The sequence below is a fragment of the Podarcis erhardii genome (genome assembly GCF_964252035.2).
Source record: "Podarcis erhardii genome assembly, chromosome: 3".
Classification (NCBI taxonomy): Eukaryota; Metazoa; Chordata; class Lepidosauria; order Squamata; family Lacertidae; genus Podarcis; species Podarcis erhardii.
In genome coordinates this window covers 57404323-57548501 of record NC_138507.1, presented here as the reverse complement: position 1 = coordinate 57548501, position 144179 = coordinate 57404323, and the positions used below count along the sequence as shown (strand labels likewise).

General features: G+C 41.5%; 4 protein-coding genes and 1 long non-coding RNA gene across 16 annotated transcripts; 2 read left to right on the top strand and 3 right to left on the bottom strand.

Annotated features, from left to right (window-relative positions):
• Nucleotides 1-38318: 38318 nt before the first annotated feature.
• Nucleotides 38319-77441, top strand: HDDC2 (HD domain containing 2). 5 transcript variants are annotated; one of them, XM_081856270.1, is made up of 6 exons: nt 38319-38471; nt 39826-39947; nt 41521-41623; nt 44036-44104; nt 45076-45214; nt 77422-77441. In XM_081856270.1, the coding sequence occupies exons 1-6, from the start codon at nt 38427-38429 to the stop codon at nt 77424-77426; spliced, it is 483 nt and encodes a 160-aa protein (XP_081712396.1). In that variant the 5' UTR covers nt 38319-38426; the 3' UTR covers nt 77427-77441. The 5 variants fall into 5 exon arrangements, with proteins under 5 accessions (XP_081712396.1, XP_081712393.1, XP_081712392.1 ...); XM_081856267.1 differs by lacking the exon at nt 77422-77441 and adding an exon at nt 49848-50122; XM_081856266.1 differs by lacking the exon at nt 77422-77441 and adding an exon at nt 47350-47500.
• TPD52L1 (TPD52 like 1) lies at nt 48859-79587 on the bottom strand. 3 transcript variants are annotated; one of them, XM_081856262.1, is made up of 8 exons: nt 79426-79587; nt 64025-64140; nt 61570-61718; nt 58590-58691; nt 54426-54440; nt 53833-53871; nt 52789-52849; nt 48859-49675 (listed from the first exon to the last, which is right to left on the bottom strand). In XM_081856262.1, the coding sequence occupies exons 1-8, from the start codon at nt 79445-79447 to the stop codon at nt 49544-49546; spliced, it is 636 nt and encodes a 211-aa protein (XP_081712388.1). In that variant the 5' UTR covers nt 79448-79587; the 3' UTR covers nt 48859-49543. The 3 variants fall into 3 exon arrangements, with proteins under 3 accessions (XP_081712388.1, XP_081712390.1, XP_081712389.1); XM_081856264.1 differs by lacking the exon at nt 79426-79587 and adding an exon at nt 79322-79343; XM_081856263.1 differs by lacking the exon at nt 54426-54440 and having other exon boundaries at nt 79426-79585.
• A 76-nt stretch (nt 79588-79663) lies between these two features.
• On the top strand, nt 79664-94158 carry LOC309338809. Its single transcript, XR_014155054.1, has 3 exons — nt 79664-79789; nt 89100-89210; nt 92102-94158. It is a non-coding gene; the product is annotated as an uncharacterized lncRNA (long non-coding RNA).
• Nucleotides 83680-99756, bottom strand: LOC309338781 (uncharacterized protein). Of its 6 annotated transcripts, none has more exons than XM_081856211.1 (12): nt 99670-99756; nt 99357-99442; nt 98005-98138; nt 95798-95888; nt 95025-95103; nt 94786-94900; nt 90071-90255; nt 89027-89181; nt 88281-88443; nt 87165-87323; nt 85860-86027; nt 83680-84416 (listed from the first exon to the last, which is right to left on the bottom strand). In XM_081856211.1, exons 4-12 carry the CDS (start codon nt 95884-95886, stop codon nt 84216-84218), a joined length of 1314 nt encoding a protein of 437 aa, XP_081712337.1. In that variant the 5' UTR covers nt 95887-95888; nt 98005-98138; nt 99357-99442; nt 99670-99756; the 3' UTR covers nt 83680-84215. The 6 variants fall into 6 exon arrangements, with proteins under 6 accessions (XP_081712337.1, XP_081712341.1, XP_081712338.1 ...); XM_081856215.1 differs by having other exon boundaries at nt 99388-99442; nt 99670-99688; XM_081856212.1 differs by lacking the exon at nt 99670-99756 and adding an exon at nt 99540-99665.
• Nucleotides 99757-103641: 3885 nt separating this feature from the next.
• RNF217 (ring finger protein 217) lies at nt 103642-134080 on the bottom strand (the record flags this gene model as incomplete). The annotated part of the gene is made up of 6 exons (XM_081855976.1): nt 103642-109171; nt 111508-111579; nt 117560-117761; nt 124414-124578; nt 131972-132205; nt 134057-134080. 6 exons carry the CDS (start codon nt 134078-134080, stop codon nt 109092-109094), a joined length of 777 nt encoding a protein of 258 aa, XP_081712102.1. The 3' UTR covers nt 103642-109091.
• Nucleotides 134081-144179: the final 10099 nt, after the last annotated feature.

The following is a 144179-nucleotide window of genomic DNA, read 5'->3' as shown; positions in this document are numbered from 1 at the left end:
AGACGTGAGGGAGTCCAAAGAAGTGATGAAACCACGTTATGATATAAGTAAGGTTGTTTATTATTTGTGCATTTGTATTCAAAAATTTTAATAAATATTTATATATATAAAAAAACAAAGATATACAGACCCATTGAACAGAAGCACAGATATATAGTGTCTGCTGGATTTTTTTATTATTATTAAGAAAACAGCCTCTGCTGCTTCCCACAGTCATAAACGTATGTTGCCCACAGCCTGACCTTTCCTGATTATTTTTCATATGCTACGCTTTTCAGCACAGCCATTCGTTTGGTTGGATGGAGATACATTCGCTGCAACGGAAGGCTTTTCGTGGGAACTGGAAAAGGGAGAGCAATGCTTCTTCTGTCAGATAGAGATCTATCGCTCACTCACCCACGCAGACACACACACACACACATTTAAAAAGTTAATATGAAGATTAACCAAAATGTGATGCAAACAGTTTTCCTTAAAGGGAGAGAGGGAGGGAGGGAGAAGAGGGTGAATTACAGGAAGAAGGCGACGTGTGACAAAATATCAGTTTTTCATCTTGCCTGTCTGCGAGGGTCTTGTGCATTTCCTGTCCTGGATTCTCACTATTATAGCCTGCAAAGAGACAGCTGCTTTGACACAGGCGTTCAATGTGGTGAGCAGACGACTCTGGGGGAGGTAGGAGTTGCAGGGGAGGGTGGGGGGTTAGGTGGGTCGGACGAAAGCCTGGAAGGCAGCACAGAAGACGAATTTGCAGCTGAAGCTGCCTGTGGGTTAGCTGTGGCAGCTAAAGGTCCTGTGAAAAAAGCCTGGGCGTCCTTCAGTTGGTTGGCCAGCCTCCAAACAAGAACCGTTCACAGGCCTTTTCTCATACTTGCCTGCTCCAAAGGGTCTAAACGGGGACAGGGGGGGAAATGAATTGCTTTTTTATTTACCTCAAAGAGGTCCTTTTATGGGCAAGGCCTACGCCTGTCATTTTTTGTTTGATCCCACTTGAGAAGCTGACCTCTGCTGCCTGCGGGGTCTGCCCTTCTCCAGGCAGCAGGTGACATTCCCAGCCAGTGTGAGGCTTTCAGGGCTGTTCCTGCCCCTTCGTGCTTCCAGCTAACCGTAGGCCATCTCAAGACAAATGGGCATTCAGTTACTGCACAGGCTAGAATGGGCACCAGAAGATTCAGGAGCATGATAAACTAGGCCCAGAGATACGTAGATGTGTGTTAAATTATTGCTTGCTTCCTAAGGAAAGTACTACATCAGCAAAAGCAAGTGGTGTTTTTCTGCTTGCACAGAGGACTGTTCAAAGCTTATGTAATACTGTTACGTGGGGCTGTGGAGGTGTGAAACATGAGCACACCAGTGACCTTGCTCTTGGAGTTCATATATCTGACAAGACATCAAAAGGGGCGTTCAGATAAGCCCCAGACACACACATTCCCTTAATGTGCAAGGCAGAAGTCAGATCACACTGGTTGACCTCAGTCCTAAATGCCAGTGTACCTAGTTCCCCATCCCCCACACAGCCAAAATGCATTAATGTGCAGGGGTACTCTATCTATACGCATGTGCATGAGCCCATATTTGCAAAATTAAAAAAACATAAAAAGGAAAAGTCACTGCATGGTGACTTGTCACTTCAAACAACATTCTGTGAATCGGCACTTGCTATAGCCACTTTGAACATTAATTTGTTTAGTTTTATATAGTAAGGGATCAGTCTAGCAACAACAAATCTTTTAAGATCAAATGGTGCAAAATATTATTATGATGTGGTATAGATGTCTGCTGTACAAAAAGACTACCAAACGTAAGCCTTGTGATTTGAATAAATTGTGATAGATTCAGTCACATAAATGCATGCTCTGGTCTGGTTGAATCATTTGGTAGGGGTCTCCATGGGAAGCTGAGAGGCCCTGGAATATGCACTGAGTGAAGGAACAAACCCCTATAACCTGGCAGCCTGAAACTCAGGCCAGACTTCTTTCTGATTTCTAAGCTTTGGTATGACTTTCCAGATTTCCATGAGTTTGTTTTCACCCATGAGGGCTAGGAATATGTTGAATGAAATACTCTGATGATATTACCTAGGCCTACAAGCTCCTGCATTAGAAGCTAACCTGTGGCTCTAATTGCAAAAGCCCTCTGCAAGCCATCAATTAAAGCTTCTGGCAAGAGTAATCTGTCCTTCTCTTGGCAGCCTGTTGAGTGGGAAGAGACAGGCAGGCAGGCAGGCAGGCAGGAAGAAGAAGAGTTTGGATTTGATATCCCGCTTTATCACTACCCGAAGGAGTCTCAAAGCGGCTAACATTCTCCTTTCCCTTCCTCCTCCACAACAAACACTCTGTGAGGTGAGTGGGGCTGAGAGACTTCAGAGAAGTGTGACTGGCCCAAGGTCACCCAGCAGCTGCATGTGGAGGAGTGGAGACGCGAACCCGGTTCACCAGATTACGAGACTACCGCTCTTAACCACTAAACCACACTGGCCATGCTGCTTTTTACTTTGAGTCCATCCACCACTGGCTTCGGCTTCCCTGCCCCCTGCCACTCAGATTATGTAGCCCATATTATCGCTGGGCCCTTCACAGAAAAAGGCTTGATCACCCCCTGCTTTCAGGCAGGCCACAAAAAGATACACAATATTCCACTGCATCCCTGAAATCATGTTACCTCTCATTACTTCACCATTACTAATAAGCATCACTGAGTCATTTCAAAGATTTTCTCTGGCATTGTTTCTCTGAGAAAATTGCCCCTACATTCCAGAACAATGCAGCTTTTCATCACAAGCATTCAACTACAATTATTATTATTATTTAAATACATCTGGAAAAGTAAGAAAAAGAATAATGCTGACTAGGATTTCCCCACATTCGTTAGAGTAACAATGCAAGAAGATTTTAACCTTTCCTTTTTTACATTTTGGACAATTCATTTTTACACACACACACACACAATTATTGTAACTTGCTTTATAATATGAGCTCACCAAAAAACTAAACAACACAACGATGTCGAAAATAGCAATATATCAAACAACAAATAGAAAATAATTCAATAGCCATTCCAGATTCATGTGCAAACAATAGTTCAAGGATGCAGCACCGTGCCAGTGGGGGCAGCAGAACTCAGTGCAGTGGCTCTTTTTATAGTGAAGATCACTCACCTCCCCTTAATGTCTTGGATGTTAGGATCACTTCCAGACATCCCAGGGGGGAAACGGCGGCCACCAGTGGGAGCTGCCACGCTTTGCAGCACCTTGGGAAACTGCAACATGCAGAGTATCCTACAAAAAAATAAAGCAGTGACCAGTGGAAATGGCTACTGAAATCAGCTTTGCAGTGGTCAAATTAAAAAAAAAGAAAGTAGGGAAAATGAGAAATAACAGTGAAGCAAATGAAACTAAACAAATGTGATGAATGAATGAATGAATGAATGAATGAATGAAAAGCAATTTTTCTGAATGAATCATGCAGCGAACTAGGTTTTTAATAAGGTGAGCAAATTGAGGAATGAAATGTAAAGCACTTAGCGCACACCCCTCGGGCAGACTGCTGCCACTGACTTAGAACATATGCACACAGATGCCCAATGCGCTTTTATGGTTCTGAGCTCCTAAGTCCAGAACCAATTATGTCCAAGCTTGATGAGTGACCTGGACAATGACTTTCCTCCCCGCCAATCTGCCCAGCCACTTTCTTTCCTGGACAATTACATTGACATTTCCTGTTTTCTCATCCCTCTTGCCTTCAGCCGCAGCCTAGTGTGCCACATGAGGAGTTCAGGAAAGGGAGAGATCTCATGCTGAGGGTGCGCATTGTATCTGCACTGGTGACTGGGCTCTTTCGTTATACTGGCGGGTTGTGGGGGGAGAGCTGTTGAGTCAGAAGGTCTGCGGTATCAATGGAGCTGGGGAATTGTCTATGAGGAAACTGCCAAGAGACGGCCCCAGTGGCTGCATCTGGCCTCTAATGAGCTTTCTGGTGGCAGCCCCATTCTCATCAGCCCCATTTGTTTTTACAGGCTGCCCTTTGTTGACTTTAAGCCTGGGTGGCTCTTTTTAATTTTTTTTCCTTGCCACACAGTACAAACATTCTCAGGCGTTAAGCTTTCCTTGCCCTGGCTGCCTCCTGTTCATCTGGGACTGCGTGGGAGCTAAATTTAAACTTGATTGATAGCTTTCAACCTAGGGAAGGTCAGGATGATATTTTCCTGTAAAAATGTTCAGCTGTCTGTGCATGCTCCCCCCCCCCCTTTACATTTTATTTATTTGTTTACTGGAGTTTCCTTAAAGCACTACAGATTGTCTTAAAAAACGTTCTCCCCAGCTTTTCTACTGAATGATATGTTGTTTTTAAATGTTGCAAAACGTCATGGGTGATGCCTCTTCTGTCTGAATACATACAGACTAGGAAACAGTCAGGCTCTTTAAACAGGATGATTTATTAGAACATTTCTAGACCTTTTTTTTCCATACTGCACAACAAACTCCACAATCCTGAAAGAACCAGAAAGATCCTTTTGCTATGCTTTTCTGTGCGCCACTAGCCGTTGTAAAATGTCTCCCTCTTATGACCAGTGGGAGTCCTATTCCGATTGCCTGCCTCAACAACATTTAAATTACACAGTGAGAGGAGAAGGAGCAAGACAACACCAACTTGAAGAGAACTTATCTTAGTCAACAATAGCACTGAATTTGCTAGGACTTTTTCAAGCTCTTTCCTTTACACAAGTTTTCACACTGGAAAAAATGTCAATCAGATCCCCACACCTAACCTGGTTTTTCAGGGAGGACTTTGGAAGAACTAAGTTGAACACATGCATTGCTAAATTGCAATGCAATACTTGCATTGTACCAGAGAATTGGACAGAAGCCAATTTTTAAAAGGTATCCACATGGAGACAAAAATGTTACAGACTCATTAGCCTAACTTCTGCCCCAGGTTAATCAAGCTAGAATGATTAACATGAAGAATAAGCGTTTCTGTGGAAGAATCAGCATGGCTTCTGCAAAGCAAGTCACAATATCACCAATCCTTTATGAACACTTTAAGCAAGTCAACAAACACATGTAGGTAAGAGTGATCTGGTAGACATTATTTAATTCGTCTTCAAGAAAGGATACTGGAACAATGGTAAATAATGATGTAGCCCTGCATTATGTCATTGCTAGATATATTATTATGGGAAAAAGGTATCTGCTGCCAGTGAAAGAAAGGAAAGAAAGGAAACCCATCTGCCTCTTTATAAGGTGGGAAAAAAATTGAACACCATGAAATTATTGATTTTCCTCCTCCCACTGTCATGGGGGACATACAGTCGCATGACAGTGGGATAATGAATATTTGTAACAAGTCTAGCTAAAGAACAGGAAGGCAAGGGTTTGAAAAAATTGAAAATTTTCATAATGGAGAGAAATACCATGGGTTGTATTAGACAAAGTCATATTCAGAGTTGATCCATTGAAATCAATGGACTTCAGTTAGTAATGATTTAATGAAGTCCATTGATTTCAATAGTTCTCCTTTGAGTATGACTTAATCAGATACAATCCAGTGTGTAAAAAAAATGTCTGTATTGGGGCTAACGCTACCATAGCTCTGTGCCCAAAGTGGGTCCTCCCTGTGTGAGTGCAGATCGAATGGGAAAATAAGAGGGAAAACCAAACTCAGGGGCTTTGCACACCAAGAGGACTTCTGAGATGTGCAGGAAAAAATTGTTGTTGCAGCTGCTGTTTTAAATGGCACCAGAAAGCAGCACGCAGTTGCAACCTTTCAGTCAGTCAGGGCTGGCAAACTGAAGCATGTGTCCCGCTCAGCACTTCCCTCTGGAACTTCTGAGTTCCTTTCTAAAATCCAACTTGTAACTGGTTTCAGGGTCCCACTTACTGCACAGGCACATTTTAAAATCTCTTGCATGGTAGCTTTAGTGCTTATGATCCAGAAAGCACTACAAAATAATATTTACAAGTAAATTGGAGGTAGCTTTAAATGCACATGCATTCTAACTAATCTTCACCAACTCTTTTATTACTTGCATAGATATCTGTAAAATGGAAATACGGTAATAAGGACTCATCCCATAGGGTTATTTATCTTTTAGGTTTTACGTACCCAATGAGCTCATTGTGATGTACATAGCTCCTTCACCTTCTTCATAACAATTCTGTGAGGCAGACTAAGCTGAGACATTGAAACCAATCCAAAGTCAGACTTCATGCCTGAGTTTTAAGCTACTAATGTGTACATAGCCCAGCGCTGCACCTGAAGAAAACAAACTAGCTTAAAGGGCTCAGTGTGTGACACACAAATCTCTGGTCTTCATCACCTCCATGCTGCTTCCCCTCTCTCCACCCCACCAGCATCTGCTGTCTTTGGCAACTACCTCACTTTGCCTAATGGTAGGACTGGCCCTTGATCAAGATAATATTCTCTCTGGGGGAAGGGCAGATCTTTCACTGGGGAGTTAAAGGTTCATTACAAGTGTTAGGAGGAACCAAAACCCACAACTAGACCTGGCTAGGATTCCCAGCAAGATCATCATATTCCTTTTTGATAAAGCATATTTTTTCTGTAGCCTGGAGAATGCAATCTCACCCCTGATTTAAATTAGAATAAAATACAAATCTTCTGCCAGGCATTCCCCCCCCCCCCTTGAGCTCTAAGTAAAGTACCTTGGTCTTGTCATCTCTTCACTTGTCACCCTTGATTCTACACACAATACCCACTTACAAATTACTTGCTTTCATTTTGAAGTTCTTCAAGGGCTGCTCCCTGCTCATATCATCTCTCACATACCATTGTGTTGTCAACTCCCACCTCCGCCCCACCAACTATGCCAAATGTTGTTGTCTGTTTTCAATTTTCACTCAAGCACCTTCGTCTTTCCTTCAAGGTTGCTTCCAAAGTATTTGCGGGGAGGGGGAGGGAGATACCTTCCCTGCCCTGCCTCCAACATTTCTTCTGCTTTGAAAAGGGAGCACTGCTTATTGATGGCCTTTGCTGTGTTCTTGTATGTACATTTGGGCTAAAGTCTGGCTCACCATAAGAACATAAGAAGAAGCCTCAAATCAGGGCTTGAAAGAAACCATCTATTCCACCTGCATTCAGTGGCCTACGCTGTCTGCAAACATGCATTTGTCATTACTAATAAGTGGCCATGTATCCTACTATACAGAGGACAGCCTTCTGTTTGAAGGCATCCTCTATTTGAAGGGCTGTCCAATCCCAAGTCTGGTAGATGAAGAACCATAAGAAGGGAGAGCAGGGGCCTTGCAGATGACCATCAACACTTGGCTCCTGGTCAGCAGACTAAGCAGGCCCATCATTAACCTGATCAAAGTCTTCCTCTCCATGATTGAATGTACTATATTTCTGTTTAAACTGAAGGTATCTCTACATACAGATTAGCACATGCTGATAATATACAAACCTTGCTGTGCTTTGGTGTATGATGATATTCTCAATTTGCTTTTTCCAATCCCAGAGGTAAAATCTAGCATGTGCCTATCAAAAACTTCAGTAGGAGGAGGGGAAGGAGAAGAATCATCATCCCAGAACACTAGGGAGAGATGTTTCATTCTAATGTATGGATGTATGTATTGTATTGGATTTTGAAGGATAGATGTTATCTGTCCCTGCTTAACTACTGTGCCATTATTGATTAAGTATGGAAATCATTTTGCCCAGGTGGCATTAATTAGAGCAGAGATTTATCTAGACTAAATTTGGTTTAATATGTCCTTCACTCTCTAAACTCTTCCAATAAATGACTGTGATTTACCGCATAACAAGATGCTCATGTGAGAGGGGGATCTGTGATTTGCTCAAATGTGTACATATCATAGCAATAGATCTAATTGCAGCCATATGGCTTTTGTTTCTATGTGTGCATGTGTAAATGCTGCTTTATTCTTGAACACTCTCGATTTTTGTCAGTTGTATAATAAAAAGTGAACAGTTCATCCCAAGGGAAGGAGATGAAAGTGAAAAGACAATGTATTCAAGGGATTAATTTTTATCATCCTCCCATTAATGACTTGCAGAGCTGGCCAGCTTCTGATTTTATTGAAAGCTGTTCTATTGTCCATGCAGAATTCTTGAGCTAGATGTGCATTTTGTTGTGCAACCTGGCTTTGATGTTCTGAGTCACTGTTTCCAGCACACATTTTGCACCTTCATTTACACATGAGATCTTTCAATATTAAGGCCCTGAAATCTAGCTCAATGTTACCCATCTATGCTGGTGGCTGGTGTTTGATGGGATATAGCCACATGGTGAGTTGTGGTCCCCTCCCCTCAAACACTACTTTCCCACCCACCATAAGTTCTGGAATCTTGTGGTCTGCTGTATGCATGCATGCGGGTATTTATTAAATGTTTTAAAAGTGTTTAAATATGCTAGCTTTTCATTAGATCAGATTTGCATGAAAGAGCAGTCAAAAATAATAATAAAATATGTGTCTCTACATCATTCCAAACCAAGTAACCTGAAATCTGTTGCAGGCATGCAGAGGTATTTGTTTACCTACGTGCATGTACCTTTAATTATTATTTTTAAATGGAAACACAAATCTCATATATATATATATATGTGTGTGTGTGTGTGTGTGTGTGTGTGTGTGTGTGTGTGTGTGTGTGATTTGAAAATAAGAGCGGTAAAATCATCATCTGTGTATGTTGCTTTGAGCCATGAAAGCTAAAATCCATTGTGGGTATGAACCCAAGTATTTCTTTACCTATGCTATTTTATTAATATTAGTTTTTTCATGTACCAGATTTGCAAAGAAGAGCAGTCAATTTTAGAGAGAGACAGAGAGGCCAAGCCAGGCAAGGATTTGGAGTTGCTGGCATAAAAGGCTGCTGCTGCTTCCCTTTTCCTTTACCACTTCCTGTATCTGAAAGGGCAAAAATTATTTTTATTTTGAAACACAGCTGTTTTGTTAAAGAGAGAAATACTTCAGCAACAACCAGTGGGAAAAGTCGGGCTGCATCCTTTCCTTTGGCCTGATTGAAACACAGTGAAAGTAGAGGGTGTGGCAATAGACAGCACCCAGCAAAAACATCACCACACATATACTGTAATATTTCTGCATTGACAGTTATGCATAGTACATTTGCTTGATTTATTCTAAAATTTGCACAACACTTTCCACTCCTCTACAGAAGGCCCAGAGGCCCAAAATGTTCAGGAGTCCAGTCAGCCTGTACATCGCACTAAATCATTGTGGCTGAAGAGAAACCACACCAATCAAACCACTTCTTCCTAGACAGACTCCAGGCTCAGTTGCCAGAAGTTTCGCCTTTCTCTTATTTCAGAAGAGAGTACAAACAAATGCGCAGGCAGGGGGTGGACTGTTTTCTCCTTTTACTCAGCTTCCCCTGACTCTGTCTTGCTTTTCTCCTCGATGACTGCTTAAACCGTGCGTGCCGCAAAAATCAAAAACAAAAAGCAAATGAACACTGGAAAGTGTGTTCTCCCTCATGGAGAGCACAGGTTGCGGGCGGGGCTGACAAGACACCTCACTGTTACTAGGCAAATGGTTTGGCCATCCTTTAAATAGGGGCGGGCTGTTACTGGGGAAATCTAGATGTTGCCATTTGTTGATTGACAGCCCTATTTGTTAAATGCAATGCTCGCAGCGAGGAACTTCCTCTTTTCACTGCTTACTTTGGATCACCCGCCCTCCCTTCCCTAATTTTAGGCTGTTTGCTTGACCTTGCTATGCCCATCATGGGGTCGTCTGCTTTGGGGCAGGGGCCTGGTAGGAATTTTGTCCATTTGGCTGATTAGTGTGTGCCACTTGGTTTTTGCCTACTGCGTAGCAAATCGTCACAACTTGTAAGGCATTGGTCTTGGAATTGGTTGGTGGAGGGGTATGGATTCGGCTGTGCCTGCCCCTCCAAAATGCTGCTGCTGCTGCTTCAAGGGTTTTCCGTTAAAGGAACGCAGGGGCTCTCCATGCTTTTGTCCGAAACCCCCTGGCAAGGGGCTAGGGCCACGCAAGCCCCTGGGAGCATTCTGGGGAGAGGTGAGGCATGGTTCCCAGTCCCGTCTCTCTCCCCAGGTGACTTACCCTTGCTGACTTCGCGGGGGGTGCGAATGTCAGAGCTGTCCCCGTGCGGGGGCAGTTAGTGCTACCAATGCCTAAGCAACCACTCATATTGCTGTAATTTGAATAAAGTTGTGGCCAAAATTATTCCAAAAACCTTAAACAAAAAGTGTCAATTGTGTTTTTCTTTGGGGGGGTGTCTCGGGGACCTCGACATGCAAATAGACAGCACTTGTTTCAGGCAGTTGAAGGTGGAATGACAAAGGCATCATTGTCCATAGTACGCACACTCATCTCACTATCCTCCGTTAACAGGTTTTTGTTGTGCTTCAAACACTTGAAGACCCTGTTCAACTGAAGATTACAGTGGGACCACAAAAAAAGTGTGTACAGAACAGGAAATTATGCTGCCGTCATCACAACTCCAGCTTCCAATAACACCTATCATTTTCTTCAGTCATCAGACAATACTCTTTACTTTTATAAATCCTTGATGTGTGAACCTAGGAAATTGTTGTACTTGTCTTTTTAAAAAAGTGGCTGGGTTTGAAGATCTTGGCTAATCATTACCCAAAAAGACTTTTGTCCATCATGTTCACAAGATATTTGTATAAGTAGAAACTTGGATGCAGGATATCCTGAGACAAGAACAAACTGCTTCCAGAAAAACATCATTTTGCAACCCTGTTAGCCTGGAAAGTTGTGTGAGTTTTGTGCTGCAGTTTTCTTGCCATTTTCATGGATCACGCCATGTGATGAAATTAGGGGCAGTATTCTGACATATAGCTATGCTGTTGTGTCCTACCCTGCCCACTGGTGCGAATGTAATTTAGCACAACATGACAGTATATTGATCAAAAGAACACAGTTCTATAACAATACAGGGAATGCAGTATAAAATGAACATTGGGAAGTGGGACAAAAGCACTAACATTAGAACCAAACAAACTAATACAATAATGTCTGCATCTGAATGAACCTCTTATTCACCCTGGAAACCAATAGAGAGGGCAGATGGATGGTTAAGGAATATACAGAAGTTGTGCGCTCTTTGCAGTGAAGGGCTAGGTCTCAGATTAACAAAACAGAATTACAGCTGACAGCAATTCAACATATAACCTTACTACTAGAATGCAAAACACAATAAAAAAATGGTAATTTAATTTTGATGATATAAGAATAAGGGAATTTCAATCCCTTAAAAAGAAAATCATTTGGTTTTGTTAACAAGTTCCAACTCTTCATGTAATTACATTTTGCCTGGGTCTGTAGGTGGGACATCAGAATGTATAAATTTGTACTGATTTATTCCATTCGTATTTTGTTCATGCTTCCCCTATTTTATCTTCACAACCACCTTGTAAAGTACATTGGAGTTACTGTCCAAAGATCTTCCATTTGCTTCGTTGATTGAAGTGGTATTTGAAGCCAGGGATTTCAACCTGGACACCCAAGTGAACTATGATGAACTACGAATGACTTCTAAAACCCCACCAAAACACAATCTACTTCCTTTCATCTATTTTGGTAAAAGAAAATGACCACTATAAATGCTTGCTCTTTCCTGAACGGATGATGTTGTCACTCTTCCTGTTCAGCCTTGTTGTCTCATCATTGGTGGAGGAAGTCATTTATCTCAAGTCATGTTGTTCAACCGTGATTCAGCTACTGAGTTCTTCTCCTAGCTCGGCCTTTGCCTCATTCATCTGTCACGTTTGCTAGTACTAGCCTTCCTCCATTCATTGAACAAACAGGAAAGGGGGACTCCTCTGTCTGAAAGGCAAGCCTCACACAATGGGTTGACATGGGAGCAGAGGCAGTACCTTTTTGTGTGTGCGGCACCATTTCCCCACCACTGAGGCTGACGGACAGCCTCCCACCAGTTCCCTCAGGCTAGCAGCATGCGACTACAACCAAGCACAGAAAGCTGGGAAGATGCCAGTACTTGATATCCCTTACCTGTTGCCATAGAAACCAAAGTGCAATATGTGCTGTATTTACTGGATAGAGAGCTGTGTCGTTTTCTAAACCCTTTAAGAATACGTAGATCTTTTATTTTATTTTAAAAAGAATATCAACAACTAAGCAGCAAATTCAAAAATTAAGTGTCGCTTCTGGGTTAAATTACTGGCTGTCAACTTCCAACTACAAATATTGGGCAATGACTGTCATGTTCCAAGCAGCATGTGTTCCACAAGCGAAGATGTATCTGTTTTCTCTTATTTGAGGCAGGGCAGAGCTTTAGTTTAAAAGAAAATGAAAGGACAGCTCCTAGTTGAGATTCCATGGGAATGTTACACAGGACAGAGGTCTGCATATGAGATGGATAACTTATGGATACAAAAATGAAGGAATTTAGGCAGCAGAATGGGAGATAATTTTGTACAGCAGTTCTCCAGCTGTGGGTAAACTATAGAAGTGTGGCACTTCTCTAGGTGATGCATGATCGTTATGGGATCTGCAACGGATCTGGCTTTATTTCAAGTCAGACAGAACACACTGCCTTCAGGATGACCCAGAAATGACCAATGATGGCTGCTGCCATGTAGAATTGTACAGGATTCAATTTAGAAAGGCCCTTCTAGCACCCCACATGTGCAGAGTAGTGACAAATTTCATCTGTTGAAATGAAGGGTGATACAACTCAAGGTTTTTGGTTTCGTTTTCATTATTTCCATGATGTTATGATGCATCAAGTACCACATGCCCACCACACATTTAGAGCACATGACCTCCCCAATAATCTTGTTTGTTGAGTGCAGGAACTGCAAACTACAGTTCACAGGATTCTTTGGAGGGAGCCATGTGCTTAAAATGGGCTTTAAACATATGGTGTGTATGTTGGTTCTCACAATACCCTGAAGTCCTAGGGTGAAGCTAAACATCTGCTAGAGCTCTGATCTCCTTCACTTGAATAATAATAATGACTTGAGGACTCATCCAATGACCATGTAATAGTCTCGCCTATCTTCCGATCGCTGGATTTATCACAGGTAGTACCACCAGTGGTACTTGACGGAATGATGCTTCAAATAATGCAGAGGTGGAGAACCTCAGCTCTGGAATCCTTGATCCTTTTCAGCGCCACATCACACAAAGCCAAGCCAAGCCAAGCCAACTCATGTTTAAGCTCTCTTAATATTAACCATTAATGTTAAATAGTATTTCTTTACCAGAGGTCTATCCTGCAAACTTATTCCACTGAGATCCCAGGAAGGTAGCTTAGGTGTTTAGTTGCTAGCCTCCTTGAGCCCCAGTAAGAAACATCTATACACAAAACCAGTTTAGAAGGCTGCAGTACTAAATCCTGTGTTTGTATTGTCTTGTGTTTGCCCAGAATTTCTTAGCAGCCTGCACTTTTCAGTTACATAACCAGTTCATACCACTGCAAGTTGCTTATACTGCGCAGGCTTGCTCTACCATGATGCCCAGTAGTTGTGGTCAGCAGATGCACAGATCTTCTCACTTTCTTCAGTTGCTGCTCAGTGATGGTATCTGGACATAGCTGGCTGGTGCATTTTTGAAGCACCTGGTGTTTCTTTCAGGGCTTTTCATCTTGAGGGCCACATTTCCTCACAAACAACCGTCTGAGGGGGACATGTAGGTGGGTCAACAAATGTGATTCATGCCTTTGCACACTAGGTGACATGCCAGCCACCCGAAAGTCAGAAGTTACTACCCACACACCTCCAAAAAGCAAAGAGCAAAGCAGCTGCAAGCTCCTCTAAAGGAGCCCACACAATTGTGTGGTCTTGCTAAGCCAAGGTCTGGCTTAGAGTGTGGTGCAAACAGTTATTAGAAGCACCAACTGAACCATACCCATTATTCATATCCGTAGCTAAAGGAAAGTACGGTAAGCTTTTTAATAACCAGACATTGCACAGTACCCTTAATGTAAGGGGGTTTCTTGGTTTTATTGCTAAATACATCTTCCAATATTTTGAAATAAAAGGAGAGGCATTATTCTCTCGCGAAGAGATGCACATTAAATGGGCTTAAGAAACTCAAGACATTTCATAGACTTTTGGAAAATTCTTAATACACTGAAGTATCATAAGAAAAGTGGTTCTCATGATGCTCCTGTTACAAACAATGCAGGAGTTTCCTTCCACGGCTCTCGGTACGTTGAGCAGAAAGGTTTTAAAATGCTCTTGGGTATGGGTGTTTCCAGCAGATGCTGTCTCCAAACAATATGTTCACAGTTTTTTCTTTTTCTTTCTTTCTTTTTTTAAAGAATAATACTAAAAAGCACAAATAAAATTCAAACAGTAACCTCTTTGCAGTGATGCTTTGTTCAAGAATGAAGACCAGCAGTGGAAGGAAGAGCTATACGGACAATATATTACTTGAAAAATTATTTTAAATATATTTCTTTTTTTATTTAATCAAGAACATTTATTATTATTATTATTATTATTATTAACATGTAATGCAATACCATGCAAAATGAAGAAAAACAAGTAAACATACACACACCAAATAAATAAATGAATAAATAAATATAAATTTGGGTCATTTAATTTACCATCTCTGTTTCTAAACACAGGTGTGGAACTTGTGGCCTTCCAGATGTTGCTTGTTACCATGGTGACTGGGACTGATGGGACAACATCTGGAGGGGCACAGGTTTCCCAACAGCTGAAGTTGCCCGACAGCAATCTAAATGTACTTAACACAGAGTATGCCACATTAAGCACAGGTACTTACTTCTGAATAAACCTGCATAGAACTGCATTAGTCAGCTTAAGCTTGAGAAAATAAATTAAAAGGGGACTGGGAAACAATATTCAAATATTGTAATTGTTCCCACAGCGAACAAGGAAAGCAACCACCCTAGATTACTACAGGAGATGTTCAGGATCTAAAGAATGGCACGGCCATTTTTTCAAAAGCAGAGAAGGTTTGGACATCTGTTTCTCAAACACCAGCTACTTCCCACCTGCCTTGTGGCAAACTACTTCTGAAACTGAGCTGAGTTTCAAAAAATGGTTTGTGGCAAGAGATGACATTTTGTGCTGCCATTTGAAGAGAACATAATCTTAATATTAAAAGGGGGCTGCTGGCAACACCCCCCCCAAAAAAAACCCAAATAGCACCCCCTGTTTTTTCAAATACACACGCTTGGTGAATTTTTGTGTGCAAATTCTGATTAAAGTGGGGCATTGTATGGGATGGCATTTTGAAACCAATGCAAAATCTTACATATGGAAGCAGTCTTAAAATAATCCACATTGAACCATGCCCTTGTTTATCCAGCTCAGCATCTTCTCTGATAGTTGCCACGTTCTTCAGAAATGCTGCATTTCATACAGGGCATAAGGATAAAGGGCTTCTTTCTTTGCAATCCATTCTCAGCCTCTCCCATTATGCTATAATGTTTTGTTTGGTCTTTAAAATAAATGTGTAATCAAGATTGTTTGCCCACGGATATACTAGTGGCATGGGGGGTTTATTACATTACATTACATTAATACCAACACACACACAAACATATATACAAATAGAAAACTGCCACTAAAAAAAATTGCTTTTCAAAACTTTTAGACACTGCAGACAGCAGAACCTTTCCTTTGGATGTCAATGCTACACCATTTGGACCAAACTGCATTTGGAGAAAGAGCCTGCCAATTTAGAAGTGTAAAAAATGGTGGGACGAAATGGGATAACTGCAGCTTTTCACATGCTCATGACCAAGAAGCATCTTGATATCAGCCAGTCTTGGACTGTTCAGATGCAAAGATTTTAAAGATGTCAACAGGGCAGTGTTTTTTATTAGGAGGGTCGGTGTGGTTTGTATTATTGAGGACAAATAAATGCACACACATTAAGGTACTAAAAGCAGTTGTTGGGGTATCCCTGGGTTCCCATGAGAAACTGCAAATTTTGTTATCTGCGTCACAGCAGTGTTCAAACCGGAGGCCAAGACAGTTTAAAAATACCAACAGTGCCACAGATTTCCCAGGCCATATATAGTTCACACGTCTCACAGGAGCAGGAAAGAGTTGCAAACAAACACACACAAAATCCAGGCAAGAGAGAATGTGGCAGGATATGAAGAGACACTATAACACAAGCTAACAAAAGAATATCAGCTTTCTAGACTAGTAGCATATTGTCTGTACTCCAGAAAGAGACAGAAAGAGGGCAGGAAGGAAGACCTTGTTTTCTGTAAATACAGAAAGAGAAAATTACAACCAGTCTTGTTTTGACAACATAAAGGCTTGCTGATGTTTCAGCAATGATTTGCTCTCGACAAAGGCTGGGATTGAGGTCCTGCCTCACTCAAGAAACCCAGCTAGGAATCCTTTTGGAAAGAGAAAAGGAATGACAGCTTGACATCAGTTGTGCAAGATGCAATCCTGAGTTCTCCAGTGTGAAATATGAAGGGTATAAAATGCTTTCTGTGAGGCTTATTCCCCCCCCCCATTACTAAAAACAAATAAATTAAAATGCAGATCTCAAGGCAAAATTACCTCACTCCACAAAAGCCTTCAGTTAAGCAAGGCTGCCTTGATAGGACTTTGTCCAGAAATGTGACCTATAAATATTTGAAATAAATGAAAATTGAGCTGGTACATAAAATATTTGTTTAACAAAATAAAGGTAAGTTTTCTTGCAAGCAGTAAAGATGGAGAGAGACAGGAGCAGGCAGGTAGACTTAATGGCTTGTGCAGCCTCAATATCATGAGCAAATATTTTGATTACATTTTGGTCATACTGAGTCTTGATATAAAATATAACTAAAAAATCAGGGGATGGAGAACTCTACTGCCATCTGTCCGTGTTTGTTGTGGAGAGTCTTGCAGCTTTCATTATCTTTTTGAAAAAGCTGTTTTTAAGGCTTAAGAACATCAGAAGGACATCAGAAGAGTCAATATTTGACTCTTATACCTAGAGGGAGTTTCCACTCTCAAAATGATTGTGCCCCTTTGTTTAATCATAGGCTTGGATCTAAAGACATATAAACTCAATGGCTAAAGGAAAGCCATAGTGATCCAGTGAGTAGACTGAAGTGAGATCTGGACATCCCTGTTTCTAATGCCATGGCTAACCAGGAGTCTTACCGTATTTTTCCTTATATACGACTAGGTTTCCCTCCTAAAAAATAATATCAAAAATTAGAGGGATGTCTTATACACAGATATATCTTCCCCCATTTTCTTAAATCTGAGTCCCCCCAAATAGGTCTTATAGACAGAAAAATACGGTAACTCAGATCTCATTTCAGGGTTCTGCTAGAGCAGCTAATATAAAATCTGAGAGCTACTTTTGTAACCAAAAAGAGACATTTTTGGCCTGTTATGTGTTCTCCTAAATATTTGGTTGCGCCACCCAAATGTGCTGTAGGCATGTATGTGCAAGGCACATTGCCTTTGATTTCCAGCTTCCTTTTCGCGGTGGCTCTTTATGTGGCTGGTTTTCTCTCTCCTTCTTTTGCCATTCTAGGGCACTGTTCAGTTTAGCAAACAGTAATGGATAGCTACCTGGCTCACACTCCCTTGTTTAATGAATAGCACGACTAATTAACTGATGGTAACAGTGGAGCTGTTCTTGGCTGCCCATGGATCTTACTGAGGTCATAATGGCTGTTGGTAATGTAATTTATTGCTCTGTAAAGTACTTTGAGATACAGTGCAAGGAGACCACTCAGAAGGTGCCAAAGTAGTGACAAGTCGGGATTTTCCTTAGGACGGTAATATGTTCCATACTTACAAGTCGAAGTAATAAAGAGCTGGAGACGTACACTGGCTCCAAAAGAAGGATGAAAAGATTTCCAAATATATCCATTATTGTGTTAAGGAGGTTGGGCTTTCTTTTCTCCCCCCCCCCCCTGCTTTTTATTTTTATGTTAAAAAGCCATTCTTAGCAGTAATTTTGTGCCTAAGAGGAGGAATATGAACAGCTCCAGTCCATCCCTCTCACATGGCCTACAGGATTATGTGCCCCATTTTAGGACTTTTAAGTTGTACTCTAGTTGAACTCTACTAAATTAGCTGAACATGATGCCACATTCCCTCTTTTCTACAGGGGTAAAAGATGCTGGATTGCATCCCAGTCTCCTGCAGATAGCAAGGTCACAGGATATGTTTGCACCTCTGTGCCACTTCTAATGCAATCATGTTACATATTCCAATTCATTTCCTAGTTTACATTCACATACACCAGGGGAGGACGACAACTTTGATCACATTTTCCCCCCTTCAGTCATAAGAGCAAACCTAGTTCCCTGAGCACACGTCTGTGGACTCTGCTGCTTTCTTCTTCTTTTTTCCCCTCACCTGGCATTGTGCAATGTTTTGTCTTTTTTAAAATAATGCTCCCAACACTTAAATGTCCAGGGGAAATAAATAGTAATCACTTTATTCTAAAACACACACAGAGAGAGAGAAAGAGAGAGAGAGAGCTGTATTCACATTAGCAGCTGGACTGAACTATCCTCCCAAGTAAATCATTAGGCAGCTTCATCTAAAAAGCAGAACATTTTTATCTTATCATTTATGTCGATATTATTTTTTAACCACTGAAAACTGGCATGAAAAGAATCAAACTGATCCACACAAGCCACTTAACTGCTTTGTGGATCATTCTTGTGGTCAAAATAATAGAATGCGCAGCATTTGTTTTCTTCACTCGTTCTTCCAAGGACTTCAAAGAAACCTTTTTTCCTTTACAGCAATGGTATGAGGTTGGTAAGAAACATAAACACCGGAGGCTGTCTTTAGACAGACCATTGGTCTATCTAGCTCAGTATTGTCAACACTGACTGGCAGAGAGTCCCTAAGGTTTCAGGAAGGGTGAGAATGACTTGTCCAAGGCTGCTCACTGTGCTTCATGGTGGAAGAGGGATCTGAACCTTGGATTCTTCTACCCTTTCCATATACAACAGTACAATCATTTCATGTTACTGTTAATTTGATGGAGGAAGTTTTGCAAGTAATGCTATATGCTAAAGTAAACGTAAATAAAGGTAAAAGGTAAAGGACCCCTGGACAGTTAAGTCCAGTCAAAGGTGACTATGGGGTTGCGGCGCTCATCTTGCTTTCAGGCCAAGGGAGCCGGCATTTGTTGGCAGACTGCTTTCCGGGTCATGTGGCCAGCATGACTAAACCGCTTCTGGCACGACAGGACACCATGGCGGAAGCCAGAGCACATGGAAACACCATTTACCTTCCCGCCGGAGTGGTACCTATTTATCTACTTGCACTGGTGTGCTTTCGAACTGCTAGGTTGGCAGGAACTGGGACAGAGCAACGGGAGCTCACCCTGTCATGGGGATTCAAACCACTGACCTTCTGATTGGCAGCGCCACCCATGTGCCTGTCGGAACCGTGGGATGGAAAGCCAGCTGGCTTGGCCCCAGCCAGAGCACCTCCCTTCATCAGTCATCCTCCTCCGACCTGCGTCTGCGACTCACACTGCTGTGCATGCATGAGCACACATTACTCAGCAGAGTAAATACACAACAAATCTGGCTCAAGGCGTGGATACCAGACTACGTTTATTGTACATAAATCAGGACAAAGAAATCATGGCTTCTCTCCTTGTTCTTCTTCTCAGAGAGAGAGAAAACAAAAGCAATACAGAGCGGATGTTCCGCTCACGGGACTCCAGCAATCTGTGCTGGAATGTAAGCAGACATGCAACATGTAACAATCCCCCATATCTGCAGCAAGGGTGGAATGGAATTCCCAACAGTGCCCTCAAGTAAAGTAAAGTAAAACGGAAAGGAAGAAGAAGATGGAATCTTGTTGTAGTCCATAAGAATAAGTGCTTGTAAATATAACTAAGTAATAGTCATGAGATCTACAGCAAACCTTTTTAGAACTAAAATACCCAGCAGATGAAGTTAGACAACAGATCAACAGAGCCAGACTGATACCCAGAGAGAACTTGCTGCAAGACAGACCCAAAAAAGAAAATAACAGAACACCTCTAGTCATCACATACAGCTCCCAAGTTAAAACAGTACAACGCATCATCAGAGATCTACAACCTCTCCTGGACAATGACAGTTCTCTTTCTCAAGCTCTGGGAGGAAGACCTTTCATTGCCTACAGACAGCCACCCAGTCTTAAACAACTCCTAACCCACAATAATACTACAACCAGACCTAACACGGACACTGGCACCAGAGCCTGCAATAAACCCAGATGCCAACTTTGCTGCCACATACACCCGGACAACACCATTACTGGCCCCAACAACATCACACATACCATCTCGGGACTATTTAATTGCTCATCGTCTAACATTGTGTATGCCATAAAATGCCAACAGTGTCCTTCAGCTCTCTATATTGGACAAACAGGCCAGACCTTACGCCAAAGAATAAACGGACATAAATCCGACATCAGGAACCACAAGACAGAAAAACCAGTAGGAGAACACTTCAATCTCCCAGGACATTCTATACAAGATCTCAAAGTAGCTGTTCTATTACAAAGGAATTTCAGAAATAGACTGGAAAGAGAAGCTGCTGAATTGCAACTTATCACCAAACTTAAAACTATGGAGAGACCTGGTTTGAACAAAGACATTGGATTCTTATCTCATTATACATGACAAAGCCATTTTTCACCTTCTCACCCCTTGCTTTTTCCTGTTAGACCTATTGCAGTCGTTAAGAGTCGTCAACAGGCTCATCGCAGCTATCTGCCAATCACCCATTCCCACCACCCTTCTGAGTAATACCCCTCCCCACCTTCTCACTATATAGAAAGGTCCGGTGACTTCTGTTTCAGTGTATCTGAAGAAGTGTGCATGCACACGAAAGCTCATACCTAGAACTAACTCAGTTGGTCTTTAAGGTGCTACTGGAAGGAATTTTTTTATTTTGTTTTAAGTAATAGTCAGACTGCAAAGGAAGAAAACGGATACCTGTCTGTCCTCCCTCCTGGAATGAGTCCCAGTTTGGGGGCCTGGTTTGGAGTGCTTCCAGATAGGGGTTATGTCACAAAGGGGGGGGGTTAAATCTGTATCTTTGGTGCACAACCACCCATGTTGGGGGTGCCTTCTTAGTCTTAGGTTTTTCATTTGTATCCCACTGTTTCCTGACTGCACTTTGATGGAATATTTATGAGCTGTGTTCTCTGGCCCTTTGCTCAATCCCAGTTACCCCACCCTTCATTACCCCTTTCTTGTTCTGCGTATGCATGCAGCCATTTTTGTAGCCTTGCATAATGCGCATGAAGTGCACAAGAGATACCATTAGCAGCCCCTGGTTTCTATGGGGGAAATGGAGGCGTGCTTTTGGGTGGTGGGTGAGGCAGCATCCATTTTCATTGGGGGGGTTGTTTTGTTTAATTCATAGGTCTCGCAGAAGACTGATATTTAGCTATAAACAACTGTCCAGAAGCACAGTAAATTGGGTAAATGGTACAAGTGGATCAAGTTGGACCCTCATTCCCAAGCACTTCTTTGACCAAATTAACACCCCACCCCCCGATCCCCACAGCTGCTCTGAAGCAAAGCAAAGGACAGTGGGAGATTTGATCACATCTAGTTTGGCAGTCAGTAAAATAGCAATGACAAACCTAGACAGCATCTTAAAAAGCAGAGACATCACCTTGCTAACAAAGGTCAGTACAGTAAAAGCTATGGTTTTCCCAGTAGTGATGTATGGAAGTGAGAGCTGGACCATAAAGAAGGCTCATCGCTGAAGAATTGATGCTTTTGAATTATGGTGCTGGAGGAGACTGTTGAGAGTCCCATGGACTGCAAGAAGATCAAGCCTATCTATTCTTAAGAAAATCAGCCCTGACTGCTTACTGGAAGGACAGATCGTGAAGCTGAGACTTCAATACTCATGAGAAGAGAAGACTCCCTGGAAAAGACCCTGATATTGGGAAAGATGGAGGGCACAAGGAGAAGGGGACGACAGAGGACGAGATGGTTGGATTGTGTTCTCGAAGCTACCAGCACGAGTTTGACTAAACTGTGGGAGGCAGTGGAAGACAGAAGTGCCTGGCGTGCTCTGGTCCATGGGGTCACGAAGAGTCAGACACGAGTAAACGACTAAACAACAACAACAACAAAATAGAATTAACACATTTGTTAACCTAAATTACGGAGTATTACTGCTATGGAACACTGATGGAACTCCATTAGGATTGTTGTCAAAATAAGTCATTTCTTTACAAAGGAACAAGTAAAGCAAGTTAGAAGGGGACCATAGAGTCAAAAGATACCCCAGAAATTATTTTAATTTAAGATAATCTAACCAACATGCTCATCATCTCTCATCAGCCTCTTGTCATTAAGCTGTCAGGTCTGGTTTGGCAATTTTACAAAAGTTCCAGAAGATGCTTTGAGGAAGGAGGAATTGTACTGACATGATTTGTAGAAAGCCAGCCCTGCTTAAAAACAGGCTGGGTTACTCAAAGTCAGATGGAGAAGATTTTATAATGTATTGGATTGTTGGTCACTAGTTAGCCTAAAGGTCAGCCAATTCCTATTATCTTAAGCAATTATGAATGCCACCAAATGCTTTTCAGCTTGAGCTTTGTGTCACTGTTTGCATTTGCCTGGTTAAGTTAAGTGCAAGCAATGGATATGATTCATGTTGAATCATTCTTAAAGCATTGCCATAATCTTCTGAATGTCACCACTGTGACTTGTCAGTACATGAGGTACGCTGTAATGCAAAACATCTACGTGCCAGTTTATCAAAATATAAATTCCTTCTGGCGGAATCATTTGTCTGCCAAGAGCCTTGAAATATATTCTGGGATCTTTGTGTATAGGAAGAAAAATTTGGTACACTGAGGAAACTTTTTTTTTTTTTTAATGGCCACTTACCAAATGTGTTATGCCCACCGGTTGGAGTAGTTGGGAAGGGAGCAGAGATAGCAGACAGAGCTAGGCGAAAACAGGGCACAGCTCTCTTGAAATGCTTGAAATCAGTCTAGCCGTTCAAAAGCTAAGCACCCACTGCTTGATGATTGATAATTGGAACGTGGTTTCTTCAAACCATGGCAAGCACAGTCAACTGCTGTTGCTATCCTTTGTGTATATGTGTGTGTGCCACAGTTGTTTACCATTCTTGGGATTGCTTTGAACACCCAAAGACTCTAAAGCAGAGGCAGCTAATGTGATATACTCTCCCCACATTATAGACTACAATTCCCACCAGCACCAACCATCATGGTCAACAGTGAGAGATGATGGAAGTTGTAGCTCACAACATCTGGAGACTGGAGTGAACCATATTGGCTACTACCGCTCTGAAGTTTTGTAAGAGGGTTGTCTGGAAGTTAATGGGTGCTTAATACCCAACCTAATAATCCTCATTTGTAAGATTGCTGTTCCAACCAAACTTTGACAAGGATTGCTAGAATAAGCGTAAAACAGTCAGGACCTAGGGCCCAAGTATGAAGGTTAGGATTATATATATTACATACAACAATGTTCAAAGTCATCCATATATTCATATTTCATAACCAGCCTTTAATACATCCTGTTTGGTCATTGTGAATACACTTGACAAAAATCTTATTAAGTCTTCCTCTTGGTTGCTCTAAAGAACATTGTAGAAGTTAAGTTTTTTTGGGGTTTTTTAAGGGTTACTATGATAAGTTTAGCATGTGATATTCTTCACATTCTGGAATGAGAGGGTTTTCCTTCACAAAAGTGACAGCCAAGAATCTCAAATCTAGAAAAGCAGAAGAGCAGCTCATGACCAAAGGTGCCCATTCACATGTCCCTGATTTCTTTCCATCATATTTAGTTTGATATTTAGTTAGAACGGATTTTTACACATTCAATGAGGTACATTTCCGGGCAATTCACTGCTGGCTGCTGGGAGCATATATCATAACACCATGTACTTGACAGTAAGCCACATAAGCACTGCTGTTTTATTGCTGATGAATGCTGATAAAAGTGTTGTTCTGAATTATTCTCACATGAAATAAAAGCAGATATGCTTTCTGTGGACGGGGAATTACAGTACGTTCTGCAGTGCTCTCTACAAACTGGACACAATGTTTTGTTTTTATAAGTAACAGATGCTCACAAAACACTGTCTGGCAATCTAGGCATCCCCCTCCCCTCCCTTTCCTCCCCTGCCACATCTCACAGAGATAACACATCTCCCAAGCAACATATGCTTTACCATGGGGCTTGCTGTATGGAATGGGAATGTGTAAGTGCCATGGGCAGTAGTACTGTAATGTGCGGCACAACTGCCCCTTTCCCAAATGCAATTAATTCTCCAGATATGGATTTAGGCCCATGTAGTTGATTCTTTAGGGATGTGGGTGGCGCTGTGGGTTAAACCACAGATCCTAGGACTGTACACTGGCTCCCTCGGCCAATAAAGCAAGATGAGCACCACAACCTCAGAGTCAGCCACGACTGGACCTAATGGTCGGGGTCCCTTTACCTTTACTACTTGATTCTTTAGGAGGTCGCTGAAAGTTCCCTTTGCTCATCAGTTGCAGACCCTCCAAGTGTCCCTGTTCTCCAGGAACAGACCCAGATTTACAGAAGCTGTTCCAGTTTCTTATTTGATCCCAGAATTTCCCACTTTTCCATAGGACATCCCTATTTTCATCAGAGAAATGTGCAGGGTATGCAGTTGCCAAGGTAGGACCCAGCTGGTGTCTGTGAGCTCCCAAAAGGGCCTTTCATCCACTGGAAGCCCCCACTAACTGAAAAGGAGGAGGAACCCATTTCTGCCTATTCTCTCTTCTCCATGCCACCTTTCACATTGCTCTGGAGGAGCCCCCAACCCTTTGAAGCCAATTTTCCAGGGTGTGTGCTGGGAGCTGCAATGGATTTTTATTTCTTGAAATATGGCAACTCTAGAATACACAGAAACAGCCTCCCCTCTTCTTCCATTAGTGGAGGCATCCACTGCGTCAAAAACCCTTCATTGAACAGAAGGGCAGAGCAGATTACACAAGGAATACTTTAAATAACCTTGATTCTAGGGTCCACATATTTTACTGAGGGTGAGATATGTCTGCATCTGTGTATAAGCTCAGCTTTTCATTTATCATTAAAAGGAAAAATCAGCACAGTAGGAAATCTCCATGTTGACATACTCACATTGGCGGCTTAAAAAAAAAAATCTAATCGGGGAAGGAAATGACCTTACAAGTACAATTTACAAGGCTAGGTCAACAGCCTGCACTAGGCAGCAGCCAAGCATGATTGCCTCCTCATTCAGGAATTTTTACTTCTTTCTAGGATTTTAATCTAGTCAGCCACTTGCAACCTAACAGTACCAACAAACATTGTCCTCACTCATTTTGGTTTAGAGCTTTTATTGGTTTTACTCCATACCCCCATATTCAGATGATCCAGTATGACCCTCTAGCCACACCCTTTAAAAAAGGTACTATTTGCTTTCAAAATGTGCTTTCAAAATGTACTTTTTAAAATTTTAATTGGGAAAAGATGAAGAAAAAAAATCTATTGTTTTAAAAGTTTTTATCTCATGATGGGCATTTCCAGACTGCCAATTTTTTTGGATGGGATTCAATTCAAGTTGTGCACCTATAGTTGATTTGAAGCTCTTGCACAACAAACTTGCTTCCCCCAAAGTTCAGACTTTTTGTAATATGGAAAGTGACGGGAAAATCTCCTGGAAAGTGTGGGATATGACCTGCTTTGATTCACCATCTTCTAACCTCCCCACAGACAAATAAGAATGAATGCTCAATAAACAGACGACATTGTCTAATCTCCCTGCAAACAAATGAGGATCAAGAAGTAGAATTGTGCCTCTTGAGCTTATGTCAGTGGAAAGCTTTTTTTTGGGGGGGGACAGAAAAGCCAAGGCCCATTTCTCGCTCAGGGTGATGCCAGCATTGCCCCAAAATGCTATGACAGTTCTACTTGTTCCTATAGCAACTTCATGAGAAAGGCAAGTATTGACATAAGCACAGAGTCCATTTTCACGAGCTTCAGGGTTCATGTTGAATTGTGTTGAGCAGATTTGTAAAATAGCCTTCCCTTCAAAAGCCCAAAGGATAATCACACCCTAGAGAGATCTGTGCAAAAGCCTCAAAAAGCTGGTTTTTAAGGAACTGTCCAGTTCCTTAACTATCCCAGAGGTCATAGTCAAGAAAACCTCCTGAGCTTTGGAAGCAAGGGAGCACTACGGTCCCTGAGCTGAGCCACAGAGAAGTCGCTCCAAGTGACTGCTTGCTGATAAAAGCCCTGGAACAAGGCCAATATAAAAATAAATGATGGCAACCCTACGGTTTTAAAGTAAGCCATCAAAGTGAAAATTGTCCCATTTCTTGTGGCTGAAAGTTTGCGCTACCCTAACAAGTTTCAGGTTTGTGCAAAGATGCTATCGGTCTCTGTGTTGCATGGGATCATTAGTAACCCTCACATTGCCAATGAAAAATATACTGCTGGTGGAGAATGCTGAAGAATGAAGGTTAAAAGCTCAAAGAGGCTGAGGAAAGGAAGCATTCCAAACCGTCACTGTGTGGCAATATCGGGGAAGGAGCAAAGGGTCTCCAGAAATGTGTTACAGCTGCAATTTTACAGCAAGTCCTGGAAGAAAGAAATGCAAAACGGCTGCTATTCCACAGAGAGTGACATCTAGCCCTTCGAGCAACAAGCAAATCGCTTGAGTGGTGTTTTTAATTTTTGATTTTTTTGGTATTCTAGGGACTAGGTGGAGTTTACATTGTTTCATTATACAAAGAGGGTGCAATTTGTAATGACCAGCAGAAGGAAGAAAATAATGTACCCTCCTCTTTATACAATTTCTAGGTGAGATGGGAAGGGACCTGATGCAGTTTTAAGAAAAGACAGCTTAAAATCCAGGGAATCCTGCATGAGAAGGACCTTCCAAATGAGAAGAGACAAGTTGAATAGATGGATTATAGCACTGCCTGCTTAGCATTATTTGATCTTCTGCTATGAAAAAAGGGGTTCTTTGCATTTCAAAACATCCAGACTTCTGAAAGGATAGCAGCACTATAAACCATAAGCAAAACCACCTTTTAAAGAAACTGCTGTGCATTCATGTGGCTATACTTGAGTATTTATGATGAACTGGTCAAGAGATTTTTATTTAAGTCAGATCAGAGGATGTCAAATATCAGGCCCAGTTTGAACCAGTGGATAACAGACTTGTTTTGCTACAAACTGCTCTTGCAGGGAAGCAGGGTCATTAAGTTCCCCTTCCCCCCACTGACCTTGAAAAGTGTTTGAAAATACAAAAACATTTTAGAAAATATGCACATACATTTGAGATTCTAATGATTTGTCACCTGAGTTCTGGATCTCATTGTCCAGTTTACCCCCACCAACCAAAGAAATAGAACAAATGTATTCTTTAAATTATAAAACAACATTCTGTGGAGCATTATTTTGGTTTTACTCGTCACTGAAAAATCAGCTTCTATTGAGGGTTTTCAATTTGGGCACAAGGAACATTAACAGGAAAAAATATTGACTAGTTATTCCAGAAGTGTACTGTACTAGATAATGTGAACTTAAAAAGTTTCACTGACTTGCTCACCCCAAAATCTTTTTCTCTTGCTCAGCAAACCTAAGACATGAATATCATATTTGAGGATCCATATTAGAAGCAATTATTCAGCAGATCACTGTAATTAAATTAAATTTATCCTGCAGAAATCCAGTGCTTAACAGCATATCTATTTTGAAAGCAATGCCACCATGGCATGCAAAGCAGACCAGAATGTGTTTGTGTGCGTTTATTATATATACATGTTCATTGTATTTTATATTGCCAGTGGTGTGGGTTTGGTTTTTTTACAAAAAGAGCAGACATAAAGCAGGCGCAAACTGTTCCTAGCTCCTTGATAGGTAATCTAATGTAAAATGAATTGACATATACTAGAATCTAGCTGATGCTCCCATGAAACCAGACAAAAAAGTAATATTCCTTCTGTCTCACAGCGGAAGGTCGTGATACTTTTTAAGCAGGCAGCAATCCATGACAGAATTCATCATGATAATGAATTGTTCTGTTGGCAAAAAGAAAAGAGAGTTTTGTGGCACCTTAAAGACTATGAAATTTATTGTGGCGTAAGATTTTGTGGACAACATCAGGTGCATAAAATGCTATCCTCTGCTGCAGGCACATTTATTTATTTATCTAAAATATTTATACACCCCCTTTCCTTTAAATTCAGAAGGCTTTGATCACAAAAGAAATGACAGCAAAAATACAAAATAAAATATCTGCCAAGAAGTCTGGGCATAGTAGCGAATACAGTCAACTGTGACCAAAGGCCAGCAAAACCCTAAGAAATACAGGCACGGTTGGCGGAAGAAAGAATTGTAAACAGTGAAGTCGGAAGGAAATAAAACATAGAAAATTACAGACGGTGATAATTATGTTTTTAACATTGTCGATTTACAAAAAAGAAAGAGAAAAAGACAGAGGTGCTGACATGCAGCTGTGCCAATCCGGTCCGCAAGGGACAGCGCTGAACCCCTTTGGCGTCTCCAGCTCCAGCGCCTTCGAGGCAGCAGCCTGTGGGCAAAGAGCGCCACCTGCCGTCGCGAAGGAGAATGGCCCGAACCCATAAACACCCAGCAGAAACTCTGTTCCGCACAGCAAATGAGAAGTATGAAAAGACCACAATCCCCTTTTGTTTTGTTTTTTTGCTAAATGGTTGAACGGTTGAGGGGAGCAAGCCTCCTTCCATGAATCATCCACAGCATTCATGCACGGTCCAGGCCAATGCCCGATGAGCAAAATATATTATTATTACTGGGCTTCATTTGCACCGTCCGCCCCCCCCCCCCTTTGATTGTTCCCAGGGGGCGTGGGGGGGCGGACCTCCGGCTTCCTTGGGGACGGGGGTGCACAGGACCTGGGGGTGGGGTGGGGGGCTAACTTCTGAGTCGGTGTGCCTGGGGATCAAGGTGCTCACGCTAGCAAACAAGGCTCGTGAATTAAATCGAATGGAAACCCACGCTGCCATTCAAGGAAACGGACTCGGCTGGAGACACAGTGGCTGGGTATAGATAATAAAATCATTATTATTATTTCAGTATTGTTTTGGCAACGTTGCAGACAGAAGGTGACCTAGTATACAGAAAAAAGCAATCAAATACAAAATAAGACAACCTTCGCTCGGGGTTCCACGTATAGCTCTGGTGGCAGTGACCCAGTAGTGCTTTATTCAGCTAAGCAGAATAAACAATAGCAAAAATGTTGGATGGGAGACTACATGGCAATCACTGACTCCTGCTGGCTATATGTGGTATTTCATCATCTTTTGTCTCCACCGCAAGGAGAACTTCAGCCCTCCAAAGCACAAAGAGTTAGCCCTCTTTTGGATTCACAGAAGCAAAGTTTCATTTATTTATTTACACCTGTCTTCCAGCTGTTAAGAACTTACTCTTCCTCACCCACAATTCAACCTCCTGAGTGCAGAGCGCTTGTGTATAAGGCTCATAAGACACTGGACAGGGCTTAGATGCAACAGCTGTATGGTACAGCCAGGACTGCATTTCCTATTTACTGACGGGCACTGGTCTCATCTTGCTGACAACCAAGTGTCTACCAAGATTTCAACCCTGCTGCTTTGTGGTCCCAGGCTTTGACTCCTGTTCACAACCACTGTGAGAGAGAACTGCTTTCTTACCTATGAGTGTCTGTCATAGCAGGTGGTTAATTTATTTATTATAATTTATTAAATTTCTATACAGCTCTTTATCCGAGGAGCACAGGGTAGTTTACATTTTTTAAAATAAAAAACCCCATAGTAACAAATAAAAGCAATACCCCTTCACAGTTTGAAAGGCCATAGATTACTTAATTAGGAAAAGGCCTATGTAGGAGAACTGTTTTTGCCTGCCAGGCCAGCTTCCCTGGGGAGAACGTTCCACCAACGGGGAGCCACCACAGAAAAGGCCCGTTCTCTTATTGCCACCACCCACCCACCTACTTCTCACGGAGGAGGCACACGAAGAAGGGCCTCATTTCAAAGAGCTGCATCTCTGAGAGAAAGCAGGATCTAGTGCAGTGTCATAGATGGGGCTGGTCCACCTGTAAGGCATGGTAAGGTGACTGCTTCGTACAACAGCATCCACAGGGGCAGCAAATCCCGATATAAGTCTTTATGTCACTCTCATAGCTGTGCAGATTGTGGAGATCCACCTTGGTCATCTTGATCAGCAGGCAATCCCCCCTCCCCTGTTTTTGATGTAGATCTTAATCCACCCCTTCTTCTCTGGCAGGGAAGGGAAGTTCCATTTTGTGGTTCACCTCATGTGCCAAAATGTCTTGGGCTGGCCCTGGTCATAGGCCATTTTCATCATCAGGCTGCCATACCCCTGCACAGAGCAGGTCCTCCTCCTCCTGGTTGCTGCCTGTTCACTCTCCTTCTCCCAAACATGCAAAATCCCTCTGGGGGAGCTGAGCAGGGGTGCAAATGGGGCCCTGTGGGAATGGGCAAGGCAGTGGTTACAGAGCAGTGGTTACAGCAGCAAAGAGGCTCTGTGAAGGACCTCAGCATCTACAGGAGCGCTTCCATGTGGGACGATGACCTGGCAGAAGTTGACCAGTCCTTACAGTAAAACTGGCACTGCATACACTTGTTCCCTGTTCCCCACCTACTGCTGGGCAGCCGTCCCCGTTCCCCTTCTGCTCAGCGCCACTGTCCTCTGCCTCCTTGTGGGCATCTGCGCCAGCGGCAAACGGGAGAAGGAGGAAGAGCAGCAGCTACTGCCCCAGAGTGTGTGAGAGAAGGAGGCCGAGCCACTTTTACTTCATCACCTCCTGCCTCTAGGTGAGGTTTGGGCCCAGACGGTAGAGAGAAGAAGCCCGAGGAAGACACAACAGTGTGATGTAGTGGTTAGAGTGTGGGTCTTCAGGACATGAGAGAGACCAGGGTTCAAATCCCCTCTGGGCTATGAAGCTCACTGGGGTGTCCTTGAGCCGGGAATGCCTATGCCTTCCTCACAGGGCTGTTGTGGGGATAGAACGAGGAGAGGATCATGGAGCCACCTTGAGCTCCTTGGAGATGAAGGTGGGATATGTACGCAATAAATAATAACGAGAGGGGCGGGGAATAACACAAAGGGAAGAATTCTCTGGGAAAGCCAAGCATCACCCTTGACAGCCCTAACTGCTGGCTGCCACCCCACCCCCTCCGCAGCCCACCCTGCAAGGCCCTGCCTTGGGCTCTGCTGTTGACCAGCAGCAGGAGAGACAGAGGGGAACAGGCAGCAGAGGCAGCCCAGTAGGGCCTCCAGGGAGGTGTGTTTTTTTTTGGAGGGGGGGGCTCCAGGGAACAAAACGGGGGAAAACAGGGCTCCAAGGCAGCGCAGCACAGCTGACTGCCCCCCCTGTGGACATCGGTGGGAAAAAGCCAGAGAGTCAAAAATGACTCAGTTGCTCCACTAGGCGGCAGCAGCAGGAAGGACTGGCAGCAAACACCTCCAACCCCCCCCCCCGGGGCTGGGCGATGGGTGGGTTAAGGAGCTTGCACAGGTTTGGAGGGGAACCCAATTGGGGGGGGGGGCGTGTTCGTAGTTAATTATCCTTTTCAGCAACTGATGTCGGTTGCATGGCAGTCCGGTTTTGCTGTAAGAACCGCAAACTTCTGGGCAGATCACGAGCCCCACATGCGCAAGTGCTAAGGCCATCCTCCCCACACACCCCCCCCCTGCTTTTGCTCCACCCTAACTCTCTGCATATTCGATTTTGTTCATCAGGCTAAAATGGAAAAAAAAATATAGTATGTTATGTACTGAGTTGAATAGGATCCAAACTGCAGCAGTCTGATTGGTCCTAGAACAATAGGCTCCAAAAGGCAGCAGTCTGATTGGTCCTAGAACAATAGGATTCAGAATGCAGCAGTCTGATTGGTCCTAGAACAATGCAGCAGTATGATTGGTTAGCAGGAACCACCCAATCATGCTCCAGATAGAAGTGAATCCACAACCTGATTGGCGTACAGTAGAATCCTGGAATTAGCCAATCGTGTGCAGCCCATTGTGTAAATAATGTATATAAAGCAGATACTTTGAGGGGACATTCATTCATTCCTCCTCACCACTATGAGCTGAATAAAGAGCATGAAATCACTTTGCGACTCTGAGTATATTTCACTGGCGACGAAGGTGGGATCCCGCTGAGCTGACTGCCACACACAGCACCGCAGCACCGCCACCTGCCGCACCGCTGCCTCGCACCGTGTATCCAGGCTTCAGCTCCGGGACACAAGGAACTCAGAATGGCAACTGACAGCAGCTTCTCGCCATTCAACCCAGCATCTGGAGACTGGGAAGCGTACGCCTCCCGTTTCACCTTCCTCCTAGAAGCCAAAGGGGTCACCGATGAAGAAGACACCAAGAAGAGGGCAATATTCTTCAGCGTCTGCGGAGAGGAGACATTTGAAATCGCCCGGGCTCTCCTTGCGCCTGAAGACGTCGCTACTGTTCCATACAAAACAATAATGGAACAGCTGAAGGGGCACTTTTCGCCACAGCCCTCAGTGGTGGCTCGTCGAAATGCCTTCTACGCAAAGCGGCAAGCCCCTGGGGAAACCATAACTGGGTTTGTGACCTCTCTCCGCCAAGCTGCCCGGTTCTGCAACTTCTCAGAGCTGGAGAACATGCTTCGTGACCGCCTCGTCGGTGGCCTGAAGGATGAGAAGCTGCAACGATGCCTCTACGCTAAGAAGAACCTAACGTTCCAGGTCGCTCTGGAGGAGGCCCTGGCAACGGAAGCTGCTGAGAGGTCGACGCAAGAGGCACGGCTGAGCCAGCCGTCCCAACCGAGGGTCCACCACGAAGACCTCACCAACGACTCGGGATCCGACAGGGAGGAGGTGCACCGAGTACAGCAGCGCACTCAAGCAGCCCACATACCACAGCTGCCTCGACGAGAAGGAGGGAACTGCGCAAGCTGTGGAGAAAGTCACGAGAGGAGGACCTGCCGTTTCCGCAACGCAGAGTGCAGGCAGTGCAGAAAATTGGGACACATCGCCCGGGTGTGTCGGGCTCGGCCCACCCGAAGCCAGGCATCAGATGACCAATCCAAGAGCCCCAGGTCCCGGGGCCCAACGCACCAAGGCAACTCGACGGAGCTCACAGACTTCCAGGTATACCAGTTGCCCCACCCCAACGTAGAGAAAATTTATGTAGAGGTACAGATAGAGGGGGCCCCATGCCGCATGGAGCTTGACACGGGTTCAACTCTATCCATAATCTCGGCAAGGACCTTAAGGAAACTGTGTCCTACTGGGGGTCCCAAACTCAGGCCGGCCCCATTCACCCTCCGGGACTTCCAGAAACGTAAGGTCCCCACAATGGGGGTGGGGACCTTCAGGGTGCAATACCGAGGGCGGACGCGGCAACTGGACTTGCTTGTGGTCAAGGGCCCCTACATTAGCTTACTGGGGTTGGCATGGTTTGGACCACTGGGACTAGCCATCACCGGGGTGAACCACATGAGCTTACAAGTGGACGTGGACGCCATATGCAAGGAGTTTCCGGGGGTTTTCGATGGGAAATTGGGACAGTATACGGGCCCCCCCATTGCTCTACAGCTTGACCCCGCAGTACGACCAGTCAGGCTCAAGGCCCGCCGGGTCCCATTCGCCCTGAAACCCCGTATAGACGAGGAATTGGACCGACTCGTGGAGCAAGGAGTGCTGGAGCCGGTGCCTAATGCCCCCTGGGAAACCCCAATCGTCACACCCGTCAAGCCTAATGGTTCGGTCCGCATCTGCGCAGACTACAAATGTACCATAAACAAGGCCCTCATGGCCCATGCATACCCAGTGCCAGTGGTCAGCCATGTCCTTGCCACCCTGGCTGGGTCGAAAATTTTTGGCAAGCTGGACTTGGCCCAAGCATATCAACAGCTGCCAGTAGATGAGGCCACAGCAGAGGCACAGACGATTGTGACGCACAGAGGAGCGTTCAGGGTAAAGCGGCTGCAATTCGGGGTCAGCGTGGCACCAGGCATATTCCAGAATCTAATGGACTCTCTCCTTAAAGGGATTCCTGGTGTCACCCCCTTCTTTGATGATGTGTTGATTGCCGGGCCCACACCAGAGGAGTTTGAGGACCGCCTCCGCACTGTTCTGCACCGTTTCCAGATGGCGGGTCTCAAGGTGAAGCGGGAAAAATGTCTACTAGGAGTGCCTCAAGTGGACTTTCTGGGATTTATGGTGGATGCAGAAGGGGTTCACCCGACTGGGGACAAGGTACGGGCCATTTGTGATGCCCCAGCGCCCAAGAACAAGACTGAACTTCAGGCCTTCTTGGGATTATTGAACTTTTACCATTCCTTCCTTCCCCACAAGGCGGCGGTAGCGGAGCCCCTACACAGACTCCTGGACAAGCGGGCCCCTTGGGTGTGGGGCCAGCGCCAGGAGGCCGCATTCCAGGCAGTCAAGGACTTGCTTGTCTCAAACTCGGTCTTGGCACACTTCGACGAGAGGCTGCCGGTGGTGCTAGCATGCGACGCCTCGCCCTATGGCATCGGCGCTGTCCTGGGACACCAACTCCCGGATGGAAGAGAGGTACCGGTAGCATACTTTTCCCAGACACTCAACGAAACCGAGCGGAACTACTCGCAAATCGACAAGGAGGGTCTGGCAATCGTGAAGGGAGTAAAAAAATTCCATGATTTCTTGTACGGGCGGCCCTTCACCGTGGTGACTGACCACAAGCCGTTGCTTGGCTTGTTTGCCCCCGAAAAGCAGACCCCCCAAGTGCTGTCTCCTCGCGTCCTCAGGTGGTCAATTTTCCTTGCCAGCTACCAGTATGCACTGATTCACCGCCCTGGAAAGGCGATGGGCCATGCAGACGCCCTCAGCAGGCTACCACTACCGGAAACAGGCCCCGACCCAGCACCTGCACAAGAGGTTATGAGCCTGGAGCTGCTTCCTGACCGCCCCATTCAGGCACAAGAAGTTGCACACCATTCCAAGAAAAATAGGGTCATCTCCCGGGTCCTGGACTGGGTGTGGAGGGGATGGCCCAGCCGCAGCCCCGGGCCAGAATTCGCCGGCTACACAACCCGCAAACATGAACTGTCAGCCCACAAGGGGTGCCTGTTATGGGGAAGCAGGGTCGTTGTTCCCCAGCCCCTCCGCAAAAGGGTCCTCACAGCCCTACACGAGACACACCCAGGGGTAGTAAGAATGAAGGCCCTTGCCAGGAGTTATGTGTGGTGGCCGGGGATCGACGGAGAGATAGAGGCCTGGGTCAAACACTGCCAGGCCTGCCAGGAATCCCGCCCAGATCCCCCAAGGGCCCCAGTCCAGTCCTGGGAGTCCGCCCGAGCACCATGGTCACGCCTGCATGTGGACTTCGCTGGCCCCTTTCAGGGGAAAACATTCTTCATAGTGGTGGACTCCTACACCAAATGGCTGGAAGTCGCACTGGTACCGTCCACTTCTACGTCCGCAGCCATCCGGGTACTACGCAGGCTGTTTGCAACCCACGGGCTCCCTGACACTCTCGTCTCAGACAACGGGACTGCATTTACATCAGGAGAATTTCAAACCTTCACAGTGCAGAACGCCATCCGCCACATCCGTTCGGCGCCATTCCACCCTGCCACCAATGGCCAAGCAGAACGCATGGTGCGGACCACCAAGGACACCCTTCGCCGCATGACGCAAGGGGATTGGGAGTACCGCCTTGCCACATTCCTTCTAGCACAGCACAGCACCCCCAGCTCAACGACTGGCCGGAGCCCCGCTGAACTACTAATGGGTCGGCGCCTTGCAATCAGATTGGACCGCCTTCACCCCGATAGAGCTCAGGATGAGGTAGTGGTGGGGTAAGGCAGGAACCCCCGGACCTTCGAGGCCCAGGACCCAGTGTACGCAAAGAATTTTGGGGCAGGCCCTGCATGGGTACCTGCCACAGTCACCAGGGTCACGGGCCCCGTGTTGTACGAGGTGCTAACAGATGGGGGGCAATGCTGGCGCCGCCACTGCGACCAGATACGGCGACGATTCCCGGGAGAAAACCAGGAGGAGGAGGACAGGTCAGAGGAGTCCCAAGGGAACAGTGGGGCAGTGAGGCCCATAGAGCAGCAGGGGCAAGCAGGAGAGGCAGAATCAGTAAATACAGAGAGGACCCGCGAGGCCGAAAGGACACCGGAACCAGAACCACGACTGAGCGAGCCGGTTGCGCCAGACCAAACAGCCCCATCCTTGGAACACGAGCCAGAACCTGAACCCCGGACCAGGGAACACCCCAGGCCGCAACGCACACGTAGGCCACCGGCGTACCTTGAGGACTATGAATGCGACCTTCCGGGCAGGACTGGAACTTAGAGGGGAGGGGTGTTATGTACTGAGTTGAATAGGATCCAAACTGCAGCAGTCTGATTGGTCCTAGAACAATAGGCTCCAAAAGGCAGCAGTCTGATTGGTCCTAGAACAATAGGATTCAGAATGCAGCAGTCTGATTGGTCCTAGAACAATGCAGCAGTATGATTGGTTAGCAGGAACCACCCAATCATGCTCCAGATAGAAGTGAATCCACAACCTGATTGGCGTACAGTAGAATCCTGGAATTAGCCAATCGTGTGCAGCCCATTGTGTAAATAATGTATATAAAGCAGATACTTTGAGGGGACATTCATTCATTCCTCCTCACCACTATGAGCTGAATAAAGAGCATGAAATCACTTTGCGACTCTGAGTATATTTCATAGTACTAAGAGTGTTGTGCGCTCAGGTAATTCCCAATTCACGTAATGCTACATGCATTATTTGTATGGGTATTTTAACGCACAGTAAGATTATGTTCTACCATGTTGCTGTTATCTGTTTGTAAGCCGCTTTGGGATCTTTTGAATGAAATGTCGCATAGAAATAAAATCCATCTATCCAAACCCTTTGCATATTTTATATGGCCTTCCAAGCGTGCGTTGACTTACAGCACGGGTGGGTGTTTTTTTAAAGGGGCTTGAAGTGTGGCGGAGCTTGTTTCCTAATTAAATGTTCTTATACTTGGCGTGCTTTTAACATTACTTTGCAAGAAGTTGGTGGGAAAAGTCGCTGAAGACAAAATGACTTAAATATGCCACAGAACAAACTTCTCTCGCGTAAAACACTGTGGCTTCGTTGTAGTGCGCATGTAGTCGTCCATTTGCTAAGCAGAAACAGCCCCGGTCTGTATCCGGATGGGTGCCTACATGGGAGTGCAATGTGCCGCATAAAAATTCTCCCTTTTGCGGCAACTTTTTCTTCCTCTTCTGTCTACTTTATACAATTGGCGTTTTAAACACAGTGCTGGCAATCCAATATTTATATCAGGCTAAAATGCAAAAATTAAAATACTTTTTTCTCTTTTTACCGAGAGTGTAATGGGGTGCGTTCGGGCAGTTCCTTTTTTATCACAGTAGGAGGCGCTGTGCCAATGTAAGAAATAATGACTATTCAACGGTAAGACAGTCCTTTTTGTGTGTTGTTATAGTGAAGCCTCCCTTCCCAGCTGAGGGATCCCCGCCCCCTCCTGCTTGCAGGCAAGTAGGAATGGGATTGGCGGTGTTCCGATGGGAAGGGAGATATCCACCGCCCACTCTCGGCCCTTCTTCTCCGCCTTCCATGCCTGACCCACCGCGCACCGCTTCCCCACCCCCCCACCCCCCACGAACCACAACTCAGGGGCTGCCCAGCCTCATGGAGACTGGAGATAGACGCCTGGGAGGAAGGGAAAACGAGTTGCTTGAGGTCGAGGCTGCAGCCACCCCTCTGCCACTGCCATCGCTGCAGAAGCAAGGTCCCAAATGTGTAGCAATTAATTAATTAATTAATTAATGCGTTCTCGGAGTCACTGAAAAAAGTCTGGTAACTTTAGGTTATACGCGCCAAGAACCTTGGCAGAAACAACACGATTCCCCCCCCCCCCCAGCAGCTTCACCTCGAGCACGCCTGGAACTTCAGCAAAATTATGCACATGCTTCACTTCATTGGGTGTTTTTGCTGTGGACTCGCAAGGGTTTAACCACATGCTACGAAATACCTACAGAAACCAGGAGGAGGAGGAGGAGGAAGGAAGGAAAGTGGGGGCGGCTGCCTCGGACTCCGCTTCGCTTCCCACCCTCGAGAGGGAGGAGGGGAAGCGAAACTCCTGCTTTTGAAAACAACGTCCTATATCCTTAGAGAGGAGAAGCCAAAGAGACCTCCGAAGGGCTAGGGCTGGCAGAAGCGGTGCAGAGGACGCCTCGCGCGCATCCCCACGACCAAGGCTTTCACGCGTGCGTGTCCGTAGGCTAGCCGGCGTTCGAGGCCGTAACGCGTCGCCGACCTGCGCAGCTGGCCAATGAGCAGCCGAGTGGCGCAGGAACCTAGGAGCCGAGCCTGGGGTGTCGTCACTTCCTCCCCACCCGCTCTTGGGCAGGCAGGCGGGAGGCCGCAGCTCCTGCCACCTCGAGGCTCCTGCGCCGGCAGCCAGCACCATGGGCAGCTTGCTGCAGTTTCTGAAGTTGGTGGGGCAGCTGAAGGTGAGCAGAGACCCCGACTGGGGGGTCGAGAGCAAATGCGGGGGTGGGGGGGGGGCGTCAATGCACCAGTTTTGCCCATCTTCGCGGTATCGTTCCCCAAAGGTGCTGCTGCACAAAACCCCCACGCATCTCCTCACCCCCCTTTTTAAGCGTCGAGTGAGTGAGCCCCATTGAATGCGGTGGGACGTACCTCTGAGTAAGCATAATAATAATTAATTATTTCTTTATACCTCGCCCATTAGGCTGGGTCTCCCTAGCCACTCTGGGCTGCTTCCAACAAAATATTAAAAATACAGTAGAATATCAAACACTAAAACCTTCCCTAAACAGGGCAGCCTTCAGATGTCTTCTAAAAGTCAGCTAGTTGTTTATTGCCTTGACATCTGATGGGAGGGCGTTCCACAGGGCAGGTGCCACTACCGAGAAGGCCCTCTGCCTGGTTCCCTGTAACTTCGCTTCTCGCAGCGAGGGAACCAGGCAGAAGGCCCTCGGCGCTGGACCTCAGTGTCCAGGCTGAATGATGGGGGTGGAGACGCACCTTCAGGTATACTGGGCCGAGGCAGGGTTAGGACTGCAGTTTGCAGATTTTTCCTGCAGCAAATCCTGTTGAACTCAGTGGGATGTACAATTAGACCTGCGTAGGATAAGGCTCCAATCCTAAACACGCGCTTCTGCTTAGATTAGACTTGCTTCTTAGTACAAAGGTGCATACGATACTTGTGCCTGGTCACCTTCTTAGCCGGCTGAAGGACTTCTGTGTTCTGACTCTGGTTTAGGAACCTGGAGACCGGATAGCATAGAAATAATAATGAATCTGTTGCAAAAGGGGATGGTGGTAAATCCAAGGGACACTGGAGAAAAAGTTGGCCGGCAATGAAAGTGAGGTAGTTTACAAGTAATAGAAGGCCGAAGAGCAGAGAGGGCTTATTAAAGAAGCAAGGGGAAATGGCAGTTGGTGGATTTCCTAATAAATTGCCTCTGTTGCCTTGAAGAACCTAAAGACTGCAGTTCAGCTTTGCAGTAAGCTTAGTAAGATAGTCGTTAATAGGATACAGGCAGGATCTCTCAAAGTTCAACATTTCACACCCAGTATACAAAACTATCCACCTGGGGAACTAGGAAGTAAATATTTTATTTCCGGGCCACAGGTGCTTATAGGAATACTGCCTTGGAATGATTTTTTTTTTTTTTTTTTGTCTTTTAACAATATTTATAATCAGTAAGCATGACTAACAAACAGTCTGTTAAATGTGGCAGCTTGCGTTTCTAAATGACAGCTGGGTATAAAAAAAGAAGATGCATGCAAGCCCCCCCCCCCCCCTTTGACAGTATTGCTTAAACTCTTTTTGACTAGAGAGTCCCACGGACTGGCTGGGTATACAGAAATGTAGCAAATCCAGAGAGCGTTTCAGACCATATGTACAGGATGGCAATCATGGCTATGGTAACTGAAGATAAAGCACTTAATAAAGACAGGTACGTATACTGATTGCAGTTGGTATCTTTAATGGATATGGGGGACTGCACATTGTGGCTTCAGTTTAGTGAAAAGTAGCTGCACTGAAGTTCCATTCTTGATGGGATCAAGTTAGTTGCAACTGTTTTATTTTACTTTTCATTGGATCCAGGTTTGTTTGTTTGCAACACTGAACCATCAGTATTGTACACTGCCAAATCACACAATTAATAGACAAATAGAAGTGCTGTTTTAATACTGCTTGATTGCATCAACTCCTGTAACTATTATTTAGGTGGGTCAAAAAGGGTTGACAATATTTGATAATCATGGCTTAATTGTTGTGCTGTTAAAAATGCTCCATCATCACAAGTTTATCTGATTGCTTGATGGAACAATCTCTTCTCCCTGACACCCCCCCAATTCTGGGGGTTCTGCAGATCCACACACCTTGAGCCAATCTGAGGGCAGCACAGGGAGAAGAGGGAAGAAACACTAGCAGAAGTCCTTGTGTGGGCTTCTGCTAGCTGGGCCAGCTAGCTGAATTCAGGCCAATATTAAAATACCATAATGTGAAATTTAGGCCATTCCTTAATTTTCGAAAATGAGTGTGTGTGAATTTGAGAGAGTGCCTTGCCCAAGATAAAGGAGAGCTGTAGCCCAGGTCTAAGCCCAAGGGTGTATTCCTCTCCCCTCTCATTGCCAACTTTCCAATATGTGCTTCTTTCTTGGTGGAATGTGGAATTCACATTCACCAATATGATTGAAGAACTTCTGCTGGGTAAATTAATATGTAATGTAAAGCTGTGCAATATTGTGATTGTAACATCAAATAAGTAAATCCAGGCAGGTTTAAAAACAGAATAAAATCAAAAGTTAAATCTCGATTTAACTGATGATAGCAATTATTTTGCCAGGCTTAGTACTGAAATTGTCAGGTTGGTATATTACTTACATCGAATACCTTTTTATCATGACCTATTAAAACTTCAGAAAGTAGTGAGCAAGCTATGGATTCAGAGAACTCTTCTTCAGGCTAGACATTTTCTTATTGTTGCTGTTGAAGGAAGTCAATAAAAATGTTTCAGAACCTGAACCTGATTAAAACATTTGTAGCTCTAAAACATCTTTTCCTCTTTATTTTGAACTACATCTAGCTTGAAGAGGTAAAGGTAAAGGGACCCCTGACAGTATTTGGAAGCTTTGTCCAATGGTTGTCATCAATTTGATTTGAATTTTATAATGAAATGATTTTAGAATGTTGTATTATCTTATTGTTGTTAGCCGCCCTGAACCCAGCTTCGGCTGGGGAGGGCGGGATATAAATAAAATTTATTATTGTTGTTGTTGTTGTTGTCTGAAAGTGACATTTTAATTGATATTTGGTCCTAATAGGATGTTACACTGCTGTTATTTTTTATTTTTATTGGAACCAAACTTAAGGTTAACATAGATATTTAAGGAAATAAATATAATTGCACTAACCAAAATGAATTGCAGAATAAGTTGACAGAATGCAGAGATTGTTATACAATACTATCTATCGTAGTTGCCTTTTAATAATCACGTATTTAAATATTTTCTGCTTCCCAGGTGCATCCGGTTAGCTCTGGTTCATGATATGGCTGAATGCATAGTTGGTGACATTGCTCCTGCTGACAATGTTTCCAAAGAGGAGAAACACAGACGAGAGGAGGTCAGTATGGTGGCACATGTAGCTTGATGGTCTACTTCTAAAAAAGAAAGGACCAAGATTAGTCTGTAAAGTCTGAAAGATCCTCAGAACAAAAGAGTCTTGCGGAAAGTTAAAGACTAACAAAAATATTAAGCCATAAACTTCCATGGATAGTTTACAGCCCACTTCATCAGATGTATGAAGTGTTATCCTGCGTTGCAGGAATATCTATACAGGCAAGAGATTGTTAGCAGTGAGATCAGAAGGAAAGGAAATACAGAAATGTACAGACGTCAGTTTCATTATTAACAGAAGCCAGTCCCAAAAAACACACATCACTGGTAAGTTAGTCAGCACATGTAGTGTTGTAAAAATCTATTGTCCCAGTTCAGTCCACAAGTGAACTGCTTCATAATGGTAATTTGGCAGTTTCAGTTTGCTGTTTCCTTTTGAAGTTCCTTTGTTCCAGTATGACCACCTTAAGGTCAGTAATGGCACATCCAGGGAGGTTAAAATGTCCCCCGCTAACACTTAGATACTGCCATTTCTGTTATCTGAATTGTGGCGTTTGTTCTCTTGAAAAGAGGCTGGCTTTTTTTTCCTGTGTAGAATGCAGTTGGAAAGACACACAGGGCTCAGCCTCATGATACAAAGCTTCCATAGGATTTCTGTTATTTGAATTTGCACCTTTTTAAACTTCATTGATGTTTTCTGTCAACCCAGTTGAAGACAAATTTGTTTCTGTGAAGTGGCTCTAATAATGACATTGAACAGATTCAGGGTGAGTAGTGTAGAATACCGGTCACTAGAGGGCACAATCTTGTATTTTACAAGAAAATATTTCTTACAGGAAAAGCAGTCTAGTTTGTGGGATTCCATAGTGCCTTTCTTTCTAGAAGGGAAGATTCAAACATATAGGTTCTGTCATCAGCTAACATTCAGTTGTCTGTCAGGAGAAAAGTAGATGGAAAGTGACTTGTTTGAAAACTTCCTACCTCTCATGAAAACTGATTGGCATTCTGTGCCAGTAGCTGACTTGTCAAAGGACAGTAAAGACTAGAAGGCTCTGAGATATAAACTTGTTATGTGTGAAACATTTAAAGTAAGGGGCACCACACACAATCTGTGGCAGTGCAATTCTGTGAAAATGGCAGGTGTTTCAATCATTTGCATAGTGGACCCCTCTCATTCATATCCATTGGTGCTTTTTGATGATCTCCAGGTCATCCTTTGCTCCTTCCTTTACCCCTTTATAAATTATACACAGGTTGAAAACAAGCTGTCTGCTGGGCAAGACTGTGTTCCTGCTTGCTATAGGGAGCAATGAGCATTGGAGAAGGGACAAGGAGGCCTGTAGTAGCTGCCTCCTCTCCCACTGCTTCAGGGCTTTTAAAGTAGGGGTGGGGGAATTCAGGCTGGGAAGGGGGCAAATGCAGTTCTTCCGGCCTCCCTGACTGGCCCTCGCCCCAAGCACACCCCTACCTGGCCGTGCTCCCTCTCCCCCAAACACTTGAGTGTTTTTACCTGGCTGCAATGTGCCCTTGAATTCTGATCATGCCTATTATTTGCCTAGATGGTGCGTAGGGAGGGGTGTGTGAATGGGTGTAGAAACCAGCCTACTGTGCAGAAATAAAATTCACATTTGGCTTTGGCCCTACACACCACCGGCATGTGGCTTTCATAAGAGTGTCCAGCCTGGGCTGAAAAGGGGACAGTCAGGATGTCCAGGTTAGCAACCAACAGCTTTATGGACTCTTTCCCAGGGGTGGTCTTTGGAAATCTTTCGTAATATGGCTTCCTGAGTGAGGCCAGAATTTGGCACCCATAAGTGGATCTTCTCAATTTTGTGCCCTCTCGGCTCTGCGCCCTGTACAGGGAAACCACCTGCACTGCCCTAAATCTGATGCTGTTATTGCCATATCACCTTTGTTGTTGCGTAGGAGCTGAGGCAGCATGAGTCTATGTGGGAAGGGAGGGCTCCATTGTGTAGCTTATGCATCTACCAGTTTTAAGTTACATCAGTTTCCAGGAAAGGCAGTGCTGTGGGAACTTCTTCCACAGAACTGAAGCTTTTGATATTCCTTTAGTTGCACAGGAAGAAGCTGGCAAGAGGGTATCCTGCATAGTGATTGGATTTCCAGATTATTGCTCTGAAACACATCTCACTTGCTTTGTTGTGAGAAGCACCAGATTGCTTAATAGCTTGCATAATTTTCTTCTTTTGGTTAGTACTTAAGATGATGAGAGATGAGCTGCATTATGGAGGGAGGTGTGTGCGTGTGATCACATTCTTTTTACATTCACCAAGGCCAATCCTTGCAGGTTTTCACTGCCAAGGTGTGTGAGAGCAAGAGAATGTAGCTCATCTCTGCCAAAAGCAGGGAAACAATATTGGAGTGACACCAAATAAAATGCAGGATTCTATTTTTCTAGGAAGCTATGAAACATTTGACCCAGGTGCTGTCTGAGGAGCTGAGAAAAGAAATTTATGAACTCTGGGAAGTAAGTGTTAAACATCTAAAATTGCTTAAATATTAAAATTCATTTTTTCCCCCTAAATAGGTATTTCTCTCTACTAAACATCAACTGTAGATCTAAATAATTACTGTTTTTTGGAAGCATTCTTGGTGTAAAGCAGGCTACCAAGCTAAATATGGATATGTTACAGGGGGCACTAGGGAGACAATAAGCTTTCTGAGTTTGCTGCCTGCCTGTTTTTATAAAATCCAGTGGGGCTGTCATGCAACTGAACGCCATGGTGAGCTGCATTGGACTTGGGAGTGGTTTGGAGTAAGGTTTGCCTGAGGAGACTTAACATATTTTGTACTATTGCAGTGACTTCTGCCATAGGATAAACTCTAAGCAACTGAGCTATCCAGGGTGTCAGTTGTTAGAAAAAAATGGTTGTAACCATGTAGTTTTGATTTCAAAGTAGAAGCTGGTGTGTGCTTACCAGTAAAAACTCAAAAGTGGAAGCGGATGGATCTCCACAGGAAACTGGCATATTAGAAAGCAAGAACCGGTTTGAAAAAGAAAGTATTTGACAAGCATGTCTAACCAGTAGGAAATTCCTGTGTTCTGCAGTGAATGCATTTCATTATTCAGGTGTTACGAGAAACCTGTTGGCAAGGTATTGGTTTGGCTGATGCTCTCTTCAGCAGTAGCTAATGAGAATTGCTTCTGGACTCATGAACAGGTAGTGATAGTTCTCAATATTTGGCTAGAAATCCTTTACATGTATCTGAAGTGTATCTGAAGAAGTGTGCATGCACACGAAAGCTCATACCAAGAACTGACTTAGTTGGTCTTTAAGGTGCTACTGGAAGGAATTTTTTTTGTTTTTCCTTTACATGGGTTAGACCAGGGGGCTCAGAAATGAACTGCTTCCCTTGTACAGCAGTGCATACAGTTGCATTTTCTGTGATTTTTTCCTTCTCAGTAAAGTGGGTTACCACCTTGCACACCCCTATTAGGAATATGAACACCAGTCAAGCGCAGAAGCAAAATTTGTAAAAGAGCTGGACCAGTGTGAGATGATACTTCAAGCCTTGGAGTATGAAGAGTTAGAGAAAAAACCTGGAAGACTTCAGGACTTCTATGATACAACGGCAGGTAAGACATCCCCCTCCTTTTTTTCTAAATACTCATTCTGTAGCTTGGTATTATTTTTATAATGGAACCTGCAACAAACATTTGCAGAGTAAATGGAAAATGGTGTTCCAAACAGCCAGACATGCCATCTTAATTCCCCCACCCCACCCCCACGCTAATCTTTTCAACCTTGGTGCTCTTTTTTTCTAGTAGCACTGTTTTGGCTACATAGCTGCCTGAAGTCAGCAGCCAAGTTTGCTATTAATATATATTAGGGGTGTGCAGTGACTCTGTATCGAGAGCTGAATAATGAGGCAAAGTGGGGTGATTTGGGATGCTTTTCCGCTCCTTGCATTGAAGCACAGTGCTAGTAACTGCTCCCCCCCCCCCAAAGTTGGATCAGGGTTCCCTCAAGGGGACCCTTGTTTTTGAGTATTGCAGCTCTGCGTTTTCCTGCAGCTCTGTTTCTCTCGGCCAAAATGTTGCCTGTAGAGCACTGAAAAACGCCACGTTTTACTTTATTTCTATTAAAGCACAGCAGTGGACGATTCTTAGAAACAAGTTAGAAGCTTTTTTTTTTAAAAAAAAAAATCATACATTGCTCAGCTTTAGTGGGAAAATAAACACAGCTCTTCAGGGAACTAAACTGCCTCATATTGCAGGGCCTTAATGGAGGACATAAACAAGCACCAGAAAGGAAGGTGTGGAGTTCTTAACAAACAGAATATACAAGGAAGAACACATGCCAGTTGCCCTCCTCTTACTTACGTCTCTCAAAATTTTTCTACTTAGGAATTTTGGGCTTTTATCTGGCCTAATAAAGGTTTTCTTTAATTCTGATGAACACCTCGGGGTTCTGTTTTTTTGTGGGAAGAATTGCAGTTCAGTGGAGGAAATAAAATCCCTTTTGCTTCCCCAATGAAAAGCCTCTATACCTGTTTGTCTGCAATGTGGCAAACATAGTCTATCTTGGAGGCTTGCCTGTTGTCTGTACATTTCAACTGCTTTTTTCGAGACGGGGGAGTTAAGAGTCTTTTTTTAGAGCATAGAGTGACTGAGTTAACAGACTGGAATTTTTAAAAAGATAGAGATGCAGTGCAAATTTTAGAGGCCAGTGCACACTCCTAACATATATAATGGTATATAACTATAATGGTAGAAAAGTTTTGAAGAGAGATCCAGTATAAAACAATACTAAGCCCTTGGTCTCAAACACCCTTTCATTTGCCACTTGCTTTGAAGATCACAATCATGCAAAGCACCCCAATATAATATGGTTTTGACTAGTATTGGTTTCACCGGCCTATTCACTTGGTGGGCAAGTGGGTTAAGCACGTATACTTCAGCTATGGTTGAATTACACCTTGTCCTTCTGGGAATGATGAAATTCCTCCTTGTGATGGATGCTCTCACACAGGGAACTGGCAGGTGCCACTTCTATGATGGCAGTTGGGTGCATTCCATTGTTTTATTTGAGCTGCTTCGAGACTTGTGTTACAGGAGAGGCAGGAATAATTTGAGCATCTGAACCACCTTGGGACCTTATCAACACAATGAACTCAGAAAGTGTCTGTGAGCCAGAACAATGACTAGGAAGTTCCATTATTCCCCCCTAGTTATGACTCCTGGGGAAGTCCTCCATCAAAAAGCAGATTAGATAGAAATTGCTATAGAATGAAACTTGGGGTGAGTCCATTTAGATAGTGAGCTTGCCCCTTCTCACTTGGAGTGCAGGTCCACATTAGAATCACTAACTGCTTTTGATTCTCTTGTGGGTTTTTGGTAATGCTCAGCCTACCTAACACTTTCACATGACAGCCCCCAAGTTTCCTGAACCATTGGTGGTCCCCAAATCCTGCTTTGAAAGGCAGGAAGAATGTTACACACTGCTGCTTCATGCTGCCACCTGGCGATGCCCTGATGCTTCAAGGATTAAGGAAATCACAGGGCATGAGCATTAGGAATTTTCCATACTTTGAAATGTCCCTTCCTAAAACTATAATAGGGTAAGAGCAGCTCAGTAGAAAACATGAGAGGCTATCCAACATAACAAGAACAAGCATTTCTTGTTGAGGAAGGTGCTTTTATCTCACTGCTATATTCTTGGTACATAGCAGAATGAGAAAACATGTTAACGGTGATCTCTTGATCTACAGGAAAATTTAGTCACCCTGAAATAGTCCAGCTTGTGTCTTCCATAAATACAGAAAGAAATACAAACATAGATGCAGCAAACAAAGATCGTCCATCCTGAGTCACCTTTCAAATGTTTTCAGCTGTATCTATAATAAATTATTTTAAAATCTCTACTGCGTGTTTGGTTTTGCAGTATACTACCACTGGAATACTATTCATTTACTAAATACATTACTGTATAGAAAAATAATAAAAAGTAGGGCTATATGATGTCGATAGTAGTTTTATAGGAGTCAGCTGGGCCCTTCACACTGTTCAGTAACATGTGTAAATTCAGGTAAGTAGCCGTGTTGGTCTGACACAGTAGAAATATATAAGTATTTATGATTATTATTATTTTTAAATTGTCTAGTTGCACCAAGTTTGTTCTTGGTATGAGCTTTTGTATGCATATCTGAAGAAGTGTGCATATCTGAAGAAGCAAACTTAGTTGGTCTCTAATGTGCTACTAGACAATTTTTTATTTTTTTATATAGTCATATGTGTAAATTGGATACAAAAAGGTTTCTATGGTTGCTTCTGAGATAGGCTCAGTGTACATGCTAAAAGAGAGCTCCTTGTGAGAAGACAGTGCTGCCTTGCAAGCTTGGACATGAAAACCCAAAATATCAAGATTTGATGTAGCTGTTCATGGGGTCTACTTTATTGAAACATGTACAAATCAAAAAAGCCTACAGCAATGTCCACCCTCCATTGAATCAAACACAGCAAATCTAGAATAAAAGGAGGAGGTTTTAGTAAATGAGGCAAACCAATACTAGACGTCCCCTCCCCCAATGTCCAGTTCATGGGTGTGAAAGCCAGTAAAAGCCCCAACAGTTCAGACCAGAAATCACTGAATTTGGTTTAAGCATTACCTTTCACTATGCTGCGAACTGCCCTGAGATCTTTGGATGAAGGGTGGTATACAAATTTAAATAATACTAGAGGCTTAGCTATTGTGGCAGTTTCAAGAATATATAGCTTACATGATATTCTAGAATTAGGGTAAAATTTGAAAGTTGTCAAAAATTTGAAAGTCAAGAACCAAGTTAACTTACGCTGTAGTTCAAAGAAACCAGTTGATTTAGCTTACTTTTTCCTCTTAGGCTCTTGTTTGTGCATGGGCCTGAGGTGCATGCAAGGTTTCCTGCACCATGTAGTGGGGAGATTTCCAGCACCACCTCCCACTCTGCTCCGGAAAGTCTCCCAATCCCCTAAAAGAGCAGGAAAAGGGTAATTTTTGCCTCTTCATCTGTTCCTCCAAGAGTGGTATCCTGTGAATGGCATTCCACTCACAGCCACTGTTTTTTCCCACATACACAGTCCTCAAGGATGCAGCTGTCCTGTTATTGTGGAAGTCAGCAAAAAGTGTCATTGTACTTTTTGTAGACAGTAGCTAAAAGCTGCTTAATATATAAATCCTCCAACTCTTTCACACCCATATATGCTTTTTGATGCTGAAAAATCAAGTTTACAGACTCCTTAACTAGAGGAAAAGCAAACTGTTTATTAGAAACATAAGTACTTTTACTGTGGCAGTGAAAACAGATAGAAAGGGAAGAACAGTCTCTGTGGAACAGTGGTGGGTGGGTAGGCTGGTGCCTCAGGACAAAATGGCATGTCTTGTGAAATAGCTGACCTTTAAAATAAAGCTAGCTGAAGACAGAAGCAGGTAGGAGAAGGAAGAGAAACCAAAAGATTTGAAAAGTGAGTATTTAAGCAATATATTATTTGAACAGAATGTTCAAAAATTCAGTATATAACATATATACACATATGGACAAATCTCTAAGAGTACAACATTGGTAAAGCCATTTTCAAAAGTGACGAACTTTCTTATAGAAGCTGGATGTGTAAAAGCATTTATGAAGTTAAGACTCCAAGCTTGTTCCCCCAGAATAGGACTCGCTTATTTTTTTCCATGCAATCATGTATGTAGGCAAGTGACCACATAAAGAAATACTTAAAGAGTTAACTGGATAGTATATGGCAACAGATAGCGATCATTTCTGGCTTATCACAAAAATCACTGTGGTTCACTCTGGGTACTGCCTGCTTTACGCTAATGTTTCAGCATACAGTCATATTCAATCCTGAAGCAAAAATAAACGGCTTCATGTGTGAATTGGACCTGAGACATGGGATGGAGAGAATGATTAGCATCCCTTCAGTCTAGCATTGAAGCTCCTCTTCTGTTTCTGGGAGTCGAGTGCTCACAGCGGAACTCTGAGCACTGGCATGGGCAGCAGAATTGAGAACCTCCTCAAAACTTCCTCCGGTATGGCTCGCACCTCCAACTTTTGTCTGAAAGGGAATGAGCAAGGGCAGTCAGTAACTAACATTCTGCTAAACAATTTGCCTCAATTTTCTTTTTCATTCTCAAGCCAAATAAACGCTTAGGACTATTATAACTCGAGGGGCTCTGTAACCTCAGTTGCAAAGAATGTTAATTCCATGTTGTCTTTTGTTTCCTCAGCTCTCAAGGTAGCAGATTATAACTATAGTGTTAACTAAAGGAAAGGGTGGTAATGAATGTTTAAAATGGTTCCCTTTGTACTAGATGCTAGAAGTCAGTGCCAGATTGACAATAATGTATTGATATGTACTGACTTCCACAAAAAAGGTAAGAGGCAAGCTTAAAATAAAATGTTGAATATGAAACAGCAGCAATTTGCCCAAGGTTAACTTCCAAATATACATTCTGTTCTGTGTAATTTGACTCAAACCATAATAAATCTATATTGTTCTTTACATGTGGGAAATCGCTCAGTTTATGAGTAAACTAAATGCCATGCCAGTTTGGAATTCAGCTGGTTATCAGTAACATGGGAGAAGACAGCAAAGCTAGTTGGTTAGGTGCTCAGATAAAATAAAAGTTGGTACCGTATTTTTCGCTCTATAACACGCACCTGACCATAACACGCACATTGTTTTTAGAGGAGGAAAACAAGGGAAAAAACATTCTGAATGAAACAGTGGATGTATCATTTTTGGGCTTCATGCTGTGGCCACAGACATGTGATCTGATGGTGAATTTGGGGTGACCCAATACCAAAATCCTGAGAATTCCTGTGGATCCATGCTTTGTAACCACGTTTTTGCACCATTGCAGCCCCAGGCAACAGTGGGTGCGTGATTTTTTTGGTGCAGGCTGTAGCCATGGACATGCTATGTGATCTGATGGTGAATTTGGGGTGACCCAATGCAAAGATCCTGAGGATCCATGTGGATCCATGCTTTGTAACCATGTTTTTGCCCCATTGCAGCCCCAGGCAACAGTGGGTGCGTGATTTTTTTGGTGCAGGCTGTAGCCATGGACATGCTATGTGATCTGATGGTGAATTTGGGGTGACCCAATGCAAAGATCCTGAGGATCCATGTGGATCCATGCTTTTAACCACGTTTTTGCACCATTGCAGCCCCAGGCAACAGTGGGTGCGTGATTTTGGGGGGGCAGGCTGTAGCCATGGACATGCTATGTGATCTGATGGTGAATTTGGGGTGACCCAATGCAAAGATCCTGAGGATCCATGTGGATCTATGCTTTTTAACCACGTTTTTGCACCATTGCAGCCCCAGGCAACAGTGGGTGCGTGATTTTTTTGGTGCAGGCTGTAGCCATGGACATGCTATGTGATCTGATGGTGAATTTGGGGTGACCCAATGCAAAGATCCTGAGGATCCATGTGGATCTATGCTTTGTAACCACATTTTAAGTGGGGAGCGAAGGAAAAACAAAGAAGGGACATTAGAGGGGTGTGCAGAGAAGCAGCTGGCTAAGAATGCAGGATAGGGATTTAACGGGTTGGAGGAAAGAAAGGCAAAAGTTTTCCCCCACCCAAGCCAGCCAGCCAGCCAGCCAGCCAGCCAGCCAGCCATCTCTCTCTCTCTCTCTCTCTCTCTCCCTCCCTTCCTCCCTCCCCCTCTCTCTCTTCCTCCCTCCCTCCCCCTCTCTCTCTTCCTCCCTCCCCCCTCTCCCTCCCTCCCTCCCCCCCTCTCTCTCCCTCCCCCCCTCTCCCTTCCCCCCTCTCTCTCCCTCTCCCCCAGCAGCACCAGAGCTTGCCTGGAGGGGAGGGGCTTTCCTTGCTCTTTGTTCCGTTTCAGCAAACACAGCAATGAAACAGAGGAGGGTGGGCAGTAAGACCCTGAGGCAGAATGAAGGAAAGCAGCCGCTTCCTCTTTTCAGTTTTCCCTTCTCCGTGAAGCGCCGCGATTTGATTTTTGCCTGGCGATTTGATTTTTGCCTGATTTTTCGGCTCCAGGGACCACACATTTGCTCTATAACACGCACAGACATTTCCCCTTCCTTTTTAGGAGAAAAAATCTGCGTGTTATAGAGGGAAAAATACGGTATATGATGCTGTGGTGCTTTGCACTATTTAAGTATTTGATTCTGATAAAGGCCGGATGAACTCTTGACAGCTTGACGAGTTGTATTGAAAAAGCAAGGGGATTTCAGAGTATGAACTTAGTGCAGTCCATCTTGCCTTTGGCACAAGTGCTAGCGGTGGCCAAGCTGGCAATTTTTTTTTTATTCTCTTAGGCTGTATCTGCACCATATTTGTCACATTTAATCAGATTTAATCTTGTCCCCCTATCTCCCAGACGACATTTCATGATCACAGACATTTACTTACTCTTAAATATGTTTAACTTCTCAACTCAGGCCAGTATCTTTTATAAGCCTGCTTAATTTTTAAAAGTTATTTTGTTTAAAATAATCTTTTCAATTAGGAAAAATATTTCCTGAGTAGAATCTTTATTTTTAGTAAGCATAAAATGTGGGTTATTAGCAAATGGCGGCTGCTGTGGAAATTCCTTCATTTTCCTTGGTGGTCTTATCATTGTTTGGTTTTACACCTTTTTACAGATAAATAATCACAACTGACAAAGAACAAACATGCACTACCAAGCCAATGCTCTTATTATATGTGAAAAAACTATTTTGAGAAGTGTGGGAGGCCCGTATATATACTCATAGAAATTGGATTAATCTGTGCCTCCTTAGCCTTGACTCATAAACATGAGCCCAAACAGGAAAGTCTTAGTGCTTCTAGAATGAGTTTTGGCTTGACTCTTCAGGAGAAGAGGGCTTCACAATGTGACACAGCTACCAATGATAGGTTTTGACCATGTTGCCGTGGTAGAATCATGAAGCTGCTCTACTGATCTTAAAGCTCACGATGGAACAAAGAATAGGAAGTTATTTCTTAGGTACACAGGGCTTAAAGGGAACACTGGTTTCTGCTGCACTGATGATGTGCAAATGTGCACAGAAAATTCCCTGGAAGTGTAGGAACAATCACAGGTTCATTTTAGAATAAGGTTTGGACTACTCTGGCTTCAGTTATTTTCAGTGACACACCACAAAAATTAGCTAGTCTGGTCATAACCCTTCCCTCAATTCTAATCCATACCTTAAGGCTTGTGACAGTGGTCTCAACCTTTTCTTCAAAGGATTTGAATGTAGGAGAATTCCTAGGATAAGGTATAACAAAGAATAACATGATAGTCTTACACTTGTTCATATCCTTAAATGCTTCTGGATAATGTTTGCAGGATTGGGTTCTGATAACAATGGCTTGTGTTGCCATCTCTGGCTTCTAATTACCGCTAAGGGTCAAACCAGCTGCAACATTATTTGGTCATGTGTGTGTGTTTAACGAATAGCCAGTGTGTGGATACCTGAACCATATTGGGATCACAGTTTAAAGCTTCAAGTCTTAGGTCATGCTATGATCCAGTGGAAATCAGGCACAAGAAGGCTTGATCCTGATTAGGATGCATTGGGGGAAAAGGGTTAAAGCAACCCATGTTCTTAATCAGGTTAAAAAACAGCCAGCATGGGAGGCCTTAAACAGCCACCATACAAAACCATGTGACATTTGGCCCTAAGGAGGCATTCTTTAAAACTACAGACAGTTGGGAATGGATCATATGCCCTTCATATTACTTCACATTAACTAATGTGACACCTGTTTACCTTTCTGATAAGCTATAAAGTCCTTTCTATGACAGGGCTTTCTACGGAGCACAACAATTACTCCAACTTGCCTCCCAGCCAAGGAGAAAGGACTCTGGTTAAGAAGGAGAAGGTAGACCTGGCCCTCCATTTCCTACCATCCAAGCAAAGTGGCTCATAGCCACAACTGTCTGCCAGCTGGGGCAGTTCACAAATGAAAACGGTGGCAAAGCTTATTTGGAAATATATTTCAGTGAAATCTATGAGAATGTGGATTGGGAATCTGACTACTCATATGTGAACAACAGAGAATGGTCAATGGTGCCACATTTGAATTTCCTACTTTCTGTATGAAGAACACTTAACTAGAAGGCTGATCCCAAAGGGTTACGACAATTTAAAATTCAGTACTAAAAACAAATTACTGTCACAGTAATAGTGTGAAGCCTGAAAACACACATTCAAAGGTCAGGATAAGAAGGTGATGTGGAACTTTTACCTCATAGCAGGCATACTTATGGAATGGCGAATAGAGTAACTGCAATTGAAAAACATGGGAGAGAGAAAACATAAAGCTTTATAAAATGACAAATACAAATAAAATCACAATTGCTGGCTAATTTAGTTCTTAAGTAAGAATTTCTGGCACTCTTACATCCTGGAAAAAAGCAATCCTGAAACTTACTAGGGGAAACTTAGGGGTCTTAGGGCGGTTCACAGATCAAACTTTGGGATTCAAACAATTGATGAAATTAATTATTGTTCTATGATAATGCCCACTCTCGGAGAAACAATAAAAAAAAAAAAACAATTTTAATGAATGTTTAATCCTTATGTTTCAATCTTGAGTGGTGAAGATAGGATTGTTGTTTGGTAGAAATGCATTTTGAAAGCCTCCATTATGGGAAATTTGGTCTAATCTAATCAGGAGCACATTAACAACATTCTGATTTCTACCACTATAAAATCAAGATGTCCCAGTTGAAATAATTCAAGTTTCTAATCTTGGACCACAAATGGAGGAAATCATGCTGTGTCCTTTTCCATAAAACAGACTATGCCAAATGCAGCAGCGACATGCATTTATCTTACCCAAGTGAATGTGACCTGGAACAGCAGCACAAGGAAAAAATTAAGAAGAGTTAAACACTGGTATAATTACAGATCTCACCCCCACCCTCAAAATCCTGAACATGGAACACTCAACACCAAGCACATTTAAAATGTTTAAATTTAGCTAAGTTACTAACTGTTCATGCTCTCTTTGGAAACCTGTGAAGTTTGTAAATGTTGAGCTTGCTTCCCGAGCAAGTCACCAGCTGCAATTTCAAATTGGTTTGAAGATAAGCACATAATCCAGTTTGAAAACTAGCCCACCAAAGAGCTGTGTCAATTAAGCATGAGAATTCTAAGCAATCTGTGTTTGTTACTGAAGCCTTCGTTTCAGGCACAATGGCATTCAGGCAGAACAACATAACATGAATAGCCCTGACTCACGACTGCCTTAAGAGAACTGGATAGAACATCTATGTATTATCCATTAAAACTAAATTAATACCAAAAGAAGAGTGGTCAGAAGGCCAAATAATGATCATTTATTTTTAAATAAATAACGCAAGTGGGAAGAGGGAGTAGAAACTTCAAATAATTACAACCCCTGGACTTCTGCATTTCAGCTCTATCAAATCAATTGCAACAGATGCAACTTAATGGTAGTGGGACCAGTTACTTGCAGCTGATAAAATCGGATTACAGAGCAAAATTAAACACAAGGGTCAGTTAGAAACACTGGGAATTGTTTACTGTATGAAGAGCAATTGATCAAGTACTGCCGCTGTGAAACAGATAAGAGAATCTCTCTTTTTTTGTAAATATTTTTTTATTAATTTTCAATAAAATCTTCCAATTAAGGTAAGAGAATCTCAAGCAAACTCCATTTTAATGAACAGAAGTTCAGTAGCAGCCCCTGGTGGACCACAAGCCTGGCAAATGTAATACAACTGAATGCGCTAACTGGAGAAACACAACCCAAAAGGCAAAGCCTTGCTAATTTAAATTAGGTCAACTGAATTCTCTGAGGATGCAAGCTCGGTCAAGTCCTGAACTTGGTTGCTACGTAAATATTGTGCCATAAAATATTGTAAATTGTCTTCCACTTTTACTGTTGATTTTTTTATGTCACTAAAAAGCATATTCCTTTTCTAGACAGACTACAACTTTATAGAGCTGTTCTCTTGATACCTTTATTCAGTACTGTAATGAAACAGAGAGACATGGAAGGTACAGATGACATTTGGCAAGTGGCAGCTTACCATGGCGAGCATAAAACTGGTTGGTCTTCATTAACCTGTCTAGTGATTAGAATTCTACCACACATCAGGGGCATAGTAAAATATAAACTATATTCATAACCACCCAATGAATTCTGCACTCCCATTTTTCAGCTGTAGTAGGAACTACACATGCAAAGAGGGACACTGTAATTCCCAGTGCTGGAGCTCCGCATCTAGCACTCATAGTTGTATATGCTATTCCAGATACTGATTTTATAAAATTCTAGATACTGATTATTGCAAAGAGAAGGCGGCTGTTTTGGTTTTAATAATACATGTACTTCCTGAGCATTCAGATCTATGAGTTGCCATGTCCCAGGCCTGATTTTGTAACAGGTTTATAATCAGGTTTTATAACAAGATGCTCCAATGGATGAAGACCCCAGCCTGAGGGCTTGGCATGAAATAAAATGTACACCCTGTGTAATTCACATACACATAACTAAAATTCTGTGCACATTTGTTTGGCAGTAAGCCCCACTGAACTGAGTTAACGTGCAGAGCACTGCACTACAGAATATTAAGCAATTGTTTGCTTCTACATTTTAAGTAGATAGTATTTAGCACCTCTTTTTATTTCAAATATTAGTGAGCAATTATCTCAATGTTTGTACGTGTGGCACAGCCCAAACTTAAAGACACAGCATTGCTCTGTAGGACCACAGCATCTAAACACTTAACGAAGTTAAGAAAGTTAAGAAACACTAATCAATTCAACATAATAAGAAATAGCTTCTGCCCTGAATTTATCTTTTAATTCCCAGGCTGATAACCAAGTTGCAATCAGCCCTCCAGCTTTCCTGCAGAATGAGGCTGGCACACAAATTCCTTCCAAACTACTGTGGACATTTCCCTTACAGGAAACAGAAAATAATCCCCTTTAAAAAGCAAGTGTTATGCCTAAATCAGTAACTTATTGTCAAGAAGCTCTTCAGTGATCAAGCAACTTATTAATGCAGTACGCTTAAACAATACAACATTCCTGATCTAGCCCTGTTTGCAATTTCTTCCTATTTTATTACTGCAAGGGGTATTCAAACATGAAATAAGCATTTTAAACTATTCGTACAAGAGAAAAATGATTCATATAAAAATGTTACACTCTAGCTTTTAGTCTATAGGGAAAAATAAATATCCTAACGTCACATTCCTGGGTTTTTTTTGCTTATGTGCATGGGTGTGTGTTTGTGGTGGTAGTGAATAGACAAAAGATTCTCTGTAGTACCTACCAAGTACCAAAGATTTGTGCTAACCAAAGTACAGTGGTGCCCCGCAAGACGAATGCCTCGCAAGACGGAAAACCCGCTAGACGAAAGGGTTTTCCGTTTTGGAGGTGCTTCGCAAAACGAATTTCCTATGGGCTTGCTTCGCAAGACGAAAATGTCTTGCGAGTTCCTGCAGGTTTTTTTTCCCTTTCCCCCCTTTTTCTAAGCCGCTAAGCCGCTTATCTGCTAAGCCAATAAGCCGCTAATAGCGCTAATCCGCTAAGCCGTCAATGGGCTTGCTTCGCAAGACGAGAAAACCGCTAGACGAAGAGACTCGCGGAACGGATTCTTTTTGTCTTGCGAGGCACCACTGTAAAACTTAAAATGACATGGAAGCAAAGGGTAATTCGTCAATGTACACACTGTGTACAAACAGCATCTCAGCATCTTATTCACTCATTATTTATATGGCACCATCAGCACACATTATTATGCATTACAGCAGTATTCTTCAACCTTGGGTCCTCAAATGAGTTTTGACTACAACTCCCATCATCTCCGACCACGGGCTAAACTGGTCTATAGGGGATGATGGGAGTAAGTCCAATAACATCTAGGGACCCTATGTCGAAGAAGAGTATACACAGATAAATTATCTACACCCCAAAGAGCAAGCAGTCGGAAGAGAAAGGAGGAAAAGAGGGGACAAGGTCAGCAAGGGACAACACAAGCAAATGTAGTTCATAACTGGTTTTCCTTCAGTTGAGGATGAAGGTGTTAGAAATGGCAACACACTATTCAATTAAATAGAACACTCAGTCACTTGCACCTGTAATTACAGAAACCCTAGGAATTCTCTCCCAATTCCTTTAAAGTCATAACGAGGCTTTCCAATGAAGTCAGTGAAAAGAAGCCAAACTAGGTGTAACTTAAATCAGGATTGGATTAGAATTTGCTATTTTTTCTTTTCTTAGCTAATGACCCCAAGGCATTCAGAAGATTGGTGGTTCTGTGGAAGAATGTGTTTAACCTTTTATCCTGTACCCTCCTACCCTCTTTCCCAATGTAAATCCCTCTGTACCACAAATTTGCTGTTAGTTCCAGCAAGTGAGAAAGCAGACACAGTTGCCTTGCTTCCCTGAAAGCAGGGAGATCCTTGCTACCCTACAAAGGGAATAATCAGCAATTGCTTCTTCCTCCAGAAGATTACATTTTGGGAATGAATACTTTGAATCTCTGAACTAATCTACCTTTCCTTGTGTAGAGCATTCTGTTGAGTCAATGAAGGGAGATACGGATGGTTTGACAAAAGCCTTTATTAACGTTCCTTGGGAAATTGATAGAACAGTAAAGTTGATTTATTTGTGTTTCAAGAATAGCTTTGAGGCATGCTTCACTCTTTAAAACATTTCGCTCTCCAAGATCCCCATTCATGAAAAGAATTAGGGAGATGCAATTGTTGTATCCCTGCTGATGTATTTTATGGCATTATTTAGAAGATGGAATTCCAACATGTAATCTCCCTGGTTTTTCTGGTAATGTGCCAGGATTTAAATCAGGAATACAGCTTAATAAGCTATCATTTAGTTCCTTTGTGATAAACAGGAAAAAGTCGCCTTAGCCAGGATTCAATGTAAATCTTGCAATGCTGGGAATTAAAGAACTGTGGGAGGGTGGGATTTAATTTTCTCCCAGAAATTAAATCAAAACGTCTGTACCTCATATCTCCAAACTTCTTGCTTATGACTGTTCCAACATTGCTGAAAGCTGCTGTTGCCTTTTGACCTGCTTGACTCAGAGTCTCTTGTGTCTTCTTGTATCTAAGAATTAACAGTTATTACATTGTAAGCAAGTACCCTTTAAGTTCAAGGCATTTGCTTCTCATACTGTTCAAATCAGAAATCCATTAGAACTGTGACTGCTGTACATTAAACTCATTTGCAGATCAGCACAAGAAAAGGGGATGGTTTTACAATAGCTTACCAAATGCTAATATTCATATATGGGAGTTAACTGTATTTTATATGGCCCAAACACAAACTACTTTACCCATAGCGGAGAAATTGGTAGAAATAAAATAATAATAATGTCAGGATGTACCCAGAATTGCCAGGGCATATACAACAGGAAAAGACAAGTCTCCAACATTAAAAGTACTTTGCTGCATATTTCTCTCTAAAGCTTGTTCCTATTATAGTTAATACATTTTTATACTGTAAGCCACCCTGGGACCTTAGGTAAAGGGCAGGCAATAAATAATAATCATAATCTGCATCCCTTACCTTTCCCGCCCCACCCTGGCCACAGTGATCCATGCGACGGTCATCTCCAGGCTTGACTACTGTAATGCGCTCTACGCGGGGCTGCCCTTGAAGCTGACCCAGAAACTCCAGAGGGTGCAGAATGCTGCAGCGAGGCTCCTCACGGGGTCTCTGCCATGGTAGCATTTTCACCCAGTGTTTTTCAAACTGCACTGGCTCCCGGTAGAGTACAGGGTCAGATTTAAGGTGCTGCTTTTGACCTTTAAAGCCCTTCACGGCCTAGGACCCTCGTACCTACGGGACCGCCTCTCCCGGTATGCCCCACGGAGAGCCTCAAGGTCCATAAATAGCAACACCCTAGTGGTCCCGGGCCCTAAGGAAGTTAGATTGGCTTCAACCAGAGCCACGGCCTTTTCAACTCTGGCTCCGGCCTGGTGGAACGCTCTGCCTCATGAGACCAGGGCCCTGCAGGATCTGATTTCTTTCCGCAGGGCCTGTAAGACAGAGTTGTTCCGCCTGGCCTTTGGCTTGGAGCCAATTTGATTCCCTCCCTCTCTTTTTTCCTTTCCTTCTCCTCCTGCGATGAGGCTACATTTTAATATTTTAATGTTTCAATATTTTAATGTATTTTAATTTTGTTTTTAAGTTGTAATCATTCAAGTTGTTTTTATTATTGCTTGTAAGCCGCTCTGAGCCCGGCCTTGGCTGGGGAGGGTGGGGTATAAATAATAATAATAATAATAATAATAATAATAATAATAATAATAATTATCGCTACTACTATTATTAAACCTGTATGTGAAGAAGCATTCAAAATATTTTTACCCTTCTACAGTCTGATGAGCGAGAATATTGAGAAAAATTCTACTACTGCATTTTGCATAATATTTAGGATGGCTCCAAGATACACAAAACAGAAGTGAACAGCAAGGTGCATAAGTGGGACAGAGTCCTTGGTCACCAAATTTCATGTTTTTTCTTCCTGCTTAGAACTGCAAAGCACACCAGCACAGGCATTGTCAAGCCAATGGCAGACCACCAGTGGTGGCTGGTGGGAGGGATTGAGCCTGATGGATCACAAGTTGTGCAGAGTGTTGGGATTTTGATCAAGGAAACCCAGTTCAAATCCGCACAAAACCATTACACTCAATGGATGGTCACTGGTAAACTGCTATCTCACAGCCTTACCTACTTCAGAGTTGCAGGGATAAAATGTACCAAAGCTCCTTGGAGGAAGGTGGGGACACAACTGTAATATGTAGGCAAATAATGACAAGCCATTTCAGTAATTTTGGAACACTGCAATTATTATTCTGGGGTTCCTTGATAGTATCTAGACCACAGGTGCATATCCAAGTTGGTTTTGCTGTTTCTAACAGTCAGATAATGCAAAGAATGCTTCAACCACAATCCTCTTAAATATGCACATGGCTGATTTACGCAACATGCTCGGACTTGCTATGCTTGCATTCTTCATCAGGGTTGCTAAGCTTTTTAAAATTCAGAGGCTACCTATTCAGCTACTAATGTATTTGCTGAGTGTGCATTTTCACAGTTCACCTTCTCTTCTGCCTGGAGATATATATTTAAGGTACTAGCCTTTAAAAAATGTCATTAATAATATATTGTTCATATTTTCATTACTATTATGAAATGATAAATAAACAGAATGGCATTCAAAAAATAACTATTCAGATTTGCACATGCAGCTGGTACAACCATCACAGTAGAAACCAATGAACAAACGTTACTGCTTATTTTCTTTAAGCCAGTTCAGGAATTTTTTCTATTATTATAATGAAGATGACTGCAACTAAAGTTCTCTCTCTGTTGAGTTATTTTCCTTGTTCAAAATAGTCAGCTGAATTTTATTCAGGTTAGATGCAATGAAATCAATGGACATAATTGTGTTCTTTAAATTCCCATGGGTCCACACTGCATAAAACTTAGTTGAATGCTGTACCATGCATAGTTTCCATCCTTGGAAGGGCTCCAGTGTGCTGTGACCAATATATCTTTATGTCTGTTGTGAATAGAAAGAATGCCAGCTCCATCATGTCAGCAGTGACCATCATTAACACTGGATTTATGGTAGAATAAAACATGCAAAGTGACCCCTTGAAGGTGTATTTAAATAGATTTCAAATTACTGGAGATAGCAATGGCAACAACAAAATGGCTTTTGACTAAATGTACTGAATTTTTTGACACATGTGTATTCCATATCATCTCCAAAGAGTTCAGGGTGGCACATTAACTGGCTTTCAGTTTTATCTTCAGCAAGGATGGGGACGAAGGCAATGCAGTGAGCTTCAAAGCCCAATGGGAGTTGGAACCTAGGTCACTTTAAACAAAGTCCAATACATTAGCCATTGCACCATGCTGCCTTCATAATGAGAGGAGTACAAAGGAAAAGGGTGTGCAGGTTTTTACTTACGCAGTTGTAGTTTGCACATCATGCCAGCCCTTGCTGAAGTTCTGTTTCAGTTCATTCATCAGATTGATGCCAAGCTTTTGTTTTATTTCCACAAGATGCTTCTCTTTTGCTGCCAACACTTGTCGCAAAGTTGCAATTTCATCTTCAAGCTGAATAGAATTAGCAGAAGAAAAGTCTGCATTATTCCTCTTCATAATAAACGTAAAATGGTTTTAGGTGACGCAATGTCTTCAAGTACAAAAATGCCATGGTATTTGAATCTTTAGACCTAATAAAGTAGCGTCAAAATAATCTCACATGTATTTCATTGCTTTTCTCATTGACCTATGGACTACCAAAATCTACAAATATAAAAGACAGAAATGGCCAGGCTAGCAAACAAGCTAGGAGCAATGTGTTTGCCTGCTCATTTCTGGATTTATTAGCCATAATGGCTCAAAGTTTGTCAGGCAATGAGCTGCACAATGTCATGCGCAAGGATCTGTATGTACATATGTACTGAACAGATGGTTAGGAAGTAATTTGAGCCTTTAAGGAGAAGCAGTGTATGTAAAATAAAAATGGCTCCCATCAGTATAACCCAGAAGAGACAGAAAAAGCAGCCTAGTTAAAAAACATGCTGGGAAAGAGAAAGCTATTTTCTTTGTGTCATTATAATAAAACCAATTAAATTAAATATAGCCTTATATTTCATCTGATTATGTAAAGCAGAATAGTCAGGTTGTAAATTGGGAGGAGTACAACACAGAAGGGCTTGGGTGGGTATAACAGTCATTTCACGTTGTTTTTACTGGACTTGGAAAAACTGATTAGTCCCAGTTTAAAGAAATAAACATCTTCAGCTACTTTTCTATTATTGCAAATGTCTCATTAAATGAAACATTGCGGTGGATTATACAACGTTTAGTTTCATTTTCAAATTGTAATTCTCCAAGGTAGTCTCTTCAGAGACATATTTATCTTATGATGTGAAAAATGTTAATTCCATACACAGATAGGCCTTTCTGGATTGGGCTATTTTTAACAGAATTAAGATGAGCAAGTTTGCTGTCAATGCCCAAATGACAGCAAAGTTGCTCATCTTAATTCTGTTAAAAATAGCCCAGTCCAGAAAGGCCTATCTGTGTATGGAATTAATATTTTGCAATTTATACATATGAATATTAAGTTGCAGAACCTACGTTTTCATGGAGAACTAACTGCACAGAAGGTATCAGCTATATACACAGCAATAAGTTATAAATTATCTACCCTCAGAAGCTACTACATTTTGAATTATATGTTGAATTATATGTTCCTTAACATCCATGAAAATCTTCACATTCACTGTACACTTTGTGGATTATTCAAGAAACAATACAATTGGGAAAATGCAGTTGGAAACTGCAATACAATTGGGAAGTGGGGAATCATGGCTTTGGGGGAAATCTTAAGATGGGAATGTGACAGTTCTAAGGCTTTTAAGACAATGATACAGGGAAATATTTTCAAAGGCACTGAAAACCAGTAGGCAAACTACTCCCATTTGGAAGTACAGCAGCCACTCCAAATAGAATGAATTCATTAGAGCTCCAGAAACTTAGTAAATTCTGAAAAATTCCAAGCATTTCAAAATGCAAATCCCCAATGCATTTCCTTTGAACAATGTAATTATATACCATTTGAATGCTGTGAACAATTTAGGACAGTCTTGTGATCTGAGCTGACCTAGATTCCATTAACTGCTGTGACTACAAACAATACGTATTGTGGGATGTGCCTGGAAGATGAAGGCCTTAACCTCTGCTCACTTCACTGAAAAGGAAAGACTGGGGGACAAAGACTTACAAAAGTGAAACACAACATAATTTATGCCTGCTTTTATGACTTGAAAAGGGGTGGTGGAGACATAAAAATGAAAGAACAAATACATTATTTTCAAAGTATTACTGTATATTAATCAAAGAAACCTCATTTGTATATTTTGAACTGATGAGTTTAATGTTATTTTATTGATCACATTTATATCCAAGCTCTTTCAACTCAAGAGTGACATATGTGGAAACACGGAATCACTCCATTTTATTCTATTAAACAAACTGTATGACAGAAAAAACTGATACATGAAAGTTGCCCAAAGCACTTCATGGCTGGACAGGGCACCCCAAATTTTGGCACACTATCCATTCTAGTGCATTGGTTACATTCTCAGTGAATCCATATGCAAGAATGTTCCTGTTATTGCCCTGCCTCCAATTACATTTTATTAGAAAAAGGTTGAACTCTGCTCAATCCATGCAGGAACCACTTCACACATATGGTGGTAAGGCATACAGTCATGGTATTGGTATTCATACAATTGCTTTTATAGCAATGTGCCCAAGGAGAATTGCATGGGAAAAGATTGGCATCAGCTGTGATTTCCAAAACCAGCCCTTAGTTTGAGATGACAGATTCAGGAGACAAAGAAAGTTACCTTGACAAGTTCAGCTTTTAATTCTTCTTGCTCTTCTTCAGAAATCATGTTGGTAAAATCAACATCAGTGACCATGTCTTCATCTACTTCATGTAATACTTGCCTTTCCAACAGACCTTTGAAAGTAAGATGACAAGTTTCAGGGATTTTTTTTTCTAGATAGGAAATGCAAACTTGTTAAAACAAAACAAAACAAAACAAAACAAAACAAAACAAAACAAAACAAAACAAAACAAAACAAAACAAAACAAAACAAAACAAAACAAAACAAAACGCCTTATGCTTGTTCAAATCTCCTTTAAATCTTTTTTTCTGAATTAGTAAGGATCTTAACAAAGAGGGACCATCATGTAGAAGAATAGCAAATGCTTTGTGTGCAGAATGAGTCAGATTTGATATCTAATTAACAGATGATTAGGTTCCAGAGGTGGAAAAGACCTCTGCTTGACAATTTGGAAATCCATTGCTAGCTTCAGCACTGCTACTGCCATTTTCAGCAAGTCACTCAGCACCAAATCATAAAACAAAGCAAAAGAACAGAAGCAAAACAAACAAAAAACCCAGAGCAGCCAACGTCTAAATATTTAACAAGCTGAAATAATGTATATGAGATACACACACACACACACTCAAACAAACAGCAACAAAAACATCAGTTTATGTCAATTGTACTGGAAAGATGTAAAATTAGGTCTGATTATCAAAATATCTTTGGGGACTTCTTTATTTGATCCACAATGACTCTTTATTCCCACTTTAGAATATGTACAAGGGAAAACAGTTATGTACATCAGATGAATACCAAATCCCAACTTGCAGAATATGAGAGTGCAATTGCCCTCCTGTCCCACTTGTAGGCTTCTGCTAGGCATCTGTTTGGGCACTGTAAGAACAGAATGCTGGACTAGATGGGCCTAGATCCAGCAGGGCTCTTCTTTTGAGCCAAGTGGATTTTCACACATAGGTCACGGTATGTGCACACCAGTCTTTTGTTTCCAGAAAGGCCATTTCAAGTCACAACACAATCAATTAGTGCAGGAGAAATAAAAATCCATATGAAAGAGCTACCGAAGCACCAGTGTACAGTCTACATTGTACAGTCACCCGGAATATAACCACAATGTTACCTTGCTGGAAAATGTGGTGATTTGAAAAATGAAATATATACCTTTTAATTACCACTTATATACATGGAAAAGAGAAACACATTGTTGAAAATAAAATTATTTTACTGAGAGCATCCACTCTTCTGCTAGGAGATGTTATAACACAAGTTTTGTCACAAAAAATTAGTGGGAACCAGGCTGGATAAAAATCATAATTTTTTTAATTTAAATCAGTTTTTTTATTTAAATAATTTTTTTTATTTAAATTGGATTTTTAAAATAAAATGCTTTTGGAGGAAAAATCTATTTCTATTTAAGTTACATTATAGTCCAAAGGCTATTAAGATCAGGAAATAAGGATTAGTTTAAGTTTTTCATGTGTGCTAAAACTTTAAAAAAAATTGTTTAACTGCATCAGTTAACAAATATGGATACATATGCTATAATGTTATTGTTTTAGTTAAGTAAATTGTTTAAATTGTTATTAAGGAAATGATTATTTTTCTCCTTCCAATAAAGTACAGCAGAAAAGTTGTCCAAATATAAACAGTTAAATTATGAAACCTCACCATAATTTCATAATTATCAGTCTATGTATTTCTAATAGTATTAACCAAATCAGTAATTTTTGATATAACTGTAAAAACTACTCTGAAAATGTGTTATTCCAAAAATGAAACCTTCATCTGGTTGTAAATATTAAGATGATACCAGCAAGAATGAGTCTTTCTGTAAAAAATGATTTAAACGCAACACAGAATAACTGAATCTGGGATCTTTTTACATGCACAAAGATCATCTGCACCCTGTCCTCCACGCTCCATAGACAAGACCTAAAAGTTGCAATCTATTTTATTTTGTACATAAAATATACTCAAATGATGTACCTAGCCTCTTAGCTTCATATGGCATTTCCATTTACAACTTGTCAAAAGAAGGAATATTCTCTTTAAACAGACCTGTGTAAACTGAACATAGAATTTGTTCTATACTCATATTCTTACTCTCCCTTCAAAATATGCTGCTAAGCAACAAGCAGCCCAGTTCCCAAATGTTGCCATCTGCGTGTATATTTATTGTCTTGACCTAACAGAAATAAGAATGTCATAAGGACACCATAGCACCAATTTAGATGTATTGGTATTCCTAATATCCACAAAATGCAGTTCTAACACACAAAATATGATTCTTTTTATCCATGTAGCAATCTATACCTTCCGTTTCCATTTAAGATTTCTGCAATTTCACCACCTTGAAAGTAAATACAGCCACTTTTCCCTGTTGTTATTCTATCAGTACCAGCAAGCTGAAATCCATTTTCTGTCAAATGGACCAATGATCATGTCCAGCTGGAAACTGAGCCAAATATTTTTAGTTATTTGTTCCTTGTAAAAATGAACCAATAAGACAGATGAGGTGTGTCCCCAACTGATTCACCCCTATAAATAAATAATCTCTAGACATTCCTATATAAACCCTTGAAAACTGCAGATGACATTTGTTCAAACCCAATGAAGGTGTATTATAGAATCATAGAGTTGGAAGAGACCACAAGGGCCATCAAGTCCAACCCCCTGCCAAGCAGGAAACACCATCAGAGTACTCCTGACATATGGTCGTCAAGCCTCTGCTTAAAGACCTCCAAAGAAGGAGACTCCACCACACTCCTTGGCAGCAAATTCCACTGTCAAACAGCTCTCACTGTCAGGAAGTTCTTCCTAATGTTTAGGTGGAATCTTTTTTCTTGTAGTTTGGAACCATTGCTCCGTGTCCGCTTCTCTGGAGCAGCAGAAAACAACCTTTCTCCCTCCTCTATGTGACATCCTTTTATATATTTGAACATGGCTATCATATCACCCCTTAACCTCCTCTTCTCCAGGCTAAACATGCCCAGCTCCCTTAGCCGTTCCTCATAAGGCATCGTTTCCAGGCCTTTGACCATTTTGGTTGCCCTCCTCTGGACACGTTCCAGTTTGTCAGTGTCCTTCTTGAACTGTGGTGCCCAGAACTGGACACAGTACTCCAGGTGAGGTCTGACCAGAGCAGAATACAGTGGCACTATTACTTCCCTTGATCTAGATGCTATACTCCTATTGATGCAGCCCAGAATTGCATTGGCTTTTTTAGCTGCCGCATCACACTGTTGGCTCATGTCAAGCTTGTGGTCAACCAAGACTCCTAGATCCTTTTCACATGTACTGCTCTCAAGCCAGGTGTCACCCATCTTGTATTTGTGCCTCTCATTTTTTTTGCCCAAGTGCAATACTTTACATTTCTCCCTGTTAAAATTCATCTTGTTTGTTTGGGCCCAGTTCTCTAATCTGTCAAGGTCATTTTGAAGTGTGATCCTGTCCTCTGGGGTGTTAGCCACCCCTCCCAGTTTGGTGTCATCTGCAAATTTGATCAGGATGCCCTTGAGTCCATCATCCAAGTCGTTGATAAAGATGTTGAATAAGACCGGGCCCAAGACAGAACCCTGTGGCACCCCACTAGTCACTCTTCTCCAGGATGAAGAGGAACCATTGATGAGCACCCTTTGGGTTCGGTCAGTCAGCCAGTTACAAATCCACTGAGTGGTAGCATAGTCAAGTCCGCATTTTACCAGCTTCTTTACAAGAATATCATGGGGCACCTTGTCAAATGCCTTGCTGAAATCAAGGTAGACTACATCCACTGCGTTCCCTTCATCTACCAGGCTTGTAATTCTGTCAAAAAACGAGATCAGGTTAGTCTGACATGACTTATTTTTCAGAAATCCATGCTGACTATTGGTGATCACAGCATTCCTTTCTAGGTGCTCACAGACTGTTTGCTTAATGATCTGCTCCAGAATCTTCCCTGGTATTGATGTCAGACTGACTGGGCGGTAATTATTTGGGTCCTCTCTTTTCCCCTTTTTGAAAATAGGGACAACATCATTATTATTATTATTATTATTATTATTATTATTATTATTATTATTTGTGTACCGCCCTTCATCCATAGGTCTTAGGGCAGTTCACAACATAAAAATGCAAGATAAAACATACAGAATACATAATAAAAACAAAAAACCAATAACCGCTTTCCCACAAACACATTTAAAAGGCCACAATGCAAATTAGTCAAAGTTATAGAGAAACATTTTTGCCTGGTACCAAAATATATGTAATGAAGACACCAGATAAGTCTCCTTGGGGGCATTCCACAAATGGGGAGCTACTGCGGAAAACACTCATTCTCATGTTGCTACCCCTGGATCTCTCGTAGGAGAGGCACATGAGGAAGGGCATCAGATGATGATCACAGGGTCCGAATCAATTCATATGATGAAAGACAGTCCTTGAGGTATTGTGGCCCTGAGTCATTCAGGGCTTAATGGTCAAAACCAGCACTTTGAACTGGGCCCAGAAACTAATTGGCAGCCAGTGCAGTCGGGTCAGGATCGGTGTAACCATCTTGCCCTGATGAGCAACCTGGCCACCAAATTCTGCACCAGCTGATGTTTCCGAACTGGCTTCAAAGGGAGCCCCAAGCACAGTGCATTATAGCAATCTAACCTAGAGGTTACCAGAGCCTACATGACAGAAGTTATGCTGTCCCTGTCCAGATATGGGCACAGCTGATGGAAGGCCATGGAGCCTCTAGTGACAACAAAGGATCCAGAAGTACTCCCAAGCTATGTACTGGCTTCTTCAGAGGGAGTTGTCCCATCAGGAGCAACACTCTGGATATACCCTTGATAGCTCCCAGAAATCAAATGAGCCATAATACAGTATTCCCCGAATTTGAAAACTCTTCTTTTGTGAAGAGTTTTTGTCCCCCAAATTCCTAGAATTGTCTTCAGTATAACATAAATATGCTTCTCTGCAGCTTTATACCAAGGCAGCTCTTCTGTTGTTCGGTTTCAGAAAACTTAATAAAAGACATCCATATGTCACAGTGCAAACCTTTCTAACCTTCCTCTTGCAAGCAACAGATCAGAATACTATTCAAGCATTCTTTGAAATGCATGACATTATGCCTAAATAGCTTTTTATGCAACTATTTATTTCATAATGATTAGATTTCAGTAGGAAGTACAATATGTAAATGGATGGCAAACAGGAAGCACTTAGTACAAAACACTACATTCATTCCACACTTACTAAGACATATGGTATTTACTGGAATGTAATGCTCACCTTTTTTGGCCAAATTATGTTGCGAAAATTAAGGTGTGCATTAGATTTGATGGCAAATTTACATTCGCCAGCAAATACTTTTTTTGGTTTCAAGGTTCTGAAAATTGAGGTGTGCGTTAGATTTGATGGCGCATTAGACTCAAGTAAATACAGTATTTCTAGGATCTAGGACTGGCAACATGTTTCAAAGCCTAGATGCTAGGCCCAGATATCTATGCACCTGATCAATTGAGGGCTCAAGATTTTTCAAGTTCTACTGTTATGATATTGCTTCATTAATGTATTTTAATACAATGATGACATATGGATAACCAAATTGTCACTTCTCAAAGCCAGCCACTTTCAGTCTGGCTGCCACTAGCCTTTTCCCCACTACACACATCCACTTTTAAGACATCTAGCCACCAGGAAACCTGAACAGAAATTCAAAAGGGGTGGAGTTGAAATCAGCACACCCAAGTCACTTGAACTATTCGTTTCTATTGTACTAAACTGATCTGCACTGTGATTGCGTCAACAGCCTAGACCCTCTAGATCTGCTGCAGTGTTGATTCTAAAGAACATAGCTGCCACAGAAGGAAAGGAGATGCCTGGACTGAGTATAACAGATCATCATCATCAACATCATCATCATCCCTATGATGACAACAAAACTCATTCTAAAGCCGACAACACTGTGAGGGGTAAAATAGAATCAATACCCTTGCCGATCACAGCAGATAGTGCCACAGTACTTCTAAAGCCAACATGGCTCCCATCAGGTGGAATGGATCTCTGAGTGGCACAATCCTTCTAAGAGGGTATCAGTACAGTTACAGCATTGTTTCAATGGTGCTGCTAATATTCCCCTTAACAGATGACCATATTCTAAATGGCACAAGACTTCAATCCTTTTAAATACATTGGAGTATGACAACAGAGTTTACCCATCACCGTGGCAATGTGATTGGGGAAAAAATCTCTCCAGAGCTCTAAAAATGCCAGCAGGAAAACCTGTCTAGGTTTGAAACAATATGTCAAGCACAAGTACTGTGCTGCCACTTTTCATTATCCAGTATTTTCAAGCCCATAAATAATTCTGTGCCTCCCAATAATCATGCCTGCACCAGCCACAATTTGCAAGACCTCATACTTGATCCCAATCTGAAGAAACTCAATTCATACCACCACATGTCAGTCTTTTTATCTGGACTATTTGGGAAGGTAAACGAAGCAACGAAACAGGCAGGCACTTCCTTTCTCAGCAGCAAGCTAACTTTTGGAGAGTGTAGAGATGTAGAAAAGATCCTCCTATCCCCCCCCCCCCTTAATCACATACACTGGAAAATAAGCAAGTGGAATAGATTGCTTCTTTGGTATGCCTTTTCGCTAACCACCATCATAACTGGAAGACGTGATAAGCAAACATAGAAAATAAATTTCAGTGCATCAGCCTTGGAAGCACCAATGAGAGTGCAAGCCCACCTCCCAGGAAAAGAAATTGCACATGTGTGGAATCAGGGATTTATGGATTGTGACCCTCCTTATTACAGAAAAGAAACTGTTTACTAGGAAATCCTTTATCTTCGAACTTATTTCTTGCTTTCCTATTTAGTTGCAATTGAGGGGAAAAGGACTGCCATCTAGCCTTTTGCCATGACATTTGTATTCTGTCCTTCTCCAAAGAGTTAAAGGTTGCATAGATCTACGATAATTTTTATCTTCACACCAACCCTGTGAGACAGGTGTGGCTGAGTGCATATTTATTTATTTTTTCCAAGTTAGCTTTTTTATTTTTATTTTTATAATATTTATTAATAAACATACATAATAACATAGTATTTTCCAATATCCACATTTCATTCTCATCCTTGGACTTCCTCACAACTCTTGTTCCTGCATTCTAAACTCATAAATTTTGCCAGCAAATTATTAAGTTGATTCCGTACATCTAATATAATTTCCCAAGATTAAATTTCAAATTTCGGAATTTAGAGTCACTCTTTTAGAGACTTAATTATAAAATACTGTTTAACCAAAATTTGTCTTTTCTTCCAATTACACTTAAATTTATGTTTTTTATAGCTAATTTGTTGAAGCCATATTGTTACTAATCTTACATCTTTCTTAACATTCATGCAATTTACAATATTTTTGTAGATAGTCCTTAAATTTCTTCCAGTCCTCCTCCACCAGTTCTTCTCCCAGGTCTCGGATTCTGCCAGTCATCTCCGCCAGTTCCATATAGTCCATCAGTTGCATCTGCCATTCTTCCAGTGTGGGCAAATCTTGAGTTTTCCAACATTTGGCGATGAGTATCCTTGCTGCTGTTGTAGCATACATAAAAAAGGTTCGATCTTTCTTTTGCACACTCTGGCCTACAATGCCTAAGAGAAAGGCCTCTGGTTTCTTAGGGAAGGTATACTTAAATACCTTTTTCAGCTCATTATATATCATTTCCCAGAAAACCTTCACTCTAGGGCAAGTCCACCAGAGGTGAAAGAATGTTCCTTCAGCTTCTTTACACTTCCAACATTTATTGTCAGACAAGTGATATATCTTTGCAAGCTTGACTGGAGTCATGTACCACCTATATATCATTTTCATAATATTTTCTTTCAAGGCATTACATGCCGTGAATCTCAAACCTGTGGTGGCTGAGTGCATATTTAGCCCTAGGATTTCTACAGCTAAGCACCACACTGGCTTTCAACTCACATTAACTCATATTACTTTAGATTGATGAAACTATGGAAAGATATTTGCACAATTAATTAGTTATGGTAGAAATTTCCTCCTCTTGAATGTAGTCTAAAAAAACAACAACTGGTCCAATGTTCTTAACTGGTGCTTACAGGCATTGCCCAACTATGTCACAAACACAAAGGATTTTAATAGACATGTTGTGTATATTTTACAAAATACAGTGAGAAGTTCTGGGGTGCCTGGGGTAGCTCAATTAGAGACATACTGTAAAATGTCAGGTTCAAATTATCCATGAAGTACAGCACATGCTGACCCAGCTAACATATGTTTCTCTGTTGCTGCCTGATCTACATTTCTATTTCTCTCCATCACATGTACAACCTTCTTTATCATCAGCTTGTGCACCTAATTAATTCAGACCTTATGACAACTTAAATGGCACATCAAGTGCATTCAAAAGAAACAACACAGAAAGAAACTTTGGAAATTACAGGAGTTCTCTGCTTCCTCCCAAACAGCTGCTTGATTATGGGTAGTTGCCAAATGCTCTCACATTTGCTTAATTATTTTAGTTAAAATGCCACCCTTCAGCAATATGTACTCAAGCCAACTGAACAATATCATTTCTTTACAGGCAGTGCATAGACTTATTATACTTCTTTCCTGCTGCTTAAACTAATATTTGAAGTCAATAGTTCTTTAAAAGCAAATTGCCATTGCTTTGTTGATTAACTGCTAGAGTGGTGTTGTGCAAATTGGGGGAAGTCATGCTACTGAAAATATTCTATTTCAGGACAGCGTCATTAATCCAGGGCCCTGAATGATACAGAGGTTCTAGCCTGAACAATGGTTCCATTAGGCCTAGAGATGTTAACTGTACCGTAGTTAACAGACGTTAAGAGGAACAGATGAACTTAGAAAGGAATGCTGGACTCATTGTCATAATTCACACTTTTTCAGAGATTGAGGACACTTTGTATTAGGCTGCTTCTGCTCTCACTTCTAGGATAGGGCCAATAAAATGTTAGCAAATGTGACATTCTCCCTGACAGTGGAAGAACTCTTACCCAAACCCAGAGATAAGAGGAAACAAGAAAGTTATTCATAAAACACAGATACTGGAATCTTCACATCAACTCTATAAAAAAGAGGAAAGAAAGGCTGATGGCAGAGAATGACAATCTTTATGATTCTCAATAAAGTAAAACAATCTTCTCCTTTTGGATTTGTCAAAACACTTGTTCAATTCTGGTGCTTTCCCTTTTTGGTTGCAGGGTTAACCGGCATTCCTAATACTTATCCAGTGTGCTTGATTCATATTTTGTGGTTTTGCTATTCTATATTGTTTTGGTTGAGTTATTGTGTTTTATTATACATTTTTATATAATTCTTTTGTATTAGGAAGTGCTGTTTGTATTTGTACTTATTGTTGAGCCACTTTGAGCTGAACTTGGCCGTTGGAAAAGCAGCATACAAATATTAACAACCATTACAATTAACTCTACTCTAAAAATTAAAAAAAGAGCAGCTAGTCATAGACTACCTTGTCAACCAAGGGAAAAGTAAGCTCTCCAAGTGGAGAAAAGGAATGGAGATAGAGGGAAAGCTCCAGCTAAAACCTTACTACTTGATAAATGAGACTCACAAAGTGCTTTAAATATAAGCTGCATAACAACAAATACAAGAAAGCAAATATCTAAACCCTCAAGGTTTGTCCTACATTTGCTGGCATATCAGAATGCCTGGGAAATATTTCTATTCTCTATGTTATAGAAAATGTGGAACAAAGAACAATACTCTTGGTTCAAACTGATTTTTAAGTAAAGTATATGCTGACATAATTAATAATGCACAAAGTGGTTCAACATTTCTTCTGCAAAATGACTGTTTGATTTGGGACAATCAAATTTTGGCTGAATAAACTAGGAAGTGCCCAAGCCGCATGCACCCGAACCACTTCACTCTGTATGCTCCTTTATCCTTCACTTTTTTTTCCATGCAAGTGACAAAATAAACTTGCAAGTACCAATTAAACAGAGCTTCCTGTTCATGTCAAAACTGTGAACTACAATTAACAGCTTCCAAACAAGCCCTAAAGTTGGCTTCTGATTTTAGCTTGTTTGGATGCAATTAATCATGATTCCTGGCAGGGCCATCTTAAGCGTATCTGGCACCGTGATGCAAAGATTCCTCCGGCGCCCCCCCCCCCCATTTCCAGGAGTTGTCAACCTTTTTTTAGGGGTGGAACCCCAAAGTTGTTGACCTTTTTTAGGGAAGGTTCCCCAGAGTTGTCAACTTTTTGATCATTGCAGTGGGCTGGACTAAATGACCCTTGGGTCCCTTCCAACTTTACAATTCTAAGATTTAATAAAAGGTCCTTACAACATAATGCAGTTTAGTACCATATGATTAAGCAATTAAAAATAAATGTGTCCCCCAACCCTAAAAATAATGCACTCAGATAAACTGGTCTGTGCAGATCTTTTTGGGTAAGATACTTCAGTCATAATAACAGGCTACATCCAGCTAAAACCTACTTAGGGCAAACCCTTTGAAATTAATGTTTGGATTTTTAATTAATTTCAGTGAGTCTACTCTGAGCAGGACTAGCATCTGAGGCAAAAATATTATACAGTGGAACCTCGGGTTGCGATCTCTGTGGGAGGCATGTTCACAACCCACAGGGCCGCGTATGCGCACATGCGGGTCACAATTTGGCGCTTCTGTGCATGCGCAAGTGCCGAAACCCGGAAGTAACCTGTTCTGGTACTTCCGGGTTTGGCGCAGTGCACAACCCGAAAACGCGTAACCTGAAGCCTCTGTAACCCGAGGTACCACTGTATAGTAATAACCAACAGAAGCATTCTCGGCACTGTAAAAATATATAAGCTTACAAATTGAACACCGATTCTTCCCAAATTACATAAATGGTTAATGACCATGTTAAAAATAACCATCAGGGGATATAGGGGAGCCAAATGACAGTTAGTCCAGCCAAGTCAAGGGAGGGAGCCTCCCTCAGACTCTAGAGCTAGACAGTATGGCCACAGATGCAGATTGTTCTAGCTTGGCTCCAAGTACAACAGGCCTATCAAATATGACATGGCGATAACTAGGATATTTCTGAGATTGAGATATGAACGAATTCAAATTACATGCTGCAGCTCATCAGCTCTTAATATATTCCCAGTTGTCTTTTGTGGTGAAGAATTTAATTCTTCAGAATATTATTGATGAATTCCATTTACAAAATGGGAAGCAAGCCAAAAATGGGGGGAAACGCATTATGCTTCAATCCAAGCTAGAATTATTAGACAAGCCAAAAACTGCAGTTCAAACCCTTTCATTTTGTTTAATCAGCTTCTTTAAACCACTAAACAAAGGGTTCAAGGAGCATGCCTGTTACTTGAAAATGCTTGTTCCCTGTGTGGGTACCAAACAATACACCAACCTTTTCTTCCCCTCATAACCTTTTCACAACAGCAAAAAATTAAATACCCCTTTACAGGCCCCACAGAATAAATAATAATATGTAGAAAGCATGTAAGCAGCACAGGCACTACATGTATTCTGGGTAATCCCTCAAAATAAGGTTTAACTGCTAAGTCATTTTGCCAACACTATAAGGAAGGTGAACAGAGAGTGCTCTGGCCTTTGATGCCCATTTAGATCTACAATTAATAATTAAATGCCACACACTGAGTAAAACTGCAGATAAGAGTGTGCTGTGCGGTCAGTCAAAAGCTTCTCCCAGGCTCACATCTGTTAAATAGGAAAGCAAGTTATAGCACAACATTTATACACTAATCTGACAATATTTGAGGGAAGGCTGTGCATGAAGCTATCACAGGGCAGGAATGTAGAAAATGGCTCTTAGGGCTAGGGGCTAAAGGGTTTGAACTGGTGCACGCAGTTACATTTTTGCAGCGATCATCCGTAAGTTGCTGCCCATCTGCCACTTTTCTTACGTTTGAATTCTATCATGGTATGAAAGTATGCGTGCTTAGGCTACAATCATATGTACATAAAACTCACTACACACAGGAAGGTGATGGGACAACATTGTGCTTGTGTAGATGCACGTAACTGGGATTTACAATTGACAGTGGCTCTACATGCTGACAATTTCTTCAACTATACATACATCTATACACCATGTACAGATTATTGCTCAATTCATTGTACTCAGCTGAGTGCAATGGAGTTTAGAGAGCAATCCTAACAAGTGAAGATATGATGGGACAACTGTTCTGTGCAAGACAAGTTGCAGCCTAACTGCATCTAGCAGGGGGTGGGGGTGGGGGAGTGGCAATATAATTCATTTGCTGCCTCTCCTATGAGATGAATTTCATTACACCTGCATTTTTGATAATTGTAAGTTTATTTTATGTATTCGTTGATGTATTACTTAACACCTTAGTCTCTAAGTGGTGCACAGTAACATTGAAATGACAACAACAAAAATCAGTTTAAAACAAAAACCATAAAATGCCTGCTGAAATTTTAAAAAGTCTTCCTTAGGCATTGCACCAAGATCTGTGGATGAAACTCACAAATGAACAGAGTTAGGATACAGTTTGCCCTCTATACCAGCATAACTTGCACTGGAGAGTTGCCCTCTAGCCAGCAGGAACAGATATGCCAGGGTGGCAAGGCAAATCAGACCTCTTTGACCTGAGCTAGCAGGGGTGTGTGTTAGAATGGCCAAAGCTGTATTGATGCCCAGCCCTGCTAGGCCCCCACTGCCTACAGAATGATGCAAGCATCACCCTGCTGGTACACATCCTTACCCTTCTGCCCACAAGCAGAGCCCAAAAATGGGGGGGGGGGCAGTGAAGGGACAGAGCTAAGCTAGCCTGGTATCTGAGCCAGGCCTGTTGGCTGAACCAGCTGCAAGCTAGTGCAACCATCTGTCTGTCCCTCCCCTTCTGCCCAGGCTGCTGTGAGCACAGGGCGAGAGATGCCAAGGCAGCCCCACCTCCACACTGTTTTAAAGTCATTTATACTGGGTTCAGGCCAGCTCAGCTGTGGGGTGGTGGGGATTTGTCACATCCTGACCTAACCTATCCCAACTGGCCTATCTGGGAGTTAAGATTCCATAAATACTCCTGGATAAATAAACATAGAATTGAGGTGTGGAACAGAGCCCAATTACATTCAGATCAGTGTTTGAAACTCCCATTGTTCTAGGCGCATTTTGCGACGGGGAATGTCATTAGTGCGGGCAGTTTCTGAGTTCTGGGAGCAATACAGTGGTACCTCGGGTTAAGAACTTAATTCATTCTGGAGGTCTGTTCTTAACCTGAAACTGTTCTTAACCACTTTAGATAATGGGGCCTCCCGCTGCCACCGCACGATTTCTGTTCTCATCCTGAAGCAAAGTTCTTAACCTGAGGGTTAGGCAGAGTCTGTAACCCGAGGTACCACTGTACTTTAATTTCAGATTAAAACTGCAGAGTGGAAGGAAAGTAGGACCTTTTTCTGCCACCCCAATTCCAGCTACTCTGAAGACTGGAAAAGACCTTCTTAAGAATATTAGGGGAAGGACTAGACCATGTGAAAAATAAACATAATATTTTAGTTGCAGTTCATTCATTTCCAGCTTTTGTATTCTTTTTATAAAAATGTGCACCTAGACATATGAGCATTGTTGCACCCATAATCTTAAATGGGTTATTATGCGCCCATAAATGGCTTAAGGTGCCATTTAGCTCCTAGCTTTCATATCTCAGTTTCTAACACTGATTCAGATGATTAACAAAGACAAGTAATGATGAATTTTAAAGAACACCACTTGCATTATTCTTGAGACAAATTACTAGCATATACATTTAATCAACAAGGAGGCTCTAAAATTTTATTCCTGTGATAAGGCAGTTGGAAGAGGTTTATGCACATTTCTCCCTCAAGAAAATGAAATCAAACATTTTCAGATATGTTAATGAGATGGAAGAGTGCTTCTTTTCACTTAAAAATACAAGGTGGAGAACATTCCGCTGTGATTACTAGGCCTAGAAACAACTCAGCAGTGTGCATGCGACTGACCGAGTCATAAGAAGAGGATTATACTTTCCACTGTGAGGACAGAGGTCATTAAGAAGCAAATGCTGCATGGAAAAGCTCTAATTTTACTAGATATTCCTTTAATAGCAAACATTTTAATGCTACCCATATCGAGCTGAAATGCATGAAATCTGCCATAAATCTGATGTGTACATAGACACAACAAACAGAGAAAACTATTGGTTAGGAATAAGGTTTATGGAGCAGTAGATTTTTAGGAGATATTGCAACAGTATATTTGCTTTGAATTGCCAAGCTTGTTATGCAGCAATCCAAGCAAAGCCCTAGGGAGATAATACTGCAATAACCCTCATGGAAAGATGGTTTATATATCAACCAGATGATCATTAGCAAAATAAAACTTCAGAAGGTATTGTGAAAGCTGTTTCATCCTCAAAGCCCATGAGAGCCTTTAATTAAACTAAATATTTATTGCTTTCACTACATTCGGAGTCAACAAAGGAACTTTCGTTCTGTGAGCGACAGGTAACCAGCACTCCTATCCCAGGAAGAGGACAAAAAATGTTAGTGGAAAATACAAGTGTGGAGTTGTTGTTGCTGTTTTAGTGTACAAAAAGGGGGCGTTTTAAAAACACATTACTGAAACATTATACACTGTGCAAGGAGAAGGAGAAAGAATGACAATAGAATTATTACTGGCTCAGGGTGGTGGCGAATGGATCTTGCTTGGAAAGTAACTGGGATGGCTGCTTAAACAATGCATGCTTACATGGAAATGTATTCTACTGAACACAATGGGACTCAACTTCAGGATTGTGCTCCACAACTGTTACGCTATGCACACAACATGCAAGGATGTCACACACTAAAACAGTCCAGTTATTTGGCTAATCAAATTGCACTTTATGAGAAAGAAGTGGAGTGGAGGGGGGCGGGCGATTTTACTGGTTTCTCTTAAGGTTCAAAAGTGGCAGTTTGTTAAGGGACAAGAAGATAACCGGCCATTCAAGGTGGTCAGCTGTGTTTTGATTCTCAGGAAACAGCTCCGACTGCAGCGAATCAGAGCAGAGCAAGACACCTTTGCTCGAAGCACTCAAAAATGTACCTTGAGAATATATATATAGCATCCATAACTCTACCGATCCACAGGAAAGAAATAACAGTGGACCTCACACTTTCCATAGAAAATTCATCAAATTTTGCCATGCGGGTCTCTTCAAAACTTTTTCTACCTCCCATCATGCAGAATGAGGGTGGGGTGTGGATACCAAAACATTACCCCCCCTCCAATATATAGATATACAGCATAGATAAATCACCGAGCGCGAAGCGGAGAGGGGAAAGGAGAGCGGAGAGACACCCCTTCCAGAAAGGAACCGGCGTGCGCGCCTTTCCGAACCGCTTGGCCGCCGAAGGAACTGACCTTCCTCCGCCTGCGCTTCCATTTCCCCCTTCAGGGCCCTCTGGGATCCGCTTCTTCGGCTGGGGAGAGACTCGCTGCGGCCCCTCGAGCGCTGCGCCGCTTCCCGCGCTTCCCGACTGTTGCTCCCGCTAATCGCCAGCCGCTACCGGCTCGCGCTCGCTCGGCTCCCTCCCCTCTCGCTCGCGCGCGGGGAGGCGCTTCGATACAGCGCCACCTGCAGGCCCGCTTCCCGCCCAGCACCCACGCGCCCGCCCTCGGGGCCGCTTTTTATACACGTGACAAGCTGCGCGGTGGTCAACACGTTTCTCTCTCCGCCGGGGCGGGCAGGTGGCGTGGAGGCGCGCACGACCTTCAGCTGGAAAACGTACGTTTAAAATGCCTCAGATGTACTATCGCCTAATGGTTTTGCATGTAGTACCTACTACCGTACTGAAATGTGAAAAATGACTCAACAGCCTGGCTCATAGGTTCCCCATTTTTCTAGTTAAAGTGAAAGCACCGCGCTGTTTTTTCTAAGAATGGCTTTTTAAAACCCCGGTTAAGGGAGAGATTGTTTTTGTTCCTGCACTTCATACTCCCCTCCCCGCCTCAAGTTCTCTGAGGGAGTCCATGCTAGCAAGGAGCTGCAGTTCCTTTTCTGAAGAGGCACACCAAATCCCCTCAGTTTTTACTTTTAGAAAGTTAGTGAAGGCAATTTTGCTCCAGTGGATTTTGATTCCCGATTAGTTCCGAGAGTCACTGTTGCTGCTTATACAAAACAAATTCCTTCCAGTAGCACCTTAAAGACCAACTAAGTCAGTTCTTGGTATGAGCTTTCGTGTGCATGCACACTTCTTCAGATACCTAACAAAACAAATTCCTTCCAGTAGCACTTTAGAGACCAACTAAGTCAGTTCTTGGTATGAGCTTTCGTGTGCATGCACACTTCTTCAGATACGAAGAAGTTGCTGCTTATGTCTGGGATCGGCTGGGCAGTTTCTTCTGTTTTCTGCTGCTGCTTCAGTATGTTTTTATAACGATGTTGTTACTGTTATGACTCCAAGGTGGCTGTGTTAGTTTAAATGCAAATACAGTACATAAGTGCACAGATGAGGAAACTTCAGTGACTGGCCTGTTTAGGGAAGTTTGTAATGTTTAACATGTTTTAAATATTCTATTGTGAGCCGCCCAGAGTGGCTGGTGAAACCCAGCCAGATGGGCAGGGTACAAATTGTTAGTTAGTTTTTTTTATTATTGGTGGTGGTGTGGCCAGAGAGCCGGGTTTGAATCTGGAACAGGTTCAGATCCAAGCTCAGCTGTGATCCTCACCTGCAGGAGCAACTACAGTGGTGCCTCGCAAGACGAAATTAATTCGTTCCGCAAGTCTTTTCGTCTTGCGAATTTTTCGTCTTGCGAAGAACGGTTTCCCATAGGAATGCATTAAAAATCAATTAATGCGTTCCTATGGAAACCGCCTTCAGACCAGGTCCGGGGACAGTCTGTCCCCCGACCTCTTCTGAAGGCCGGTGGGGGGCGAAAGTCTTTGCTCCCCCCCCGCCTGCCTTCCCGGGAGAGCGGAGAAACGCGGAGGTCCTGGACCTCTTCTGAAGGCCGGTGGGGGGCGAAAGTCTTTGTCCCCCCTGCCTGCCTTCCCGGGGGCTTTTAAATCGCCCCGGGACAGCGGAAAATTCCTCCGCTGCCCCGGGGCGATTTTAAAATGCTGGCGGGCAGCAGCGCTGCCGCCCGCCAGCATTTTAAGATCACCCCAGACAGCGGAGACTTCTCCGCTCCCGGGGTGATTTTAAAATGCTGTCCGGCGGCAGCGAAGCCTTCGCTGCCGCCCACCAGCATTTTAAAAACCCTGGGACAGCGGAAAATTCCTCTGCTGTCTGTGGTGATCTTAAAATGCTGGCGGGCGGCAGCGCTGCTGCCCGCCAGCATTTTAAAATCGCCCCGGGGCAGCGGAGGAATTTTCCGCTGTCCCGGGGCGATTTAAAAGCCCCCGGAAGGCAGGCAGGGGGGGACAAAGACTTTCGCCCCCCACCGGCCTTCAGAAGAGGTCCTGGACCTCTTCTGAAGGCCGGTGGGGGGCGAAAGTCTTTGTCCCCCCTGCCTGCCTTCCCGGGAGAGCGGAGAAACGCAGCGCTGCGTTTCTCCGCTCTCCCGGGAAGGCAGGCGGCGGGGGGGGGGAGCAAAGACTTTTGCCCCCCGCCCGCCTTCAGAAGAGGTCCAGGACCTCTTCTGAAGGCCGGTGGGGGGCGAAAGTCTTTGCTCCCCCCCCCCCGCTGCCTGCCTTCAAAAGCCGTCCGGGAAAGCGGAGAAAGCGTTTCTCCGCTCTCCCGGAAAGCAGGCAGGGGGGAGCAAAGACTTTTGCCCCCCGCCCGCCTTCAGAAGAGGTCCTAGACCTCTTCTGAAGGCGGGCGGGGGGCAAAAGTCTTTGCTCCCCCCTGCCTGCCTTCAAAAGCCATCCGGGATAGCGGGAAGCGCTTCCCTGCTATCCCGGACTGCTTTTAAAATGCTGGCGGTGGGGAGCAAAGCCTTTCGGCCCCCGCCGGCCTTCCTGGACCTCTTCTGAAGGCCGGAGGGGGGGGAAAAGGCTTTGCTCCCCACCGCTAGCATTTAAAAGAGGTCCCCGGAGATTTCCCTATGGGCTTTCTTCTTGCGAAGCAAGCCCATAGGGAAATTCGTTTTGCGAAGCGCCTCCAAAACGGAAAACCCTTTCATCTAGCGGGTTTTCCGTCTTGCGAGGCATTCGTCTTGCGGGGCACCACTGTATCCCTTTAACCACTCTCTCATTGTAAGGATAACTACTGCTTTGTGTTCCTTGTATTTTTATGCTGTGAAGTGCCCTGAGATCTACAGATGAAGGACAGTGTACAAATTTAATTAATAATAGTAATAATAATCCATGTAGTAAATCAGTAAAGGATAGCACACAACTTTTCTCATTCTCTGATTATTTCTGTAAATTTCCCAAGGCCTAACCAACCCTTATCCATGTGTAAAGCAAACATATGAACATGTTATATCCATTTTTTTCCTATCTGTTAAAGGACTCAACCAAATCCTAAATCATCTTCAGGCTGAGTAACTTTGAGCAAGCACATTCCAACTGTAATTTCTCATATATGATGAAATGGGAAAAATAACAATGAAGCTCAGAACATAATAATAATGAACCTGCTATGAAGAAAAGCAGAGAAAACTAGCATTATATCCCCAAAGGCTCACAACTAGTTTCACATGTAAAGCTGAACTCTCCACTTATGATAGTGGCATTTTAAAAATATGTTTTGTATTGTGTATGTCTGTCTTTTTCCAAGGGAAACAAGCCATATGTCCCACTTAGGTTCATATCATAGGTTCATGTCAAGTCACTGTCTGGATTGTGGCATTTACATGGACATACACTTAAGAGGATGAATATCATTAGCATAATTGCAGATTCCTCTTGGAACAAATAGTTAAGACCTTTTCCTTGAAAGGGTTTAGACATGGGTAGGCAAGCCAAGGCCCGGGGGCTGGATCCGGCCCATTCACCTTCTAAATCCGGCCTCCGGACGGTCCGGGAATCAGCATGTTTTTATGTGAGTAGAATGTGTCCCTTTTATTTAAAATGCATCTCTGGGTTATTTGTGGGCCCTGCCCAGTGTTTTTACATGAGTAGAATGTGTGCTGGGTTATTTGTGGGGCATAGGAATTCGTTTATTTATTTATTTTTTTCAAAATATAGTTCGGCCCCCACAAGGTCTGAGGGACAATGGACTGGCCCCCTGCTGAAAAAGTTTGCTGACGCTTGGTTTAGAGTGACATGAGTTTTCTTGATTTAAAGGAAGAAAAAGGCATACCATTACTTAGGTGGGGGTGGCGGCATCTAAAACAAGCAACTGCCTAAAGCAGTCTGTAACACTGCACATTACAAACTTCGTATTGCATCTTAATTTTGTTTCTTACAGATAAAAGTGTGAAAGATCATATAGCTGCCTAAGGCATCCTTCAATTTATACATGTGTAATGATCTTCCTGAAATCTGCCTGTGAACTGGTTTTGAATCAGAAATATTGTGGAATATAAATTATTAATTGCTTTCTTGGGCAAGTTGGCTCCTTTGTAATTTGCATTTCTACTTGGGATAAAGAAGAGATTTGTTATTTATGTGGGAATAGGAAGATGCATTTGAAAACCATAGATGTGGTTTTTGGGGTTTTTTTTTTTACATGTTTTTAAACGGGCACATTTAAACATAAACATAGAAGGGTCATAGAAGCCAGTGGATTTTCATCCACAGATTACCAAAACTTTTTGCTGGCAAGGTATCAGTGCTTACACTTTATATATATCAATTATAAAGATCAATGTATTACCATATAAAACAACCAGCCAAGGAAATGCTTAAGTTGGACCATATCGACAAAGATATGCTAAGACTACCATCGGAAGGTGCTCTAATATGATGCCCTGAAGAGCAAGTTACACACAACAACTAAAGTAACACACACACACACACACACACACACACACACACACTATCTATCTATCTATCTATCTATCTATGGACATACAAAATGTTCAATTATATGATGGTCTACAAAAACAGATTAAAAACCCTAAACATTGTAGGTGAAACCAAGTGTGCCACTCTGCTTGTGTAAAGAACTTTTGATCCAACAGACACCTCTAACAGTAGAAATGTAGGGGAGTCAATTTCTACTATAAATTGTCTAGGTCACATTACACCATATAAATGTTGTTTAAAATTCATCAGTGTTCAAAATTCTAAGACATCAAAACCCATCTACAATACCAGATTCCTATTTTCCCATTTTGACTACAACATCTGTCATTGACTTGTTGAGTTTCTTCATTGAATTTGCCATTTTGGAGATTTTATCCCATTTTTCTGATTCAAGAGACTGATGTAACACATGCCTTGTTTTTAACGCTGATATTGCTTCATCCAGCTGTAGCATCTTATTGGAAGTCTGTAGAAGACTGCTTTCTTTATCAATGAGCTAAAGAAAGAAAATTGTGAAAGAAAAGATGTTCCTTAGGAACAAATATTAAGCAAACACTTTTTAAAAAAATACACTGAATACCTCTTTCTTCTCTTTCCTAACAAGAAAAGGAAGTGCTTAGGATTTGGTACAGTGGATCTGGGCTGCAGCAACTGGAGGATGCTTAACCCATTCCTCTTTCCTGAAAATCACCTCTCAAACAACCTTTTGCCCAAAAGGTGCTGCAAGCAGACATACTGCACCAGGTGGTGAATGGCTGCCGTGGTTTTTTGAATGGATGGTGTGACTAATATTGTGGGAAAGGCTTGTGAATAGTGTGCTTTATGTTGACTGGGAATTTGTACCATGCTGCCTAGAAATTTTCTCCAATTTTAGTTATATATAGTTATTATAGATATGGATATTGTGTCTTTATGTATTTGGATTTTTCAATGTAAATCATCTGAAATTGGGCTTATGGTACATCTGTATATTTTAATCATGTATCTGGGTTTTCCTTATTGTAAACTGCTTAGAAATTCATTAATAGTAAGAGGCCTACTTACAAAGAAAAAAATAAGAGGTCTATAAATGGATGAAACTAATGCATAGCAAACTCAGTTGAGTACATTGGGAAAATGTTAATTCCCTCACGTTGTGGTCGCAATCCAGACTGGGTTCCCTGCATTTGCTTTTTTTAAAAGAGGAAAGACTGGTGCTAATCACATTTTTAAGCATCATGATATGCATAAGCATAATATGTAGTTTGGCCCTAGGCTTACAAGCAAAAGCAAATTAGATTTGCAGGTATATTTGTGCTTTATCATAAGACTGCAAACCTATGCATGCTTTCTTGGGAATACTTCCACAGAATTCAATAGGATTTACTTCCAAATAAACACACATAAAAGTACAATGTAAGGATTACTCAGACTTCATAAAGTATGCACAAATGATATAAATGCATATTTCCCTCACTTACACCTGCTTCCACTTCCTTCCCTTCCCTTTGTTATTTCATTTATGTCAAGTATTACATCCTAAGCCACCTTGGGGTATTGGTCCTTTGGTGCTCTGTAAAGCACCATACACAATGATAGTGCTATACAAATAATGATGATGCATTGTCCACCACATACATCATTAAATAAAGTAGGGTTTGTCAAGGGAAGCTCATAATGGCAAATGTTCCCAAATTATCAGTAAATAACATGATTTACATATTTGTCATCATGACTACATTACTTCTGGTAACAAGCAGTACACTTCTGAATACTAATTGCTGGGGATGCCAAGCAAGCATTAATATGTTCATGTCCTGTTTGTGGGATTCACAGAGGTATATGCTTTTCTTGTGTTCTTATATACACATAGGAATTATCTATTTGGGCTCCAACTGAGCCCAAAATGGCTTTGTTTGCAGACCCGCAACTTCATTATAGACTGGATAAAAGAGTTTACCTGGTTCTGTAGATTAGATGCAAGATCAACCAGCAGAACTTTGTCTCTTTTTAGTTCAACATTGTCCTGCTCCTCTCTGTCCAACAAGGCTCTTGCTTCAGTTACTTGACTGCTCATTGTTGCAATGCTTAACTTAAAAGATGTGTTTCCTTTTCCCAAAATTCTAATCTGTTAGAAACCACAAACAATAAATAAACCAGAAAGAGAGATAATAAAAGACTAAAGTATCAAAATAAAAATGTTTCAGAAATGTTTTGTCTCTGAAACTAATGTCAGTGTACTGGAAAAAGAAAATATCACCAGTCTTGAAGCAATGATTCTTCAACATCAACTTGGCTGGACTGGTCATGTGGTTCGGATGTCTGCCAAAGCAACTACTCTATTTCCAACTTAAGAATTGAAAGCGAAATACTGGTGGACAAGAAGTAAAGGGGCCCCTGACTGTTAGGTCCAGTTGCGGAGGACTCTGAGGTTGCGGCACTCATCTCGCTTTACTGGCCAAGAGAGCCGGCGTTTGTCTGTAGACAGCTTCTGGGTCATGTGGCCAGCATGACTAAGTTGCTTCTGGCGAACCAGAGCAGTGCACAGAAATGCCGTTTACCTTCCTGCCAGAGTGATACATATTTAACTACTTGCACTTTGGCGTACTTTTGAACTGCTAGGTTGGCAGGAGCAGGGACCAAGCAACGGGAGCTCACCCCGTCACAGCGATTCGAACCACGACCTTCGGATGGGCAAGCCCTAGGCTCTGTGGTTTAGACCACAGCGCCACCAGTGCCACCGTAAAAGAGGTTTAAAGATGCTCTTGAAGCAAATCTTTAAAAATGCAGTATAAGCATAGATAATTGGGAAACACTGGCCTGCGAGCACTCCAATTGGATAATAGCCTTTACCAAAGGCATAATAGAAGTGAAGAAGCACGAACATGGGACAAAATGAGCTAAGAGGAAGGCACGTTTGGCAAATCCTCACCGTGATCAACTCCCGCCCAGAAACCTATATCCGCACTGTGAAAGAATGTGTGGATCCAGAATTGGCCACCACAGTCACTTAAGAACACACCGTTAAGACCATGTTTATGGAAGACAGTCATACTTGGTCACAAGTGATTGGCAAAGAAAGAAAGAAAGAAAGAAAGAAAGAAAGAAAGAAAGAAAGAAGACAGTTTGACCCAGTCAAGAAAAATCCTTCAGTATTCCTTTATGCCTAGATTAGTGTTCTGATCTATGAACCTGCTAAGAAATGAGTCCTATTGCTCATTTTCAGAATTATAAAGCACGAAGAGAATCTCTAGCATCATACAACCTTATCCTCAAGATCTTGGAAGATGTTATTTTCCTGTTTCAGGAGTTCTTGGTGCCTCTTGATCTCTTGTCGCAGATGTTCTTCACGATCTTTCAAAGTAAGAAACTGAGCAATGCTGGCAGAGTGTGATGTATAGCTCTCCTCCTTGAGTGCTTTCTCCTGTAGCAAGTTATACAAGGGTGAACTAAGCATGAAATTACATATCTTGTACAGTTCTTGAAAGCACAGCAGTTGATCAGTGGCATTTGGAGTAATAACCTTCAAATAATTTAGTTGTGTAGCTGGACCCTTTCCTATGTCTGCCTACACAGGCTTTAACTTCCTACAGCTCCTAGTTAATTGGCCTCCTTAATGAAAGCTCCCAGCAAAAGGTTTGGGAAAGCATGCACTTATAACAAAGGACAACTCAGGAGGCACATGCTTTTAGTGCCTAACCAGTTGTACAAATGAAATTGGTTAAAACAGGTAATAGGAAAAATATAGAGCACAAGTCTGCTACATGACTGTTTTTTGGCCAGCATAACTCACAATGGATACACATCCATATTTGTCTACTATGAAGATAAGTGAAGAATCAGTTTCAAATCCAAACAAGTTCTGTGTGTCTTTAATCTGTTTGGAATCTGGAGAATCGGGTGCAGTGAATAAATGTATCCAGCTCTTCCTATGTAATACCCTTGAAAACACAGGTCACTCAGATTTTCTTTTCCTTGTTTCTTGGTGTCTGAATTGTCCTAACATTATGCTTTTGCTCAACACTCAAGGGATATTATATAATTATTATTATTTTCCCAAAGTGTTATTTAAACACTGAAGGAAATTATTTATACCCAGATCTCACAATCTAATTTGCATGACATAGATGTATTTTAAAAGTAGTAACATTTTCACCCCTTGAGAGATAGAGGAAGAATGAATATTCAGTTGGCCTACTTCTATCAGTGGCTTTCAGGAATTTACAGATTATTTATTCGTCAACTATTTACTGGTTTATGCAAATGAACTATAAAAAATAATTATTTGGCAACTTCCACGCACAAATCTGTTGAAAAACAGGAACTCTCCTATGTACAATCTTCTGCAAATAGTTTATAGTTAGATTGTTTCTTTTCTTACAATGTTTGTTTGCCTGGTAAGTTCCAAGAGCCTGGACCGCAGTGCAGAATTTTCCTTGTTCAGTGCTGTATAATCACCCACCATTTTACTTCTTAAGAAACGATCCTGTTCTGCTAGTAGCTCTCTCTCACGTATTTGTTGATGAAGGAGAGATATCTCATTCCTAACCAGAAAATGTATGCACATTTTATTTATCCAATCATTTATATCCTGCTTTTTGATTCAAGGAACACCTAACTTCCTAAGACAGCTTCACAACAATTAAAATCCACAGTAAAATAAGTCGCCACAATAAAAAATAATAATCAAATCAAATCAAATAAAAACTTGAACAGATAAAGGAATGGGTTATAATAGAAGAGCAATAATCAACTAATAAGCATGCTCTCCAAACACATGGATGAAGCCTGGTCCCTTGTGTGCTGGGGTACCCAATTCCAGGCTACGAAATGAAGTTCTGCAAGGACACAACTTTCTCTTTCCTGCAGCAGAAACTGTATTACTAAATCACAGCAGTTTTCAAAACTGTAAGGCAGGTCCTCCATATGGGAGACAATATGTTTCATGACTGGGTCAAGATCTGGAAGTGAATTGGCTCTTATTTCTTTTAGGCTACTTGGATGCAATGAATTATGAATAAAGGCATGAGTGGGCAGATGGTCTTGTAACTTTGTGGATATTTGCTGAATTTAAAACAATGCAACCTCAACTAGTCTTCACAATCTGCCAGATTCATTTGTTGATACCGTAGTTCGTGAGTGATTTGTTCTTGCATCGCTGCTGTTTTCTTAAAGATCTTATCTTCCATTTCATTCACAGCAGATTGAACTTTCAATAACTCCTGCCTCTTTTCAGAAAGCTGCAACTCCACTGCCTTCTGCTGTTCTGACCGTTGCTTAACCTTGATTTAATTTCAACAGGTGAAAGAAGGTAAGTATAGTTTATCACAGCTCAAACCTGGTTGCATGAATATGTGTCAATATTTGGGGCTTACAAATGGTTGCCATTCTGCAGTTTCCCAGATAGCAACATCATGTATGCAGATGAAGTTTCTGGATCCTTTCACCAAAAAGAGTCCAAAGATATAGCATGAGTAAAACACACACACACAAGCAACTGAAGGCTTTATACAGGGGGCTTCTTGCTTTATTGAGTTTGTATGAACACAGCCAAACAGATGGCCTGCTCTATCAACACCAGTCATCTGTTTTTATATGGTGATGACTAATTCTAGGCACCAACAACATCATAAGATGCCTAAGCTGGCCTTCTTTTCAGCAACGAGACTGAAATAGCATCACCGTAACTGTGGTGTAATATCCCCCAAACCAGACTGGGTAACAGTCTTGAGGCTTTGACCTCCCCTTGTAGCAGGTTGCTTGGTTGACTCATTTAAGACATTTTGGGTCACTTTTCCTAAACTGTTGTCTGAATCATACAGGCACCTCTGGTGTGAGATATCTAACTGCTGTCCTCCTCGGCCAGACTACAATGATAATCATACAGTGGTACCTCGGGTGACATACACTTCAGGTTGCATACGCTTCAGGTTACAGACTCTGCTAACCTAGAAATAGTGCATCAGGTTAAGAACTTTGCTTCAGGATGAGAACAGAAATTGTGCTCCGGCAGCGTGGCAGCAGCAGGAGGCCCCATTAGCTAAAGTGGTGCTTCAGGTAAAGAACAGTTTCAGGTTAAGTACGGACCTCTGGAACGAATTAAGTACTTAACCCGAGGTACCACTGTATTGGTATTTGCAGTAATTGCTAGAAACAAAGCAATCAGATTACCTTTGCTTGTAGTACTAGGATAGTATGTTCTGTGTTACTCAGGTTCATCTGTTGCTGCTCCAGTTCCTGTTGAGCACGCAATATCTCTACCTCTTTTGCAGAGACCTCTCTGTCATTTTGTTCCTTCTTTCTCTTTGGTGCTATGATTTCTTCTACCAAAGCCTGTTTCTCTTTTGAATGATGCTCTAAAGGAGAAAGGGAGGAGAATGTAAAATTCCAATTCCAATTGCTAGCATAAATAGGAATTTATTTCTAAAGCCTAAAATAGAACACTTAAAAACAGAAGTCGAACTATTGTTCCATAGTCAAATTAATTGACACACCATTTGAGGAAACGCTAACTGAAATGAAACCAAATCCAAAAGTTTGATGCTGCTTTCTTTTAAGCATATCATTAGAGCTGCATTTAGAAGAGCTCAGAATGAGAAGCGGGGACTCCCAATTTCTTTGCATGGCAAGGTCCCAAATCCTCCCGGGAAGTTGGAATAAAGACACATGAAATAGTATTTTGGGTTAATGAGTGAAAAAGGCCACAACGTTATTGGTTACAGAATATGAGTGGTGTTGGCTTAGGCATTGGAAACCACACAACTATATCTGATTCCTGCCTGTTCACAGGAAGTCTTGGGAGGGTTAACCACCAGTAGGGGGAGCCCTGCTGACGCACATCAACTAGGAACTCCCTCAGGGCCACCGCTAGGGGTCGTGCCATGGCCCTAGCCCCCTGTCTGGGGCTTCGGACAGAAACCATGCCCCCCAGATTCCTTTAACGGAATACCCTTGAATTAGGAAGGGTAGGTGATGGCCACTACCTCCCCTCCCCTTCAACCAAATATTCCAATGCCTAGCCGCCAAACCTTACAGAGTTGTGACAGTTTGCTACAAGGTAGGCGAAAAACCAAATGGCTGGTTCCAATTTGCCAAGTGGAAAAAATTCCTACCAGACCCCTTCAACAGGCGACCAACCGAGGTCCATAGAAAACTCAAGAGATAATCAGCCTAACTTTAGGGAGGGAGGGCGGGAGAACTGAGCGAGCAGGAAGAAAAGGACGGGAGTCCTCAGTTGTGGGCAGTTTAAATAGCCCGCACCATGCCCCCGGGATGACATAGCCGAGGACCCCAGCCCGCAACGTCATTTCCCCAGGAATGGGAAATGGCTTTCTCATGTTTTGTTTTTTATTTTTGTGAATAATCTGCCTGATCTACTCATGGCAAACATTCATTAAATGTATTGTGTGTTGCCATATGTGCTCCTTACAGAGACCTTAAAAGCTTCTCTTTCTGTCACAGAATGCAGATCTACATTACTATAATGTCGAGGGTAGAGATGGTTATGAAATTCATTAAAAGTGAGCAAAAAAGTGACATCTGTCGAAGCTTGCATGCTTGCACAAATTGAAGTTCAAAGCGTGATACAAAGCTTGCAGTCAAGTAACTATATTTTCATGAATCGTAACTTGTATAATTCTCGAGATACTGTTCCCAAAGCCCACATCACTGAAAAAAATCACACCACTCTATTCCTGCTCCCCTTTTTATTGGCCTACTTCTCATAAAAGTCTTCATCATTGAACCATTATCATACAGATATTCCTTGTTAAAGAAAGGCTGAATGCATACAGGTGTGATCAGTATTACAAAAAAAAGAAGAGCAAAGCCAGCCAGCTAAAGCCAGCCACTGATACAGTTTAATAAAATATATTTTACAGAAATGATCCAAACTCAGGTAAATACAACAACAGTTAAGAGATTAAGTGAAGGGGTAGATGGTGTATCAGCAATGCACAGGGCTAGTAGTTTTGTCAAAGGAGAAAAAGCTAAGCTGGGGAAAAAATTAAGTTGTTTTTTTAGTTGTCTGCCCTGCAGGCAAAAAAAGAAAACAGTGCCAACAAGGGGGCTACTTGGAAGCAGGAGACCACTGGTGGAGGATTGAAAATAATAATACAGAATGTCAACTGCATATAATATTATAGATCGTAGAAATAAGTTAAAAAACCACACCATTCTTCTGTGTTACTTTTGTGTTTCCAGGGGGACGATAATTTGCATTAAAGTCAACATCAGTCATGACATTTTTGAGCTAGAGACCTACTTTTTCAGCTCAAAGATCTAAATCTCAAAAGCAGGGGAATTTCAAGGTTGATATTCAAACTAAGGGCTGGATTGAATTACTGGACAGTTAGAACACAGCATTTTGCATTCATATTCTAAATGTTAGGCTTCAGAAAGAAAAGCCATTTATACGAAACTGCCTTTGGGTAGAGATGATTTCAAGATAGGAGATACAATGAAGAAATGTATACATCACCAAAATAGTGTGACACTTAAAATCATACAAACTGATGTGCTCAACTGGATAATGGATGTAAAGTGAAAAGGTCAAAAGAAGTGCCTTAGGCAGGAGGAGCTGCAGGAACCGCTCAAACATGTATCAAAGTTAATAGTGCAGAAGGTGGGGAGAAGGGAATGTAAACCAAAAGGAAAATGTAATAAATAAAACTATGGTTTTGAGCAGTGCTTTTTTTCTGGGGGGACGCAGTGGTACGCCTACCCCTAAACATTTTGTGAATCTAAGTTTGGCCTCATTGAGGGGCAGTATTTCAATATGAATAGGAAAATGAGAGTACCCCTAACCATTTTTTAAGAAAGACACCAGTTTTGAGTGTGTAAAAAGATCTTTGAACAAGCAGTAAGATGATATTAAAACTAGAATATTAAACAGTAGTATTAAAAATGGAAAACAAGAAGAAATCCCAAGACTTCTTGAGCAAAAGTAAAGATACATGCTGCTTTTTAGAAAGAGAAATAAAAAACAAAGATAGTATTTAAAAGGCAGATAAATTCAGAATTACACATTAAATTCAAGAATGCAAACATCTCCTAGTTCATGAAATTCTTGTGTTTGTGGAGACTACTTGTTTTTCAATCAAGGCTTGAAATATAGTTTTAACAGTAGTCAAAGCATGCTCATTGTAAGTCATGATGCTGTATGCTTATGGAGTGGCCCACAACACTTCTGCAGGGACCAATGTTGTGCTTTTCTATGCTGCCAAGCTTATGCTGAAAATTAAGAAAATGCTCTTGTGTAATAGTTGATCTCGGATTTTGGAAATTTATACATTTTTTTACTGTATGATTTAATGTATAATTGTCGTAAACCACTCTGATTACACACACACACACCATATAGCCGCATATAAATATGTTTTTTTAAATAAATAAACTTTACTATCTCAGTGAATTTGAGAAAAAGACAACTTTTAAAGCAAAATTGTCAAAGGGAAGGTAATCTTCATGGAAATTGTAACTAGGGAAGGAAAGGCTACCTCTTCCCTCTCCAGCTGCATTCTTTACAAAGATCCCGTCCTCCAAGCTACAATTAGGCATGAAAACAGCCTTCCATTGGCAGCAATACAGAATTAAAGAATGCAAAAATACAATTACATTACAGAAAGAATAATCAATAAACTCCATCACTGGAAACAAACTATACTTATCCTGAAGGCATAATTTGAAGTAGTAATACACACTTTCACCACGTGGTGGTGGTATTCTTTTTTAAAAGAATAGCACGGGATGGGAGGGAGTCGGAACCCTGAACCTCACTCTTCAAAAATGCAGCATTTCTATCTATATTTACACATGCTCCCTATTAAACATCTTGCTTCTTTCACCTTCTGTGTAATGATTTATCAATATCAAGCACCACTTGGCTCTTCAGAACTAGTAAAGGTCCAGTGGTTTAAAAAGGTTTGGTTTAACAAGGAAATTATGTATCCAGCATAGTTCCAGATTACTCAAAACCCAGTCAGTTTTGTGTTTATATCTGAGATGCCCATGTTCCATTCTTCCTCTGCCAAGGCAATATTCAGTCATTTAAATAGGAAAAGTACCAGTTTGTCTCCATCAAAATTGCAGCCTTTCTTCAATCATATTGGCTATTTGGATTATTTACTTTTTAACATCATATTTCCCTTTTACCTTAAATGTTCCTAAATAAATAATAACAATTTTATTATTTATACCCCACCCATCTGGCTGGGTTTCCCTAGCCACTCTGGGTCGCTTTTAGAATATATAAAATATCTGATACAGGGCTGCCTTCAGATGTCTTCGCTTTTTGCAGCAGTGAGGGAACCAGCAGAAGACCCTCAGAGGAGGACCTCAGTGTCTGGGCTGAGCGATGGGGGTTGAGACGCTCCTTCAGGTATACTGGACCAAGGCCATTTAAGACTTGGTCAGCACAGACACTTTGAATTGTGTTCAGAAACGCACTGGGAGATGCACTTGGTCTCTGGAAAATGAATTTAGGCTTGCTCTGTTTATAGAATATGTATCTTGGTGTTATGTCTACCAACAGTCCTTTCTCCCACAATTGCCAACTCATTAAGCCAAGGGCTTTCCTTACTCATAGTGTTCAGAAGCTAAAAGCCTCCAGAATTTCCCACTGTTTACTGTATAAAAAATAAATTTTTTGAGGGACGTGGTGAAAGAAGACACCAGGACTGCATGTCAGTCACAGGCAGTGCTTTTTTTTCTAGATAAAAGGGTGCTAGCACTCACCATGAAGTTCTTACAGTAAGTGCCACACTTTTAACCAGTGTTTTTTTTCTAGGAAAAAAGAGTGTTGGTACTGTGTAGCCTTGAGTAACAACCCCCCACCCGCCCATCCAAAAAAGCTCTGGTCACAGGAATAACATAAAATTAAATATTACCATCAGCCATGTTGATCTGGTTACTAAGTTGTTCCCTCTCTGTCTTTAGTATGTTCAAACCACTTTCTTTTCTCTTTAGCTCCAGCTGAAGGCCATCAGAATAAGACTGTAATTCCTGTGAACAATATTTATTGTTATTACTACTACAGTACATTGATAGCCTAACTAAGGGAGCAAGATTTACGTGTTCAACTGGAAAATACTGGTTATGCCATTAGAGAGATAATAAAGAAAAACACCTGTAGCTTTTGCAGCATTTGTTCTGTTTCAGATGCAATGAGAGGTTGCAGTTTGGTGTGTTTTTTAGCCTGATCACGAGTGATGACAGCAAGTTAAGGATAAAATGCAATTTGAAATTAATGTTAAAAAAGAAAACTGTCGAATTTTAAAATAGAAAATTGTCAAGCTGCTTTCATTCAGCTACCATAGAAATAAAATAATTTATTCCAATGTTCCTTTTGAAGTATTTCTTTTCAATACAGGCACCCCACCACGACTTATATGAATTCTATACACCTGCAACTGGGTTTGTGTGTGTCACCACAAAATAAACAAATAAATTATTTGAAGCAGGAAATAGGCAAAAATGGCACAGAAAAAGTGAGCGAACTGAAGAGTGGGCAAATACAGTTTGCATGGCCACTTCGAGTGTCTTGCTGCCCCAACTCAGCGTACTTTCAAGACTAACAGGGAGAGTACCAACAGGCCCCATAGTGGCTCTGGGCACTTGGAGCCACCCAGCCACTGATACCCAGCTCAACTTTCTGGTCACCAGAAGCAGACAGGGCATGCATGCGCAAAGGCACATCGCCACCTGGGGAAAGGCATGTGGGGACCTGCTGAGGGAGAGCCACTTTCCAGCCTCTCTCAATAGTGCCGTCCCCATTTTATGTGATTTAACGTATTCATGCGGAGTCCAGGAACGTAACCCTTGTGTATGGGTGGGGGGACTCCTGTATTCCATTCTTGTGATTATTTAATAGACTGGCTTTTAGTTAATAGTACAGGATATAGAAAATTAGCTTCCAGTTCAAGGAAGTAAATTTGCTGTTGGAGGTTCTTGATGTATTCAGATTCTATGCTTGAAGATGAATTATCCATTTCTAAAACCAAACAAAATAATTTTCATTTAGTGGAACATTTAATTATCAAGCAGAATAAAATCATTATTATGCATTTTTTTAAAAAAAATATTATTATGAAACAATCTGCTTTCAACAGTCATATTTAACATTTTATGTTCTCCAACAGCTACTTTGATGAAATGACGAACATGACCTATGATGCATTCTGCTAAGTTTCCCTTTCATTCCCTTTGACCTCTGTTTAAATCAATGAGAAAATTCTCACAAAGAGGGGAACTTTGTGCACATCAGAGCACACACTGCCTCAAGAAATTAACTGATCCACTTTTCCAACTCCTTCATCTCATACTCAGTTCAGGTTATCAAGACTGAGAGATATGTCCTTATTGTTCAGAAACTGTGCACTGTATGTAAAGGATATAAATGATACCTGACAGATTAACTAGACAGGTTCCAGTGGCAGTATTTCAAGAAAACTATTCTCCAAATATCCTGTAGTGTTCTACAATGAATATACAGTGGTACCTCGCAAGACGAATGCCTCGTAAGACGAAAAACTCGCAAGACGAAAGAGTTTTTCGTTTTTTGAGTTGCTTTGCAAGACAAATTTCCTTATGGGCTTGCTTTGCAAGACGATAACGTCTTGCAAGTTTGTCTCCTTTGTCTTGCAAGTTTGTTTCCTTTTTCTTAAAACCGTGCATTCAGGGGGTGCAGTTGCGACTTGACTTCGAGGAGCAACTCATAGCACGCGGTGTGGTAGCCTTTTTTGGGGGTTTTGAAGACTTTGGTGATTTTTGAAGCTTTTCCAAAATCCGTGCTTCGCAAGACGAAAAAATCGCAAGACGAAAAAACTCGCAGAACGGATTAATTTCATCTTGCGAGGTACCACTGTACTAACAAAGCCCAGCTAAATTAAGTTCAAGTATTTAGATGTAATCTGATTGTATTGCTTTGAATATAAATCATCTAAATATTTCACAAACAGGTTTTAAAGGAACCTAGCTACAAACTAAGAATGTGCACTACTGCATATCTAGACATAAGACCCTGAGTGATCCAAAAGTGTATGATAATCCTCCTTATATTTCACTTCTACATGAAAAAATAATATAATAATCAATAAGCTTTACACCAATGTAGTGTTTATAGGCTCAAAGACACCGGCAAATATGTGCATAAATATGTATGCTGATAGCTATCCTTCCATAGTTCTTTTTACCTCAAAGCTGGAAATGAAGCAGAACAGCACATTAGGGGTTTAGTCAGAATAAAGTCAATGCAGAGTATTAAACAACAAAGTGTTACAGAGGGAGTTTATAAAAGCATAGCTGTTCTATGGGTATATAAGGTACTCTTTGTTCAGGTTATTACAGAATTGGAGGGGAGGGAGGGAAAGAAAGGGAACAACAGAAATACTTTAATACGTTAGACAGTTGGCCTTATTGGAAAGCTGCACTGAATTAGTGGTTGTTTCAGAAAGCAGTTTCCAGCGCCACCTGGCCTCTTTATTACTACAGATCCTCTCACCTCATAAAAGCAAGCTGAAATTAGTGTGAAGCCAACCACCCCCCAAATCATTTTAATAATAATAATAAAAAAAACCTGAAGAAAGAGTGAAACACCTTCCACATTATCTCAAATTATCTGAAAGTAGAAGGGAAATACTCTCTGGCTTCTGCCACCAGCCAATGGACATAGAGCCCCTGGAAAGTTGCACCAAGGCAAGGGGAAGATCAACCTGGTCCCATCTATTTGCCAGAGAAGGAGCAGCTGAAGGAAGATTGCTCTTTCAGGAAGGAAGGAATGTAGGAAGCAAGCAAGCACTTTGCTTCAGCTGACAGTTGCCCTGGGATGGCAGAAGCAAAGGAAATGACACTTTGGCTCCAACCACTGGCCAAGGAACAAGAGTCAGTGGGCCAGATTCACCTAAGTTGTTGAGCTAGTGGAAGCCAGTCCCCCAAGTGCAACCTGACTCCCACACCTTGCCCAAATCTGCTCAGGAGAACCCCCAGAACAGCACAAGGGGGAAGGGGAAATGCTTGCATGATGATGAATTTCACCAGCTGTTCAGGCAAGTACACAAGCAAGGGGAGATCAGCCTGGCATGAACTGAATATAAATGATTGTAGCTCACTGCTTTGTCCCTTGTCTTCCTTTTTCCACCACTCCTCTTTCCTTCGGTGTCTTGACTTTTAAAATTGTAAGTCTGATGACAGGGTCTGTTTCTCCTTTGTATTGATGTAAGCTACTATGGGAGGCAATAATGGTCTGAAAAGCAGGATAAAAATTCAGCAAATAATAAAATAAAAATTGCAACCCCAAAAGCTTTAGATTCCCAAAAAATGTGTCTACATTAGCTGAAAAGGTATTAAGGAAAATAACATAATTTATTATGCCATCCTACCCACCTTTGAGCAGACTGGCAGAATATAAAATTACAATAATAATAATGAGTACATTTATAGCCCATCTTTCTACAAAGGAGCTAAAGGCAGTGTACACAACCCTTCTCAATTTTTATTCTCACACGGCCCAGTGACCATGGCTAAGTGGGGTTTTGAATCTGTCTCCCAGGTTCTACTCAGTCCCTCCTGCCGACTATGTTACATTAGCACAATGGTGTCATTTCTCAATGGAAAACAAAAAATACTATGATACCTTTCAACAAGGTGGTTGAAACGAATCCATGCTAGCTAGCAAGGTACACTAAAAGACTTACAAGTGCAATCCTGTACAAGGCTACTGAGCAACTTCCACTGGCTTACACCCAGGAAACTGATAACAGAATTGCGCAGTACATAGTTTTCCATTGGTCAAGTCCAGGGTGGGGAAATGACTTGACCTAGAGGCCACATTTCTTCATAGGCAACGTTCTGGAGGCCCAATGCTAGTGATAAAACTGCCCTTGTGGGGATAGGAGCTGTGGTCTGAGAAGGGGTGTGGCTTGGGAACAGTCCCAGGGACCAGATAAAGAGATCTGGAAGGCTGTATTTATTCGATCCCAGGTCCCAAAGTGCTGCTGATTAGATAAAATCTGTCCGTCTATCTTTCTGTATATCCATCTATTGGTAGGTCTCTGAGTGTTCAACTCACAGCAAGTCTTCCATTAGTGAGGCAGGAAATGCAGCGATTTTTTGAGAGTCATCCCTCGAAGTCCTCATCTTGTCTAGAGGGTTAAGATTCCCTCCAGAGCAAAGTGGGGCGTGCAGATGGAGATACAGTGGGGAGGGATAATCACTGAAAATTGCTTCCTTTCCCACTCTACATTTTTAAAAACTAGCTTATATATGTGTGTGTGTGTGTGTATATATATATATATACACACACACGCGTGCGCAAATGCTTTTTAAAACACTTTTATATTTTAATCATAATTACAGTAAGGATAATCACAAGGATGTATTTGGTGGGAGGTGTAATTAAAAAAACAGAGGAAAATATTAAGATTGCTAATATAACCGGGCAGTTCTATAACCGTTATTTTACCATGGCGATTCATGTCCTAAAAATCCGTTACCCTTTTCAGGCAGGTGGGCATCAGGGAGTTCACGGCGCAGCTGCTTATTCCAGCACTGCAAGAAGAGTAACAAGCGAGTTTGTGCAAAAGCGGTTTGCAAAGGTTGCAACGTGAAGCAAGAACTAAACAAAAACCCACTTCCCTCGGCGCACCAAATTCCGGGTTTCAAGGGAGAGCAGGATCTGCCCCCGCCCCCACCGGCTGCCTATCAAACAGCGAAGGTCTTTTCCTTCCCTTTAGCCGAGGGCTCCCCAAACAGGAAAGCGCCCCAGGAGGAACCACCTCGCCGGAGCGGCAGTCCCGGTAGCCATGGCGACCCAAGCTCCGGAAACAGCTCCGCCAAGCGGCGCTTCCTAGGGGCGGGCTCGTATTTGGGAAGCAGCGGCGCTGATTGGAGGATTGCGACGCACCTGATTGGCGCGTCTTGCTCTGAGCAGCTGCCAGCCATGGGAAGGCCAGCTGCGAGGCTTTTCCCTTTCGCTTCTTGCAGGCGAAAGGCCAGCTGGTGGGTTCGCTCCGAGCCTGCCTGGAAACCGCTCCCTTCCATCTGGATCATCGGGCAGGGCTTTGCAACGCCCAAGCCCTGGCTTAAGCGAAGCCCTGCTCCGAGTCCCAAGCTTTCACTTTTCAGAGCAAACGTGGAAATTCTCCCAACGAAAAGATTTCTTAGGAAAAGTTAAAGGAAGCTGGCCGCGGAAAAGCGAGGGCTGCACATCTCACCCAGTCATTCCTCCTATAGGTGGACAAGTGCAGATTGCAACGTGCCCTGGGGGTCTCCTGGCGGGATGGAAAATAACTAAGAATTATGATTAATCCGTAGGCGATGTTTACTAGGTGCTGCAGAAAAAGGATTAGAACAGTGCTTGGTTTAGGGCAGGAGATCTAAGCAAACCTGGGAATATTTACACCTGCCTCCGAGTACTACTTAGCTATAAGGACATTATAATTCTACAGCCAGGCTCATATTTATATGCTGGTTTTTTTCCAGGCAAGTCCATCAGGTGGCTTACAATATATAGAGTAATATTGCTATAATAAAATTAACCCAATGAAAAATCAAGGCAATATCTTTTTTTTCTTCAAAACTTTATTAGCTCATTGTTTTCTAGGAGATACCTTAATCCAATAGCGTGCAAATAAAATAAAAAATCCACTATAAATATATTTGCAAACTCTAGACACTAAACACGCGGAAGATTACAGTTTTTGGGTCAAATTCATATTTTATTTTTTTTACACAATTTCTAGTGTCATTATGGTCCCATTTCATTTCATCTTTATTTTTAATAAAAACATTAAATGGAATGCATTCTCAAGCATTGGATTATCAATTTTACCAGCAGCTTCTGATCTTCATGTGGCAACACTTTATTCTGAAACTGCTTATCATAAAGAGGTTTTCAGAGTGGAAATGTAGTACATAACAATCATAAATTATCAGCAGCAAGGTAACCAATTTTCAAAACAGTTGAAACTTCATTTAATTTCAAAAGGTCCTGTCCAGCAGGACATACAGCAAGAGAATGCTATTCCTTGTGTTCTAAGTTTTGTATACATGCGCACATACAACCCGTGTATTATCTAATGACGATATTAGATCCATGTGCCAGGACATATTTAAACAGTACTAGTACATTCTGCACCAACAAAAGACAACAAAAGACAGTGTTTAGGCCATCTTGAAACAAAAGGCACTCGCTTAACAAGGCCAGGCATATGTTACAAAGTGTTTTTTGATGCAAGTTAATGCCAACATGATGTACAAAATGAACATTGGCAGCCTAGTTGTTTAGGAAGGTGCTGGGAAAATATTGCCTTGAGTATGCTACTGGATTTTTTGTTGTTGTTTGCCAAGCTCCTACACAGATATAACGTGTATAAGAAACGTATTGCTACTTAAGTACTTTGAAACTTTAATCTAAAACACCACAAACAAAACATTGTTTTCAAGATCAAATGGCTGTTCCACTGATATCAACCATAAATAGGTAAATGGAACCTCCATTTACAAATGTTGTATTACCTGGGACAACCAACAAGAAATGACCATGATGTTCAAGCCCTGCCTGTGAGCTTGCAAAGCTAAATGCTGTTGGAGACAGCATCCAGAAAGGTATTTCTTATGAAAATGGAGAGGAACCGAATATTTTTTTAAACTGAGCCATGTATTATTATATACAGTGGTACCTATGGTTACGTACTTAATTCGTTCCCGAGGTCCGTTCTTAACCTGAAACTGTTCTTAACCTGTTCTTAACCTGAAGCACCACTGGCACAATGGGGCCTCCTGCTGCTGCTGGAGCACGATTTCTGTTCTCATCCTGAAGCAAAGTTCTTAACCTGAGGTAATATTTCTGGCTTAGCGAAGTCTGTAACCTGAAGCGTATGTAACCTGAAGCGTATGTAACCCAAGGTACCACTGTAGGAAGAAGACTGCTAGTACAATGGTCCATGGCCACACCATCGCTACAAGGAGCAGTTTGTGTTTTGTAATGCCAGAATCCTCACTTTGGATTGTATGAACAATTGCCTCAGTGAAAGAAGCTTGGTGAGAGGACTGGGGTATATTTTGTACTAAAAAAAAATTGATATCGAATACTAAGTTGTAGATCTGTTTGCTTGAAGTCTCATATAGAGGGAAAAAATAGTTTGGAATATTGAAATGGTTATTTAGGTAGAGGGAATGACTTTGCATAACAGCTTTATGTTATGAAGTGTCATAGTGCTACAAGAATTACAGATCAATTGTATAAAAGTAAAAAGATAACAAAACTAAAGCAGCGCAGTAAAAAGCAGTTTTAAATCCATTCAATTGACTGTTTAATCTGAGAATGTACTTTTCAATTTAAAAGCTACATTTTAAAACTTAGTATCATATTCACATTGGAAATGAAATGTAGCTCTGGAAAGGAGGGGAATTAATATTTTATTTATCACAACCATACCTTATTTTACTCTTCCCCTTTCTGAGCAAATAATTGCTTCCTATTTAAATGAGCAAAACTTATTTTCACATATTTAGTTTTGGGCCTTTACCAGGATGGATGGAAAAGTCAAGTTAATACAAAATTCTACACAGATGTTCAATTGAGTTGATCTGCAAGGCATGAACATATTTTTTTAATGTATTTGTGTCATGCTGTAAAACATTTAATTGATGTAGGAACACTGACTAAGAAGGCGTACCCACTTATTTGGCTTTTTGTGGAGTGTTTTCAAGTAATAGCTACTGGCATAATCATTTAGCAACTACTCTTTTTACTATATGGCTGGCTCACATCTCCTGTACACTAAAAACTGTCCCTGCCCACCATTCTTGAAAACCAAAATGCTAATGTGTGGAACAGCTATAATTCTTGGGAAAGTGCCACCGCAATGGCAAACCTGACATTCACATACGATGTTTCCACGTATTAATCAGTTCATATATGCCATTTACATACATAAACACAGGCATATGCATGTCAGAAGATGACTACTCACATGTAAGAGAAAAATATTTTTCAGTGGGCTTAAATTTTGAATTCTAATCAACTTGATTATTTAACTAACATGATTCTTCCATTCATAACTTTACATGTACTCTAGCAGAGTTCTGTATTTGTGGATGGCTTTTCTGCAAATCTAAATCCAAGTTTTGTGTTTATTTTAAGAAGAATATTTACATTATGCCCCCCCCAACAGGTCACTGGCTGAAGTGCATCAGGGTTTTCCTGCCTTCATACCTCAGAATAAGCTACTGCTGAGTTGGGGAACACTGCAGGAGAGCTTTTAAGGTAATACAGGGTGCTGCACTGTTGCCGGGAAAGGACAGGCTACAGTCAGCCTCCACTGGTTTCTGTGCATTGAGCACTTTGGATCCAATTCTGTAACACAGAATTTCCAAACTGGTCTGCCACGCACAAGTGGTCCATGGCATATCTGTGAATATGTGGTTGAATATGGGAGATGGTACATCCATCACATTAAATATTCCTATTGATTTCTAACTGCATTTTATTGCTTCTTTTGTTTTGTATACTGTATTTCATTGTATTACAATTCTGTGGAATTCAAATTGTAAATACAATACACAAGGAATAAAAATAATGGGAATACAAATAAAAACCATACAGCATTTAGCACAGTGCACGTGCAGAAAATTAAATTTTCAAATGGTGGAAAATGTTTGGGAACCACAGCTGTAATACAAGCTGATTTAGGTGATAGCACAAGAAAAAGGAAGGCATTGATGCCAAAACAAAGAAAAGCAAGTGTTTTTTTTTATTTATTTAGCTTTTACCACAGGAATTATACCATTTGATCTTCATTTTGCATCAATCAGTCTACCAAACTGAAAGACCAGTCTCTCAGAAGTAACTTCTATTGTCCTTATTCTATTATATAATCCAATAAATCCCATGGAAAACTCAAAAGTACAACAGTTGCAGCTGAAGTTTTACTATGTCCCAATATATTTTAATTTTAAAAAAATCCTTCACACATAATCAAGGGTTATGTACAATTTCTTTAAAAACTTTACAGAAACAGAAAACTGAGATTGTGAGGGCACCACACACAATTGGCAATACATTAAATCATTTTATGAAGGATGGCACACAAAATAGCACACAAGTTCATTTCTTTGTTCTCGAAACTTCTGGCTATGACTGCAATTGCAGGTGAACATTCAAGATTTTCAGTAAATATAAAGTATCCTACACTTTATGAAACTCTAGCCCTAGCTCTAGCCCTGAACCAAAGATCTCACTGCAACACAAAAAGGTGTCCTTCAAGATCTTCCCAGAGACATATGGTTAGCAATGACAGCTTCTAATCACCTGTTGTTAAGAAAGGGTGTCCAGAATTAAATACATACAAAAACTTAAACAGTACTGGCTAACCTGCCAGAGTGCACATGTGTGGTTTAATCCAGAACTTTGTCTCCACACACAGCATTTTTTGACAGTATGGGGTCCCATCCAGCCATAAATAGAAGCATTATTTCAGGCATGAATCTTCCTTGCTAGACTGGAATGTCTGGGATGCGAGGAAAAGTGGCCAACATAAAAGTATATCATTTAAAACAGAAGGTCACCTCACTTGTACTCACAGAATTACTTTAACAATTTTGGGGCAGCTTTGTGTAAAAATTGTTCTTTTAAAAAAGAAGATGAGAAATATTGGCTCAGCTAAGATGAATTTTCTTTTGCCCTGGGATAGATATTGTATTATATTTCTTATAAATAAATTCATGGCATGTCTTGGCAAAGATTTTACCACAGTGAGAAACAGCATTCTTAAAGTGATTACAACCACCCATTTTTAAAGCAGCCAATGCATGAAAAAATATTACCCTGAAAGGATTTAGAAAAATTGCGCTAATAGTAAGAATCAATATCTAAGCATTTTTCTTGTGCCCATTTCCAAAAGGATTGCACGAATTTCCAAAAGGATTGCACGAACAGCTACCTATTTACTGAAATTAATTCCAGGCTGAATGTCAGTAGTCAAGACCAAAATGGCAATCTATTGCAACCTATAGTTTACACCTACTTGCATTGCAAATACAACTATCTTTACTTGGCAATGTCTGAATACATTGAAAAATTGTCAACCTTCTGAAATTGGAATATGTAGCAATCTGGATAATAAAATACTTTATAGATGCTCTACTTTAGAACAAATCATCCAGTCTTGTATTTACTGTTAAACTAATAAAAGCAATGGAGGTTCTGTCCCCTAAATAGACAATTTCAATTCTTTTTCATTCTGATAAGGTATATTATACTTTTTTCTTTTAAAGCATTGGAGAGAGAGAAAATAGGCACTATTCCCTTACTGTGAGTGATTTATGGTCAGAGGCATAGGGACATATTTCACTGTAACTGAGATCAAGTTACTCCAATTTAAAAGCAACAGATAATAATCACAGAGCAGGATACCAATTGCATAAAACAAATCAAAGAATGTCTTGAACAGTTTTACCACAGAACAGTCTTTCTGAAACTGTTCAGCAAAACAGATTTTTAAACAATATGATTTCACCCAAGTTTTATGACATAGTGAATCAGCAGTCATTCCAATGGTTGCTAAATGAGTATGTTTGTTTATGTATTGTTAAAGGAAATTAAAAAAATAACCCTTTGGGATAATTATTCAAGAAAATAGCCTTACAAAAGGGGTCAGCAAACCAGTATTCTAATGCACTGCTTCCTTTCTTGTATGATAACTGCTAATGCTCCATTTTTGGAAAAGGCAAGTTAATATAAAACTGAATATAAAATCTACACCTTGAGGTTACACTTAAATGCTCAGTGAACTAAATCTGCATAACCACAGGGTTTTATTGATACACGTTTCATCTAAGTATTAAAATGTCATGCCTTTGTGTCCGTGAAGCTATTTTTGTATCTTTGTGGGAAAGAGTTGCTTCTATAAATAACTTTAAATTACCCTTATATAGATAACATATACACATGCCTTTCACTTTCACTTATCTTAGTATTATAAACCATTTCAAGACAAGAGATATCAGCAGTGGAGGAGGAATTGCCTCCCTCCCCATTCTGCTGAAGGGTGCCTTCTGTCAATGGAGCAACACCTATGGGATTACACCCACTTACAAAAGTAAGCTTTCATGAGCAAGAGTGCTTCAGAATGTGGTCCCATGTGGACACAAAAGTATTGTCTAGACAAGACAAGCACCCACCCAGAAATATCATGTGGCATTCCTGTATCCTTCACAAGCTACTGAAATAATAGTTGGCCATGATGGTTCAAATCCCCTGCTGATCACGCGTAGTTATGTGTGTGAGAGAGACCAGTCATTTCCAAGCAAGTGACCATCTCTGTCAAGACTTGAGAGCACTTCCTGTCTCTAGAGCCAATAGTTGTAGCAGAAAGATTCTTACACAGAACTTGCTGCTGCACATGAAAATTCCCGGATCATGTAAGGGCTATATTTCAAACGAGTAGAGAACAAAAATCAAACACAGAAGAAAGCTCAAGTAGTACATGAATTATGTTAAAATCAAACAGAGGCCTCAAGATTGCTTTAATGCATCCTGTACTACAAACACCAAATCTCATGATATAATTAATATGTTTGAATGTTTTCTAAATATTAGAAAAACTTTTTTTCATAAGAGTATTTGACATTTTAATGAAGGACTGAAATCCCTGAGTAAACCAAAGAAAATGCACAAGTTTGGCCTGAGAAAATGCGATTTGGGGCTAGGTAAACATATACAATCTTTTAAAAAGTTTAAGGCAGCAGTCAACTCTGAGACAACACAAAAAAAGGAGAAACATTAAGCAATCTCAAAATATTTGAAACAGCATAGTGTATATTAATTTACCAAAAATAATTTCTCTTTGAAATGTTTGCATTCTAATTCATTTCTCTAGTAAGCCAGGTTTCATAATCCACTAAAATCAATCTAATTTTAGTGGATGAAAAGGTGGTAAATTTGGACATTGTTAAAGACTTTCAGTTGCAAGATGACTGATGCTAGCAGATGAAAATGAAACATAAGGCAGAGACATATTGCCAGATAAGTAGCATCTACTACCAATTTCAGATGAGGCTTTATGGTCCAGCAATTAATACATATTCATTGGGTTGCATTTTGTACTATCATCAAACTCCTACAGCAATGAAGTGCTGTAATATTTTAATGTACAATGTGCTCCAAATAACTATGTTGCCTTTTTATATATTTTGTGGAGTCTATTGCCCTTACAACAGAACATAGGACTTTCAAATACTTCACTACTCTGTTGAGTAACAGAACCTTGAAGATAACAAGAAACTTCAGCAGATTATAATTCTGTGTCTAGGTTGGATCCTAGGATTCTATAAGCAGCCTCCAGAACAGCATGGCAGATAGTGAGAGGGACTGCAGAGACAGGAAGGTAAAAGCAAAATTCACTTTCTGCCTCCTGTTAATGGGAACTTTTGCTGGATCAAAGCGCCCTTCCATTCCCCAAAGGACTTCTTCTGAGCTTAGAAAGGCACCTTACGATACAGTCCATCGTTATATAATGGATTGTTTGCATGGTTTTCCTTTCTCTGATATTCTCTTTTGCTAACGTAACGGGACAGTATAATTTCTTTAAGCCCTTCCTTAATTATCCTTATTCTTAACTTTAAAATCAATGGGCTGCACGTCCCTCACATGTTGAGTTCAACAAAAAGTATCAAGTTAAAAAAAAAGAACATATAAATAAGACTGCCAGGTACCTGATCCTGAACTCCAAAAAAAAAAAGAAAAAAAAAAGCACTAGTTTTTACTGAATTTATTCATTGTTTAAAACGCGTAACACTTCACAGGTGACATTTTAATTTAACTGCTAATGTGCAATACAAATGGGACAATTAATAAATTCAGTAATGTCCTTTCTCTTAGTAGGCAAGAAGGCCTGGACCTTTGGAAATATACATGTCAAACTCCACACAAATGATTTAATGTGTGGGTTAGATTAATACACCTACAAATTGGTGTCTGATTCACCTAATATTGATAATACTCCCAAACCTTTGGGGAAGAACTATGGAAATTGGGCAAACCAGGACAGACATAATTTACATTGGCGCACTGCTCCAGACCTGAGCCTAACAGTAAGAAGGACACGAACAGATCCTGTGTTTTAAGTGACCTTGTGTTATGAAGCTGTCCTGAATGTATCTTCCTAGGAAAAACCTAGAAATGCCTACTCACTTTAGGCATGTATTGGTGCAGGCTAGAAAAACAGTGCACTTCTGGACTGCTTCAGAACAAATTGCTATTTCCCCAGCTAGATAGTGCTAAACATTCTGAAATATGCTCCAGTAGTTACATTTTTTGTTTCTTTTCTTGCATTTGCCCTGGTTTTGGCCACATTCTTAGTTGCTGTTGCATATTCAGATCTGAACATGCTTCTGGTCTGTAGTGTGTATATGTGCCACAATGCCTTTAGTCAGACTCCAAAAACAACCATAAAAGGCAGGCTTTTACACCTAACTTAATTCAGTGTATTTGATGGAAGTTAATGGCGTGAACATTTTAAGCCTTGCTAAACAGCTTGCACAGGTCAAAAACACTGAAAATGACACAATGCTCTCCCAAATAACCAAGACAAATCTCTCTGTTGCTTTAATTGGACTAGATACTGTTCCAATCATTCCCCACCAAATTCCCTATAAGGTTCTACAGTAGCTATTAACACACACATGATTCAGTATTTAGGGCAAAGTTGCATATACAAAATAAGGAGCTACTGAATTCAGCACCTGTCATTATGCCAATCATGTTAGACAGAATAACCACTTCTACGTATGAAGCCAGCCTCTGAAACAAACAAGTCCACTGAAAACACCATCTGGAAGGCCACCTGAGAGTTACGCCAGTGACTTGGGGTGGGGAAGAGGTTGCCAAATTAAATACTCTTTTCGTGGGCCAATCAGTAGATGTGTAGCTACAGTGCAGATGTAGGCTGTCCAACAAAGTAAACTTGATTTTTTGGGAGAGGGATTAAAAAAAACCTTTAAAAATTGAGAGGCCTCCATTTTGTCTGAAGTAGCAGAGCAGGGAAGCAATCTGGTCTGTCTTTAGTAGTGTACAGTGCAGACAAAATATGGCAGTTGCCCCTGAATTTTCTGCCAGGATAGTTAACTAGCACAGCGTGCTGCACATATTTTCCACAATTCTTGCAGGACTGGCTCCTTTCAGATATATAATGGCTCACTCATACCAGGGCATTTCTGTTCGTGGCCTTTTCCTCTTCTTTTTACAAAGGCAATAGATAGGGAACACAAATAAACCTGCCAAAACCAAAGGAAAATATAGAATGTTAATACATATATATCAACTGTACACAGTTCACTGAATAGAAACAAATGCATCCTGGGTTTCTATCAGCCAAGTGAAGAGAAGAAGCCTACTGTAAGGTAGCAAATACAGAATTTGCCTTATTTCCAATGATATTGTTAGTGCTAACTTTTTTTCAGAATGCCTATTCAAACTGCATATAAGAAGCAGCCACTCTGCATCAAAAGCAGCCATATAATTTGAAGTAGTTGAGATTTTAGTTCGTTTATCAATAATAACAAAAATCAGTTTACTTGAATTAACTTTGTTATACAAAAAAATGTGAAAATGCAGTTCTGAAAAGTATTTTAAAACAAAAGAGTTTGTGAATGTAAGCTAGAACTTTAATGTTCTAAGCTGTCTGGATGTTCCTGCACATAGTACCGTACTTGCCTTTTTCTTGCAGGCCTAACTCAAAGCAATTTAAAAAACCTAGCTGATCTTTTAATTCCAGCATATATGAAACTCTACAAACACAAAACATAAGGGCACAGGAAGCTACCTTATGCTGACTCAGACTATTTGGCTCACTAGTATCTACATTTATTGGCCGCAGGTCTCCAGGCTCTCTGAAAGAAGATTTTCCACCCCTATCTCGAGATGCTGGGGATTGAATCTGGGATGTTTTACATGAAAAACAAATGCTCTATGACCAGATAACTTGTCCTAAAGCACTACTTCCCTCTGACTGGGAATAGAACATGGGCTGCGGCTGTGAGAGCAAGGAATTCTTTTCACTAGACCACCAGGAAATCAAGAGGCTTAATATAATTTTATGCTTTCAGAGGCATATCACCAGAGGCGTGTTTAGGGCGGCACAACCAGTTCTGCCACACTGGGTCACAACTATGATGCAGTGAATTGAGCAGAACCAAAAATGAGAGGCGGGGAGGCTGCTGAATTTCAGCCTCAAAAAGGTCAAAATTTGAAGGACCAAATCTGCCTCTGATATCACACATGTCTACGTTATGTAACGCCAATCACTGGCAACGGGACCTGGAAGGAAGTAGGATTGGGATCCGCACCACAGTTATTTAGGGAATTCCACTTTTGAAGCGGATTGTTGTAACCATAATTGTAAGGCATTGACTAGAGATGTGGGAGCAGTGTGCACATTTCAGGCATATTAAGGTATCTAATCAGCAAAACCTCACCCATCTGTCTATACTCAGTTAAATGTACGGAACCATTTGTTCTCACACAAACCTGCTTCAGGGCCTGCTTACTGTTCTATCCATACATGAGGCAGGCAAGCACAAAACAGGGCCTTCTGCAGATCAGCCAGATGTCTTCTGGTTTTCAGATGCTTAGTAAATAATAATAATGCTTGTTTTTGTTTGTAATTATGGTATGTATTTTTTATATTGTAAACTGCTCTGTTATCTTTGGATGGAGGGTGCTATGGACATTTAATAAATAATAATAAATATCTTCTAAAATTCCTACCAGCTTTTAAAACTCTGTTATTTGTGGTGTGGAAATTTATTTTAAACATTATGCTCTTCTGAAATTTTTAGTTTAGATTGTTGCTTAATTGTTTTAACCGCTGCTGGTGGTTTCATTGTGCATAATGTATTAATTGTGATGGAACCAGAGATCTGCCTGCAGAAGGTGTTGGGTGGAGGGTGACCTCCTCACCCTCTTGTCTCCCTGGTCTTGTCTCTCCAAAAAGGATCAGAGGTTTAGAGGACCCTATTTAATGAGGTGGGCTATGGTGGGGATGCTGAGGTAAGAAGAAGAATACAAAATTGAATTCTGTGAGTGGGAGCTCCACATACACAAGTTAAAGGTAAAGGTAAAGGTACCCCTGCCCGTACGGGCCAGTCGTGTCTGACTCTGGGGTTGCGCGCCCATCTCGCTTAAGAGGCCGGGGCCCAGCTCTGTCCGCAGACACTTCCGGGTCACGTGGCCAGCGTGACAAGCTGCATCTGGCGAGCCAGCGCAGCACACAGAAACGCCGTTTACCTTCCCGCTAGTAAGCGGTCCCTATTTATCTACTTGCACCCGGGGGTGCTTTCGAACTGCTAGGTTGGCAGGCGCTGGGACCGAGCAACGGGAACGCACCCCGCCGCGGGGATTCGAACCGCCGACCTGACGATCGGCAAGTCCTAGGCGCTGAGGTTTTACCCACAGCGCCACCCGCGTCCCTGTACACAAGTTACCTCCAAACAATTTCCCACAAATTGCCCCATTTTTGCCCATTGCCCCTCTGACAACAGTTATCAGTGAAATGGATATGTTCCTTACTTCAAAATGCTACCTCATACTGTTTATAGCATTTTGTTCTTACCTATGATAACAGCTATGGCTCCTATTACCAGTCCCAAAACCAGTATCAGTGGTGCGATAAGCAACTTCCCACCTAAAATGGAAAGAAAAAAATTTGTTAACATGGGATTTCAAGTAACATCACTCTGTCCCCTATAGGCACAAAACCAATGTACAGTATACAGCCTCTGATAGCATATTATGAGAACATTGGTTGGTTGGTTACGTACCTACATTGGTTACTAATGCTAAACGTTCGGTTTTGGCTATCCATAAGTTAAAAGTGTCCCCAACCCCCCAAGTGACAGAGAACAATTTAAATTTTCCAATTATGACAATATGCTGATGTTTATAACTGCTTCCAGTTTAAGAGCAAGGATATTGGTTCCTTAGAGGGGTTTACTTAGCCACTTACATGTGTTGTACTGAGACCATCTCATGAATGCCATTAAGTCCCCAACTGGCCCATTTGAAGCAGCCTCAGCATAGATATTGACGGCATCTCTTTGCTCACTAAATATATAGTGATACACTGACACCTATGAATCAGTCTCTCCAGACTCACCTGGTGCCTTCTTTATGATCTTTTTGGTGCCCTGTTAAAACCTTTATATCCATCCAATCTTTATAGCTGGGTGTTGTTGTTGTTTTTAAAAAAATCTGGATTGCTGCTTCTATGCAATTGTCTATTTTTAATTATTATTGTATATTGTGTTTTCAATTTGGTAAGCTACTCAGGAAATCTTTTATCGATGGGCACCTTTGTGAATCTAATAAATAATAATACATTACAACTCTAGCCATGCTAAATCTCTTAGCAGTGAAAGCAACAGTTAAATTAGTTATATGCCAAGGGAGAAAAAATCCCTGTAAATATGGGGAAATGTATTCCATGGCTTGTTGAAGTGCACAATTAGTAATGCAGCATGTGAGTGATTACTTAATTCACTTAATTGGATTCAGATGCTGCTTTAACAACTTAATACATTTAAGAGAGCTGTATTTTGCCTGTTTCCAGGGAATCTATGGGATTTGCAATCCCTGCCAAAACGTCTAAATTTGGAACAGCCCCCTACCTCCCCAAGCAGCTGGGTAGATGCTGGCTAAATTAAGAGTTGTGCCCCACTATTTTCTGATGCCTTTTGAAAACACTGTTTTCCTATGTTGTGTTCACTGGTGACAAGGGATCATAGTTTACAGAAAAGGGACCACACAGTAAAAATATTTTTTTTGTTTGATAACCTTCCAATAAACTCCTCTATTCCTACAAAAGGAGTAGCGTTGTGTCCATGAATGGTAGCCTCCATCAGTAATTTTGTTAACCTATCAGTAATTGTGTAATGCAGCAGTCAGTACACTCATTATATATTTTATTGAGTTAACATTTTCAAGAGCTGCTGTGTCAGCTTATTGAAAAGCCAATGTAATTACCATTGCTGCAGCTACTAGTATTGTTATTTGCAAAGATAATCCAACCTCTACACACTGCGCCCTAAAAAGCTTGCCAACTACATACAATGATGCTCTTGCTGTCTCATAATGACAGGGAGCATTCCCCAGTACCAGGAAAAACATACATGGTGGCCACAACACAACACATATGCTTTTTAAAAAAGAAAAGTCATTATAACATTTTCACAATACACAACTCACTCACTTTCCTGTGCACATGTACACACTTCATGGCATACACCTTCCTCTGATAAGCCCTTTACACAGGGCAGCCTCTTAGCCTAATGCAGCCACGAACTCCCTTCTTCTGACCTGCACCAGCAAAGTTAACATGCCAGAGTGAATAAATTAATATTCAGGCCTCAACTGTTCATTTGTCTTCAGCTTTCTCTGGTCTTCGCCTCACACCTTCCTCATCAAACTATTTTTAAATGCCCATTCTTCACTGACTTAGAACTCAAGTCAATCAGTCTTTTTCTTTCTGTGACCAATCACAACGAATTTACCTGATTCACATCCTGTTTATAAATATTAAACTCAATAGTTTCTCCCTCCCTTTTCTGCACCTCTCACCAAGCAGCAACAGGCGGGGACTATTTTGTGCACATCCAATGGACGTGTGACTGCTTATGGGTCCTTTGGGATCTGGAAGAGGGCAGAATGGGGGTGGAACAGGGTGGAGCAGGAACACACGTGAGGCCAGGAAAGTAAACCCCACACAATATGGTCGCCGTCTGTACAAGCCTGCAACACAAGGCCTTTGAATCTTGACAGTTACACTCTGACATCAGCAGAGATTACGTAAATTTTCAAAGCAAAAATACAGATGGAAATATACACAGCATTTCTCCACACCTGAGTTATCCAGAACAAGGATGGCATCCATCTGAATTTTTTAGGTGGGTGGAGGGAGAAGGAAGTAAAACAATGAAAGGATAGTTTGTCACCTCCATCTACCCTGAAGAAGAGCACCTGCACATTTTGCTTCATATCTCAGGATCTACAAATTCTAGAAACTTACTGTTTTTAAAAAATGAAACCTTGGAATATGTGGATTGTGGTGCATGAGGAGGGAGAACTTCCCCCACAGTGGACACCCATGACGACACCTATTAAATTGCTTTCTAGCATGCAGAAGGGAAAAATGTTGTTTTGCAATATGGCTTCAAACAGCTGAGATTACTGTGAAAAACCCAATCCGGAATTTAAGGCTGTTTAAGAAAAAGCTTATAATCTCTGAATTTTGGCAACCATGAACAATTTTTTTTCTGGCACGCCGTAGGACTGACAAGAGAAAAATATTTTGTTAATAATATCAAAGGAGCAGTGCCTTCCTCTTCCCTCCCTCCCAATAGGTTTTCCTCCCCCATCACTTATGACAAACTAACCCCTATTTACAGTAAGTGTTGAAAGTAAGGTTTTACAGAACTGACATTTCCAGGTACCCATATCCTCTTATCTTGCAGAGATCGAAATCAGTATTTAGTATCAAGTAACAGAGTGACTTTGACATGGCTTAAATTGCAGACAAATGAAGATAAAAATAATCCTTAACACAAAACTCAGTCACCCAAAAACATTGTCCAGGAAAATGTGTAAAATGTGTTTTTTAAATGGTACAGAATTTTTATTACAGTAAATTAACTATCACATAAATACTTCAACAATAAATCCCTAGTAAATCAAATAACTGCAATATATTGCAACATAAGACAAACACATTCTGACACAGAGCTTATTCATGCTTACCCTAAGCTTTGATTCTGTAGAAAGAAGGTTATATTTCTTGGCCTGGAAACATTGATGACTATTTTGATGAATAATTGTTTGTCCAGGTTAATTGCTATTAAACTTAATTTGAAGTTAATTATCTCTGTCCTCCTCCTTTGAAGTCTCATATGCAAGAGCCAAGGTCTATTGGACAGTTATGCTTAATTCCCCCCCCCCTTGTTGTATTATGCCACTATTAAAGATATCTGTGTCAAAATGCATTTAGGATATGTTGTAATATATTGCAATAATTTGGCATGTTAAAAGTTTATTTTTGAAAACTTTGCTTCTCTGATAATATTTTTAATATAATTAAACATTCTATACTTTTTCACATATTTTTCCATAACTTTGTTTTTGGTCGAGGACTTAATTTGTGCCAGCATGCAGTCTCTTTTCAGTACTAGAACTATGTAAAGAAGGGTATTTTTTAGAACTTGTGCAGAGAGAGAGCCAACAGAACAGAGTTAAGGATCGGGGTTAGCAGGACAGATGGCAGCCAGTCAGGTTAGCAACTTTTAGGAACCAAGCGCAAGTCCCTGAACATATGCAGGAAACTCTTCACACATCACAAAGTAATCCTAACTAATCCACATAATTCTGCAAATCGGTGGGAGGTTTTGCTTATTTTAAAAATCACTGTCTAAATATTGAGTTTAACTAAAAAACAGTGTCACAGCCTTATCCAGATAAGAAATGCAGTCGAGAGATAAAATAAGTCACAAAGCTCAAAGGGTGGCAAGCTAGCTAACTTGTGATTCCATTTAGATTAGGCACAATTCTAATTTGAGAAACAATATAGAGATTTCCCCACTCAATAAGGAAACTATGCAGTGCTTACAGTGATCTTAACTGAGCACGCTCAGTTCTGATGTTTCTTTTTTGATGTAATATACCGTATTTTTCGCCCTATAGGATGCACATTTTCCCCTCCAAAAATGAAGGGGAAATGTGTGTGCGTCCTATGGGGCGAATGCAGGCTTTCGCTGAAGCCTGGAGAGCGAGAGGGGTCGGTGCGCACCGACCCCTCTCGCTCTCCAGGCTTCAGGAAGCTCTGCACAAACCTCAGGAGACCGGCTCCGAGGGTTGCACAGAGCTGCCTGCAGTCCCGGGTTCAGCGCAGCTCTGCACGGCCATCGGGAGCGGGGCGCGAAGTCCCGCCTGGCTCCCGCTGGCTGCGCAGAGCTGCCTGCAGTCCCGGGTTCAGCGCAGCTCTGCGCGGCCATCGGGAGGGGGGCGCGAAGTCCCGCTCGGCTCCCGGTGGCTGCGCAGAGCTGCCTGCAGTCCCGGGCTCAGCGCAGTTCTGCGCGGCCATTGGGAGGGGGGCGCGAAGTCCCGACCGGCGGCTGCGCAGAGCTGTCTGCAGTCCCGGGCTCATCGCAGCTCTGCGCGGCCATCGGGAGGGGGGCGCGAAGTCCCACTCGGCTCCCGATGGCTGCGCAGAGCTGCCTGCAGTCCTGGGGTCAGCGCAACTCTGCGCGGCCATCGGGAGGGGGGCGCGAAGTCCCGCCCAGCTCCCGATGGCTGCGCAGAGCTGCCTGCAGTCCCAGGCTCAGCACACTTCTCCCCATCGCCAGCCCCACAAGCTCGGGGGACAGCGGGGAGGCGGAGCGCGCCTTCCCGCTGTTCCCCGACCTGGTTCTTCCAGCCCCGCACCTGGGGGGGAAATAATTTTTTTTTCCTTTATTCCCCCCCAAAAAACTAGGTGCGTCCTATGGGCCGGTGCATCCTATGGGGCGCAAAATACGGTACTTGCACAGAAAAACCAGATCCAAAACAGACTTGATTGCAGTTATTAGCAAAGCACATTTCCTTGAAATCATTCCATGTACACTGCCTATCATGTATGAACACACTATATCGAATCAGTCCATTTGCATGTAGAGTTAGAATGCCAGCAGTGCACCCACTGCAGCACCAGTCACTGGGCTGCTAATGCTACACATAAAACAATAAACAGGGTGGTGATACAATGGCTACTGCAATCAACACAAGATAATATCACCATAGTAACTATCTGTAAACAAACAATAAATGGCCATAAAAATGGCAAAAGTAGTTTTCCCCCAAATAGGTTTTATCTTAAACAACTGCAAACGCAGTACATAAAGAGTTCACTTGTAATATATCAGTGGTTCAGTGCTCATTTCTTCTTTCCAAAATAGATTTTATCTGAACAGCTGCAAATGCATTAATAAATCGTCTGCTTGTGCTATACCAGTGATTCAGTGCTCGGACGTCATTCCGGTAATCAGACGTTTCGTCACTAAAGAGCTTAGTCATTGAGCTTTGTAGTAAGTAATATACAAGAGAAGACAGTCTGTAAACGACTTAAAACAGGGGTATATCTGTCCCCATCTGCATGTTTCCATTGGGAGGAGCATAGAAAGAGGATGATGTCTTTCAGTTTGTTAAACCTCCTGCTACACATAAGCAGGACAACTCAATGTAATAGTCTACTTCAATAATAATGGACACTTGGTTTGCTCCCGTTTGCTCCCATTGTAAGCTAAGAGGCTTTGAAGCAATTTCTAGATACAAAGTACAAATCATCGTTACACAATTGACTGTGTGTGCTCTAGGTACAGAAAATTATGAAGTTTGTGAACAACAAATACATTTTGGTATGTAATCTTCACTGTTACAGATTCCACATGCTGTCTGCCACAATATACAATATTGTTTTCTATTTTTCTATTTTGTTTTCTCTAACAACTCAATTTCATCCCAAGAAGCTACACCACTCACTAGACTTCATTTGTTACGTGTTTATTTTTTAAAAAGTATTTCTTACTGGTTTAGCCATATGTGTTCATCAAGTATTTCTTTGCAAAGTGTCATCATCCACTCACCACAGACAGAGCCTCTCACTAATCTCCTTAAATGTGGTCGCTCGGGGAGGTAGCGGTATTTGCATCCAAATATACTGAGGTTTGATGTATGGTCTCCAAAGAAACGGAGTTGGCGGTATCTCTCCCCGCAGCGGTAACAGAAATTAGTGTTACACTGTGAGCAAGTCATATGGTCACACCCTTCTGTTCTTTGGATATGGATCTTTACAGACAAAACAGAAAAGAAAGAGAGAAAAGGTTATTTAAAAAAAAATAAACAAGTTGGTTCTTAGTCAATTCAATTGTCTTGCAAAGAATCATACAAGGTGGAACTCTGAAATAAAAGTTTACTGCCTTATTGTTAACGGACTTAGTAGAACCTCTTCAAATTGCAAAACATCCTGATTTTCAGAAACTGTGACAGTGGCATTTAAGAAGCTCGAGTAATCTGCTTTTAATACACAAACAAATACAACCATTTAAAAGAAACTAAATAACCTGAGACTACTTTTGGTACTGTTAATGTTTGCTTCCATAATTTAAGAGTTGTTGGGATTCTTCAGCAGTTCTATTATTTCCCAGACAAACCCTACCCAAGTAAACAGGGCAGCTGCACCATTTTTCAAGAGAGGGACACAGCTCACTGGAGAGCCTGGTTCAGTCCAAAGCATCTCCAGTAGAGAAGATCTGGTAGCAGATCTGATAGCATGTGCCTACTTCCTTGGAGAGTCACTGCCAGTAAGAGTAGACAAGACTGCTCAAGATGGACCATTGGCTCAGTAGAAGTAATCTTTGTGTATATTTGTATAACACCACTGATTTATTTTACAACATAACAACAAAAAGACGATCTCTGCCCTAAATTTGAACAGAATTTGAACAGAGACAAAGGACATGCGAGGACAGACAGAGACAACAGGAGAGGAATTTGTGTGAATTTTGCAGGGGGTTAGAGATCATGAGTAAGAAATTGATGAGACTTCACATTGGCAGGATCTGGCTTCAGGCTGCAGGAATTAAGGGTACATTTTACAAATTCCTTGTTTGTATACTGCAGTCTTTTGCATTGCTGTTCAAAATTAAGCCCCTTCAAGTTCAGTAGGATCTACTCTCCGATAAGTGTAGGATTGCAGCAGAAAATGAGTAGCATTCTACAGCTTTAATTCCCTTCATGTTCATGAACCTACTTTAAGACTCTAGGGAAAAGCCCCAGAAGAACTGCCTGAGGTTTAGGGCAGGAGATCAGAAGATCACTTAAGTATTTATACAGGCAGTGATCGTTGGTCACATCTGATACATGCATGATCACGACAGTGCACATCACGCCAAATCCAGAAGTGACCCAAAAACATCACAAAAAGGGGCAGAATGGGGCTAGGGGTGGAATGGGGTATTTGCAGGCTTTTTCAATTGTGTTTCAAATATATGCTATATCACTGAAATGTGTGGTGCCTTAGAATGTAACCCCCATGTAAATTTGGAGTGGCCTGTATAAGCTTCGATATCCCTAATAAGATGAAAACTTGGGTACTGTTTTCCCCCCTCCTTAATGTGAAAGAGCTGGACGTGACATAGAAGTGGGGGAAAGATAGTTTAAAATATGCCAAGAATTTAAAAGATAGGAGCACAAAGAGAGCAACTGTCAGTTCCTAGGCCAAATCCAAAGCTTAGGCATGTTACCTGCAGCCCACCTCCAGTTGCTACTAAGAGATAAAAGGTGCATGCGGAAAGAACAGATTTGGACAATAAGGAACTTGCTGGAAATTTGAGTAAGGGGAGGCAGCCGCCACTTATCTCAGCTTCTCACACTGGCCTAATAAAGTTCATTGGCAACCAGAAATCATGACTCCAAAGAAGCAAGTAATCATAGTCCGTTTAGATGATACAATTAACAGCCTGATCCAGGAACATAACAACCATCTCTTTCTGCTCAAGTTAACAGATCCTTCCTTCCCTTGGGATAGCCACAAAATCTTAAGATCTCAAAAGTGCTTTGTCAGAATCTGGTATAAAATCTGAAGCAGAGTTGAGCAATCCACTGAACAGCAGGGTGTAGTACAGATGCTTATTTGTCAGATCTCAAATGAAGAAACCACATAAAAACAGACACGGAATTCGTTTTGCCCCCTGCACTGCTTTACATGGTGTGTGTTATGGTAGAAGAGCATCTTGGTAATAAAAAGGTAAAATTGCACTTGAGACTCACAGAACTGTATGAGCGGAATGAACAGTAAAAAAGAAATAAGCCAAGGCTAATATAATGAGGACAAGATTTACAGTTTGTATTAACGAACTAGATAATCGTCTACCATAAATCATCCTGAACTTCCTTTGCCTCCCATTTAATATCCTACAATTCAGAAGTATGAAGCCAGGCCCTGAGATGGGGGAAAACTGCACAAACGTTGCCTTGCAAATAAAAAAATATGTTCCCTTGGTATTATACAAGCACTAGGCAAGTAGCTAGCTAAGTAAATAGAAGTGGTATAGTAATTTAGGACAGCTGTTCCCAAAGAGAGATTTATAATGTCTCATCTTTGGGAATCACAATAGCCTTGAAGATTTGCATACTCACAGTAAACACAAGGAATGTACATGAAAGCAATGCTGCAAATCCAAAACGTCAGTTTCATATCAGAACAAAGTGTTCCAAAACATACCCTACTTCCTTTTTGAACAGTGAGAATGCAGTTTTGTGAAAACAAGCAGAACCAGTTGTTAGAAATATTCACCATTCTTCACTACCCTAACATTTTATAACCCTTAGTGTACAAGTCTGATATAAATTCATGTACTGCACATAAAGCTCAATTATTTAATGCAATTTACAGTGTTATTATATAAAATATTCCTCATTCCTCCAGAGGGATTCTGGACTCCATTGAAAGTGACTATCAACAGCCGTTTGACTCCTTTGCTTGCTTCTTCAGAGTGCAGAGCAATCAGGTGCTCTCCATTTTAGTGCTATTATTTGATTAAACAGACACGTAAATCTATTCTCTCAATTAGCTGCTCCAAACACAATTCACATAGCCACCTCCTTTTCAAAATTATCTACCCTAACTTTAACAACATTAATTTAATAAACTTCTTAGCTTCAGGGATTTGCACAAATTCCTCAAAACAAGCTAGAAGTGCAGCAATAAAACTACTAGCACATTTGCAAAGCTGTGGAGGGAGTGGTATGAGTATTAACTCATTTTATTTTTTTATGTAAAGTATCCAGAAACAAAAATGTGGAGTGGTAGATCTATCAGCATGAAAATAATACAATTGTTTCAGTTGAATAGTTTTGAAACATAGTTAATGAGATGCAACACAATTCCTCTTGCGGAAATAGGGCATGATCCTGCTTTCTTTCCCATGCAGCCTCTGCACCTGCTCTTTAGGGTTGGAGGGTCCTCTGGAGAAGACTGGGACAAACAGGGAGCTGCAGAGCAGAGGAGATGAAGGGAGAATTCCTACTACATCTGCTGGCATGATGTTAGATCTCATCCAAAGAGAATTTGACAGCAAAGTAGATAAAGCTGTGATCAAACAAAAATTCCATTGACCATTATTGACTAGCACCTTGAAAGTCTTCAGTGCAGATTTTTCTCAGGCTTGCTATCAAGCTCTCTTAATCAGATATTTGCCACAAGATTTTAAACATGAGAAATGAACTGGAAAATGTCTCACTGCAAACCATTATTCTTTTCTGTGTAAGTTGTCACAAGTTTACTATTTACTAAGTGGCAGGAAAAAATAAAGTTGTAAAAACAACACGCAGGCATCAGCACATGAAAGAGATTTGTGAACACCGATACGAAAAAGGTACTTCAAGATCTTTGCAGGCTATCCTTTTAGAGAAATACAATAATACTGTTTCAGCTGTTATGTCACATCATTTGCCATAATGCCACTGCTGAGCTATGCAACCTGTCTAATAGGAATCACGTAGTACAAAGGAAGAGTTAATGCTGTAGCATTAACATAAAACAAAAGTTGGCATTTGTCCACAGCAGCTGTCATTCCTTTCTATGCGTATTCCACATTGTTCATATAGCTTCATCTACCACAGAATCAGAACTGCAAGGAACCAAAAGCCTTTCTATTTACTACAGGCTAATCCATCCAAGCACCCTTCTGCAGTTTCCATTCATTTCAACAGGGCTTACAACTTCTAGATATCATCCTGCCCCATACCTTCAAGGGGCAAGCCAATTTGGTCTTTTTGCTTTCTCCTATATATAGAAAAGTTAAGCTAAGTAAGGGCAAGGAGGTAAAAGAAATCTGTATTACTTAAAAACATGCGCACCAAGAGAAACAAACAAAAACCAACTCAAAACCAGTTACATCCTGTATCAATCTGTCAAATAAATTCTTATCTGAAATGTGTCAAAGGTAAATGAGATCTGGTTTAGAGTAATGACTAAGAGAAAGGCTTTATCAATCTTACACACCATGCATGCCATAAAAAGTGTAGCATTCCCCTCTGGCAGGCATATTAAGCTTTTCTCCAAACTTTAAAGCTTAAGAGATGTGTGAGAATCAAACTGGCAGTGATCCCTGACCCTTCCCCAACTCCAAGCTTGGGATGAAGGCTGCGGTCACAACCATTCAGCATCAGCTGAAGCCCATAGTAACACAAGGGCAGCCCTGCTGGATCAGACTAAAGGCCTAGCTAGTTCAATATTTGGTTCCCACACTGGCCACCTAGATGCCCATGGAAAAACCACCAACAGGACACAGGTCTAAGTGTACTCCAGGCTGTGCTCCCCAGGAACTGGAACACAGAGACATATTGCCTCCAATACCTGAGGCAATATAACCATCATGAATAGTAGCCTTTTTATTGTCTTGCCCTCTTTTAAAGTGGCCTGAATGGTTGGACATCACTACATCCTGTGGTAGTGAATTCTGTAGCTGCTGCTTTTGTGTATCCTATCATTCACCTTCATTGGATGAGCCATTTTGAAAAAAGAAAACAAAACACTATTAACTATTTATTATTGCTTAAGGTAAAATGATAGATGTTTAGAGTTAAGAGTTGTACTATGATTAAATACTTCAGCCTGAAATGAAACATGAGGTAAAGCTGTATCTGATCAGGCCTGGCTTAAACCTCTGCAAATGGAGGCCTGGCAGCTGACAAAAGCCTTGGTTGCATTTGCTAAGGGTAGATGCATATTTGGCAGTTAGCAAAACTAGAAGTAATTGGTATCTATAATGATCAGGGGCATTAGAATGGTAATCTGAGGGTCACTCTAAAAGCATACTCAATAGAAGGGAGTATCTGTGACCAGAAGAAGACCAAAACACCAGGCAAAGAACTATCAAGAGGGTCAGTTGGAGCTCAAATCAGGCAGAAAAGAGCCTGAGAAAGGAAGCGCAAAGTAAAGAATGCAGGGAGAGCAGGCAGAGAAGAATAAATGTCGAAGGGGAAAAGGCTAAGCCTGAGAGGAAGATTCATAGCCTGAAGAAACTCTTGAAGGGGAAGTAACAGAAGACAGCAGCTGGTGATAGACAGTTTGAGAAGTTTTGTGCTTAACGAAGCAAGCAAGCAACTGGCAACCTAAAGCCACAGTGGTGTTCCTGGCCCATAAATAAATCCTTATTGCAGCTGAAAATCCATCAAGTCAATGCATAGAAGACTGAGGGCTGGATCTGTGTGAAGACTTCAATCCAAAAAACAACACTTTTAAATGACAGAGATAACTAGACCCTGGATTTAAGCAGGGATTTATTTTGACAAAAGTGAATCCTGCATTCCTTAGTAACAATATCAACAATATCAACTTTATGGCAGAAATAATATTCATACTTGTAACCTCACATTATATTGTGATGTTTAAATTAATCTCATTTGTACACATATTAATTCCTATAATAAATGTTATTATGTTACTTTTTAAAGTGTTGTCTCAATTGTAGGTCAATCTCACTATATCGCTATATCGAACAGGCTACTATGAAAGAAAGATACAAACTTTATTGATTTCATATTTTAAAGATATATATTGGCATTATATATTAGACCAGGTTTTATGTTAGAGATGGTATTTAAGAGTCTACTCACAACACTCCAGGTTCCAGTGTTATACAGAAGAGAGAGATTTCACCCTTACTCCACACTGCATAATGTGACATACCTCTATCATGTCTCCCCTTACTTACATGCCTACCCCTTGACTCATTAAAAAGCCTCACACAATGTAATCTTTTCTTAAAGAAGAGCTGTTCCTTGATCGCTTTGCTTGTCTTTTCCTGCACCTTTTGCAGCTGAAAAATATTCTTTCTTTCTTTTCTTTTCCTTTTTGGTGCAGTGACCAGAACTGTACTACAAATGTATTATTATACTGGCAGTTTTATTTTTAATACCTTTCCTAATAATCCCAATAACAGCTTCATACCAGGTTGACATTTTCATTGAGCTATCCACCACATCCCCAGGACCCTTTCCAGGTCAGTCATTGCCAGGTTAAACTGCATCAGCATCGTGTTCACTTGTTCCTTTTCTCCAGTTCTGCACTATTAGTTCCTTGTGCAGAATGGTGCAACAGGATTCCCCAGAATCTTGCTTCTTGTGAAAGTGCCATTATTAACTTGTATTGAAAGGCTTGACTTCTTTCTTTATTTTTCTGCAGACCAGCAATGTTAAGCGCTCCGAAACTCAGCAGTTCAGCTACCACAAACATAAATAGGGTGACAGATAAGCACTTTTGTAAAAGAGCAGCAAGGTCAGCAGATGACAGGGATCAAGTTATTCTGAATCTAACAGAACTGATGACACTTAACTTGACGTGCATGAATTTCACTAAGGCATCTCAGTTTGGAAAACTTCACAGAATATTCATGCACCAAACAGAAACGTAACTTAGTATGCACTCTCTTACCTTGCACTTTGGACACTTCTGAGCATTTCTTTGCCCATGTTCAATTTCATTGGCCCAGTGACGTAACAGCTTGTCTCCCTTTTTATACTCTTTGCAGTTGACACCTTCATGCCAGGGAGAGTGGCACTTAAAACACCACACCAATTGGCAGGTTGGGCACTGTATCTGTAGAAATAAGAGCACAAAACAACAAAACAATTTCGAAGATTGCCCAATAAATGTGATTAGGAAGCCACAGTTCAGATTGCACAAGCATTTTCCCAAAATAACCTATGTTAGTTGACTATGTTATGGGGGATGGCGAAGAATGCCACACTAATGGCTTTGATAATTTTGCAGCTTCTTAGCCAAACCAGCAGTGCATTGCTAGAGAAATGCAGCATAAGAGGCGTCAACTGTTAGCAAACAGTTTGCTGGTTACTGAACTTATTGGCAGGCCAGTCTGCAGAAAAGGTTTGGAAACCAGGGTGTGGGCACTGCATGCTAATTTTCAAATATGGATGATTTAGCCCCCCCCCCCAATAATCCCGCTATACCCCTTTTACTTTCTTTGAAATGTCTCTAAACAACAGTAAGGCAACTGTAAGGCACTTAGCTCAGGAAATCTGGCCTAATACAAACTTAAGATGGAAGCTGTGTTTAACTAACAGCGCCACATTAAAAAACAACAACAATAAACTAAAATCCCCAGCTGCTTATTGGGAAGGCCAGCATTTTCAACATTCCTTACACTGGGCATTATCATGAAGCTCTGAATTTAAGATTAAGGGCAATAACAAGACATTGCAGATTCTCCCCACCTCATGAGAGGAAAAATATCCCTTTCAAGGCTCCATCCTGAAACAGGAGCCTTGTAGTTCTGTTGAGGCTTCATGGATGAAGAGAAGAGTTTTAGGAGCAGCGGAAGAACAGGAGGGACACTTTTTTCCACCTGAATGAGGCCCTCCCATGCTGTGCTATATGGTACTGTATTGCACATTAAAAGCTGTAAAATGGGGAAAGGGACACTATTGAGATTTAGCTCTATTTCTCCATAATATCTGAATTGGGAGAAGCTGTACTGCTCCTGGACTAGAGCTTGGATGCAGTATTGGGCTAAATGAGGGGAAACGAACTGAGCTTGAATCTTGTCAAAACAGAGGCTCTGTGGGTGAAACTGAATGATTGCTACTGTAGACATGGTTGTGCTCCCTCTGAAAGCGCCGCAATGACAACTGGGGTGCTCCTGGATCCAGCTTTGTCGCTGAAGGTCCAAGTGGCTTTTGGTAGCTAGGATCACCTTTCACCGGCTCTGGCTGCTACAACAGCTGTGACTGTTCCTGGACTGGAATAGCATGAGCCCAGAACTCCCAAGCATTTGTAACCTGAAGACTGAATCACTTCAACACACTCTTATCTGGGGCTTCCCTTGCACGTGGTCCTGAAACTCCAGGTAGTGCAGAATGCTACAAGGCGATTGCTAATAGGAGCAGAAGCCTGTCGGCATATTACATCTGTGCTCAAAAATGTGCACTGGCTTCTGATTCATTACAGGGCAAAGCACAAGCTGTTACTATTGATATATAAAGTCCTTAATGACTTAGGATCAGTTTGCTTATGGAACTACCTCACCCTGTATGTGCCTATTCAACCACCACGGTCTGTGGAGCTTGCATTCTTATAAGTGCTACACAATGTTTGTTGAACATTTGCAAGGAATTGCTCCTTTAGCTTGGCAGCCCCTGGGCTCTGGATCGCCTTGCCTATTGACATCAGGTGAGGCGCCTTCACAACACTGTTTTAGACACTCTTTCTGTTTGAGTGGACTTATCAAGACACATGATTTAGTTACGTTTGTTGCAAATGTTTTACTGACGTTTATGTATGCTTTCAAATTATATTTATGCATATTTGTTTTTAACCAATTTGTGCATTTTAGTCTACTTTTAATTATAACTGTATACCAGCAGGAGAACTTTTTTTTAGCAAATGGTTTATACATTTCCCAAACAGAATAAATAAATAAATAAGATTATTTGGATGACTAAAGATGATTTGCCAACCTCTAATAAGTATTATAAAAGTACTGAATATATCTGATTTCATACTTTCATACCTTCCCACTAATATTATTTAGTTGAGCCTCTGTAGCTAATGAGAAGCAGATAAATTTTTCATTTCTCATCTACAGGATACACTTCCTACAATAATTCAGTGGCAGGCTTCAAGAATCCGAGCTTCCATTGTTCAGCATCTACCAAGTACAATGAGAAAGTTCTCCCTGCCCTTCTATATTGACTTTTCCTCTGACGAAAGAGAATCCCACAGAGTTCATAACAGAGCCTGTCTGCTGGATACTTCAGTAGGCATCCTTGGTGTTCTATTTCTAAAAGCATGCAAGCAAACAATCACACCCTAAGCCAACCCCAACCTCTCTCACCACCAAAGAAACACAAGTGAACAACACAAGCAACGCTGACACCAAACTCTACATACATTAAACATAATAGAAACACCGCCACCCGACCCCACCCCCATCCATCCTCCCTCTCCCCACCCCCCCTTTCTTTTTTCTTTCTGTTTTCTTCTCCCCCTAATGCCTCAACAAATGAAACGGATTTGTAAAAACATTACATGGAAGAAGAAGAAGAAAAAAACAACAACGAGGCACTACACTTCTGTAAAACAAGAAAATCCTTAATAAAAAATATTTTTTTTAAAAAAAGCATGCAATCACACCAAGCCTTCACTTCATCTGTCACCTGCCTTCGTGCTATATGTTGCAAAAAGGCAGAAATGTACAAAGATAGAATACAAATGAGAAATGAAAATGAAACAAACTTATGGGCTAGGCAGAAACGGAATACAACCCTCCCCCCCCAAATCTGCCTGCACAAGAAATTCCTGCAATACAAATCCATTTTTAGTTTGTGCACTATGATAAAATATGGAAGGTGATTGTTGTTTAGATTCCCACTGTTGTTCTGCTGGTTTTATATATGGCAGGTAAAGGGTGTATGCAGCCCTCCAGCATGTGGCCAGGGATGATGGGCACATGTCCTACACTCCTGCTGTCTGGGGACTTTTTGTCTTCTAGTTGCTACCAGCAGCTCTCATGCACTGTGGGACAAAGAGGGTTTCACTCGAGTTATGACTAAGAAAAATGCTCACCATAGTAAATACAGGGAATTCTCTAAGGCAAAACTGGATCAAAAGCAAGCAAGGATATTTACAACTTCTGAATCTTATTTTAGAAATAAATATGAATAGTGATATTACTACAGCAGACATTTAATCTAACTTTCTCATCACACCTCTCTCATCACACCTCATCACAGCTTACCAGAGGACATGGGAGTCATAAAAAGCATGAAATTCTGATTGTGGACGGAGAGCAATTTGAAAAAGCATTATCTGGATTCTGTCACAGCACCTCCACTGTCTCCCAAAGGATACAGATAGTGCATACATTATTTAATGTTACAATTATATTTATATATAATGAAAAAGAAAACCATAACATATATCGTACCTAAAGACAGTTGCATAGTTCAGACTTCATGAAACAAGCCTCTGAAAGATGGTTTCAAGCCTCAGGTACATAATGTGGCTCAATGTGCTCTCTCTTCCACTTTTGTTTGAGTGTTCTGTTCTCTACTTCCTGGTTTTCTTAAAACACAGTTCGTCATAATGTCCAAATTGGCAAACTCTAGCTTGTAAATGTGTATGTCATGACAATCTGTGGCTAGAGAAAGTCAGGATATAGAGAAGGGAACCGTAAGCTGGGAGGGGGAGGAGAAAGCACACAAACCTTTGGCACACTTCCAAGTTCCTAAATTTAATTAACTCTCCAGGTTTGAGGGAAGACCTGCTACTTTATATTTAATTACTTTATTCAGATCCCCCTTTTCAATTGCACAGCAGTCTCCAGATAATAAATTACAGTAATAAAGCACAAAGATAGACAAAACATAAAACAATTATAAAACACAGCAACCTTAAAAGCAGTCTTTTGAAATGGCACAAAATTGTCATAAAATGCCTTCAGGAGTCAAAAAATGTATGCAACACCCCCCATGAGAAATGGAAAGAGAGCAAGAGAGCTCCCTGGGGAGAAAATTCCACAGCTGTACTGTCTCTCACTAGAAGTCCAGTCCCTGGCAACCACCCAATCAAATATTTGTAAATGATAGGCCTATCATTTTCAAAGCTATAAATAGTTCTAACACAGCAATTGACTTCATTAATATCCACACAGATATATGAACCCAAGACCCACACACAACCTGCAAGGTTGGGCGGCAATGTTTCCTACCAGTCACACCTGAAAGCTCCAGACCAGGCATCCCCAGCCTCTGGCCCTCCAGATGTTTTGGACTACAATTCCCATCATCCTTGACCACTGGACTTGTTAACTAGGGCTCAGCTCATGGGAGTTGTAGGCCAAAACATCTGGAGGGCTGCAGGTTGGGGATGTCTGCTCCAGACACACAGGCACATTGCTGCTATGCAAGATCTGGTACACTCCATTCCTAGTTGATCAAGCGTTCCAGGTACAGTGGTACCTCAGGTTAAGAACTTAATTCGTTCTGGAGGTCTGTTCTTAACCTGAAACTGTTCTTAACCTGAAGCACCACTTTAGCTAGTGGGGTCTCCTGCTGCCGCTGCGCCACCGCTGCACGATTTCTGTTCTCATCCTGAAGCAAAGTTCTTAACCCGAGATAACATTTCTGGGTTAGTGGAGTCTGTAACCTGAAGAGTATGTAACCTGAAGCATATGTAACCCGAAGTACTACTGTATTTATTGTATGTGCAGCTGTGTACAGAATGCAGATTCTAACTTTTAAGATTATGTATGCCATCTCCAGTCTGTGCCTGAAAGGGTGGAGTGTAGGTCAAATAAATAAATGGAAAGAAGGACTCGCACATTGTTTCTGGTTTAAACCATTCAAAAGTAAAGAAAGGGCTGGATCCAGGCTTAAGTTATGTTTCTCATTGAAATCAACTAGAGTTAAGATCAATGGGACACACGTTAAACAGTACTAAGTCACATTGGTATCAATGGCTCTGCTCTAATCACGATCAAATCTGGATTCAACCCATGGAAGATGGCAGCAATAAACACTGGAATGCATTTAGATACCTTTAAGCTATCCAGTTATATAATGCACTTTAATCTTATTACACCAGTCCCCAATCTCGCATTATGCTGCTCCTTACATTGACATAACTTAATGGAACAAGTAAAGCAGCAGAATGTAATTTGAAAAAGGGACCAGGAGTGAAAATAAGGAGTTAGAATAGAATCACTGTCATTCACCAAATCAATATGGAAATGCAGCACTCAAATCTGCTCAGCCATGAATTTGTTGGGTGACTTACTGCAGCCTCAGTTCCCTATCTGCAAATGATAAGAACAACTTAGCTTCCATTAATGAATAGTGAACACAAAGTGTTTTGTATGAGCACCATACAACAACAACAACAACAAAAAGAAAGGTAAAGGACCCCTGGACAGTTAAGTCCAGTCGAAAGTGACTATGGGGTTGTGGCGCACATCTCGCTTTCAGGCCGAGGGAGCCTGTGTTTGTCCACAGACAGCTTCCCGGGCCATGTGGCCAACATGACCAAACCGCTTCTGGCATGATGGAACACTGTGACAAGTGCCAGAGTGTACAGAAACACCGTTTACCTTCCTGCCACAGCAGTACCTATTTATCTACTTGTACTGGCATGCTTTCAAACTGCTAGGGAACGGGAGCTCACCCTGTCACAGGTATTTAAATCAGTAAGCCCAAGAGACTCAGTGGTTTAGACCACAGCGCCACCTGCTAAAAGCATTTGCTAGGGTTTTACTTGCAAAGAAAAACATTCCATATAATTGGAAAACCTTGGCAAAGAGCTTACACATATTCTTCTTAGCTTTATGGTACTTGTGCCACAAAGATTTTCTTACCAACTGCTTTCAAAGCCAAGCATTCTGCAACATTTACTCACATTGTTCATGTAAAACTCATCTACATACCAGTAATCTGAACGGGATTTATGCAAATATTATCCTTGCCCAAGATTCTGCACCAGTGGTTCCCAAACTTTGCTCCTTACAAACCACTTGAAAATGGCTGAGGGTCTTTGTGGACCACTGACTAGTTTTTCTACCTGTTGTAGCCAGTAATACACTTTGGTAGATGCAGTATGGTTTTTAATTGCATTTTAATTGCTTCTTTCATTTCTTATATATTTCATTTTATTATATTACAATTGGAATTCATAGCAATAAAAATACAATCAAAAATCAATATGAATATTTAATGTGATGGATGTGCCATCTCCCATCTTTAAACATAAATCGGCAGACATGCCACAGACCACCTAAATGAAGCTCACCAACCACTGATGGTCTACGGACCACAATCTGAACTCAGCTATAGAGCTGCAAATAGTAATAAAAATTGTCCAGTAGCACCTTCTGGGTATAAGCTTTCGGTTTTTTTGTTTGTTTATTTAGATGGCGTCAGACCAACATGGCTACCTACCTGAAATTGCAAATAAAATGTTTTAAATGTGTTGTAAATATAAATATGTGACACTAGATGACGACAGTGAGCTATGCCAAATTCAGTGTACGTATTTTTCAAAACTTTTTTTAAAAAGCATTTTCATAACATTTTTAATATGTGTGTAGATTCCACGTTTGAGAATCCCTGTTCTACACCAATGTCTAGATATTAACAGGAGAAGGATGGGAATAAAGACTAGCTATGTAAACAGTAATAATAGGTAATATTCCATTGTGGAACCTGCGCAGTAGACTTGCACTTACACGAATGGGGCTTATCCTTCCTGTGCCCCCCAAATTTTCTCTGAAGGCGTGAGGAACCCTCTGGAAAAAATGGGGGTCTTGGGAACTACAACAAGAAGTAGATGAAGGGTGAGACCGCTTGTGTTCATTGGCATGACATTGGATCTCAACCAATACAACAGACTTTTGGTTAGTCTACAAAACAGTTTTACAAGTCTTGAACACTGTATTTACACAGACAGGGCCCCTCAATACATGCTTATTTCAGTACTCCTATTTAATTACTGAGAACCAGGGCACATAAGAGAAGGTGGCCCATAATTAAGAGTCAATCAACAAGTGCTTGGCCTTAAGAATTTCTAAGTTAGCTTCCACTGCAGTTATCAAACGGCATAGCAAAAACCTACAGAAAGTTCAACCATGGATACATGCAACTTAATACTTACTGAAAAGTATGGTGGTATTCACCTAATGCTTGGTGGAATGTAGGAACTGCCAGACTTCGTGAAATATTTCAGGCAGCATGGTTAAATCAAAATAAACAACAACGCGGTACAATAAAGAAAGGAACTAATAGGTTAACTGGCCAGCTACTCTGGAAAGCTGACATCAATTAGCTAGTAAGGGGTATGAAACTATAGATTTGTATTCTAAAAGCACATCTTACATTAGGTTCCAGTAAGAGAAGAAAGCCCATTTAATGCCCACCATATCCTGGCCTACTTTTGCAGCTCACAGCTGTGCCATCTAATCCATAGCTTTGGTGAGCATGCTCACTTTGTACTTGTTCTCCATTTTGGTAGGGGTTGGAATGTGGCCTCTCCTCCTGAAGGTTGTAAAGTGCTTGCATTGAGGGCATGGCTTGGTGCTCGAGCCAATACGGCCAAGTTCCAGGAAGTACTTATATTTGATGATGTCATCATGTGGCAAGTTGTAGAGGACAGTTGTTTCATCCAGGTGTTCGCTACACTCTGTTATGGGACATTGGATGTCTGCTTGCCCCACCTGCACCTGCAAATAAACACAAGAGCTGTGATCAAACAGGTGTGGACACACAAATAATAACTTGACACCCAATTCCACACCAAGTTCCAGTACTTAACTTGTAAATATGTAACAAAAAAAATAAAATAGCATGGCTTTACATGAATATAGCATAAATATAGCATGGCAGTTGTGAAATCACTTCATTTTTAACTTTTACAGGAAATATGAAAGCCCAAATAACAAACTATTTTTATTTTGAAGAAAGAAACTGATGTTCTTATAATTCATCTGTTTTCAAGGGATTTTAAGTTAATACTGGTTCAGAGCAAATGTTCTCTCATCAATGCATACCAGCCTTTTCAACCTATAACAGCACATTTTCAGAAACACCTTTTAGGTTATCAGCTGATTAAGATTCAAGAGAAGGAAGCCTCTCTGTAGTTCAATGATCTCAGAATGAACTTTTTAGCTCCCTAAAAATTAATTAATTCTTAATCATACACAGCTTCAAAGTATATGAAATCTAGAGTTTGATCCAATTTTCTTGTTGTTGTTGTTTTTTTTTTTGGTGCTGTGTGGTGGATCAGCAGCTAAGCATTTCTCATTTGGCACAATCAGTAATAGTAATTTCCATAGTCTATAATGCCTCTTAGTAGCGCATCTGTGATTCTGTACTGCATCAGAACATCAAAGATACACCCCTGATACTGCTTGTTATGCTGCAGTTACACTGAACGAAGTTGCAAATCTAAAGTAAATCCAGGAATTCAAAGTTTGTGAAATAAGGCTAATCTTCCAACCTTTGTACAACCTTTACTCTAACTGTAGTAGAATGAAGGCACAATGTGCATGAAGGTACAAGCATCTTATGCAAAAGCTGTTCATATACAAGTTGTGTAAGCACAGGAATTTAATTTCTGAAATGTGTATCTAAAATTAAACACTTACAGCTTTAGCACCTGTATGGTTGGGAATTCCCCAAAAAGCAAGCATTCATCCAACCACTTTAAGCAACTGCAGGCTGCTTGGCAAGCACAATATTTAAATCCTAAATGTTTATGCCAAGGGAAATTGTCTTCTACAGCCAATGCTTAACACAGGTAACAGTCCTCTTGCTAGGACTGCAATTTCCCTTTCAGTCGTCTTTCCATTTTGATGACACATTTCCACAACAACATTTGCTTCCCAGGACTTCCAAGTTCTTTCCACCTATAATCCAACTGTACAGTCAGTCAGTAACTTTGGAAAAGAGCCAACAGCTAGTGGGACACAATAAAACAACCAAATACAAAACCATGCCAAATTCAAGCTGCAAACATTCCTCTGCAGCTATGGCTTGAATTCAGTGCAATTTGAAGCTTTTCCTGTCTCATGCCTGACATCACATGAACAGGTGAGCAGGGTTGGGTAAAATGAGCAAGCAGAACAAAGGTAAACATAATTAGGCTGTGGACCAGAGGTTCCCCACTGCTGCAAATGAGGATCCAGCCCCCCCCCCAAGTTTCAAGCTCTATATAGATATCTAACTATAACTAATGCACAAAACACTCCCCTGTGTATCACTGTACACCTTGAGTGTTGCGCTTAGTAAGCTAGTTGCCTAGGAGTTGCTATCCTGCCCAAATAAATGACTAACTTCAATTCTGAAATAGTTTGCTCCTGTTATTTTTTTATACTCAAAGCCAGTGATTTTGAACACGAATCTTTGAATATGGGACTCAGTGCCAGTGGGAACTAGCACCCAACCTCTCTCAAACATGGAGAGCAAGACCAACATGAAAATCACGAAACAGCTTATTTAAGGCAGCAGTCACATAATGTCCCAGAAGTGTTTCTAAATTTAACAGTGTACCAATACACCAAACTGCATGGTACTTTGTTAGCACCTACAACTGTCATAGTCTCAGAACTTCATGAAATTTAAAAGTAGCTTATTTTCTATTATAACACCAGACATTATCTTTGAATTAGACAGTCACTGTAGGTCCTTTTTCAGCTAGTCTGCAATTGCACATTAACAGATGTCTAGCTAATAAATTGACAAGATTTAGCCAAAATATTCCAACACAAAAGAATAACATCTGTAACATGGAACTCTGGTTATATCTGGGGAGTCTTTATGGAGATGTTGGAAGACTAACATGCTAAGGAAAGAAAGCAGACGACAGCGGGGGAGAGCAACACGGGAAAATAGCATAATAGCTTAGGATGATTTAACATTAATGTGTAGTAGATGGGCACAACCATAAATTAACTGTAAATACTATTTACACCGCAGGTTTTTCCCCTAGCTAGAATGAAATCATATGGTAGAAGGTGAAGTGAGTATTAAGCAACGACAGTACCTTGACCCTCGTGGTCAGAATAGCTCTACCAGTTTTTCTGTTGTGGTGCCTATCTATTGTTCTACCAGCTGATATTCACTAGACCCTCTTTATTGTTTCAGGAGACCAGTAAAAACATCACCCTATTAATTTCAGTGGGTCTACTCTAAGTGTGATTGAGTTGGCTACTTCTTTGGTTAGTTAAGAAGGCCTCTGGCTGAGCACTTTGTTTGACTGAAAGCTTTTGAGGTTTTTGTTATTGCTGTCACTAGTTGCTACTGTTGTTAACATCAACAAGCTAATATGATGGTTTTTATTATAGCTTTTAGCTTTTCTTGATTTGTCAGCATAATGAACTCTTTTAAAAGAAAGAATATATATATATGAAGATAGAATATATAGAGAGAGAGAGAGACTCTTAATGTGTAGCTGTATGTGGAAGACTGCTACCAGGAAAAACTGAAAAGATAGAAGCACAGGATGCTAACTTTTACAGAGTCAGGCTATTGGCCCATCTAGATCAATATTTCCAACATAGACTGGTAGTGGCTCACCAGGATTTTGGGATGGGTTGTCTCCCAGTCCTACCCAGAGATGACAGGGATTGAACCTGGAACCTGCTGAATACAAAGCAGATGCTATACCACTGAGCTACTGTCCTTCCCCAAAAGGGAAAGGGGGGGTGAACTCCTTTCATCAAACCACTTTCATAGGGAAATCAGACACCTTTTTCTGTGGAAGGAGTTCTCTATAGTGGGGTAGGATTACCATCACCAAGGGAAAGAAACCCATATCCATGGTCATCTGTTGAGATTCCTGCATTGCTGGGAGTTGGATGAGATGACCCTCAGGGTCCCTTCCAAATCTACAATTCTATGATGCCACCTAAATCCTCATACTTGTCGAAACCCCTTCTCACTACACAGTACCTACCTTCCTGGAGAGTTTCTAAGGTAACTTTGCTCCCTAGTTCTGAAATGAACAGGGCTGCTAACAGTATGAAAGCAGACAAGATAATGCAATACTATTCCAGGATACATCCTTGCGCTATTTCGGTCATCAAACTCCACATTAAAATATTCTGAGAATTGGTTGTGCATGTAGCAGGAAAACCCCAGCAAGTTAGATTTCTGTTAATAGCAATCCTTGAAAAGTACACATTGCAAATACCACCTGGATGTGACTAAGGCATATGAAATAGTATCCAGATCTACTCTCTACAGGAACAAGTGAATTTAGAGCACTAGACTGAGCTCTGGAAAAACAATCCTGAATCCAGTAAAGTCCCAAGCTGTGAGCCTGGATTAAAAACAAACAAAAAACCTCACACACTTCCAAAACAGCACTTATGCCTTATTTGGTTTAAGTAATTGCCCAAGAACGTGTAAAAAATAAGAGGTGTCAGGGAGGAAACAGAATATACAGACCAGATACAATGTTCATTTTTTTTTTTTTTGCTATTGGAAAAACAATGTACTCCATAGGCACATAAAACCATATTGCTAAGTGCACTCTTTACACAATGATATTTTAGGCATCTGTTCGTATACACAGAGACAAATAATTCTTGACAAGTTGAGATGACATACAGAAGTTTTGTCTGGAGAGGCTGATAAGATTATTTGTTTTCCATCCCCAGTCACATGGATTCTAGACCTGAAGATTCCTGGGCAAGCCAGCAATTTCTCCAGATGTTCAACTGGAAAACAGTTCTTTCTGAATGCCAAAACAATGTATCTGATGTTGGATAAATGTTTCCTGCGGTTTGGGTGTTCTGGTAAATAGGATTTGTCTGTGTTCATTGACATTTCCTAGGCCACTAGAAGGATGACACATATGGACATTACAAAACATTCTGTTGATGGAATTGTTGGAATGCTGTACCATCCAGGAAAGGAAAGCTGTTGTCTTAAAATAATATCTGTGTCCTCCACACAGTTTTTCTTTCCAACGCCTGCCTGAGATGAAAGATACTATATCACATCCTGCAAAGGAACGGAGGAAGAGAAGCAGGCCAGCCATATCGGCTGGAAGGGGTGAATGTACACAGAGGATAATAAAGTTAAAGGGACCCCTGACCATTAGGTCCAGTCGGGGGTTGCGGCACTCATCTCGCTTTATTGACCGAGGGAGCCGGCGTACAGCTTCTGGGTCATGTGGCCAGCATGACTAAGCCGCTTATGGCGAACCAGAGCAGCACACGGAAACACCATTTACCTTCCCACTGGAACGGTACCTATTTATCTACTTGCACTTTGACATGCTTTCGAACTGCTAAGTTGGCAGGAGCAGGGACCGAGCAACAGGAGCTCACCCCGTCGCAGGGATTCGAACCGCCAACCTTCTGATCAGCAAGTCCTAGGCTCTGTGGTTTAACCCACAGCGCCACCCACATCAGAGGATAGGCAGATATTAAATCAGGGGTGGGCAACTTCTGGTACTCAGCTAGCATGGCCAATGGTCAGGGACAATGAGTTATAGACCAGCAAAATCTGGAAGGCCACAGGTTCCCCAACCCTGTACCTGTACTAAAGTATCTCCCAGCTCCACTTTCAACCACAGCTAAAACACAATTGGTTCAATTTACTAACAACTTCCTTGTGGTCATCAGTCCATCTGTAAGAAAAACCTTACATCAGATTCCTTATACAATGAGAATGAGATGGGGAGTAGGAATTACCGTAGTTCACATGACGTATAACTGACATGGAATTCACTTGCATAATCTTCATGAACACAAATGTAGTTTAAGAAGACTTTCCTATGGTATCATGAGGCTTGCTATCAAACTGTGCCTTTCATGAAGGTTTAGTTTTGAGTTTTGGGTTTTTCTCTTCTTATATTAAAGTGGTGGGGGACGGACTTCCCATTGTGAGGAATAGAGAACACGAGGTTTTGGAGGCAAGCAGGATGCCACATGCATTCATTTCCTGACCCACGAGACCTCAGCAATTGCACAATCTGCACTACACATCCACTGTCAAAATGAAGCAATGTCTGAAGTTCTCGGGGATGGCATCTAAATTGTCTCCTGCAATTACTGCATCTGTCTGGGTGTCTACAGAAAGTCTGGTAGCTCTGATGTTATTAGTTTACATTACAGCAATTATCTTCTCAGCCACAAACTTCAAAAAAATAATCAAAAACAATTCATGCAATTTTATAAAGGAAAAATCTGTCAGTGTAATACTGCTACCAAGTTTTAGTTTTCCTTAGAAAACTAGCACTGAGATTTCAAGGTATTAAAGCAAGACCTGGATCATGTGAAAACCAGGCAACCTATTTAACAGGAAACCTATTAAAAAGATATTTAGAAGCCAAATGTTTCTTACTGGGTTGGATCAAGACCTTAATTATTCTTAGAACAGACCCACAAAAATCAATGGAACTTGACTGACTAAAGCTCCACTGATTTCAGAGCATCTACTCCAAGCATAGCCAAGTACAGAGTCAGCCCACTGCATGTCTCCACACACTCAAATGTGTAGCATTCATACTCAGTGCTACTGGCCCCCAGGAAAATGCACACATGCATAGTAAAAAGGTTCAGATGCTTCTGCAAGGAAAAGGTTTTGGACAGTTTTTGAGTGGAAATATCACTGTTAGAACCACTCTTAGCAGAAGGCAACAGCACACTTGAGCTTTTTCCTCCCCCCCCCTTGTGCAAATTAATTGAAACAAACAATGTAGTTTATTGTACAAAGCTCACATATACATGTACAAAACTCACATACACGTACATTAGTAACAGATATGACCTCCGCTATTTTTAAGCAGTATTTGAACACAGTTTGGCATGGCGTCTACTAGTTTCGAACAGTCACTGTTGATTTTCGGATCCCTGTACCACACTTGAATCAGTGCCTGAATGAGCTTCTCCATAGCTGTACAGTCTACAGCAGAGAGGCGACTTTTGCATACAGCTCACAAATTCTCAATGGAATTTATGTCCAGGGAATTCCCTGGCCAATCAAGTACCATTATTTGCTGCTCTGTCATGAATTTCTTCACCACTTTCGATGTGTGACAGGAGGCTAGGTCCTGCTGCAATATCTCTGTACTGCCAGGATACCTCTTTTCCAGCTCTGGAATAACTCTCTTTCATAGAATCTCAATATATTGTGGCGAGTGCATCATTCCTTCTATTGGCTGCAGGCTTCCGACACCATAATGATCAACTGACTTTTCGTGTTTGTTTTGAGTACAGGATTACGCGTAAGATTTGCACATGTACTTTTGAATTCTGATGCCTGAGAAACTTTTCCTGTTCTACAAGATCCTTTAAAAACACTTTATGTTGTTGTTGCTGCATTATGCATGTTTATGCAATTAATTATAAACTAGATGGTATAATTAATAAGAGCTGGGTTAGTGTAGTGGCTGGAGTGCACAGGGAAGGCCCAGGTTCAAATTCACTCAGCCATGAACTCCTTAAAGAAGTGTGGGGTAATAACTGTGTCAATTATTAGACAGCCCTAGTGTAATAAACTCTAACATGTCCTTTGTCTAGCCTTGGGGTGGCACAAGTTTCAATACGGAAGCAATTGGAGATAATAGTAAAATGCCATGCTATGTCACAGAGCAGCATTACATCGATGAAACACACAAGGTGGTCAAACCAGAGCCAATTCAGTCATGTTACCTATGGGGTTCTAGTTTTGATAGGGGGCAGGAAGCTAAAAGCAGCAAGATGGCACAGTAGCAAAGCTTCTTATCTGCAGATGAATACTGCAAAAGCCTTCCACTAATTAGCTGCTAGGCATGTTCTCTCCCACCTACTGAGCCCAATGTGCATGCGGGTTGGAAAACAGGTCTGGCTAAAGAGGCTCTGCTGAAGCAGTGACTCAGCTTGTTATTTGCTCGGTGCTCAGAATCATGCCCAGCTGTACTTGATGAAGACGTGCACCTCTATCCCCAGCCCATGTCTGTTTTTCCTATGAATTTTCTCTGTGATGCTGCCTGTCTCTCTCTGCACCATGAATCAAGTATTGCCTAGTAGCATTTTAGTATGTCGACAAATATGGCCAGATTTAACTAGCAAGTCGCAATAGTGGAAGCCAATGCAAGGTGTTCCCCTAATACAACAGGTTTTTTTTTCACCTTCTCCTTTCCTTCTGGGAGTCCCCAAATTGGCTCTGATGTATGTGTGTTGGGGGAACCCCAGAACAGCTCTTGTGGCAGGGGGTGCGGAGAGGGGAGACTGAATGTCTGGCAAGCTGAAATGCTTGCACTGATGGAACAATCTGCTGAGCACTACATTGAATTCCTCCCTGCAGACTATTTATTTCAAATGTTGATCTACTGCCTCTCATTAAAATCATACTGAGGCAGAGGATACTGTCAATATAAAACAGGAATTCAAAAACTATCCTGTATGCAATAAAAACAATCCAATCCAACAAAATTTCATCCAGCACAGCCAAGTCAGCTCTCTGCCAACACTATATGCCACCACCAGGAGCACAGTCTACAGCCCAAGAGCCATGCACACATATCAATAAAAATAGATATATTGCGGGGATGGGGTGTTTCTGGTGTATTATAAAAAGGTATTTTGTATTGGGCAAGAGCTTTTTGTATATCTTTGGACAGATATGGGAGGGGGGAGAAAAAGGAAAGTGGGAGGCATCTAAAGAAAACTAGTGAGGCTGCATAGGGAGCTTACTTTCCATTATGAAATGGAAGGCAGGAAAAATCATGAAGAAAAAGTATACACGAGTAGCCAACAGTTGCAGGGAGAAGGTCAGGTGAGCCAAAGCTCAGAATGAACTCAGGCTTGCAAGAGAGGTTATAAATAATGAAAAAGGGTTCTTTGGCTATGTTCAAAGCAAAAGGAAGAAGAAGCAAGTAGTGGGTCCCTTGCATGGGGAAATGTTATTGAGGACAGAGCGAAGGCAGAACTGCTCAACACCTACTTTGCCTGTGTTTTCACCCAAAAGGAAAGCAGTGCCCAACCGGCTGATAACAGAATAAATGATGCAAGGAGGAAAGTGCAGCCCAATATAGGAAACAACGTGGTAAAGGAACACAAGCTTAACATGAGTCCACAGTGTGATGCAGCAGCAGAAAAAGCTAATGCTATTCTATGTTTCAACAACAAAAGTATAGTGTCCCAATCAAGGGAAGTAAAAGTACCACTCTATTCTGCATTGGTCAGACCACACCTGCAGTACCATGTCCAGTTCTGGGCACCACAATTTAAGATATTAGGATACTGACAAACTGGAATGCATTCAGACGAGGGTGACCAAGATTATAAAGGATCTGGAAACCAAGTCTTATGAGGAACAGTTGAAGGAGTTGGGTATCTTTCGTCTGGTACAGTGGAAACTGAGAGGAAAAATGATAACCATCTTCAAATGTCTAAAGGGCTGTCACATGAAAGGTGGAGCAAACCTGTTTTCTTCTACTCTGGAGGCTAGAACCTGAACCAATGGCTTCAAGTTACAAGAAGGCAGATTCCAACTAAGCATCAGTAAGAACTTTGACAATGGAACAGACTCCCTTGAGAGGTGGTGAACTGTCTTTCCTTGGCTGTTTTTAGCAAAGGTTGGATGGCCACCTGTCATGTATGATTTGGTTGAAATTCCTGCATGGCAGGAGGTTGGACTAGATAATCCTCAGGGTTGCTTCCAACTTTACAATTCTATTATTCTACTCTGTGAAAAAACAATGTATCATATATTTATTTATCAACCAGGGACGTAAAACAACTTCAGGTTATGTTAATGCACGAATAAACTTGCATTAAAGACTGGGTCTTTATTTTTATTCATTTAACAACATTTATATACCACTTACTCAAACAAAAAGACCTCTAAAACAATATCTTGCTAATCTTTTTATCTGTTTTGGATTGTAAGCTCCTCAAGAAGGGATCAGTCTCTTACTCTGCAAAGCTGCATACTGATGGCATTATATAAATAATAATAAAAATAATGTGCAGCGCTCTGGTATATAAAGTTTTGCAGTGTAAATATTTACGCTTGTGCTAGCACTGCAGAACATCATGATAGAGGATACTGAAGAATATGCATCGTCAGAATAAATTGTGTCTATTTTAGAGCGAAAGCAGCTTCCCTCAGGCATTCAGTCTGAATGTGGAAAGGGGCAATCAGTAATACATAGGCAAGTCCCACCCCCGCATTGCTGCTGCCTGCACCAGCCACACTCCCCAGTCACTGTGTGATCAGCACAGGGGCGCCGACTTATAAAAAATATTGGGGGGGCGGGGGCCCATACCGACTTATAAAAAATATTGGGGGGGGGCAAGACCTCCAAACCGCTGCTGCTGGGGGAACGAAAGGGGCGAGCCCCGGGCTGCCCCGACCTTAAGTGAACCTGTGAGGGCCCGCCCTTTGCGGCAGCCGATTGGCTGCCGCCGTGGGCGGTGAATATTAATGAACTAGGGGGAATCCCCGCTTCTCGCGGGGCGGGGCTGACGCCAGCCCCGCGAGATTGTTGATGGGTCGAGAGATCGGGAGTGGCTTTGTTTTAACTCATTACTGAATGTATTTTAAAAGGTAACTATCGTCAAACAAGGAAAATAAAAAATACCAACATAATTTTGTGATTTTACAAAGCATAATATAACTAATAATTTTCTTAAATTATTGGGGGGCAGAGCCCCCCAAACGAATTTTTGAGGGGGCTCGGGCCCCCTCAAGCCCCATGGAGTTGGCGCCTATGGATCAGCATCCATCTGAAGGGAGCTACTAACCATGCAATGATTAGGCCAGGGGTCAGCAACCTTTTTCAGCCGTGGGCCGGTCCACCATCCCTCAGACCATGTGGTGGGCCAGTGTGTGTGTGTGTGTGTGTGTGTGTGTGTGTGTGTGTGTATATATATATATATATATATATATATGCAGGTTTTGGTGTCCTCGGGTGTCTTCCCGTGTAAAAGTTGGGGTGTCTAGGCGACGTTTCGACGAGGTCTCACTCGTCATCTTCAGGCTGGTGCTTTCCTGCTCTGTTCCAGTAACAAGAAGCCGAAAGCACCAGCCTGAAGATGACGAGTGAGACCTCGTCGAAACGTCGCCTAGACACCCCAACTTTTACACGGGAAGACACCCGAGGACACCAAAACCTGCATTCCTGTACCCGTGAAAATCTACGAAAGCAAATATATATATATATATATATATATATATATATATATATATATATATATTTGGGGGGGGGGATGAACGAATTCCTATGCTCCACAAATAACCCAGAGGTGCATTTTAAATAAAAGGGCACATTCTACTCATGTAAAAACAAGCTGATTCCCGGACTGTCCACGGGCCAGATTGAGAAGGCGATTGGGCCACATCCGGCCCCTGGGCCTTAGGTTGCCTACCCCTGGGTTAGGTAGTGTTCTGATGGCCCAAGGATCAACTCACAAATTCCTGCTTGTTTTCAAACTACAGAGAACGAGGGTATAAATTTAAGAGAGTTGTACATTCTGGGATATGAAACTAAAGAGAACACAGAAATCCTGTTTGTTTGCCTATAAATTCATTCTATACTTACATCCATGAAGTTTCTAGTCTTAATAACTGCATTCGTGATCTTGATTCAAGAAGCTTACAACTACGTTTTTCAGTCCTGCCAGAAGCTTTCCTTCTTTCTTCCAATGCTGAACTTGAGTGGCACAAATATGACTGTTTTTCAAGCAACTGTGAAGCCTTATAAGTGACTAAAAATACACCTATTCTATCTCAGTAGTCCATACTAAAGAATAACCTTGGTATAAATAACACCATTTATATAAAATAAAGCATTAGGCACAAATACCTATGTGGCTGGTTGTTTTTAAATCTCAACACGAAATTAAAAGACATTTAACATTTATTTATTTATTTATTTATTTATTTATTTATTTATACCCTGCCCATCTGGCTGGGTTTCCCCACCCACTCTGGGCAGCTCCCAACAGAATATTGAAAACACAATAAAACATCAAACATTTTAAAAATTCCCTAAAAAGGAATTTTAAAAGCAACTTGTAAATGACCTTAACAATCAATTAAAATTTGGTTTGAAACAATTTATCATAGTACTCGGATCCACTTTTTATTGTGCAACCGCTCTCTCCCTGTCCCTTAAACATTACCTTGCCATTTCAAGTTGCTGTAAATGTCACTCCTGATTTGGATCTTGAATTCATGTGTTAACTTTATGCAAGCTATTTAAGCCTGAGAGGCAGAATGCAAAGGAAGGGGCTGGCACACAAGCCCCCTCTCTGAGGCATGCTGTAACTGTGTGTGGTGACCACACAATGGAAGGCAGTGGAGATGAGCATGCTAGTTCCATTTCCCTCATCAACATTTTCATTGGCCCTCATGCAGGGCCCACCAAATACACTTTGCTTCCTCAGGGGAAGGACAATACTGTACTCCCCCATTTTGCAAATGAAAGCTGACCAGATTGGTTGGCGAATCTTACTTTGACACTGGCGATGAGACCTCCACTGCACTCAAAGGCTGCAATTGTGGGGTGCAGAGCATATCATATTGCACACCCATCTCTGTCCACTCCTTGCTCTTCTGCATTTGCCACCTGAGGTGGTTGCCTCACTCTGACTCATGGTAGAGCTGGCCCTGATTCTATGAGTTTAATGGCGACGGTCTGAAGCTGGGAGCCTCCTGTACTCAGAGTCCTGAATTTCTAAGGTTCTAAAATATACA

What these genes read in the sequence shown, in the direction of transcription:
- HDDC2 (XM_081856266.1), top strand. Translation starts at nt 38,427, where the DNA reads ATGGGCAGCTTGCTGCAGTTTCTGAAGTTGGTGGGGCAGCTGAAG. An exon ending in AGTTGGTGGGGCAGCTGAAG is followed by an intron (nt 38,472 to 39,825) that starts GTGAGCAGAGAC and finishes CTTTTTGACTAG; the next exon opens with AGAGTCCCACGGACTGGCTG. An exon ending in CTTCTATGATACAACGGCAG is followed by an intron (nt 45,215 to 47,349) that starts GTAAGACATCCC and finishes CTTGATCTACAG; the next exon opens with GAAAATTTAGTCACCCTGAA.
- LOC309338781 (XM_081856211.1), bottom strand. Translation starts at nt 95,886, where the DNA reads ATGGATAATTCATCTTCAAGCATAGAATCTGAATACATCAAGAACCTC. An exon ending in TCCTAGTACTACAAGCAAAG is followed by an intron (nt 89,182 to 90,070) that starts GTAATCTGATTG and finishes AATTAAATCAAG; the next exon opens with GTTAAGCAACGGTCAGAACA. An exon ending in TTACCAGGCAAACAAACATT is followed by an intron (nt 87,324 to 88,280) that starts GTAAGAAAAGAA and finishes AACTTGCTACAG; the next exon opens with GAGAAAGCACTCAAGGAGGA.
- TPD52L1 (XM_081856262.1), bottom strand. Translation starts at nt 79,447, where the DNA reads ATGGAAGCGCAGGCGGAGGAAG. An exon ending in ATAAGTATGCCTGCTATGAG is followed by an intron (nt 52,850 to 53,832) that starts GTAAAAGTTCCA and finishes ACCTTATCCTAG; the next exon opens with GAATTCTCCTACATTCAAAT. An exon ending in CCACTGTCACAAGCCTTAAG is followed by an intron (nt 49,676 to 52,788) that starts GTATGGATTAGA and finishes ATTCCCTTTCAG; the next exon opens with ACAAAAGTTGGAGGTGCGAG.